The 144,179-nt window shown below is 40.1% G+C and overlaps 2 protein-coding genes across 2 annotated transcripts; both read right to left on the bottom strand.

Moving 5' to 3' along the window:
- Positions 1-48,676: 48,676 nt before the first annotated feature.
- On the bottom strand, positions 48,677-91,378 carry LOC149024153 (RING-H2 finger protein ATL80-like). Its single transcript, XM_089144476.1, has 3 exons — positions 90,780-91,378; positions 56,031-56,128; positions 48,677-49,513 (listed from the first exon to the last, which is right to left on the bottom strand). The coding sequence occupies exons 1-3, from the start codon at positions 90,936-90,938 to the stop codon at positions 49,081-49,083; spliced, it is 690 nt and encodes a 229-aa protein (XP_089000602.1). The 5' UTR covers positions 90,939-91,378; the 3' UTR covers positions 48,677-49,080.
- Positions 77,370-80,062, bottom strand: LOC149024154 (uncharacterized). The gene is made up of 3 exons (XM_089142895.1): positions 78,864-80,062; positions 78,692-78,767; positions 77,370-78,559 (listed from the first exon to the last, which is right to left on the bottom strand). The coding sequence occupies exons 1-3, from the start codon at positions 78,999-79,001 to the stop codon at positions 78,102-78,104; spliced, it is 672 nt and encodes a 223-aa protein (XP_088999021.1). The 5' UTR covers positions 79,002-80,062; the 3' UTR covers positions 77,370-78,101.
- Positions 91,379-144,179: the final 52,801 nt, after the last annotated feature.

Genomic DNA, 144,179 nt, shown 5'->3' with positions numbered 1-144,179 from the left:
TTCAAGCAGGACTGATTTTACTGTTTTGGCAGTTTTGGGAAAATATTGATTTTGATGAATTGTTTGGATTTTTAATGGCATGTGCAGTTGAAATCAAGTATGTTTGACATGTTGGGAGTGTGATTTTGAATTTGGACATGTTCTCGTAGATTTTTGACTTTCGATTGGTTTGTCAGAATGACCGGAAGAAGGAATTGTGGTGCTTCCTTAAGTTGGAATGGAAAGAGAGTTGTTCCTAGAGCTAGAGTGTCCTCTGGCCGTGTTGAAGCCCAGAACCCTCTGACAGGTCAAGCGACCGGTAACCCATCCGGTGCTCCTCCAGTGGTTAACTACCAAGAAATCATTAATCTTATGGGGGATATGTTGCAACAGCAGAGTGCACAGTTCAACCGAATCTTCATTGGGATTTTTGCCATGCACAATGAGACCCGTGGTGCTGCCCAGACAAACCCTAATCTCCCTAATGTGCCTGATGTTGGAAGAAAGAAGTTTGGTCACCAGAAGTCCTTGCCCCGTAGAAGTTCTAGCTATGCTAAAAGAACCAACAGAAAGTTCACTAGGCCTGCACCGTATTCCACCTTGATTTATCAGCCTCGGACTGTGGGACAAAGTGTTGGGAATGCAAACCTCAATCAAATTGCTGCAGACCTGAGACCAGTGAATCGAAGATCTCTAGAGTCAGTGCGACTTGTAGGACAGAAAGAACTTGTTTGTTTTTACTGCCGTCAAAAAGGACATTTCTCCCGTTGTTGCCCTCTTAAACCAAGTTGTCACGCTGCTTTAGCTGCGAAGTAAGTTCAAGCCCCTCCTGCTGGTAATGTGTGTAGCGTAGTTGAAAGCGAGTTAAAACCAAAACAAGATCTCGCAACCGATACGTTGCTCCTATCCTTTAACTTCTGCTATTGATCTATTCTTTACTTATGCATTGTATAAATACCATATGCACTGCTTTGATTTATCTTGCTTGCGCATTGTATGAATACCACATGCATTGCCTTGATTTATTCTTTATTTATGCATTACATACATATCATATGTGTTGCTTGATTTAATCCTTACTGATGCATTGCATATAGGCCATATGCATTGTTTTGATTTATTCTTACCATGTGAGTTTGCCTAGTCTGTATGAATGCTTGTCAGTATTGTTTTGAATTCCTCTTAGCTATTTAAGAAGTCAGCCAAGAGTCTAATATTCTTTACCTATTAGATCTATTGTTCATTGTACCTTCCATACCCTGGTAAAGTTTCGGTGGAAAAATCACACCCCTGAAGAACTTTCCTCATCTTAGTGGAAGCCCAAGTATGCTTTCAATTTCGAGGACGAAATTTTTTTTAAGGGGGTGAGATTGTGAGATCCCACCTAACCCTAACCTTGTTGTACCAAATGCATACATACCATATGCATACCATATGCATTGTTCGATTTATTCTTTGCCGTACGAATTGCCTAGTTTCATTGGTAGAAGTTTACCCCAAAGCTGATCTATTCTCTCCACGATTTCTTCTTGTGCCTTACATTCCCTTTGATAGGAGGATAATCTTAAATCATTCCCATGACTGATCCTTCTATCCCTGTTGTTCTAGAGTGGATCTCCATACACTCTATAACCTTGTAAATTCTCTACATGATGACTTCGAAGAGAAATTAAGTGTGATCTTCATGATTTATTATTCCTTCTAATTGTTTCAAGACTTCAAGCTTTTCATCTCCTATTCTTCAATCAAAGATTTGTAATATCTCTTGTGTTGTATTGATCTACTCTTGCTATGATTATTCTTTGAGATTGAGATTATGAAGAGGATGCTGCATCCTTGCAACATATTGATCCTTGCAACCATCTCTTCTACAATCTCCTTTAATTCTTAAGGTTTTATGATCTTCATATTCATCTTCGCCATGATCCTTGTGAAATCTTCATGAAGCCATGATCATACTTTCGATCTGATTTCAAAGCATGTCAGATATATTCCTTGTTTTCTTACATAAGACTTATTGTTATTTGTTTTCCGTGGACTTTGAGAGAAGGAAGCCAAGATAATAGGAAAGTACCCCTGTCTTTCGGAATCCAGGAACTCTCCCAATTTCGAGGACGAAATTATTTTAAGGGGGGGAGAATGTGAAATCCAGCCCAAACCTAGCCAGGACACCCTATCTATTTTGGGTGAAGAAAGGTTAGTTTAATGTTACATCTTGAAGTTGGACCTTGATTTCAGTGTTCTGTCTCCTTCTTCTCTCTTTTCTTTTTCTTACTGTTCTATCTTGATGTTTTGATTGTGGAGAAGGTGTTACACTACTATAACTACCTATTCTCTAATCTCCTTATGTCTTAGAGTGAACTCCCAATCACTCTATGCATTCCTTGAAACCACATGGTGAATCTCCTCAATTCTTCACTGATTTTGGTTGAGTTTCAAACATCATGATCATTCTACTGTAGCTTCTTTTCTAATTAATGTTTAACATGTTTGATCTTAGCCTTACTGCTGTTCCAATGTATTTCATCTCCTTGAATCAATTCCCCTTTCTTTCTAGCCATTTTAGCCTTCTATGTTGACCATTGATATAAGCATTCTAGTAAGTTTCTATTTTTGATTCCTCTCATTCTAGGATTAGTATTCTTTTGATTTTCTATTTATTTATTCTTGCCTCTGATATGTTCTTGATATTCCATTAGAGAGAAGCCTTGTTCTCTCTAATTCTTCCCTTGAATCCATGGTGAGTTTGCAATGAGAACCATGTTGTTTCCAATTTAGAAACTCATGTTCCCAATTTATAAAATACTGATTTTTGGACCATTGATGATGCCCAATTCATGCTAGATAGTCTTAGTATGTTTGTGTGAAGTTCCCTTTCGAATTTCGGATCAATCGGACTTCAAACGAAGAAGTTATGACCAAAACAGTGCAATCTGTACCTTCTTTGTCTCCATTGGTCGACTTGATTGGTCGACTGGGTCAGTAGACCAATCCAATCGACCAATGAGATCTATTTTCCAGATTTAGGTCTTTCTTGCTCTATTTAAGTCCAATCTCGGGATTAGTTCGTCTCCTCTGCCTCCTAAGCCTCTGGAACGAGTTAGAACTCCATTCTAATCAATTTCCTTGCATCCTTGGTTGATCCCTCGCAAGAACTCAAGTAATCTTCTTCCTCTTGCATCAAAGGTATGTCTACACTCTCTTCTTCTTCTCCATCTCTGTTTTTCTTTCCTTTTTGGGCTGAGACAGTAGAGAAGATGCTGCATTCTCTGTTGCAAACATCTCTCTACTCATCCCTCATGATCTTCCTAAGGATTAATGGCTAATGCAATGTTCTTAATCATGATCATTGCAAGCTTTTGAAGGAATCATGATCTAAATCATGATCTTGTCTTTGTTCATCTTTTGATTCAAATTCTGATCTTCTTAGATCTATTTTATTGATCATATTAGTAGTCAATCGATGTGTTTTCTTTACAAGAGTTGTAACCTATCAATCTCTAGTTCTTTCTTCTTGATCATACCATGCTTTCTCCAAGAACCATGACTAATACATTTATGGTAAGTTTTGTTTCCTTATTTATATTCATGTTCTTTAGTCTTAGATCTATTTTTCTTGATGATCTATGCATGCTTTTCATGATTTCTTTATCACAATCAATGATCCATCATCCTATTGTTCTTGTCCATGATTTTTACTATGAATTCTTCAAGAACCATGATTGATCTAATTATGGTAACTTTTGTTTCCTAATTTGTAACTTGAAGACTTGATTTGATTAGTGTTTTGAAGTCCTCTATATACTAGGATACTTTCATAGTAGTTTCCCCCTTGTTTGGTACCCTTTTGAGCCACCAAATTCGGTTCTATATTCTACAAACTTTGATTTTGAAGGCCACTGCCTCTATTGGTCGACTCATTGGTCGACTGAGGCAGTAGACCAAGTCAATCGACCAATGAGGACAGTAACCTCATATTTTGTCTGTTTTGGATGTTTTGATATCTTTCCTTCTAGGTTTCTTTCCTAATATGATATATATACTTGTTTAGGACCGTCTTGCCAAGTTTGGGAAGATTCTCCTTGATCCTTGGTTACTTCTATAATAGCATAGATTGTGTGATTTTAGTTTCTATATTAGAATCTTTCGGATTTGTTACCATAGTTAGATTCTTTTATGAATATATTACTGCTGTATTTACTTCAATTACAGTAGCATTATTTACTTGCTTTCTTTAGTTTATGAAAGTCTTTATTTGTCAACTGTATATGAGATGAATCTTATAATGGTATATTTTCTATATACTGTAAAAGTGTATGATATGATTGATTTGTGATTGTAATTGATTAAGTATGGTTTGGGAAGGAGGGGTGTCCTTTTGACACTTCTGTCCTTGGACAACTACGGGAATATTATGGGATGTTTTCGGAGATGCCCTCTAGACACCTTCTTAAACTGTTGGATGACATATTTAGGACTGTCTAGTAGTGTTTGGCTAGGATGTCCCGTTATATCAGACCCTAATCGGAGGGGTATTGAGACTGAGCGACCCGTGGTAGCAATGGGGATTCATGGGCGCTCAAGACCGGTAACCAACCCGTGAGAGGATAGGAATCACATTGTGGGGGCCATTTATTGGTAGGGTTGCATATGGATAGACTTGGGCTCACGGGCGCTCAAGACCGGTAACCAACCCGTGAGGGGACGTGAGAGCTTCCCGTTTACCATATGTGGATAACCAGTAGGGTTGATGAGTCCGTAGTCAGGGACTATGAGGACTCTAGTGTGAAGGATACCGGAAAGGATCGTCAGGGACGAGGAATGGACGTATCTGGATCTGACTTGATATAACTAAGTAGAAGACTTGCATTTGGCTAGGCTTAACCCTGACATGCGCCAGTACTTAGACCAATGGTGATGTGAGAGAATGGTGACTTAACCCCCAGCCATGGAATGTCCCGAGGGATGCCGGACCCACTACCAAAAGGCGTTGTGTGATTGACCTACCCAAAGAAGTATGGTGCTATGACTTAAAGCATGTCTGCCAATAGAGACAGCATACATAGAGTTAGATTCATACATTCATTGTTTGTCTCATAGCATATTGCATTTATGTTTGTTCTGAAATCCTACCATTTATGTTATTATGGATTTAACTGCCTTACTGGGTTTCTTTCGAAACTCACTCCTTTTGTACCATATCTTTTGTTAGACTTCTCTATAGGTTTGAAATATGATGACGGTCCATATAAGGAAAGGCAAGGTGAAGAAGATGAAGACTGAAGATGAAGAAGAGCCGACTGAAGATGTGGATTAGATTTCTCTTGTTTCTTCTAGACTTATCTTTTACTTTACTTGTATTAGCTTAGAGCTTTACTTAGATTTCGATCTACCTTCCGCATATGTTTGTGGAGTATATTTCCGCTATACTCTACAGTTGTCTTTTGATTTGGTATCATGTTTTCGCACTCTAATATTCTTAGTGATTCTTTTGAGATCTTTTCTTGAATTTTATTATTAACTTATTAGAATACAATGATTTGTTCTTGCTTTTGATTATGTTACTGTGCTAAATGGATATGATCGTTCCTAAACTTGATCTTTAGGGCTGTGGATCACACTCTCGGGTATGCCAGTTAGGGTACCGGCTGGGAGGATGTGACAACGTGAGAGCATCTCGTTTACCATTTGTGGAAGACCAATAGGGTTGATGAGTCCTTAGTCCGAGTTGGTCGGTGCCATAGGGAAAGTATCCGGATTTGATATGATACGACTGAGTAGATGACTTGCATCGGGCTAGGCTTCTCCGTGACATGCGCCAATACTTATACCAATGGTGATGTGAGAGAGTGGTGACTAAATCCCCAACCATGGCTTGATGAGGACCTTACCCAATTACCATGGTAGACCCAAGATATCTTATGATTGAGGGGGAGTGACAGACGACCCAAAGAAGTATGGTGCTATGGCTTAAAGCATGTCTACCTTAGAGACTAGCATACTTAAGATTAGAATCATATTTTCATCATTGTCTCATATCATATTGCATCATACTGTGACTTGTATCGAATGAACTGTGTATTATGAAATGACTTGCCTTGCTGAGTTCTTTTGAACTCATTCCTTTGTGCAATTTGTTAGATTATCCTGCAGGTATAGAAGATTTTGATGGCGCATCCTACGACCCGAGCTATGATCCCGCATAGTACCCTTCGGGTGATGGCTACGCTGAGAGTCAGGATTGCTGTGCCGAGGAGGATTATGGTTCGTACCAGGGTTAGCCCCACCTTAGTGATGGAGTGGCCACTTTGGGTTCACTTCATCCACATTTATGAAGAAGTAATCATTAGGATAGAAGAGACCTATGTGTGGGCCCCATTTCCCTAGATGACTGTAATCACTTGGATATTTTATCTCTAACTCTTATGGATTTATTCTTGACACGGATTGTATTTAAGCTTAATTAACCATTTTTCCGCTATTGTTGAAGGAGTGACTTCTGATCACTCTTTCCCTTTGAGATTATCTCTATGTGAAGTTGATACTTGATATTTCCGCACTCTGACTAATTACCTTTTCTTATTCATTTGATCTATTTATTTCTTACTTTATACATTGATTATATTGTTCATGATTATGTTATCGTGTATATGGGAGGCATGGCTGCTCGATCTGGATCTTCGAGCTGTGGATCACATCCCTGGTATGCCAATTAGGATACCGGCTGGGTGGATGTGACAGAGTGGTATCAGAGCCCAAGATCAAGTAAGGCCCCAACCACAGAAACAAAAACGATAACGGAACATTCCGAGTCACAGACCCAAGGTGACTCAATTACTCTTAGAAGTGAATAATAGATAACTCGGACTAGAAACCCGATTAAGGAAGCATAAGTGAATCATTGAATAACGTACAATAATTATAATTTAACAACCATCACTTAATACGACGAAAAAGAAAGTGAATAATGCACAATAATAGACAAAACAAAAATAACATTTATTAACTTAAATAAGTTTTACAATGGATTACATATGGAAAGCATAAAATGAAATCCTAGTACAATCTATCTATCTAGGGGATCGTCGTCGATCTCTGGGTACTCTGACATCCTCAGTGATCTGAGTGAGCTGAGACTGCATCTGATCCTGCCTGGACTCTATCTATGCAAGCCTCACCTCAAGCCTCTCATACATATGTGCCTGACTCGCCTCCATCCTCTCGTATATCTGAGTCTGCCTGGCTCCTAAACTCTCGAACAACTGCTCGTGTCGGACCCCCATCCTCTCCATCATGGAAGTCATAGACTGCATCTGAGCATACAGATCCGGTGTCTCTGTTGCAGCCTATGATGGACCCCCAGCCTCAAACAGTGATGCGAGAACCCACTGATCATTGGGACCGACTTCCTGCATACCTATGTCATCCCCAGCCTGATCCTCTGCTGGAACATCCTCACCATCATCCTCAGACTCCGACTCGTCCCCTAGACTGGGAGACCTAGCAACTCGATCTAACTGCATCAATCCAATAGTCCTCGCACCGATGGAATACCCTACACCTCCAACAACTCTATCCTCACCATCCAGATCTATCTCAAAGTAACTAAAGATGCATGTCAATAGGATCCCAAAGCAAAGGTTCCTAACTCCCGGATGCGTGACAACCTCGATCATCACATTCTATATAATGTAAGACAGATCAATCTCGAATCCCATATAAATCCGATAGATGAGTAAGGCATCCATCACCGTAACCACATGATGATGTCCTGCCCTCGGTATGATGTTCCTCCCTATAATCCGCCCAATGACTCTGGCCGATGCAATCATCTCACCGCTGTTCCTAGCATGATAACACTGGTCATCATCCCAAAGTGTCATACATATCTCATGCAACTCATATGGAAGCATGTGTCTGCTGAAATCCTCCCCTACCGAAATCCACACACATGCATGTGGACAATAAGGAACCCCGAGAATCTCTACTAGTGTACGAGTAGTAAATCTGATATGAGTCTCTCTGATCTAACTCTCTATCACTAACTCCATCTGATCGGCTCGACCCTCCACAAATGAAGTCAAATTGCTGTAAAACAGCCGAACTAACTCTGGGTACACCGGTAAATCCACAGTAAGTAGATGTGTCTATCCCAAAGCATCGAATCTCTCCCCAATCCGAAATGTCGTCAACTCTCCAACCTGAAATGGTCAACCATACTCTATGTGACAATGCCCAAAGTATGCCTCATAAAGAAACTTGGCCAATGGTGTAACGAAGCGGTGTCGATCAATCACCTCCTCTCGTGGCAGCAAAGGCACCTGACCCCTACCTCTCCTAGCTCCTACTACCCTACCTCGAGCATGACCACCTCGTCCTCGTCTCTCCATAGTGTATAAATATTTGTAGAATAGATCAACAAGTCAATGTTAGAAGATTACTCAAAAATTGGACATGAAGGGCGTTTCCGTAAATTTTTGGAAATTTTCAAATTTGGGGAAAATTCAAGTTGAGTATACTGCCATATGTGCAATACTTAGAATTGTATGATTGTGATATTGGTTTGAAGAAAACCGGTTGAAATCGCGTCCTAAAGTTGAAAATTCAGCAAGCTAAAAAAAAAAAAAAAGAGGAATTTCGAGTTTAGGTCAAATTTGGGGATTTTTTATATTGTTGAAATTGGTTGAAACGAATTGCATGGTAATGTGTAGCATGTCAATTGGAGTGCGTAGCATCAAATTTGGTGTTAAAACTTCTAGTAGTTTGGGAGAAATCCAAGTTTTACTAAATTTTGGGAATTTTCGGTTACGTTAGCGAAAACAAGTTGAAATTTTGTGTTTTCTTGATGTTTAAACACTGTTGTTGCATATAAACTATGGGATTATGTTTCTAAGCATGCATGAACATGTTTCTATCTAAGAACAACAAGTTTAACATGGTATTTTGAGAAATCTAAGTGAAGAAATCAATTGAGAAGATGATGAATAGTGATTTACTTACTTGGTTGAGTAATGCTTGATGTATTGATGATGTGGAAGCCTCAAACCACTTGGAATCTACTTAGAAGTGTTTGCTAATGTGTTCTCCAGAGCCCCTCCACAAGAGAAATGAGTTAAAAATGAGAAATGAAGGGGAAATGAAGTTAAAAAGCCTGATTTTTCGAACATAAAGGGGTTTTGCACACACATTAAGTGACTTACCTAGTAGGTAGAAATGCCTTCGAACCATGACAGAGAGCACTCCAAGTCTATCAACTAATTCCATCTTAATCAGGGTGCAGTTTCCATAAATGGAACACTGACATCAACACTCATGGATTCTAAGCCAGCCACCAAGTCTTCCACTGGGATGGCCCATAACTGATTTCTTGCTTTACTTCGGGTTGTCGGACCTACAACAACAGGGTTTCTAAGTCAAGGTTAGGGTTGGGTTTCATAGTCATGGTCTTCGGTCTTTCTCAATCAGCAATTGTTTGCACCTTCTCAGTATCAGCACGAATACCTTCGGCTGAAACAACATGGCCGAGAAATACTACCCTTGAGAGCCAAAAGTCACACTTGCTAAACTTGCATAGAGTTTCTTTTCTCTCAACCTTTTCAATGTGAAATTTAGGTGTTCCACATGCTCTTCTTCACTCTTCGAGTAGATAAAGATGTCATCAATGAACACAATTACAAACTCATTGAGCACATCATGAAATACTCGGTTCATGAGATCCATGAACACAGCAGGAGCATTAGTTAGACCAAAAGGCATAACTCTAAATTCATAATGTCCATACCTTGTTCTAAACACTGTCTTAAAGATATCACTTAACTTCACTTTCTGTGAAACCCAACCCTAACCTAACCCTGACCTTGACCCGGAAACCCGGTTGTTTTTAGGTCCGAAGACCTGGAGTAAAGGAAGAAGCCAACTATGGGCCATCTTAGTAGAAGACATGGAGTTTGACTCTAAACCCATGGATGTTGATGATGGAGTTCCATACTTGGAAGTCTGTGCAGATTTGGAAAGGAAGCTGCACCTGTCTGAAGATGAGATTAGTTGAAGGATTTGGAGTATTATCTGACTTGGTTTGAAGGCATTTCTACACACTAGGTATGTCACTTGTTGTGTGTGCAAAAGCCCTTAAGGTTTAGAGCCCATTTGATCCTTCAATTCCCTATTTGAACCTTGCTGACCTGTTTGGTCGACTCATTGGTCGATTGGGCCAGTCGATTCATTGGTCGACTGGGCCAGTCGATTCATTGGTCGACTGGGCCAGTCGATTCATTGGTCGACTGGGCCATCGACTAACTGTGTTAAATCCGAGAAAATCCAATTTTAGGGTTTTTCACTTATATTTAAACCCTACTTCGTGTTTCTTAGTTATGGCTGCCTCCTAAACACCTAGAGAACGTGGGAAGACCTTTCCAAAACTCTTTCCGGTGATTTCGAAGACTCCTCTGCAGATCTGAAGCTTCTCATCTCTGATCTGCCAATTCAAGGTTAGTAATCACTTCGACATTACGAATTTCTTTTCTTTAATCTTATTCTTGATTGAGATTAGGAAGAAGATGCTGCATCCTTGCAACCATCCCTTCGTGATTTCATTCTATTATTTAGGATCTATGATCATCGTCATGATCTAAACCCTAGCCGAATATTTTCTTGAAACCATGAATTTGTATGGTCTTTCTGGAAACCTTTGGTAGCGTCCCATGCGAGGGAAACCTTATGGGCAATGTTTAGATTAATCTAAACTTGATTTTCAATGATTTTCTTGTTATATTTGGCCAAGCAATTATTCCCTTTCATCTTGTGATCATAGTTAGTTTTCTTGAGAACCTTATGGTTGAAACCCTAGTTTCTTGGTTCAAATTAAGAACCCATCTCTTGACCTTGACTTGATGATTTTACCTTCCCATATAGTTCTAATACATTCTAGGAAGTTCCCCTTCAAATTTCGGATCAATCCGACTTCAAACGAAGAAGTTATGACCAATCTAGTTTTTGAAATTTCGTACTGACTCGGTTGGTCGACTGCTTGGTTGACTGGATCAGTAGACCAAGCACTCGACCAAAGGAGGCAGTAGCTTCGTTTTTCGCTCAGTTTGATTCGTTTGCTCTCTGATCTTTTAGGTATCTTTCCTAATGTTGTATCTATGATTGTTAGGGGTTTATTTGCTAAGTTTGGAGTTGCTCTCTTTGATCTTTGGATTATCTTCGTCGATAATCAAGGTAAGGACAGTTATTTCATAATAACATATATCGCATACTCTCTGGTTTCTACTTTAAGAAACTCTGAGTTTATTTACTGTTCTTGTATTTTATACTTCTGATGTACTACTGTAAGTACAGTAGCACTTTACTTATGTTTTCTTTTTCATTATTCAAGCTTATATGAATTGCTTATTACTATATTGTTTAATGATTAGATCATGCTTTTATATTCTCTTTTATATGATGAGTTGTTGATTGTGTATGTCATAACTGATCTGAGAATGTGTTTGATTAAGTATGGTTTGGGATTGGGAAGTGTCCTTTTGACACTTCTGTCCTTGGACATTATTGGAAATAGTATAGGATGTTTCCGGGGTTGCCCATTGACGCTTTCCCGAATCATTGGGTGTCATACCTAGGACTGTCTAGCAGTGTTTGGCTAGGATGTCCCCATCATATCAAACCTGATTCGGAAGGGAATTGAGACCGAACGACCCGTGGCAGGAGTGGGGAAACACGGGCGCTCAAGACCGGTAACCAACCTGTGAGAGGACGGGAATCACATTGTGGGGGCCATTTATTGGAGGGTTGCATATGGATAGACTTGGGCTCATGGGCGTTCAAGACCGGTAACCAACCCTTGAGAGGACATGAGAGCTTACCGTTTACCATATGTGGATAACCAATAGGGTTGATGAGTCCGTAGTCAGGGACTATTAGGACTCTAGTGTGAAGGATACCGGAAAGGATTGTCAGGGACAAGGAATGGATGTATCTAGAACTGAGTTGATGTGACTGAGTAGATGACTTGCATTGGGCTAGGTTTAACCCTGACATGCGCCAGTACTTAGACCAATGGTATCTTTCCTAATATGTTGTGTCCTTCTAGGTATCTTTCCTAATATGTTGTATACACTTGTTTAGGACTTTCTTCTCAAGTTTAGTCAAGGTCTTACTTGATTCCCTAAGATTCCTTTGCGAGTTATATAAGGTAAGGATGGTTATTTCCTTAACTACATAGATTGCATATCTTAGTTTCTGTATTTGAATCTTGTTAGTTTATTTCTTTAATTAGATTCTTACAATGTTATACTACTGCTATACTATCTTGATTTCAGTAGCATTACTTGTTTATATTAAATTGATTTGTGTATGATTTATTTACCAAATATATGCAAGTTATGTATTATTATTGATTTCTTTCCATATATGAGGTTACCATATATGTGATGTTATGGATTGATGCTTGTGTATGCTTAAGTATGGTTTGGAAAGGAGAGGTATCCTTTTGACACTTCTGTCCTTGGACAACTACAGGAATAGTATGGGATGTTTCCGGAGATGCCCTTTGGACACCTTCCTAAACTATTGGACACCTTCCTAAACTATTGGATGACATATTTAGGACTGTCTAGTAGTGTTTGGCTAGGATGTCCCGTTATGTCAGACCCGAATCGGAAGGGTATTGAGATCGAACGACCCATGGTAGCAATGGGGATTCATGGGCGCTCAAGACCGGTAACCAACGCGTGAGAGGACAGGAATCACATTGTGGGGACTATTTATCGGTAGGGTTGCATATGGTTAGACTTGGGCTCACAGGCGCTCAAGACCAGTAACCAACCCATGAGGGGACGTGAGAGCTTCCCGTTTACCATATGTGGATGACCTATAGGGTTGATGAGTCCGTAGTCAGGGACTATAAGGACTCTAGTGTGAAGGATACCGGAAAGGATCACCAGGGGCGAGGAATGGATGTATCTGGATCTGACTTGATATAACTGAGTAGGAGACTTGCATTTGGCTAGGCTTTGACCCTGACATGCGCCGGTACTTAGACGAATGGTGATGTGAGAGAGTGGTGACCTAACCCCCAGCCATGGAATGTCCTGAGGGATGCCGGACCCATTATCAAAAGGCGTTGTGTGTTGAGACCTTCCTAAAGAAGTATGATGCTATGACTTAAAGCATGTCTGCCAATAGAGACCAGCATACATAGAGTTAGAATCATATTGCATCATGTGTTTCATATCATATAGCATATTACTTTGCTTTGAAATCCTGCCATTTATGTTGTTATGGATTAATTGCCTTACTGAGTTTCTTCAAAACTCATTCCTATTTTTACAATGTTTTGTTAGATTATTCTACAGGTACTGACTACTATGAAGGACAGTACAATGAAGTGCAAGCCAATGAAGCGTACTACACGCAAGGTGTTGGCGACAATCAAAATTACTCTGATGATCCCTCAGGCGATCAAGTTGCGTACTACGATTAGAGGCAACGTGGTGTTGGAGCATCTCCTTTGTATTGACGAAGTCCACTATTTTGAAGATGTCATCTGTAGGATAGAAGACTCTTAAGTTTAGTTATTTTCTTATTTCTATTATTTCAGTTGTAATTCCTTTTAGACTTACATACTGCGTTCCGCTGTGTCTGTGGAGTGAGTTTCCGCCTCACTCTACTTCTTTTGATATCTACAGATATCTGGTATCATTTCGGCACTCTGATTATATTATTTATTCATTTCTTGATTTAAATATTTGTTTATAATATTTAAACCTTGATTATTTCCTTTTTATGATTATGTTATTGTATATGTGGGAGGATGTTTTCCTCGATACTTGATCTTTGGGCTGTGGATCACACACTCGAGTATGCCAGGTAGGGTACCGGTTGGGTGGATGTGACAAGAATGATCTTGTTGTCCAAAACTCAATCAAAATAAATGAAGAATTGAGGAGATTCACCATGTGGTTTCAAGGAATGCATAGAGTGATTGGGGGTTCACTCTAAGACATAAGGAGATTAGAGAATAGGTAGTTACAGTAGTGTAACACCTTCTCCACAATCAAAACATCAAGATAGAACAGTAAGAAGAAGAAAAGAGAGAAGAAGGAGATAGAACACTGAAATCAACGTCCAACTTCAAGGTGTAACATTAAACTAACCTTTCTTCACCCAAAACAGATAGGGTGTCCTAGCTAGGTTTGGACTGGATTTCATAGATAATACCCAGACCTCAAATCAATCTTCGAGAACACAGCCGCACCTTTCAACTGATCGAAAAGATCATCAATTCGGGGCAGCGGATATCTGTTCTTGACTGTCAACTTGTTCAACTCCCGGTAATCAATGCATAGACACATGCTACCGTCCTTCTTCTTCACAAACAAGACCAGAGCTCCCCAAGGTGATACACTTGGCTATACAAAACCTCTCTCGAAGAGCTCATTCAGTTGAATTTGCAACTCTTCTAACTCGGTAGGTGCCATTCTATACGGAGCTTTAGATACCAGAGCCACTCCAGGAGTTAAGTCTATGGAAAACTCAACTTCTCTATCAGGGGGCAATCCTAATAGATTATGTCACATCCCCCCAACCGGTACCCTAACTGGCATACCCGAGAGTTTGATCCACAGCCCCGAAGATCAAGTATCGAGGAAATCATCTTCCCACATATACAATAACATAATCATAAACAAGAAATAATCATGGTTTAAATATTATAAACAAAAGATTTAAAGTCAAGAAATGAATAATCAATAAAACCAAAAATGATACCAGACATCCGAAGATATCAAAAGAAGTAGAGTGAGGCGGAAATTCACTCCACAGATACAGCGGAACGTCGCATAAGTCTAAAAGGAATAACAACTGAAACAAAAGAAATAAGAAAGATAAACTAAACTTAGGAATCTTCTATTCTATAAATAAAATCTTCAAAATAGTGGACTTCATCGATCCAACGAGAGATGCTCCAACTCCACGTTGCCTCTAATTGTAGTACGCAACTTGATCACTTGAGGGATCATCAGAGTAATTTTGATTGTCGCCAACACCTTGCGTGTAGTACGCTTCATCGGCTTGCGCTTCATCGTACTGTCCGTCATAGTAATCAATACCTGTAGAATAGTCTAACAAAAGATTGTACAAAAAGGAATGAGTTTCGTAAGAAACTTAGTAAGGCAAGTTAACTCATAACAGCATAGATAGCATATATCAGAACATAACAAGATGCAATGCAGTATGGAACAAATAATGTATGTATGCATCTAACCTCTATGTATGTTGGTCTCTATTGGCAGACATGCTTTAAGTCATAACACCATACTTCTTTGGGTAGGTCACGCATACGGCTTCTGTTGGTAGTGGGTTCGGCATCCCTCAGGACATTCCATGGCTGGGGGTTAAGTCACCGCTCTCTCACATCACCATTTGGTCTAAGTACTGGCGCATGTCAGGGTAAAGCCTAGCCCAATGCAAGTCATCTACTCAGTTACATCAACTCAGATCCAGATACTTCCATTCCTCCCCTCTCTAGATCGTTTCCGGTATCCTTCACACTAGAGTTAGCGTATCCGACTCTCTCAAATACGGATTCATCAACCCTATTGGTTATCCACATATGGTAAATGGGAAGCTCTCATGTCCTCTCACGGATATAACTCACCAGTCTCGAGCGCCCATGAGCCCAAGTCTAGCTTTATGCAACCCTCCAATAAATGGCCCCCACAATATGATTCACGTCCTCTCACAGATATAACTCACCGGTCTTAAGCTCCCGTGAATCACATTGCTACCACGGGTCGTTCAGTTTCAATACCCTTCCGATTTGGGTCTGATATAACGGGGACATCCTAGCCAAACACTGCTAGACAGCCCTAGGTATGACAACTAATGAATCGGGAAAGCGTCGATGGGCATCTTCGGAGAACATCCCATACTATTCCCTCTGATGTCCAAGGACAGAAGCATCAAAAGGACACTTCCCAGTCCCAAACCATACCTAGTCAAACACATTCTCAGATCAGTCATGACATACACAACCAAAAATTCATCATATAAAAGAGAATGTAAAAGCATAATCCGATCAAGCAATAATAACATCTCATATAATTAAATAATGAAAAGAATACATAAACAAGTGCTACTGTACTTACAGTAGTACATCAGAAGTATAAAGTACAAGAACAGTAAGCAAACTCATAGTTTCAAAAAGTAGAAACCAGAGAGTATGCTATATCATTATGAAATAACTGTCCTTGCCTTGATTATCGCCGAAGATAATCCAAAGATCAAAGAGAGCAACTCCAAACTTAGCAAATAAACTCCTAACAATCATAGATACAACATTAGGAAAGATGCCTAAAAGATCAAAGAGCAAACTAATCAAATCGGGCGAAAAACGAAGCTACTGACTCCTTTGGTCGAGTGCCCAGTCGACCAAGCAAGTCAGTACGGAATTGTACAAACTGCTTTGGCCATAACTTCCTCGTTTGAAGTCGGATTAATCCGAAATTCAAAGGGGAACTTCCTAGGATGTATTAGAATCATATGGGAAGGTAAAAACATCAAATCATGGTAAAAATATGGGTTCTTGATTTAACCCAAGAAATTAGGGTTTCAACCTTTATGGCTCCCCAGGAAAGGTTAAGATCACAGGATGAAAGGGAATTAATGTCACATCCCCCCGCCGGTACCCTATCTGGGTTACCCGGGGGAGTGATCCATAGCCCAAAAGATCAAGTTTAGGAATGATCATATCCATTTAGCACAATAACATAGTCAAAAGCAAAAGCAAATCATTGTATTCTAATAAGTTAATAATAAAATTCAAGAAAAGATCTCAGAAGGATCACTAAGAATATCAGAGTGTGAATTAACAAGATACCAAATCAAAAGACATCTGTAGAGTATAGCGGAAATATACTCCACAACATATGCGGAAGGTAGATCGGAATCTAAGTAAAGCTCTAAGCTAATACAAGTAAAGTAAAAGATAAGTCTAGAAGAAACAAGAGAAATATAATCCACATCTTCAGTCGGCTCTTCTTCATCTTCTTCACCTTGCGCTTCCTTATATGGACCGTCATCGTATTCCAAACCTGCAAAGAAGTCTAACAACAGATATGGTACAAAAGGAGTGAGTTACGAAAGAAACCCAGTAAGGCAGTTAAATCCATAATAACATAAATGACAGGATTTCAAAACAAAACATAAATGCAATATGGTACGAGATAAGCAATGAATGTATGAATCTAACTCTAGGTATGCTAGTCTCTATTGGCAGACATGCTTTAAGTCATAGCACCGTACTTCTTTAGGAAGGTCTGAACACACAACGCCTTTTGGTAGTGGGTCCGGCATCCCTCGGGACATTCCATGGCTAGGGTTTAAGTCACCGCTCTCTCACATCACCATTTGGTATAAGTATTGGCACATGTCAGGGTTAAGCCTAGCCAAATGCAAGTCTTCTACTTAGTTATATCAAGTCAGATCCAGATACGTCCATTCCTCGCCTGTGGCGATCCTTTCCGATATCCTTCACACTAGAGTCCTCATAGTCCCTGACTACGGACTCATCAACCCTATTGGTTATCCACATATGGTAAACGGGAAGCTCTCACGTCCCCTCACGGGTTGGTTACCGGTCTTGAGTGCCCGTGAGCCCAAGTCTATCCATATGGAACCCTACCAATAAATGGCCCCCACAATGTGATTCCTGTCCTCCCACGAGTTGGTTACCGGTCTTGAGCGCCCATGAATCCCCATTGCTACCACGGGTCGTTCGATCTCAATACCCTTCCGAATCGGGTCTGATATAACGGGGTATTCCTAGCCAAACACTGCTAGACAGCCCTAGGTATGAAAATCAATAATTCAGGAAGGTGTCAATGGGCATCTTCGGAGAACATCCCATACTACTCCCTCCGATGTCCAAGGACAGAAGTGTCGAAAGGACACCTCTCCTTCCCGAACCATACTTAATCAATCACAATCATAAATCAATCATATCATACACTTTTACAATATATAGAAAGTATACCATAATAAGATCCATCTCATATACAGTTAACAAATAAAGACATTCATAAACTAAAGAAAGCAAGTAAATAATACTACTATAATTGAAGTAAATACAACAGTAATATATTCATAAAAGAATCTAATTATGGTAACAAATCCAAAAGATTCTAATATAGAAGCTAAAATCACACAATCTATGCTATTATAGAAGTAACCATCCTTACCTTATATAACTTGAAGAGAATCTCCAAGGATCAAGGAGAATCTTCCTAAACTTGGCAAGAAGGTCCTAAACAAGTATATATATCATATTAGGAAAGAAACCTAGAAGGTAAGAGATCAAATCATCCAAAACAGACCAAATATGAGGTTATTGTCCTCATTGGTCGATTGACTTGGTCTACTGCCTCATTCGACCAATGAGTCGACCAACAGAGACAATGGCCTTCAAAATCAGAGTTTTTAGAATATAGAACCAAATTTGGTGGTTCAAAAGGGTACCAAACAAGGGGGAAACTACTATGATAGTATCCTAGTATATAAAGGACTTCAAAACACTAATCAAATCAAGTCTTCAAGTTACAAATTAGGAAACAAAAGTTACCATAATTAGATCAATCATGGTTCTTGAAGAATTCATAGTAAAAATCATGGACAAGAACGATAGGATGATGGATCATTGATTGTGATAAAGAAATCATGAAAAGCATGCATAGATCTTCAAGAAAAATAGATCTAAGACTGAAGAACATGAATCTAAATAAGGAAACAAAACTTACCATAAATGAATCAGTCATGGTTCTTGGAGAAAGCATGGTATGATCAAGAAGAAAGAACTAGAGATTGATAGCAACTCTTGTAAAGAAAACACAACGATTGACTACTAATATGATCAATAAAACAGATCTAAGAAGATCAGAATTTGAATCAAAAGATGAACAAAGACAAGATCATGATTTAGATCATGATTCATTCAAAAGCTTGCATTGATCATGATTAAGATCATTGCATTAGCCATAAATCCTTAGGAAGATGATGAGGGACGAATAGAGAGATGTTTGCAATAGAGAATGCAGCATCTTCTCTACTGTCTCAGCCCAAAAAGGAAAGAAAAACAGAGATGGAGAAGAAGAAGAGAGTGTAGACATACCTTTGATGCAAGAGGAAGAAGATTACTTGAGTTCTTGCGAGGGATCAACCAAGGATGCAAGGAAATTGATTAGAATGGAGTTCTAACTCGTTCCAGAGGCTTAGGAGGCAGAGGAGACGAAGTAATCCCGAGATTGGACTTAAATAGAGCAAGAAAGACCTAAATCTGCAAAACAGATCTCATTGGTCGATTGGATTGGTCTACTGGCCCAATTGACCAATGGAGACAGCAAGGTACAGAATGCACTGTTTTGGTCATAACTTCTTCGTTTGAAGTCCGATTGATCCGAAATTCGAAAGGGAACTTCACACAAACATACTAAGACTATCTAGCATGAATTGGGCATCATCCATGGTCCAAAAATCAGTACTTTATAAATTGGAAACATGAGTTTCTAAATTGGAAACAACATGGTTCTCATAGCAAACTCATCATGGATTCAAGGGAAGAATTAGAGAGATTAAGGCTTCACTCTAATGGAATATCAAGAACATATCAGAGGCAAGAAAAACTAAATAGAAAATCAAGAGAATACTAATCCTAGAATGAGAGGAATCAAAAATAGAAACTTACTAGAATGCTTATGTCAATGGTCAACATAGAAGGCTATAATGGCTAGGAAGAAAGGGGAATTGATTCAAGGAGATAAAATACATTGGAACAGCAGTAAGGCTAAGATCAAACATGTTAAACATTAATTAGAAAAGAAGCTACAGTAGAATGATCATGCTGTCCAAAACTCAATCAAAATCAATGAAGAATTAAGGAGATTCACCATGTGGTTTCAAGGAATGCATAGAGTGATTGGGGGTTCACTCTAAGACATAAGGAGATTAGGGAATAGGTAGTTATAGTAGTGTAACACCTTCTCCACAATCAAAACATCAAGATAGAATAGTAAAAAGAAGAAAATAGAGAAGAACAAGATAGAACACTAAAATCAAGGTCCCACTTCAAGGTGTAACATTAAACTAACCTTTCTTTACCCAAAACAGATAGGGTGTCCTAGCTAGGTTTGGGCTGGATTTCACAATTAATGATTGGCCAATTATAACAAGAAAATCATAGAAATTCTAGTTTAGGTTAATAGAAACATTACCCATGAGGTTTCCCTCACATGGGAGGTCACCAAAGTTTTCCAGAAATCAAGCAAGGGTTAGGGTTTCAAGAAAATAATTCAGCTAGGGTTGAGATCATGACGATGATCATAGATCTTGAAGAACAGAATGAGATCATGGAATAGATGGTTGCAAGGATGCAGCACCTTATTCCTGATCTCAATCAAGAACAAGATCGAAGAGAAGAAATTCACAATGTTGAAGCCATTACTAACCTGGAATTGTCAGAACAGCGATGAGAGGCTTCAGATCTGCAAAGGAGTCTTCAAAATCACCAAAGAGAGTTTTGGAGAGGTGTTCTCACGTTCAAAAAGTGTTTAGGAGGCAGCCGTAACAAAGAAACACGAAGTAGGGTTTAAATGAATGTGAAAAACCCTAAAATTACAATTTCTTGGATTTCACACTCCTTTGGTCGAGTGCTTGGTCGAGTGCTTGGTCGAGTGCTTGGTCGAGTGGTCTCGACCAAGGCAGACAGTAAGGCCAAGATAGGGGATTGAAGGATCGAATGGGCTCTAAACCTTATGGGCTTTTGCACACACATCAAGTGACATGTCTAGTGTGAGGAAATACCTTCAAACCAAGTCAGATAATACTCTAAGTCCTTCAACTAATCTCATCTTCAGACAGCTGCAGCTTCCTTTCCAAATCTGCACAGACATCCAAGTATGGAACTCCATCATCAACATCCATGGGTTCAGAGGCAAACACCATGTCTTCTACTGAGATGGCCCATAGTTGGCTTCTTCCTTTACTCCGGGTCTTCGGACCTAAAAACAGCCGGGTTACCGGGTCAAGGTCAGGGTCAAGTTAGGGCTGGATTTCACATTCTACGCCCCTTAAAAGAAATTTCATCCTCGAAATTGAGAGCGTACCTGAACTTCCAAAAAGTTGAGGAAATTTCTCCTTCATATCTTCTTCCTTCTCCCAAGAAGCTTCTTCAGGGGTATGGTTCTTCCAACGAATCTTTACCAAAGGGATGGTGCGATTCCACAATTGCTTATCCTTCTTATCCAAAATTTCAGCTGGCTCTTCATCATAGGTAAGATCAGCACTAAGTCCTTCAGAGCTTGCTGTAGAATATGTTCCGGATTCTCAATGTATTTCCGAAGCATCGAAACATGAAACACATTGTGCACAGCAGTAATAGATGGAGTTAATGCCAATCGATAAGCAATAGATGCAATCTTCTCCAAAATCTCGAAAGGTCCAATGTACCGAGAGCTAAGCTTTCCTTTAACATTGAATCTCATCACACCCTTCATAGGTGAAACCTTCAAGAAAACTTTCTCTCCAATTTGAAATTCCAAATCGGTCATTCTCTTATCAGCATAAGATTTTTGTCTTGACTGAGCAGACTTAATCCTTTCTCTTATCATATCGACCATTGTGGTAGTAGCTTCGATAATCTCCGGACCTAAGACTTTCCTTTCACCCAGCTCAGTCCAATACAAGGGTGTCCTACAAGTGTTACCATATAAAGCCTTAAACGGAGCCATGCCTATCGTTGCTTGATAACTGTTGTTATAGGCAAACTCAACCAAAGCTAAGTGTTCATCCCAATTTCCACCCATATCCACTACGCAAGATCTAAGCATATCTTCCAAAGTTTGAATCGTCCGCTCAGATTGTTCATTAGACTATGGATGATGAGCTGTACTCAAGTTCAATTGGGTTCCCAAGGCTTTCTACAAACTGTTCCAAAATCTTGAGGTGAACCTAGGATCACGATCAGACACTATACTTACAGGCACACCATGCAGACGAACTACATTATCCACATATAGCCGAGCAAGCTTATCCAAAGTATGAGTGATCTTCATAGGAATGAAATGGGTTGATTTGGTCAGCCTATCAACGATTACCCATACAGTGTCATTACCTTTACCTGTCCAAGGTAAGCTAGTCACGAAGTCCATAGAGATATCTTCCCACTTCCAACTAGGAATAGGAAGAGGCTGAAGTAATCCAGATGGAGGTTGATGAACGGCCTTCACACGCTGGCAAGTCTCACACTTGGCAACAAAATCATCAACATCAGCCTTCAAACCAATCCACCAAGAATGTTCTCTTAAGTCTTTATACATCTTGGTGCTTCCAGGGTGTATTGTGAAGATCGACTGGTGTGCTTCCTTCAAAATTTCTTTCTTGATTCCTTCATCAACAGGCACACAAAGTCTTCCTCTAACCAATAAAGCACCATCCATAGATATACCAAAGTCAAGGTCTAAATTAGGATTCAAAGAATCTTCTCAATCTTCTCTTTAAAATCCAGATCAGAACCTTGCAGAGCAACAATTCTGTCTCTAAGGGTGGATCTCGTCGTCATCGCAGACAAAACAACTTCCGAACCTTCAGAGACAACTTCCAAACCAAAATCCAAAATCCAGGACAACAAAGGTTGACTCAAAGCATTCAAGTCCAATACTTTCTTCTGACTTTTCCTACAAAGAGCGTCAGCAACCACATTTGCCTTACCAGGGTGATATTGAATGTCACAGTCATAATCCGAGACCAATTCCAACCATCTTCTTTGTCTCATATTTAACTCCTTTTGGGTAAAGAAGTACTTCAAACTTTTATGATCCGTGAAAATAGCAATCTTCTCACCATAGAGGTAATGTCTCCAAGTCTTCAAAGCAAAGACAACTGCGGCAAGCTCTAAGTCATGAGTGGGGTAATTCCGCTCATAATCCTTCAATTGCCGAGAGGCATAGGCTACGACCTTACCATGTTGCATCAGAACACAACCCAAACCAATCTTCGACGTATCAGTGTAGACTGTTAAACCACCGGAACTATCAGGTATAGTTAAAACTAGGGCACTTGTCAATCTAACCTTCAATTCTTGGAAATTCTTCTCACATGCGTCAAAACAAACAAACTTCTCTTCCTTTCTAGTTAGTCATAGGAGCAGCCAACCTAGAAAAATTCTCAATAAACCTTCTATAGTAGCCTGCCAAACCAAGAAAACTTCTTATTTTCGTAACAGTCTTCGGTCTCTCCCAATCAGCAACTGCTTGTACCTTTTCGGGATCAACACGAATACCTTTAGCAGAAACCACATGGCCGAGGAATACTACACTCTTAAGCCATAAATCACACTTGCTAAACTTAGCATAAAGCTTCTTTTCTCTTAGTCTTCACAAAGTGAAATCTAGATGCCTTGCATGCTCTTCTTCATTCTTCGAATAAATCAAGATATCGTCAATGAAGACTATCACAAACTTATCGAGCACATCGTGAAAGACTCGGTTCATGAGGTCCATGAACACAGCAGGAGCATTAGTCAAACCAAAAGGCATAACTCGAAACTCAAAATGACCATACCTTGTTCTAAAAGCCGTCTTGAAAATATCACTTGACTTCACTTTCAACTGGTGATATCCAGACCTTAAATCAATCTTCGAGAACACTGCTGCACCCTTCAACTGATCAAAGAGATCATCAATCCGGGGCAGTGGGTATCTATTCTTAATGGTCAACTTGTTCAACTCACGGTAGTCAATGCACAGACGCATACTACCGTCCTTCTTCTTAACAAACAAGACAGGAGCTCCCTCAAGGCGAAACACTAGGTCGAATGAAACTTCTATCCAAGAGTTCTTTCAACTGCTTTTGCAACTCAACCAACTCAATGGGAGCCATTCTATATGGAGCCTTAGATACCAGGGCAGCACCAAGGATTAAATCAATATAAAATTCCACTTCTCTATCAGGTGGCACACCTGACAAATCTTCAAGAAAGACATCAACAAATTCACAAACAATGCCAACTTCTTCTACTTTCTTTCCTTCCTTAATCATTCCTTCAGATGGCAAACCTTCATCTAGTGCATAGACTTGCATCAGTGCAGACAACGTCTTCTTACAAATTCTTCCTTTCTCGCCTTGGAATTCAAACATTGAACTTCCACTAATCCGAAATTGAATCCTCTTCGAAGAACAAAGAATTACAGCATTATGGGTAGTCAACCAATCAATACCCAAAATGATATCAAAATCCTTCATATCCAAAAGTACCAAATTGGCTTCCAAAATCTTTCCACCAACAAAAATGGGACACTTAACTAATCCTTTATCTAGTTTCACAACAGGTCCAGTAGGAGTACAAATCGATAAACAACTAGATAAAATCTCAGGTTCCAAATCAATCTTCTTGATAAATGCAGATGATATGAAAGAATGAGACGCACCTGTATCAAATAACACAAATGCAGGAATAGAAGCAACAAATAAAGTACCTGTAACCACTTCATGATTCGCATCCTGTTCAGTACAAGAAATACTGAACACTCTTCCAGAAGGAGGAACAGGAGCATTCTTCACTACAGAGAGCCGACTGCTAAACAGGCTTCTTCGGACAATCACGAGCAAAGTGACCAGTCTGCTTACAGTAAAAGCAAACAGGATTGCTAAATCCAATAGGAATAGGTGCAACTGCAGGCTTTTGATCCAAAGGCCTAGGAATAGCATTCACGGGCCTAGCATTCGCATTCAACGGCGGCCGATTCCCACCAAACTGACTCAACTGGCCTGGTTGCTGAAATCCAGGTCTCTGACCTACACTCCTAGACTGAAAAGCAGGAGTAGGGTATGGCGTAGGTCTCACAAAACGTCGATCAGTTCGATCCACAAATCCAGGATTCCTTGGCTGCCAGGGTCTTTGCACTATAGCATTCTCTTTCTCAGTTTCTTCCAGCTTCTTGGCATTCTGCACCACTTGGGAATAACTTTCAATAGGCTGAATAGTGAGAAATGCCCTGATTGCAGGTCGCAATCCCTTGAAAATTTTCTTCGCTTTGGCAATATCAACCTTCAAAGAGTCAGGAGCAAAGAAGTGAAGCTCTTCAAACTTCTGTTGGTATTCCAACACCAACAAAGATCCTTGAGTAAGAGCCATAAACTCAACTTCTTTCGCATCCTTCACTACTTCCGGGAAGTAGTTCTTACAAAAAGCTTCCTTGAACAAATCCCATGACACAACGCCAGCATGCAAACCTTCCAAAATAGGCCAGGTGGAAGTCCACCAAGCCTCAGCTTCATGTTGCAACTTCTGCTCAGCAAACAAAATCTTCTGGGCTTCCGTACATTGCAAATGATGAAAAGCTTTTTCCAACTCACGCAGCCACTTGTTAGGAAACAAGATATCCTTGGATACTCCAGTGAAGTTAGGAACTTGCATCTTCAGAAAACTCTCCATCAAACGAGTATGAGGAGTTCCAGCTAATCCACCAGCATTCGGGACTGCGGTATGAGGATTTCCATTGACACCAGCACGAGTCTCATTGTGCAGAGTCATGAAACCGGTCAACATATGGTTGGACTGAGCTACTTGCTGCTGCATCATATTACCCATAATATTGGCATTATCACGAAAGCTTCCGACATTTGGGGCACCGGGTACATCATGAGTACCTTGGTCACTAGTGTTGGTCTGCTGATCATGACCACCAATTGGTATCTCGTCACTTCCATGACCACTAGATTCACCACGCCCACTTCTTAACGTAACCATACTACAAAAGCCAAAATGTCAAAAACACCGGATTTCGAAGTTTCGACATAATCCACAAGTCCAAATGATTAAGAATCTTAAATCATGCTTAAATACATCCATTTAGTCATCAAACAATCAATCATAGGACAAAAATCACATTTTTCCAAAATCCAACAGCACTTGAGGCAACTAGGTCCTTTGGTCGAGTGCTTGGTCGAGTGCCCAGTCGACCAATGAGTCGACCAAGGCTCACAGCAAGCGAAAATCAGGGTTTTAAGTGCCAAAAACCCATTCAAACTCATTTCAAACCTTGCAAACTTGAGAGGGGACTCTAGAGAAGAAGTACTAAGGCATTCTTAAGTGTTTTCCAAGTAGTTTGGTGCTTCAACAACAACACTACAACACTCAACAACTTCACACAAGGTAAATCTTCATTCCCATCCCATTTTCATCTTTTCAAACTTGCAAATCATCCCAAAAACCATGTGTTGCTTGTGTCTATTGCTAGAAATCATGCTTAGGAACACTTAGAAACATGTTCCCTAGGTTTTTAGCACAATACCATGCTTAAACAACAAGTTCTACAACAATCTTGCACTTCTCATATCGCTTTCGTACCGAAATCGCTAACTTTAGAAAAACTTCGATTTCTCTCAAACCGCTTGGAGTTTTCGCACGAAATCAAATGCTACACACTCAAAATGATATTGTGAACATGAACATGTACTTTGATCTTACCAATTCCAAAATTTTCAAAAATCCAATTTGACCTAGAATGCAAAATCCCCAAATTTCTTCTTGCTGAATTTTCAACTTTAGACCAAGATTCCGATCGATTTTCTTCAAATAAACATCATAGCCATGCAATTCCAAGTATTGCACACATGCTAGTATGTTCAATTTACATTTTCCCCAAATTTCCAATTTTGATGAAAATTACGAAAATGCCCTTCTAACAGAATTTTTGAAACAATACTAACATGAAATGTCTTTTGTCTTTTCGAACAGACATCACACCATGCAGAGAGGTGGACGAGGCAAAGGCAGGATAGTTGGAGCTAGGCGAGGCAGATGTAGAATTCCAGCTCAGCCTAGAGCAGAGGTCAACCAACTCGATCTCTTCGACACACCACAGGCAAAGTTCCTGTAAGAGGCATACTTCGAGTACTGCCGTATGGAGTACGGGCGACTTCTTCACTTGCGAGAGCTTCGGGTCTTCCAGATCCGACAACGATTCGACACTTAGGCATGGATTCATCTCTTCACAACAAACTTGCCCGTCTATCCTGAGCTAGTGAGGCTGTTCTTCAGTAACCTCACATCCATCGAGGAGGCCAGAGGACAGGGTCGTCCTTTCAGACTCATACTCGAGAGCAAGGTCAGAGAGACAGAGATCCGCTTCTCCACTAGGGATCTGGCACACATTCTCCATGTACCACACTATCCACGATAGTGCTTATGGATACCTATCGGGGCAGAGATAGACCGATTCTTGATGCTATACGAGCTTCATGAGATATCCCACTCTCTGGGATGACATAGAGTGCTACCTTCTGAGACACAGTGGACAGATGACAGATTCAGCTAGGATCATCGGTCGCATCGTTAGCCAAAACATCATACCGAAGGCAGGACATCACAACCGGGTTACTGTGATGGAGGCCGTAGTCATCTACCGCATCTACACAGGCTTTCAGATAGACCTATCCTACATCATCCAGCAGGTCATGATAGATCTAGTGGCACGTCCTGGTATAAGGAACCTTTGCTTCGGGAGATTACTGACATTGATCTTCCGACACTTCGGGGTTAGTTTGGAGGATACAGAGGAGCTTACTGGTTCACTGGGATATGCCATTAGGACTAGAACAATCAGGAAGATGAGGCTCACTCAGACTGTGAGATCCCCGAGTCTAGATGGTGAGGAGGATACAGATGGGGATGAGGATGAGGTGGAGGCTCCAGCAGATGAGGGTGATGCTGGTCCAGATTCTGATGATCAAGCAAAGGATATAGAGATGCATGAGGCTGATCCGGAGTATCATGAGATTCCCAGATCACCACACTTCGAGACAAGAGGCCCTTCACATTCAGTCCCAGAGACTTTGATTTAGGTGCTCAAATGAGATTGATGACTTCCATGCTAGAGAGGATGGAGGTCAGACAGGAGCAGATGTATAAGAGGATGGAGTCATGGAAGGATAGGATAGAGCATTAGGTTACTCAGATGGCCGAGGACTTCTGAGCATTCAGAGATCAGAGGAGATCACCTAGATAGATTGTACTTAGGATTTCCCTTTATGCTTTTCAGATGTAAACTTTTCTTAAAGTTAATGAAGTTCTTTTTTTGTTTCACTTTATTATTGTGTGTTATGAACTTTTCTTTTATTGCTTATATGACATTTGTTCAAACATAATTATTGTGCATTATTCAGAAGTATTCAGTTATGCTTCATTAATCAAGTTTCTAATCCAAGTGTTCTATTATTCACTTCTAAGAGTAGATGAGTCAGTTATGGATCTATGACTCAAGAATGTTCTGTTACTGTTTTATGTGGTTAGGATTTCCTTGAACTTTGGGCTCTAATACCACTCTGTCACATCCCTCCAGCCGGTACCCTAACTGGCATACCCGGGAGTGTGATTCACAGCCCCGAAGATCAAGTATCGAGGAAATCATCCTCCCACATATACAATAACATAATCATAAACAAGAAATAATCATGGTTTAAATATTATAAACAAAAGATTTAAAGCCAAGAAATGAATAATCAATAAAATCAAAAATGATACCAAATATCTGAAGATATCAAAAGAAGTAGAGTGAGGCGGAAATTCACTCCACAGATACAGCGGAACATAGCATAAGTCTAAAAGGAATAACAACTGAAACAAAAGAAATAAGAAAGATAAACTAAACTTAAGAGTCTTCTATTCTATAAATAACATCTTCAAAATAGTGGACTTCGTCAGTCCAACAGAGATGCTCCAACTCCACGTTGCCTCTAATTTTAGTACGCAACTTGATCACTTGAGGGATCATCAGAGTAATTTTGATTGTCGCCAACACCTTGCGTGTAGTACGCTTCATCGTACTGTCCGTCATAGTAATCAGTACTTGTAGAATAGTCTAACAAAAGATTTTACAAAAAGGAATGAGTTTCGAAAGAAACTCAGTAAGGCAAGTTAACTCATAACAGCATAGATAACATATATTAGAACATAACAAGATGCAATGCAGTATGGAACAAACAATATATGTATGCATTTAAACTCTATGTATGTTGGTCTCTATTGGCAGACATGCTTTAAGTCATAGCACCATACTTCTTTGGGTAGGTCACGCATACGGCTCCTATTGGTAGTGGGTCCAGCATCCCTCTCGGACATTCCATGGCTTGGGGTTAAGTCACCGCTCTCTCACATCACCATTTGGTCTAAGTACTAGCGCATGTTAGGGTAAAGCCTAGCCCAATGCAAGTCATCTACTCAGTTACATCAACTTAGATCCAGATATTTCCATTCCTCCCTCTCGGGATCCTTTCTGGTATCCTTCACACTAGAGTCAGCATATCCGATTCTCTCAAATACGGACTCATCAACCCTATTGGTTATCCACATATGGTAAAAGGGAAGCTCTCATGTCCTCTCACGGATATAACTCACCGGTCTCGAGCGCCCATGAGCCCAAGTCTAGCCATATGCAACCCTCCAATAAATGGCCCCCACAATATGATTCCCGTCCTCTCACGGATATAACTCACTGGTCTTAAGCGCCCGTGAATCACATTGCTACCACAGGTCGTTCGGTCTCAATACCCTTCCGATTTGGATCTGATATAATGGGGACATCCTAGCCAAACACTGCTAGACAGCCCTAGGTATGACAACCAATGATTCGGGAAAGCGTCGATGGGCATCTTCGGAGAACATCCCATACTATTCCCTCCGATGTCCAAGGACAGAAGCGTCAAAAGGACACTTCCCAGTTCCAAACCATACCTAGTCAAACACATTCTCAAATCAGTCATGACATACACAACCAACAATTCATCATATAAAAGAGAATGTAAAAGCATAATCCGATCAAGCAGTAATAACATCTCATATAATTAAATAATGAAAATAATACATAAACAAGTGCTATTGTACTTATAGTAGTACATCAAAAGTATAAAGTACAAGAACAGTAAGCAAACTCATAGTTTCAAAAAGTAGAAACCAGAGAGTATGCGATCTATATCATTATGAAATAACTGTCCTTACCTTGATTATCGCCGAAGATAATCCGAAGATCAAAGAGAGCAACTCCAAACTTAGCAAATAAACTCCTAACAATCTTAGATACAACATTAGGAAAGATGCCTAGAAGATCAGAGAGCAAACTAATCAAATCGGGCGAAAAACGAAGCTACTAACTCCTTTGGTCGAGTGCCCAGTTGACCAAGCAAGTCAGTACGGAATTGTACGGACTGCTTTGGCCATAACTTCCTCATTTGAAGTTGTATTGATCCGAAATTCGAAGGGGAACTTCCTAGGATGTATTAGAATCATATGGGAAGGTAAACACATCAAATCATGGTAAAAATATGGGTTCTGGATTTAACCCAAGAAATTAGGGTTTCAACCTTTATGGCTCCCCATGAAAGGTTAAGATCACAGGATGAAAGGGAATTAATGATTGGCCAATTATAACAAGAAAATCATTAGAAATTCTAGTTTAGGTTAATAGAAACATTACCCATGAGGTTTCCCTCACATGGGAGGTCACCAAAGTTTTCCAGAAATCAAGCAAGGGTTAGGGTTTCAAGAAAATAATTCAGCTAGGGTTGAGATCATGACGATGATCATAGATCTCAAAGAATAGAATGAGATCATGGAATAGATGGTTGGAAGGATGCAACATCTTCTTCCTGATCTCAATCAAGAACAAGATCGAAGAGAAGAAATTCATAATGTTGAAGCGATTACTAACCTGGAATTGTTAGAACAACGATGAGAGGCTTCAGATCTGCAGAGGAGTCTTTGAAATCACCAGAGAGAGTTTCGGAGAGGTGTTCTCATGTTCGAAAAGTGTTTAGGAGGCAGCCGTAACAAAGAAACACGAAGTAGGTTTTAAATAAAAGTGAAAAACCCTAAAATTACAATTTCTCGGATTTCACTCCTTTGGTCGAGTGCTTGGTCGAGTGGTCTACTCGACCAAGGAGTCGACCAAGGCAGACAGTAAGGCCAAGATAGGGAATTGAAGGATCAAATGTGCTCTAAACCTTATGGGATTTTGCACACACATCAAGTGACATGTCTAGTGTGAGGAAATACCTTCAAACCAAGTTAGATAATACTCCAAGTCCTTCAACTAATCTCATCTTCAAACAGCTGCAGCTTCCTTTCCAAATCTGCACAGACATCCAAGTATGGAACTCCATCATCAACATCCATGGGTTCAGAGGCAAACAACATGTCTTCTACTGAGATGGCCCATAGTTGGCTTCTTCCTTTACTCCGGGTCTTCGGACCTAAAAACAACCGGGTTACCGGGTCAAGGTCAGGGTCAAGTTAGGGTTGGGTTTCACAGATTATCTAGAAACACATCAGCAAAATCACAAGCAACCTTGACATCTTCAAGCTTCTTTCCTTCCTTAACCTTGCTTCCAGGTGAAGCACTTCCCACTAATGCACGGACTTGCATCAATGCGGTCAAAGTCTTCTTACTAATCCTTCCTTTTTCACCTTGGAACTCAAAAACTGAATTCCCACTAACTTGAAACTGAATTCTCTTTGAAAAACACAAGATCACAACATTGTGAGATGTCAGCCAATCAATTCCTAGGATTACATCAAAATCCTTCATATCAAACAACACCAAGTTCGCCTTCAAATTCTTTCCACAAACCAACACTGGACATTCTTTTAACACTCTATCTAGCTTTACAACAGACCTAATAGGGGTACTAATCGACAAACAACTAGATAAACACATGGGTGTTAGGTTAGTCTTCATAGAAAATGTAGATGAGATGAATGAATGAGATGCACCCATATCAAACAAAACAAATGCTGGAAAAGAAGCAACTAACAATGTACCTGTGACGACTTCATGACAAGGATTCTATTCAACACCAGATATGTTGAATACTCTGCTAGAGGGAGGGGCAGGGGCAGGAACAGGAACACTTTTCACAACAGGAGCATAAGGTTGGGCAGGCTTCTTCGGACAAAAGCGAGCAAAATGTCTAGTCTGCTTGCAAAAGAAACAAGTAGAATCCTTCTATCCAACTGGAGTCGCTACAGTGGGAGTTCTCTGAAAAGCATGTCTATGATTAGTAATCCCAAGCCGAGAAGGATAGACAGCTCCCGCAGGTCTAACTCCTCCAGGATGGCTATGATGGCCCGCTAGTCTAACATCTGAACTCTATCCAACACTCCTTGGCTGAAAAGTAGGAGTGGGATACGGAGTAGGTCTCACAAAACGACGATCGAAGTGGTCAACATAACCAGCGCTCCTTGGCTGCCAAGGCCTCTGGACACGTGCACTTTCTCTTTCAGCTTCTTCCAACTTCTTAGCATCCCTGAACAACCGAGCATAGCTCTCAAGAGGGAGGATGGTTAGATATGTCTTTATAGATGGCCACAATCCTTTGAAGAATTTCTTTGCTTTTGCATTGTCAGGCTTTATCAAATCAGGGGCGAAAAAGAATAACTCTTCAAACTTCTGTTGGTAGTCCAGTAGTGATAAGGAACCTTGAGCTAATGCCATGAACTCTGCTTCTTTGGCATCCTTCACTGCCTCAGGAAAGTAGTTCTTACAGAAGGCTTCTTTAAATACTTCTCATGAGACAACACCAGCATTTAGGGCTTTGAGAACAGGGTGAGATGAAGTCCACCATGCATTCGCTTCCTGCTAAAACTTCTGCTCGGTGAAAAGTACTTTTTGGGCATCAGTACACTGTAAGTGCCGAAAGGCCTTCTCTAGCTCCCTTAGCCATCTGTTAGGAAACAAAGCATCCTTTGATACACCGGTAAAAGATGGCACTTGCAGCTGTAAGAAACTCTCCATCAACCTGGTATGCGGGGTTCCAGCAAACCTTTCCACATACGGGGCTGCCACACCTAGGTTACCATGCCCACCAGCGTGGTTCTCTTCCCAAAGAGCCACAAAGCCAGCCATCATCTGATTGAACTGGGCCGTACTACTGACTGCATCATATTCGTAATGACGCTAGCAATGTCCTTAAAGCTTCCAATCTCAAGGGCATTGGGGATGCCATTAGTAGTATGGATATCCTCTTGGGTTTGTTGGTCAGATCCCCCAGCAGGTGTTTCTTCGTTGCTGATACTACCAGAACCAACGAGACGATTTCTCAAGAGAACCAGTCTGCAAAACCAGAGATAACAACACCGAAAATCGAAAATCCATCAATAACCACTTGACCATATGATTAGAATGCTTAAATCATACATAGAGGCCTTAATAAAGTAAGCAAACAATCAAACTTTGGTCAAAACCCAATTTTTACATTTTGTGTTCATCTGGTCAACTGACTGGTCGACTGGTTAGTCGACCAAGCAGTCGACCAAGCTCAACAGCATGCGAAAATTTAGCTTTCAACTTCATTTTTTCACTTCAAACTTCATTCAAACTCATTTCTCTTGTGGGAGGGCTCTGGAGAACATTCCTACAAGTGTTTCCAAGGAGAATCCAAGTGTTTTCAAGCTTCAACAACATCAAGATAACATACATTGCACATCAAAACAAGGTAAACACTATTCATCATCTTCTTAAGTTGGTTCCTTCACTTAAATCTCTTAAAATACCATGTTTAACTTGTTGTTCTAGGTTAGAAACATGTTCATGCATGCTTAGCAACATAATCCCATAGTTTCCATGCAAACAAGCCTTAAACATCAAGCAAACACAAAAACACCAACTTGTTAACGCTAACGCAGCCGAAATTCTCAAATTTAGAAAAACTTTGATTACTCCCAAACTGCTTTGAATTTTTACATGAAATCAGTTGTCACATGCTAGGAATGATATGCTAGATGTACCCAAGCAATTCGTTTCAACCAATTTTGATGTTTCCATAAATCCCCAATTTTGACCTAAGAAGCCAAAATCCCAATTCTAGCTTGCTGAATTTTTTGCTTTAGGCCGCAATTTCGAGAGGTTTTCTTCAATTAAACTTCATAAGCATGTTATTCAAGGTAATATGCACATGCTAGTATGTTCAAATTGAATTTTCCCCAAAATCAAAATTTTCCAAGATTTACGAAAATGCACTTCTTGTCTAATCTCTTGGTAATTTTCTAACATTGACTTGTTGATCTTTTTCTATAGGTATAGATATCATGGAGGGACGAGGATGAGGTGATCATGGTCGAGGTATATTGGTTGGGGCCAGGAGAGGTGGTGGCTAGGTACCTTTGCAACCACGAGCAGAGGTGATAGATCCATACCGCTTCATTACTCCATTGGCCGAGTTTATGTACGAGGTATACTTCGGCATTCGCTGTATAGAGTACGGGCGAGTATTGCAGATACCAGAGTTGAGGACTTTTCGTGTCGGAAAGAGATTTGATATGATGAGATGGACACACCTATTCACGGAGGATCTTCCGGCGTATCCAGAGTTAGTTCGGCTGTTTTACAACAATCTGACATCATTCGAGGATGGTCAGGGTGGTCAATTGGAGTTGGTGATAGAGAATCAGGTCAGAGGGACTCAGATCAGATTTTCCACAAGTACATTAGCAGAGATACTTGAGGTACCTCATTACCCACATGCATGTGTGTGGATATCAGGAGGTGAGGAGTTCAGTAGACCCTTACTTCCATACGAGTTGCATGAGATATGTTCTACATTATGGGATGATCGACGGTGTTATCGTCCTAGGATCAGCAGTGATATGATTCCATCGGCTAGAGTCATCGGACGGATAGTAGGGAGGAACATCATACTGAGGGCAGGACATCACCACGTGGTCACTGTGATGGATGCATTGCTCATCTATCAGATTTATTTGGGGTTTGAGATCGATTTGGCATATATTGTACAGAATGTCATGATTGAGATTGTTGAGTATCCGAGTACTAGGAATCTGTGTTTTGGATGCTTATAGACACGTATCATCAGGTACTTTGGGGTGGAGTTAAATGATAGGGAGAGCGCTACTCGAGGCATGGGATATTCCATCGGTGCAAGGTCTATTGCACTTGTCACATCCACCCAGCCGGTACCCTATCTGGCATATCCGGGATGTGATCCACAGCCCCGAAGATCCATAGTTCAGAGACCACATCAGCCACATCGACAATAACGCAATCATGAACAATCAATATTAAGCTACAATCAATAAAATAGAATTCAAGAATAAGATATCATGGATAATCAGAGTGCGGAAATAAATATCAAATCAGATAATTTAAGAAGGCAGTGGGCGGAATCCATTCCTTCACCATGCGGAAGTGAGGTCAAAATCTAGTTAAGTACAAGTCTCAAGTTATGAAGATAAGTTAAAGTTATTACAATTCTTCTAAGTTTAACTGTCACAAAAAGAAGGGGTAACTACTCATAAGTCTCCTCCAAAATGGATATGTCCTCTTCAAAGGTGAGGACCATGGAGATCCAACATGACTGCTCCCATACAACTCCAGGGCTAACCCTTGTACGCCGGGTGATCTTCTTCAGTATGGTCACCGAAGTCTTCAATATAGTTAGCCTCCGGATAGTAGTATGAGGTATCCGGCTCTGCCTTAGGGAGGGTGCCATCAGAGTAATCACTTGAAGAATAGCCTAACAAAATATTGAAACAGAAAAGGAATGAGTTCAAAAGAACTCAGCAAGGAAGTTATTCCATCACACATAAACCACAAGATAATCATAACATGATGCAATTGATATGAAGCATATAATGCAATATGATTTTATTCTAAGTATGCTGGTCATCTATGGTAGACATGCTTTAAGTCATAGCACCATACTTCTTTAGGTAGTCTCAGTCACTCATCACCGGGGGAAATTGGGTCCTGCATCCCTCTCGGACAAATCCATGGTTGGGGGTTTCGGTCACCACTCTCTCACATCACCGTTTGGTCTAAGTATTGGCGCATGTCAAGGTATAGCCTAGCCCAATGCAAGTCATCTACTTAATCATATCATGTCAGTTCCAGATACGTCCATTCCTCCCCTCTCGGAATCCTTTCCGATATCCTTCACACGAGAGTCACGGATATTACTCACCGGACTCATCAACCCTATTGGTCATCCACAAATGGTAAACGGGAAGCTCTCACGTCCCTCTCATGGATCATTTCACCGGTCTTGAGTGCCCGTGAGCCCAAGTCTAGCCATTTGCAACCCTACCAATACATGGCCCCTTTCGGGTAACCGTAATGCAATTTATGTCCCCTCACGGAGTGGGTACCGGTCTTGAGCGCCCACAATCCACACTACTACCATGGGTTGTTCAGTCTCAATGCCCTTCCGAATCGGGTCTGATATGATAGGGACATCCTAGCCATACATCTAGACAAGTCCTATGTATGTCATTCAATAACCCGGGAAGCGTCGATGAACACCTTCGGAGAACATCCCATACTATTCCCTCCGATGTCCAAGGACAGAAGCACCAGTAGGGTACCCCTCAATCCCAAGTTATACTTAAGCAATCACATGCCCAAGTTCATCATATCAGTTCACAAGATACAACATCATAATAAACATTCAATTCATGATATTGACATAAGTCATCATATATTGAAATTGATAAACATGATAAGACATTGGAATAACATGATGTAAACACAAAGCTACTGTTGAAAGACATATGTAGCAAGTCTAACATGATAAGAATATGAAATAGAAACTATATTTACTAAGTTAGGGATACCAAGTCAAAATTCCATATCTTAGGTGATTATATCGATAACTATCCTTACCTTGAATTGGAGAAAAGAATGGTCCAAGATCACAAGCAAGTGGCCCAAATAGCCTAAAGTCCTAAACAAGCATATATGAAAGGTTAGAGAAGAAATCGGAACAATTGGAGATCAAACGAATCGGAACTAGGCAAAAGTTGTCGACAAGCAACTCTATTGGTCGATACATTTGGTCGATAGTATCGACCAATAGTATCGACCAAATCAATTCCAAGACAGCAAGCTAGCTTTTTGGATTCTTGCCCAGATTTGGCCTTCCGGGTCTCGGATTGACACAAAACTTGGAGGATAGTCTAAGCACAACATGGGGACACTAATTATCAAGAAACTTTCATAATCCAATGGTCCATTTGGAAATCCCCAAATCAACATAATAAGGTTAAGAGTTGTAGGTCATGGCATTGGCTACATCTCAATGCAAATTAGGGGAAAACATGGGGGATTAGGTAGGGAATCGTTTAGAAGTAACATGGAACACATATGCAGGCATAGATTAGGTTACTCATGAGCTTCATCTCAGTTTTGGTGAATAAAGCAAGTTGGTAAGCAATAAATCATGGAAATGTGTAGTTAATGATCATGAGGTGAATCAATCATAGTCATATCGGTGAAAACATCATTGTATGGGGTTTAGAAGGTTCATGGCAAGGTGTATGCAAGGTTGCAGCACCTTGGCCATGGTCCAACAGTAAAATAGAGAAAAGATGAGTGAGAAAGTGATTAGGAGAGAGAGTGTCATACCTTTAAAGTGGAACAAGAAAGTAGGAAGGAGTGGTTGGCAATGATTGATGAAGAAGATGCTTCACCACTACCAAGGAGGAGTTCTTGGGAGGCTCTCCCACGTTCCCAGATGTTAAAAACGCGAGAATAAGGCTCCAGTCTCGAGGAATAAATAATTAGAAAAGAATATTCCAATAATCTTTAAATCTGGGTTCAACAAGCTTGTTGGTCGATACATTTGGTCGATAGTATCGACCAATAGTATCGACCAAAACAGTTTCTATAGAATTTCACAGAATAGTTTAGCAACTTTAGGTGCGGACTTGGAGGGCTATACAAGGTCAATTTGCATGAGGTTTTCTCCTACAGTTCACTCAAGAGGTCTAGTTTTAGGGAGTACCTTCGGATTTTGCACCGGAGTCCGTTTGATATCTCAACTGTCTCACTCTTCATCAGTGCGCAGATTCTAACCTAACACTGGTAATGTACTCAAGGAAGGAGCAGCATCATCAATGTCCATAAACTAGAGTTCCGACATTACATCATCAACCAGTAGGGCCCACAAGTCCCTCCTACCTACCACCACGGGTCTTCGGACCTACAAACACAACAATGACCGGGTCGGGTCAAGGTTAGGTAAAAGCTGGATTTTACAGCACTGATGCAGTTAGATCATGCTGAGAGATCTCCAAGTCCAAGGGATGAGACTGAGTCTGAGGACTAGGATGAGATGGAACAAGTAGATGAGGGTCAAGAGGCTACAGATTCTGATGATCATGATGAGGAGGATACAGGGATGCGTGATGCTGGTTAGGATGATCAGGGGATTCCTGCACCACACTTCGAGGTAGGGGCCCATCTCATGCCATTCTAGAGACACCGGACTTGCATGCACGGATGCTTTCCATGACTTCCATGCTAGAGAGGATGGAGGTCAGGCAGGAGCAAGTGTATGAGAGGATAGAGTCAAGACAAACACGGTTGTATAAGAGGATGGATGCGAGGCTCACACAGATGTATGAGAGGTTAGAGGTGAGCCATGCACAGATAGAGTCCAGACAGGGGCTTATGCAGTCTCAGCTCACTTAGATTTCCTAGGATGTCCAGGCAGTTAGAGATCAGAGACGGTCTCCTAGATAGACTTATTGCATTAGGATTTCAGTTATGCTTTTCATATGTAACTCGATGTAAAACTTTCTTAAGTTAATGAAATTCGCCTTTGTTTCACTTTGTTATTGTGCATTATCCACTTTCTTTTTATTTCATTAAGTGGTGTTTGTTAAATTATAATTATTCTATATTATCCAATAATCAATTATGCTTCATTAATTAAGTTTCTAGTCCGAGTTATCTATTATTCACTCTAAGAATACAAGAGTCACTTCTGGATCTATGACTCGGGAATTGTTCCGTTATGATTTTTGTGGTTGGGGTTTCACTTGAACTTGGGCTCTGATACCACTCTGTCACATCCACCCAGCCGGTACCCCATCGGGCATATCCGGGTATGTGAACTATAGTCCCGAAGATCAAGTATCAAGCAACCATGCCTCCCACATACGCGATAACACAATCATGAACGATAATAATCATGTTTTAAGCATATAATAAAGAATCATGAATAAGATAAAACAGATAATCAGAGTGCGGAATAAAGATGATACCAATATATATATAGAATCCAAAAGGAGAGAGAGAGAGAGAGAGAGAGAGAGATCAAAAGTCACTTCCTCACATGGCAGCGGAAAGTAGCAAATTTAAGTTAAGTTTACAAAACCAAAATCTAAGGAGTATATCAAGAAAGTTAAGTTACAGATCCGGTCTTAATAAGAATTCCAAATGTAACATTAAACAAATGTTTCTTCGGTCACATAAAACACATCCTCATAACTATAGATATCCGAAGTCCAGTACAGCTGCTCCAACACCAGTGTTGGGCTAATCCTAGTGTGCAGCATAGTCCTCTTCGGTACCCTCACAATAATCTCCATAGTAGCCACTACCCTGAGGGTAGTGTGGCTCATCGTAGGGTGCTTTGAAGGACATGCCATCGGACTCTTCAAAACCTGTAGAATAGTCTAACAAAGCAAATGCACAGAAAGGAATGAGTTCAAAGGAACTCAGCAAGGCAGTTAATCCATAATACATAAACCATATGATACAAGTCATAACATGATGCAAATGATATGAGACAGATGATGCAATTATGATTCTAACTCTACATATGCTAGTCTCTATGGTAGACATGCTTTAAGTCATAGCACCATACTCCTTTGGGTAAGTCTCAAATCACTCTTCCCTCAACCATCCAGGTATCATAGCACCATACTCCTTTGGGCAAGTCATTTACTCAGTCATACCATGTCAGATCCAGATATGTCCATTCCTCGCCCCAGGCAATCCTTTCCGGTATCCTTCACACTAGAGTCACGGATATTACTCACTGAACTCATCAACCCCATTAGTTATCCACAAATAGTAGACAGGAAGCTCTCACGTCCCCTCACGGATATGACTCACCGATCTTCGAATGCCCTTGAGCCCAAGTTTGACTATTTGCAACCCTACCGACAATGGCCCCTTTCGGGTATCCGTAATATGATCTATGTCCTCTCACGGGTTGGTTACCGGTCTTGAGCGCCCATCAAACCATACTACTACTATGGGTCGTTCGGTCTCAATACCCTTCCGATTCGGGTCTGATATGACAAGGACATCCTAGCCATACATCTAGACAAGTCCTATATATATGTCATCCAATAATTCGGGAAAGCATCGATTGACACCTTCGAGAACATCCTATACTATTCCCTCTGATGTCGAAGGACATAAATGTCAGTAGGACATTCCTCAATCCCAAATTATACTTATCCAATCACATTCTCAATTCATCATATCACACATACATGATACATCATCATATTGAAAGTCATATCATAATATCGCATAATTCAAGTATAATGTAAATAACAATAATTTCATGGACATGATATACAAGAGTATTTAAACATGTTTCTACCGTTAAAAGACAACTACAGTAGTCATATGATGTCTAAATAGAATTGATAAGCAGAACATATCAAGTTGCCAATCATCATTGAATAAACACATAGTCCATGTCATATGGGTATAACTGTCCTTACCTTAATCGAATCGGGAATAATAGCAAATACCACTTAGAATAGTCCCCAACTTAGTACTTGAACCCTAGACAACATATATGCAACATTAGAGAAGGAAACAATCAAATCGGAGATCAAACGACCAAGAGTTGAGTTGCTGTTTTCCTTTGGTCGACTGACCAGTCGACCAAGCAATCGACCAAGAGGATCAGTAACGGGCAGCATAGGGAAATTGGGCCCGAAACCGATCTTCCGGGTCTTGGATCGATCTGAAATTTAAAGGGAATGATCATAGCAATATAAGGACACTATACAATGAAAATTATCATGATCCAAAGGTCCAATTAGGAATACCCAAATTGAAACCCTATGTTCTATATGCTAAACATTAAGAATTGAAATGGAATTTGTTGCAATGACAAGGAATGATGGGGAATCAGCTAAGGAAGTGATAAGAACTATACTAGAATCATAAACCAATAGTAAATCAGACCTAGCATGCATCTACACATCAGTTTAGATCAATAAGACAAGTTGGAATGATAAGAATCATAGAAATGCAATGCTATTGATTGTATTAAATGCATAGCATAGCAAGAATGAAAAGAAATTAATGGAGATGAAAGGGGAAACATATGGCTAAGTGTTTGCAAGGTTGCAGCATTTCAGCCATAGTCTCAATAGTGAGAAAGAGTGGAGAAAAGAGTAGATTAGAGAATGAGAGAGAGAAATCATACCTTGAGGAAGTGAATGAAGAGGGAATGCAATGATTGAGACCAAGAATCTTCACCAACTTCAAGAGAGGGCTTTGGGAAGCTCACTCCCCGAGCTCTGGAGTGCCAATGATTAGGTTAGGCTTCTATTCATGAGTTCCCATAAAGTAGGGTTAAAATAATAGAGAATTTTGTGATTTTCGGATTTATAATCTGCAACTTCAGTCAGGGAAATGGAAGGCCAGACTGATCCAAATTGAGTTGGGTTTTCTCCTACAAGTCAATCTAGAATAGATAAATACCTTCGGAACGAGATCGGAAGTGCATCACGTACTTCAACTACGCTCCCCCCTTCTAAGTGTAGTTTCTCACTGAATACTGACAGTGTATCCAGGTAAGGGGCATCACTGTCAATATCCATAGCCTTTGAGTCATACACCGAATCTTCGACTATGAGGGCCCACAAGTCTCTTCTTCCACTACTCCGGGTCTTCGGACCTACAAACACCAATGGATCCGGGTCAGGGTCAGGGTTAGGAAAGGGCTAGATTTCACAGTGGACATCAGAGCTTCCCGTTTATTATATGTGGATGACCAATAGGGTTGGGAGTCTACATAAGAGACGGTGACTCTAGGGAGGGAGATATCGGAACAAACTACATAGGCACGGAAGGGAGTCTATCATACCAAAACAGATTGTCTAGTGCACGGAAGGGAGATATCCGACTCCAAGTAGATGTGATTCAGTAGATGACTTGCATTGGGCTAGGTAATATACCTGACATGCACCAGAACTCAGACCAATGGTGGTGAGCGATAGTGTTGACCTAAACCCCAGCCATGGAATGTCCGAGATGGATGCAGGATCCAATTACCACCGAAGAACCCAAAAGATGTGCATCAGAGCCGTGAGGGAGAGTGAATTGAGACCTACCCAGAGGAGTATGGTGTTGTATCTAAATGTGTGTCTACCAATAGAGATCAGCATACTTAGAGTTAGAAGCATACTTGCATCCATTGTCTCATATCATTGCATCTTGTTTGCTTTGAACTGCTTGTAGTTGTTTATTGTGAATTGAACTACTTGCTAAGTTCTTTTGAGCTCACCTTTCGGGGGATATGTTTTTAGATAACTTTACAAATACGGAAGAGATCCCGAGCACCAGTACGGAGGACCTTTCCTTATATGGTACAGCTATGGACATCATTGGAGAAGAAAATGACCAGTATACCGGTGTGGACCACACTGATGGTTCTTATTGATAGTAGCAAGCATCGTCTCATTCACCGATGGGATCGTGAGTTAGAAGCTGATCCAAAGTTGCAGGAGCATAAGCCTAAGGTGAAGAAGATGAAAACTAAAGAAGAAGATGAGCCTATGGAAGATGTAGAATAGTCTTCTTTATGTTCTTAGTTTATTCGGTATGCAATAGCTTTAGACTTACTTTAGAGTTTTGATCTACTATTCCGCGTTTGATCTATGGAGTTATTTTCGCTATACTCTGTAGTTGATCTTTTGATTGGTATCATATTATTCCGCAATTTGATTATACTCTGACTATATTCTGATTATATTTCCAAGATTATCTCTTGAATCATTTCTCAATAAAGATTAAACATTGATTATTCGTTGCTCATGATTGTGTTAGTGTGCTATGTGGTTATATGATTTCCCTAACTTAACCGTGAGACTTGTGGAATCACACCTCCGGATATCACAATTAGGGTACTGGCAGGGGATATGTGACAATATGAATCAATTACGGTTTCCATGTAAAACACGATTGCATATCCCGAGTTTGACGGGATCACGTTTTCACCTTTAACCGTCGGGTTCCTTGGTGTTCTTGATACTCCTAGTATTAATTCTGGAAATGGTCCCGACCGAATGGCTGGTCTGACCGTGGTCCGAACCAATTAATTATTTTTTACTTGCCAATGAACATTGACAAACTGTCTTAAACAGAAAACCGTCCTGATCTGACCTTCTGAGCATGGCTGCCCTTCGCATTGATCTTATATTGGTGAGGTTGGTTAAAGGGGTTTAGTGAAGAGCACTTTCATCACAGAAAGCGTCAGCCTTGATGAGAAAATAATTTTCACAGCGAGATGGACCCAGCTCTCAAAGCTGTCATCACAGCTGGGAAATATCTTGTTGCCGGAAAAGTTACTACCAAAACTCAAACTCCAGCGAGATTTACAAGTTCTACATTTTATAGTAAAGCTTCATTTATAAGAGCAACGAGATTTACAAGTTCTACTTTTTATGGTAAAGCTCCATTTATAAGAGCAATACAAACGGGCTCTGCCGGGTCCGTAGTTTGGTACAAGTAGGTGGGGTGGTTACCCTCGTGGAGACATCTTTAGTTGATTTTTTTATAATTTCATATAGGAAAATCTAGCTTCTTCGGGACATTACCAATGTTCAATCGAAGATAATAAATGATGATAATGAAATTACAATAATGCCTTTAATATTGGGTTCTACACACGGTATAAAAAGTTGGCGATACATGGCCATGTCAGAAGAACCCGACACGAAATGGAAGAGCGCGATGATAAATAGCTGAAATATCGTGATGTCTCTCTCTACACCCTCTGGACTCTTTCCCACTCTTCTCTCTCTCTCTCTCTCTCTCTCTCACCCTTTTAAATGTCGGCCAAATATCGATAACATTTCAGTAGTTTTGCTTGCCACCGACAGCCAAAATTTGACCTACTTTTCGAACCTTGGTTCTACATTGCGCATCTCATCGTAGCAAAAGTGAATGCAAAAAAGGTTTACAAGATTGTAAGAAGGGTGGCGGAAGATCCTACACGTTCTCATGTGATTTGTCACAAGCAGATAGGCCCGACCAAACCCAACCGGTTGAACCGGGGTTAAGATTTTCCTTCAGACACCAAACGTGACAGATTTCCAGAAAGGGATTCCATTAAGGATCTTGCTTGGGTGGTGCATCTTACATGGTATGGCTGTGTTGCCACCGTTGGATGCACACTATTTGAATTTATTAAATCTCAGCCGCTCAAAATACCATGTGCACATATAATCAACTTAATTGAAAAGAAATGGTTTTTCTTTTAAATACCAAACCATGTCTTGAGCGGCCAAGATTTAATAAAATCCACGTGGAGTGCATTCAACGGTGGACACCACCACGTAGGTGCACTATCCAAACAAAATCCTTCGGTTTAACCCTGAGGGGTGGCTTAGTTGGCAAAAGACTAATGCTTCCACATAGGAAGTCAGAGTTCGAATCCCCTCGAGGACAAGGGCGAAGCCCTTTTCTATATTTATTATATAAAAAGCTCCCCTAAAGATGTAATCATGGTGCGTGCAAGCTGGCCCGGATGAACATCAGAAAAAGAAGAAGAAAAAAATCCTTCGGTTCAAAGCTGGAAGGAGAAGTGGCCTGGTCTAACCATCCAGCGCTTCACATTGATCTTAATTATTATGGCGAGTCTGGTTCAGGACTTCAGTGAAGCGCACTCCCTTTACAGAAAAGTATCAGGCTTTAATGAGATTTTTTTTTTTTTTTTTTCGGTAGAGGCTTTTATGAGAAATTGGAATTCATAATGGTGATGGACCCAGCTCTCCAAGCCGTGACCCATGGCTGGAATTATGGGTACCAAACTCCGGCGAGATTATAAATTTTCTACTTTCTATATTACTTTTCATTTATAAGATCCCTACAAAATGGTTGGCTGGGCTCCTTTTATGGTGAAAGTAGGTGGGGTGGTTACAATCGGGTGTCGTTGCCTCGTTGGTTGATTTACACCTTCCTTTTCTAGTTCTTTATTTAATTATACATGTGGTTCTTTTATTGTTTGTGAAACAAATGTGGGGGCGGAAATTTTGGGTCTTATTTCTTGTTTAAGTTTGTTTCGACAACACAGAGTTGCTTAGGAGTGCTCTAGATCCAGACGGGTTGTGTAAGGTTTTTTTATTAAACAAAAGATGCTAAAAGGTATTAAAAAGGTATTGATAATTGTTTTATCAGTCTTGTTCCAAATTAAAGGGTGCAGCATCAGTTGACACATGCAGGCCAAACTGTTTGGTTGACTTTTATTGTAAGGTCCTGCCAAAAAATATTGCTTTTAAGGCTCACCTAAATCCCGTGCAATATATATATTTTTTTGGTGAAGAACAATCCAGATGCATTCTTTAGAGGAAATGCGAAATTTGTTGCATTCTATTTAGTGATTATTTATTATTATTTTTTATTATTTTTTATTATTATTTGTTGCGTCTATACCTTCTTCGAGAGCCGAATACTTGGATGACCTCTTGAAGACTTCTCCAGCCAAATGCAAATAACTGAGAGCCCTGCATTTACAAAGGAAATAAGAGCAAACCGACCTTATGTAGGTCCGGGAGCCACTGACCTTATGTAGGTCGGGGAGCCGCCTCCAACGCCCAAGTTAGTCTAGGCAACAATAGAAGACCTTGAGAGGATTCTTAAAGCGTAGAGATTAATAGTTAGTTGAATCTTATACCTTTCTCATCTTAGGATGGAGGTTAAATAGAGGTTACATGGGAGGCGCCTCTCCATGAATTTCGCCCATTTTGTTGAAGAGTGGGCAAGTGGCCTTAGGAAGCACGTTCCCTTATTTGGCAAGCTTAATAGAGCCATTATTCCCTTATCCACCTCCCCAAGTCTCGGAGTGGATATGATGGGTAGTTATCTCTAATTGACCATTTTGACTTGGTCGTCTTTAACGTTACTCTTGGACTTAGCATTGAGTGTCCTCTCTCTTTACGAACATATATCAAGTATGAGTGGATTCCTTAAGAAGGTGTTATCCAACTACCGGAGTGGGTGTGTGTTTCCTCCCAAGGGGGTTCTTCAAGGATTCCCCAAGGGGGTGATATCCACAACCCGAGTGGGTGGGTGTTTTCCTCCCGAGGGGGGTTCTTCAAGGATTTCCCAAGGGGGTGATATCCACAACCCGAGTGGGTGTGTTTTCTCCCGAGGTGCTCTTCAAGTCTTACCCGAGTGAGTATGTGTTTCCTCCCGAGGGGCTCTTCAAGTCTTACCCGAGTGGGTATGTGTTTCCTGTTTCCTCCCGAGGTGCTCTTCAAGTCTTACCCGAGTGGGTATATGTTTCCTCCCAAGGTGCTCTTCAAGTCTTACCCGAGTGGGTATATGTTTCCTCTCGAGGGGCTCTTCAAGTCTTACCCGAGTGGGTATATGTTTCCTCTCGAGGGGCTCTTCAAGTCTTACTCAAGTGGGTATGTGTTTCCTCCCGAGGGGCTCTTCAAGTCTTACGCGAGTGGGTAAGTGTTTCCTCTCGAGGGGCTCTTCAAGTCTTACCCGAGTGGGTGTGTTTCCTCCCGAGGGGGTTCTTGAGTTACATATCCTCCACAACAATAGCAGAATGAGAGGATTCATTAAGGGCAACTTTGTGCACTCTGCTATATAATAGTCCTATGAACTACCAACGCAAGCACTGACACTATCAGCATAGCCCCACCTGGAGAATCAGTGTATTCCACAGAAGCCGATAACAATCCCATGTCCAAGTCAAAAAGCATAAAACTGTCCAATGCGGTGATTGTGAAATTAGCAAATTTATTGCACAAAGCAATAAGGAGATGAGGGATGAATCTAAAGTTGGATGTACAAAGGGCATACAACACCTTGTCATGGGAGGTTATGTTTAAGGCCCTAAGGAAGTTTGGTTTTCCAGCTAAGTGGGTATAGGAGGATGTAACCAGAAACGAAAAATGCATTAGTGGATTTGGTTGATCAGAGAAATGACAATATCCACAAAGAACTCTGTTCATATAAATGGAGGGCCATTGGATAATTTTGCTGTGGGAAGAAGTTTGACACAGGGCGATCCTTTGTCTCTCCTACTCTTCATTATTGTAGAGGAAGTATTTAGTAGAGAAACAAAGCACATGGTTACAATGAATTAGATCAAGACCCTATATGGACCATGAGGAACTTGAATTCCTTCGCATCTTTTATTTGTTAATGGTATTTTTATCTTCATAAATCCAACCCAAAAGCATGTTAGGAATTTAAAATTTATTTCTGAAAAAGTACCAAGAGTCTTCTGGTCAAAAAATAAATGTGGAGAAGAAAAAATTTCCAAGCATGATAATCATGGTAGAAAAATCTGCTAGGTTTGGGTATCTTGTATTAACTTTATTTGTATGGGTTCCAGGTCAATGACTTGTACAAGGCTAAAGTTCTGATTATATGGGAATTAAACTATTAGGTTTACCATTATATAGAGGACTAGTGTATTGGATAACTTAATGATGCAACCGTCTTCAGCATCCACACCTCTAGCAAACAGTTTTGCTTCCTAAAGTATACAAACTAAGGGATTTCTTTCTACATTTTAGAGTAAATAGTGCTGAATGAAAGTACAGGTTCCCGCTTTCAGCACAACTCACAATTTTGTGTAACATTATTGGAACTCAAGCTGGAAATGTTTGGTTTGCTAGATAAATATAACAGTAACACAACATTAAACTTAGGGACAGAAGATCTTGGTGTGAAACATTGAGACCACCAGACCTAACTAGCATTGCAGAAAATGCAATTATTCTGAAATGAAAGGGCGCTGACATTAGACTAGATTTTTTGAAAACAGACAGCATGCTGAAATGGGATGAAATAAAATTTCTGGAAACAAAACTATGATTCAGATCTGAAGAAACTGACATTTAAAACCCAAGGTAGATGATAAGAACAAAAGGAAATGGGTATAAAATAGCTAATAATAATATTCGTAGAGTAGAGAATCGAATACTAAAATATGGTACAAAGTTGAGTGTAAGCGGATTTGAAAACTACAATCAGGAAGTAGAACTTGTGACGTAAATAACTGGTCTATGGGTTTGAATAGAAGTTATATAGTAGAACATACCAATCCACCAAAACTAAAGTCTACCTCTATAGCACACCATAAATCTACACAGATTAAACAGAACACAGCAGTTCTTATTCACAAACTCAACGCCACCAAAGGCAGGAGTACAGGTCTATATATAAATCTCCAGTAGGACTCAAGATGGAAACATTAAACAGAAAAGTATTCGATGGAAAACACTAATTATTTTCCCTCATGTCAGACCACTACTACAAATGGATTGTGGGCATTTGCAGCAGCAAAAGGCAAAAAAGATGGAGATGGTTGAAAGTACTTGGATAAAGGAAACAGCAAACTCCCTATTAGTTTGGCGTCATATGCCACGGTAGCAGAACAGGATAAAATATGGCCAACATTAAGACCACCCATGAGAGAACATTCTAACACAACCCCACTCAACCAAAACACTCCAACAATGACACCAGCCACCAGACACGAAACAAGCAAGCCATGGAAGACAACGACAGCAGACCATTCAGGCTACTTACAATCACATTCTTGGAAGAATGGGGGGGGGGGGGGGGAGGGCGTAAGCACTGCTATTTCACAATTGCAGGAACACAACTGAACAGCATTCACTGCTCAATATGGTCTATATCCTTGCCAGGGAAACACTAGATGCTACAGGACAGCAGCAAACATAAGCACCCATCTGACAGTTGAACTGCAGCAGTGAGAAGAACATCACTGTTGGAGGAGCTAAAAAGAAAACTAATCAATCTCAAATAAAATTAACAAGTTTAAATTAGTTTCTAACTTTAATCTATGGCTTAACTTACAAAGACCAAACAGCAGCCACCTACAATCTGGAACCACTGAAGTCATCATATGTACAGTAAACCAAGAGAAAATGGATCAACTTCCTACATTATGTATCTGAAAAAGCAGAGACCTTCAATTACAAACAATCAAAGGCATGGAAACAATGCATTTCTGTTGCTATGGATCAGACGGACTCTCAACACGCTTGATCTTCAACCCGTGGAGACCACTGTCTATAGGGACCCAGTTATCCTCATTCAAAGAGGCACTGGTTCCTCCAGCTTCTACTGCACCAACATCAGGTGCACATGGATGCTCGTGAATGGGATCCATCCTTCGGCTATCAACTGTTCCAGAAGCATACCCATTGCTAGTGCATAAGCAGTTATAAGTACAAACAATCCCATTAGTTGATTGGATTGCCAAACTAGCCATAGGTTGCATTACACATTTCCTCTCAGGTGATTCTCGCAATGAGATTCGACAAACAGGGCAAGTAGAATGTTGCTGCAGCCATATATCTATGCAGGTCACATGAAAGGAATGCCCACAATAGGGAAGCACACGCAATACATCCTTCTCCTGGTATTCTGTAAGGCATACTGTGCATCTGCCAAATACCATTCCACAACATACTTGGAAAATGTCAAAGCATCCCAGAAAATACCAACATTAGATACAGAGAGAAGGGCAGAACATTGTTGAAGTCTCACTCCCTAAAATAATCCATAAGATAAACACTGAATTCAAGAGTAAGCAAACAATTGCTACCCCTAACTTGAAATGTCGACATTTGAAATGGATACAATTTCAGAAAAGGTAAATGTTAAAACCTTCATATCCTCAAAGCTCAATCCATGGACGTGACTAGAGGTATAGAGGTACTTCTTGATGATTGTGTAGGAATTCATCTTAACTGTGAAATTAGAAACCTCAAAGCTATAAAGTTCATACATACTTAAGATTTAAGTGTAACTAGACATGAATTTTATGCCACAAAAGTTTTCCATAAATGAATACACCATCTTAGACTTTGTCAACATTAAAGACAAAATCCTTGAACATCTCTTTGGACATGCCTCTTTTTGTGCCTTTGGGATTGTATTTAAAAAACCCCTTCAGCCTAATTTGATTTCTTTCTACATTTCTTTTTTTTTAAGGATAAAGAATGACACAAGATGGTAATCCTAAAATTGATTTGCCACAACTGCCAACCCCATATGAGCCTGCCCAGTCCTGCAGATTCAAGAAATTATTAAACAGATCCAAATGCCGAACTTTATCATTTGAGAAATTCTCCTTTTTAATCTTCCTGTCAAAAAAAAGAAAAAAAGGAAAATACCCAGCTTCCCCAACATCCTCTTCTTGGATTAAATGGTAACTTAAGGCCAGGCTGTGAACATCCTTCAACTGATCCTTTTGTTCTATGAGCTTTAAGAAAGCTGCGGCTATTCCTCTCTTGCTAAGAATGAGTTTTTGGAGTCAGACCCCATTATTGAGGAGGCATGAAGCCTTATTCCAGATTTTAACTGTTGGACAATCTTCTCAGCTGAAAAAACAAACAAGTACTGACTTGGGAAGCTAGTGACTGAGGTAGGGGTCAAGGCCCATCCCCTTCTTCTTTCCTCTTCAATTTCATTCTGCTGGACCCAATTAAAGCTCCACCAAATTCCATTATACCTGCGATTCCTCTTGACCTACAGAAACCCGAACCCAGTAAAGGATATCAATCATTACAGTCCCTAATCACACCCTCATAAACCCCTCATAGCAACCTACTTGATTCCCCCCTGCACAGTGCACACCATTCCTTTGATGCTCCATTACCATCAGACCAGCAACTCTCTTCATTGACATTCCAACCCCCTGCTGGTTCAGTTTGTGGGATATAGGAAGAACTGGTCCTTGGTTGGCCCTTCCAACACCAAGGCTACATCAGATAAACCTGATTTACGACTGTCAGATGAGGCCTCAAATCAGACTGAGATTTCCTAGAGGTAGAGAGGATAATTCAATTCAACCCAGAAGCACAATGATGGCTGGTTTGGTCAAGATGTGATTCAGGGTTTCCCAGGGAGAAATTGAGATGGAACTTTTATGGTTCGAATGGAGGGATAGGACTGCAGGTTGGGACGAAAAGGGATTTCTGAACCTGGTTTGGCACTGCTTTGATGGTGTAGCTGGTCTATGGGAATTCAGGATCTTGGAGAAACAAGAAACATGAAGGGAAAGCTAGGGTGAGGCTGCAGAGGATTAGAAGAAGAAACAGTAACAATGAAAAATTGAGTCAAAGATGCTGTTGGGCTTGCAAAAATTTAGCAACTTGAAGGGGCCTCCATGGAGACTGGAAAGGAAACTTGGCAGCTTGGGAAAGGATGAAAACTTTGCCCAAGGGGATTGGATTCAAACACTAATTGCAGCTATGCTCAAAACAAAATCATTCATTAATTAAGTCATGGACTCAACTCAGTTATATCTATAGCCACTATGGCTAACACAGGTTTTAAACGCCAACTGCAACTCAAAATAGAAAAAAGGGTTCTTTTTCAAGGGAACAGTATCCTAATACACCTTCAAAAAATGATTAAATGAAAACTAACAGAATAGTTAAAAGGTCAAACAAAATCGTGACTATTCCCATGATTTGGTCCTGGCATATGGAAGGTCCCTAGAACTGCCTACACTTAATGGTGTGGGTTAGGGATTGAGAGTAATCCCTACACCTGAGGCTAATGTAGCCCCAGATTGAATGGGATCAACTAGGGCCAATCAACCAAGATCTCTACGGAATCAGCCAATTCAAGTAGACCAAAAATGAGTGGTGCCCAGAAGAGGGTTAGGTTAGGGTTGATGATGGGGGTTAAGTCAAGCTGATGCATGATAGGGAAATGATCCTACTACCCTCATAATATTTTGAAGATCAGAAGCATGTATAACAAAGATCTAACAATCCACTTGTGTATTTAAGATAGACTTAAGTACCATACAAGATGAAACACTCAAGCAGAGATCCTACATCGAAGCAATCCAAGTGGCACATAGAGACCAAGATAAAGGACTCAAGACATGGAGGACCAAAGAAAGGAATTACCCACATGCAAGCACAAGCCAAAGACCCAAGAATGAAGAAGAAACCATGCTTGAACACCATGCACATAGGATAGGAAAGTGGCACATGTAAATGCATGCATTTTTCGAGTCAGCCGTTTTGTAAAACTAACCATATGGGCAAAAGGGTTTATTGGGTCAGTCCTTAGGGGTATAAAAACATGAAAAACATTTTATGGAAAACCGTAGAAAAGCACACAGACTGTCTACTAGCCAACCATGAGCCAAGATGGCCTGATTGATCATCAGCACTCCAGAAGGCTCACTGTATGTACCGTGAAAACCTCCAAGTCACCTGCCAGCCTACTATTGAAGCCATGGTCAACCGTGGATTGACCGTCAAACCAGTTGGCTTACGATGGCTAGTTTCAAATGGCTATATTGAGTCGGTCAATTGTGAGAGGATACAGGTCGACCATGAGTTAAAAAATATGACTGTTTTCTATCCGTTTGGACCCATTTCAAATTCAACCTTTTGCTATAAATAGGGGTCTTACTGACTCTCCGAGGCACAAGTTTCAAGGTGATTATTGCTCTCATAATTTTGCCTTTACTCTAGCCTCCTAGTCTCCCTAATATCCAAACCCCTTTAGAGATTCATCCCCTTTTCATATGAAAGCTGAGGTATGGATCTCAAGGTAAAACATAGAAGTTGGAGAGCATCAAAGTCTGAAACCATTCATTCATCTCTACAAAGGGATAATGCCACTCCCTAAGGTACTTGTAAGTTTTTAATTTTGTTTAAATTCTTATCTATATTTGGGTGCTCTTGCCTTGAGGTTGTAAAAGGTGTTAGTGTCCCCAGCCAACATACAAAAAGGGGCACGCTAGTGGAATCCTTCTAAAGGTTTAGAAGGGAGTGAACATATATTCATTTGAATCTAACCACTATAATAGTATAATTATTGTGTTTCGTCTCCTTTTGCTTGCTCATTTACACCAATTTTTTAATTGTTAATCAATTGAAAAGGACAAGGCAATACCACTAGTCTCAACCTATTCATCCTTCCTCTGGGTTGCCTTTCAATGCACAGGAGAATATATGCTGAAAGATAACTACAACAGGTGGTTAAAGCTGGAGTTAGGGAAGATTTGTAAAAGAAAAAGGACTGAAGGGTAAAATGGTAATTTAGGGAAATTGGCGCAAACTCCTTACTCATTCTAGATTGCAATGCAGATCTTGAACTTGATTCTGTTCTCAAATTAGCAACTTCTTGTTGCAACCTAAAATGACTAAGGACTAGCTAAGGATCAGTTCTCATCATTTTCAATTCTGAACTGGATCAGAAGCAGCCTGAAATCAACCAGAATTGGTGATTTCACAAAATATTTCAATTTATTTTTTTTAAATAACGTGGGGATCCTACTGAGGGATATTTTATGCATTCACTCTGCAAAATATCAAACAGCCGCACAAGCAAAAGAAAACATGTGTTGACATAGTGTGCATTTGTTACTGGTTATGTCTCTTCTTTCTGGCATTTTTCTGATCTTCCCTGTGCAAGTAGAATAGGAAAAATGATATCCTCTGTTTGGGTATTACTAGTCAGTCTTTATGCGCCACTGAACAGACCAGCCACCTTTGTTGCTAGTAACAATCTTTTTCAAAGCAACAAAAACCATGTTTCTACTGTATTCAAAATGCGTTTTTGAGGATTAGAGCTAAAAGTAAACACATTTACATCTAATATTTCCCCAATTCATGACCCTATGGAGAGTAAAAGGAAACCTCAACTAGGGTTTTGCACATCTTTGGCTATGCTCTTCCATCGAAACAGTTACAGAACAAGTTCACCAAACACCACCATCTTATGGCTTAAAATCATTTCTTCCAGCACAAAAACAGATAACCTTGCTGGTGACAAACAATTGTTTCAAATAGAAATATTACTAAATGTGCTCATAAACTTAATCAGATCATATATTTTCACGACACTGAAAAAACTTGTTATGTGACAGTAATTTTCAGGAGGACGCTCGAGGCTTAGCCTAAAATTCAGTTAAAAAAATCACTTGCATTTGGCTCCCATGTAGTATCCAAATAGAACCAAGGACACTGTTAGGTCATTAATGGGTACTATTAGTTTATTAACTTTTATGACAAAAATTCCCTCATAAGAACTTGTTTTCACCTTTACCAATTTCAAACCTGCAAGAACTTGTCTGTTTTAATCTTCTTTTTTATCTGCACCGAGCTCAGATGGTTTACTGTGTGTTCATGATTAGTATTTGCTTGGCTTTGCCATAGAGTGAAACCCAGCTGTCTCCACTCTTTTCTATCGCTTCTGCTATCATCCCACTACCCTCCTCAGCCCCTGCAGTCGTCCATTCCCAGCAAAAATACCTCCTTTTGTCCCTTTATGGTCTCAAAGTTTAAGATAAGCTCCCCCGCTTTACAAGATTAAACATCGGCACCGCTGCTTTCATATTCCAAGCACAGATTAGGGAACACTTCCCAGTCTAAAAATCAAGAGGCCACACCTTAAAAAATTATCAGGAACTACCTTCTCAGTGCTGAGGGCAAATGGATGGCCAAACAAAATTTGTAATTGTTGGGCTTTCTTGTCCTAAACGTTCTTAGTCCGAGCTGTGCACCTCACATATTCCTCCAGCTTCACATTGCTCTATCCTAAAGTTCCACTCTCATCTCTTTTTTTTCTTCAAACTCCAATCTTCTTTTGACACAAAATTCGAATTTGGATTTGGAGGCCGTTTGGGTGCACCAGGGAGGGCTTTGAAGCTGTCAATGGAACAATGAAATGAACGAGAAGGGGGGGATTCAATGATGCTTCCCTCTGCAGTGTGGGACTGGTAATCCAGGTTGGGGAGGTCTAGAAAAATGAAAAAAAAACCAATGAAGAAAGAATGAAATCATAAACTGTACAAGTCTACAGCGATATACTAATCGTTTTCAAGTCCATGCTTGTATTTGTATAGGAAATCAGAAAGAAACTAATTGGAAAAAGGATAAGGATATAATAATCGTCCTGTCTAATTATCCAATTAGCCTACTACTGATTAATTTACAGTATTCATACAGAGGTCCGCCGACAATTACACCAAGGCCTGCCCCTTACAGCATTCATTTAGTATTTGATTAATTATGTATCTAATCAAAAAATATTTCCATCTTTGTTTTTACTGGTTTGAAATTCGTAAAGGTGAAGAGAAGTTATTATGAGGGCATTTTCATCACAAAAGTTACTATATTAACAATACCCATTAACGACCTAACAATGCGTCCATAGTTGGTCATATTTGGATACTACAGGGGAAATGCAAAATGAGATTTCTTTTTATCAAATTTTACTTAGCCTAAACCTCAGCGAGTCAAGCGGAAAATTACACTATTCAAAGTTAAAAGCAACTCCCACAGAGAACAAATTATGGGATGAATGGGATATCGGACCAATGTTGGTATTCAAAAGTAGCATCTCTATTGTTCAATGGATTTTCTCACATTATCTAAAACAAAGAAATTTTAGCTGACCCCAACAGTTGGATTTCCTCTAGCTGTCCTCACTTTCTCCATCTTCATTGGTAAAGGAGCTATAGTTGACTGACAAAGAGATGGGTGAGGATGGATGCAGTTCGGAAAATTTCAACATTACTGTTGAGATCCTGTGGTGGTGCTCTATAGTTTCTCAAAAATTCCAATATATTACACAACATCAATAGCTACAGAATTCAATTTCACAGGCATATTCTCATCTGCTGGTAGCAATGACTCATCCCATTATCAGTTTCAAAATAGTGGAATCTACCAGCAGAACAGCTGAGAGTGTGCATAACCTGATATCGGTGTACCTTGCATGTTCACCTATGGCAGACCAATTTTTTTGGGGGTAAAATGGCAGTCCAGTTGAAGTCCTCTGAATAAGGTATCATGAAAAAAATTACCAAAAACAAGGACACTTTGCTAAAGTTCTGTGTGCAGCTTCTCAGACAAAAGTGACATGACAAATTAATTTCACCTCCTTTATGAAGAGAAAGAAAGGCACAAGTCAATATAAACTTACTGTGAATCTTCCAAAGAAGAGAAAAAATCATCACAGAATTTCTTTGTAGGAAAAGTCGCTATGTGAACAGGCTCAAGTCCTTGAATCCCACGTTCCAACTGTTTGAGAGGGAAAAGTACGATAACCTAGTTATAATTAGAACGCAGGAGTCTCCATTGCAAAAAAAATTAAGGTAAAAGGTTCAAGAAAGGTTTTTATCAAACTACATGTAAGGTTAAAAACCAATTTAGAATCTTCAACAACTCCATAAATCAGATCAGATAATTTTTGAGGAAATCTAATTAGTGCGCCCAAATTGATTAAAATAGCCCACTGGAAAAAAAAAAAAAAAAAAAAAAAAAAAAAAAAAAAAAAAAAAAAAAAAAACAAAACAAAAAATAAAAAAACTGTTGATGCTACTCCATCATAGGTACACACTGGTTATCCATGTGCCCATTACCTCTGACTGTAGCTCAGTTCTTTATGTCATGGTTCTGATTCAATCACGATCCACAATGGAACAGTTTTGCCAAACACTAGTACTGGTAGCACCACTTTCTTTCAGTGAAATCTTCCATGTCCATAATATTCATATAATTTAGAGCAAATTGCCCTGGCACCCCAAAATGGAGGCTTTAAAGCAATGACACCCCACTTTTTGTTTAAAAAAACACAGACACCCCAATTCATTAAAGACATAAGTTCATTCTGTTAGTAAAACAGCTAACCCACTGTTTATTATTCTTTAATTCCAAAAATGCCCTTACCAAAATCTGAGGAAAAAAAATAAAAAACTAACAACAATGTCTTCATCAAATAACCATCGAAGACGGAAGAATGTCTCTTTTTTTTTTTGGGGGGGGGGGGGGTAAATGAGAATAAGATTTCTTGGAAGGGTATAATAGTCTTTGTGATAATATAACTAACCATTCTAATAGAATAGGACCTATGAGTTTTTCAAACAAAAAGTGGGGTGTCAATGCTTTAAAGCCTCCATTTTGGGGTGCCAGTGCAATTTGGTCTATAATTTATTATTTGTTCTCTCAATGATAACAAGGTCTAACGTGAGTTTCACCCTAATTAACTATTGTGTGAAGGATCCATCCTCGGGGAAGGTCCTCCTTCAAGGTCCGATTAAGAATGGCTTATATCTCATGGTCCTCAGTCTTGCTGATCCATCTTCCACCAACCTTGCAATGCCTCAAAGCATCTTCACACAGTAGCATCCAGACTGGACCACCATTCCTCTGTGACTGTTTGATGAGTACTTCAGCAGGTTTCTCTACCTGTTAGCTATGACCTCCTTCAGGAACCCTGACATGTTTGTTCCATCAGCAAGGTTCACAAGTTACCCCTTCCAGTCTCCACATCTCACACTGTTGCATCTTTGGGTCTGGTGATTTCTGATCTTAGGGGTCCCTCCCCTTAGTTGTCTCTTGAAGTCTTGATGGTTATCGGTATTATGTGATTTCTTGGATGCTGGAACACACTTTGTCTGATACTACTACATTGCAAATAAGTCTAATGTCTAGAGTGTGTTTTAGTTGTTCAAGGTAATGAGAGAAATAAAGTATGGGACCAGCATTAAACAGTTCTAGTCTGACTGGGGAGACAATATCGCAAACTCTGTCAGCTTTAGCAACCTGCAGTGTTCTTCATGGCCTCTCCTGCGCCCATACTTCTGTGCAGAATGTCAGTGGAGAGGAATCATTGCCAGATTGTAGAAAATGGTTAGGCCCTACTGTCTTGCAGCAACCCTCCTCTGCAATTCTGGTCTCATGCCTTTGTCACCAATGTATATTTAATTAATCATTTTCTGACTACAGTACTGAACATGGACAACCCATGCCTTTTTGCTCATCAACCAGATTATGGGTTCCTAAAGACTTCTGGGTGTGCCTGCTCCCCCTCTTAAGACCCTGAAACCATCACCAGCTTCACCACCACTCCAAACAATGCCAAGTCAATGGCCATACCCGTCAAAATAAGGGATAGAGTTGTTACAGTCCTCTCACCAGTATGATCATCTTCTCTTATCTTTTGGTTTTTGATGAGACTATCTTTCCTTTCTTTCCTTCTCCATCTTCTTGTTAAACCGTTTGATTTTCTTCCCATATTTCCAGTGCATCTATATTCCGTCCCTCTTTCACAGTCTTCTACAATTTTCCCCAATCCTTCTCCTCTCTATTCCTCAGTTCCCCCATTTCTATTCACTCCCAACTTCCTTGTGTTTTCTAGGCTTCACCCCAGGTTAGGCCCTCTTCTATTCCTTCTCCTAGGCTCTCTTCACCTTCTATTGAGCTTGCTCCATCTTGTAGTCCATCCTCCTGTGAACCTGTTCTCTCTCTGCTCCCTCACTTCATGGACTTGGACTGTTGGGCACTCCTCTGGTCCGCCCCAGGATTCCCCCACTGCTAGGGCTCCTCAGTTGGCCTTGACCCATAATATTCCTTAGTCACTCCCTGCAATTGCTTGTACTGGCTTACCCCATCTTCTTCTATTATTGCTGCCCTCTCCATACGCACTTATCCCAAGATACCCATGCTTGAGGTTGGATTCATAGACCTTGTATTCCCCAATCCACAATAACAGTAAACATGCCTTTCCATTAGCTTTTCTCTTTGTTTTTCCCACCCCTGATCAAACCTACTATACAAGCATCTAAATTCCCTGAAGGGCAGGCAGGAATGGCTGCCAAGTTCGACGCATCACTACAGAATTGGACATGCAAAATACATCCTGGCCGCAATCTTACGTTGGGTCTGGTAGAATTTCAGAATTTTATATTACTTAGAGCAGAAATGTCTGATTAAAATGTTTGAGCATATGCTTAGTAGTTAAAACCAATGAACCGCTATTTATCTCTTAGATTCTTTGATCAGCTTGCATTCTATTAACCATGTAATGGAGTGCAGAGAGAGGCGAAAAAACTCCAGTCTCTCACGATAAACCCTAGTTTTTTCTAGCCTTCGTTTCATTGACCTTCCTTTACCTCTCCTCTTCTGTTCATTCAATTTCATGAGGCATTTGGTGTCCTAAGAGTAGCTCTATCAAATGCAGCTGTTTTTCTAGAAGTTCCAAACAGGAACGTCATTAATTTCATCTTGGAGATATTCTTTCTCAATTTTGTCTGGGAATCACAACCAGAGGAAGCTTTTGGAAGACCTGAATGTTTTCTTTCCGATTCAGGTGGCCTTCTAACTTCCTTTTATAAACCTGCGGTTTGTTATATCCCCTTGTTATCTTAGGGCACCTTTTTCCTCCCCCTGAGGCTATTTCTAGCCATGGCTTAGTAGCTCAAGTAGATCCTAGCTCTATTTAATCCATGGTGGTTCCAGTGATAGCCTCCTATTGTTTGTATAATGCTCATCTCAAATTTAGGGCTTTTTGCATCATTAATCATAATATCTTATCTATTAGGGGCTTTGGTGTCTTTATCAGCTTTGAATGTAGACTCCAGTTTCTGATCCTGCGTGTGCTTTGAGAAGCTTTATTTTGCCTAATTGGGTGGCGACCTTCTTACCTGAATGTTCTGTCTATGTGACGTTTGGGGTTTCATTTCTCTAGGCCCTATATATATGCTTTGGGTTCATGGTGATGCGTACCAAGTCCTCTTGTTTGTTTGCTGGTTGTACCACCCCTGTCTTAGACTCCATAGTTGAACCTTTGTTCATTATTGTTTGAAGGGTCTTATCTCGAGCACGAAACAACATTTTGCCGAATTTCGGTTGTTTCAGTGAAAGGCGAACCAAAACATGAGCCGAATTTCGAAAAAACAGAATATCGCCGAAACTTTGGCGATATATTGCCGAATCGACTGATATATCGCCAAAATATCGATATTTTGCCAATTTCTCGTGCGATTCTATAGTGGACAATGGACAATCTTACCAATTCTGTCCCAATGATTCAAGACTCTAAAGGCAATGTACCAAATGTGATTAGGGAGGAGAATCTACATAGAATAATTTCAGGAAATAATTCAAATTTAGGAAGACATTTTATAGCAAAATCTTCAAGATTAATGAGCAATCTTACCAATTATATTCCAGTGATTTAGGCCTCAAAAGTCAATGTGCCAAATGTGGTTAGGGTCCTTAGGGAAGAGTATATACAAGAAAGAATTTATGGAAACAATTTAAATTATGAAGGGATGAAAGGATTCTGTAATGGAATCTTCAAGTCAACGGGTAAACTTTCCAATTATGTATGAATGATTTAGGCCTCAAAAGGTAACATGTTAAATGTAGCTATGAATGAGAATTTACATGGAAGAATTTATACGAAATAATTCAAATTTACCAAATTGGGCCCAAAATGACAAAAAATACCCCCCAAAATGGAGGGTCGAAATCTGCCGAAATTTGGGCCAAATCTCGCAGAAATTTCAGCGAGATTTCACCAATTCGCTCGGTTTGCCAGGTAGCGAATCGTGGCGAACTTTTGTTCCTTGATCTCAAGTTGGTGCTAGACTGATTTGAGGATCCAAGGTTCCTTTTTGGTTGATTTCCCATGCTAAATGTAATCAATAGACTTTCCCAAATAAAGGCATTGGCTAGGAGGCTTCCACGTGATGAGTACGGAATCCTAGCCTTCTCTGGTTTTCATCTTCTTCCTCTCGCCATTCTGTTTTTCTTTTTCTTTCTCTCTAATCTATAATTATGAATCCTTTCATGACTCCTTTTACTTGTGTCCCCAACGTCTTTATTAATGTTTCTTTCACCTCAACCTTTTCTTCTAAGTTAGACCTCCAAGTTAGACATATTGAACCTGAGACTCTTTTATCCTGCAAGCTCAAAGCAATGATGTCTAACCTCCGGTACTCTCTCTTAGAAGGGGTCCCCGAAGGCATTTTTGTTGACCTCTTTGCAATTTTATTCACTAAGGCTTCAATGGTTGGCCGAGTTTCAACCATCCAATGCTCCATGAAGATCATAAGCTTTAACTGTCGTGGATAGGGTCATCCACTGAAAAGGAAAGAACTGAAAGTAAAAATCTAATACTTTAGACTCAATATCTGCTTTTTGTCTGAAGATAACTCTAGTAATCTTTGTCATCATTCTGTTTCTAAATCCTTGGGTTTCAGTAACTTTTTGTTTCTCCTCCAGTAAGAGGAGTGTTTGTGAAATTTAAAAGTAACCGCAAGCGCACGGTATCGTGTAGCTAACGGGTCGATCTCAATAAGATGTGCCACTTATAATTCAACTTCTTAATAGTAATGCGAGAGTGGAATGATTCAATTTTTGTTAACTAATTAACTAAACTAAACGATCCTAATTTATACATCTAATGCAATCGAATTGAAACGAAAAATAAATTAAACACAATCAATGCATAAGTAAAAGACAGGAAAAAAAATGCGAACAATAAAAATTAAAAGGAAAAGGAAAGTGATCCGAGTGTCAGCTCTGGATCGAGGGAAGGGGAGTATAATAATAATGACTTTGACCGTGGACCCTTTGCCGTAGCATACAGTCCACCGATCAGGGGCATGGATATTAAAGGAAAAAAAAACAGTGCAGAAAGTAAATAACAGAAAGTAAATAATAAAGCAATAAAAGGAAAAGGAAGCCTTAACCAAAAGGAGGCACGACTATAGGCATCTCTAATCAAGGATCCAGGGGAATGGAGAACAATAAATAAATGCTTAAAGTAAATTGCAGAAAGTAAATAATAGAAAGTAAATTGCAGAAAGTAAAAAGAAAGCCTTAACCAAAGAGAGGCACGACTGTAGGCATCTCTGATCAAGGATCCAGGGGATGGGAGAACAATAAGTAAATGCTGAAAGTAAATCCTAAATTAAGAATATGGAGGGGTAGATAGAAGCGGGAATGGAAGGAGGAGAGAAGATTAATAAAGAAGGTTACTTACTTGCGAATTGAACAAAAGATTCGAATCTCAACCAACCCTAACAACCAGATCTAGATCTAGAATGATCTAAATCTGCAATTGCTAGACCCAGAAAAAATGAATCTAAAAACTAAAAACTTGAAACTTGAACTTGAATTGCATTACATAAAAAAAAAATTAAACCTAAACATTCAATCTAGAAATTTAAATCTCACAAATGCAAGCAAAGAAAACTAGAGAAAACCTATATAAACTGAAGAGAGAAGCAAGAATGCTTCTACTAAGCTCTAGAACATGTCCTCCTTTGATGGAGTATGCTCTCCTTTTATAGAGTTTACATGAGATATGAAGCACGGCTGAATTTGAATAAAACTCAGGGTTTCTATCTGACTCAGCCAATTAGGGTTTTGACGTACTAATCGCGCCGACTTAGAGAAATCAGATGCATCATTCCACCGTTGGATTTGAGGTTTAAGTAGTCGTGAAGCTCTCCTCCAAAAATCAGCAAGATCGGACATCGGATGACCGTTCGATGAAGGGTTTGATCGAGACTGGACAGAGGCATTCAAAAACGGGATTTTTCCTCTTTTTCTTTCTGAATATAATTATTTTTCCTCTTTTTCTTTCTTTAATTAAATCCAAGATAGGAAATAAGATATTGAGGTATGCAAGGACTCTTTTCCATTTGGACTCTCTCAATAATATCTCTGTAGATTTGATTTAAAATCTCAGCCGTAGATCAAATTTGCCTTCTTTATCTCTTCATTATTTTGGAGTTGGCCCATAATCACACATCTCTAGCCCATCATGCTCCAGATCAGGTCCATTTTCGCATTTGAGAATTTGAATGGATTTCTTGACGTGTAAAATAGCATGGTTCAAGCCCAAAACTCCAAATATTTGCTTAAATCTTAAAAAGTCCTAAAATCTGCAAAAACAACATAAAACCCAAGGTAACTCCACTCTAAGTGTATAAAATGCATGCTTTATGCCCTAAGATTTCACACATAAATGTGCTAATCAGATTCCCCCACACTTAGACTAACCTTGTCCTCAAGTAAAAATTAAAGAAAAATACAAATGCAGGTAAGAAACTAGTGCAACAAAATAAATCCTAACTCACTTTCGTAGGAATCACGGTTACACTTAGCATGTGCAACAAGCCTTTAAACCACTAGGTTACCCCTAGAGGACGAGTTTTGTCTCATGGATGTTTGCAGTGAATATACATCCAAAATTCCAATTCAGCTCAAAATAAAACATTGCAAATTCCAACTCTAACAATTGGTAAGTACTCATACAGGATCAATAGCTATGACAATTTTTCTCAACATTGATTTAGGATCCCCCACACTTGAACTTTATTATCCCATATTGATTCTTGAGACTTAGCATATATCTCAATCAAAGACTCACCTTATATCTTTCAAGTACACCTCTCCTTTAAGCAAAACCACTCATAAAGTAAGGGGACCAAGGACTAAGGTTTTGAAGTATTTTTGACCAAACAATTTTACTAAGGCATTGATGACACTTGTATTTATTTCTCTCTTTTCTTTTGAGTAGTGAACTCTACTTTACTCCACTACGGTTGGCTTGAATGACATGGTGGAGCAAACACTAGAAACCCAAGTTACTTTGTAGCTTTGCTTTGCATATGCCCACATAGACAGTGATGCGAGAGTTCTTTTCAATAATCTCCTTCCTAAGAGTTTCGATCAAGTCACCTCGATTCCTGAGTCGGAGTGCCCTGTCTAGTTCCAAGGAATTCAACTTTTACTTTCTACTCTTTTTTCTTTTTCTTTTTCTTTTTCTTCTTTTGTCATGCCATACACAAAATTGATCTCAACTTCTAGCCAAAGAAACAAGGACCCACAAAACTCATAAATGGTCCAACGCCTTAAGTTAAGGGCTTTTTATTTTTTTAAGGAATGTCTCATCTCAACATATATACAAGTTACCTTCCTCTTAACAGGGTTTTTATGTGTTCATGATGGGTACCAAAATCACTCTCATTTCACACATCATAGCAATTGAAATAATATGTATACTAACCAAAAGTCAAAGTTAAAATCTACAACGAAGCTATACCCCCCCCCCCCCCACACTTAAGTAATGCAATGTCCTCAATGCATGCATGCTAAACAAGGAAGACAAATGAGGGGTATGCCTTTCAGTCAAGATGTGCTTATCATGGGAAGCTTTAGTCTTATCTTCAATATCAATGTATGATGAAGAAGGCACTCCAAATAAGAAAAACCGTGAATCGAAAAATCATCTCTAAAGATCTCAAGAAAAACATTCACAATGTTAAAGAAAATTCTCATCATACGTTGAGGTTCTCTAGAAGGTTTTGCATCTTTCATAAGATGAATATGATGTTGTTCAATGGAAGAGCTTAGACCTTTGATATGAGTGACAAACCAACCCAATGCTTCTCTATTATCATTCAACAGTGTGATCAACTCTTCTACTTTGTCAGAAGTTAAATCAGAGACAAAAATGACAGGATTATCTTGTCCCAGGAAAGCATACTTCAAATTAGAAGGCAACTCTTTCAATTCTAGCTTGGGGGGTTCAATTATTGAAGGCTTAGGAATGGAGATGGAGATGGATAGAGGTTTAATAGGCTCCAAAGGTATATGAAAATTTAAGACTTCAGAAAAGAAAGTTTCACTATCATCATCCAACATATCCATACATTCTTGAAATTCAAAATCAAAATCAATCTCAAAGTTGGTAATCACATCATTAGGAAAATCAAAAAAATTCCTCAAGCATATTGATCTCTTCTTCTATTTGTGGTTGTTTCCCTATCTTTAAAGGGCGTACCCAGTGCCGAAGCTCCCACACTGTGGGGTCTGGGGAAGGGACTTTCTAGGCAGCCTTACCCCTGCTTTGCAGAGAGGCTGATTCGAACCCACGACCTCCAGCGCACAAATGGAGAGACTCCACCATTGCGCCAGGCCCGCCCTTCAGGTTGTTTCCCTATCTTTAACATATTAAATTCTACAGTTTGATTTCCAAAAGATAACCGTAAGAGGCCATTTCGACAATTGATTAATGCATTACTAGTAGCCAAAAATGGTCTTCCTAAAATTATTGGGATTTCATCCTTGATTGAAAAAGGTTTAGTATCTAGCACAATGAAATCAATTGGAAAAAATAAATTCTCCTACTTTCAGTAAACATCTTCAACCATCCCCTTAGGAATCTTAACTGACCTATCTGCCAACTGAAGAGTAGTTCTTGTTGCTTTCAATTCTCCCAATCCTAGTTGCTTATAAACATGGTAAGGCAAAAGATTCACACTTGCACCACGATCAAGTAAAGCATGTTCAATGTGTGTATTGCCTATAACACAAGCTATGGTGGGCCTCCCTGGATCCTTATACTTGGCTGCTACAGGTTGAGTAATTATGGAACTAATGTTACCTACCAAGAACGCCTTTTTAGGAATGCTAGTGATTCTTTTATGAGTGCATAAATCTTTCAACACTTTTGCATAGGCGGGGATCTGGGATATGGCATCCAAAAGAGGGATATTCAATTCTATCTTTTTGAAGACATCAAAATTTTTCTCCATAGTTGCAGTCTTCTTCTTATTAACTAGACGACTAGGATAAGGAGCCTTAGGAACATAAGGACTCTCATTTGAAATTTGTTCTTTTCTCATAGTTTCTGATAGTGGTTCACCAAACTTAGGTACTGCTAAAGCAACTGGCTCATCCTCAACTTCTATGGGTTCCTCAGACACACTTTTATTAGGACATACTCGAACATTCTCCTCATCACAGTGGTCACTAATCTCGCTCTTTTTATTAATATGTGACTCACCTGTTAAATACCCTTTCCCACTTCTCAATGCAGACACAGAATTAATTAAAGCTAAAGAAGAATGGGAGGATTCAACTTGGTTGACTTGATTTGGTGGTCTTTGTTGAATCTAAATCCTAGGATTTAACTCAGGTTGGCTAGGCATTTTACCTTTTTCTCGCTCAGACAAAGCACTTGCAAAAGTGGAAATTTGTTTTTCCATATTATGCATAGAAGTCATGAAGGTGCTGGAAAGTACTTCCATATTCTTCTCTAAGGAAGAGATACGAGAAAACTCTGGATTGTTACCTCTGTTGAAACCAGGTGATGATTGATTTTGTGCAATGTGAGGCATATGAGGCACAATAGGTGGATTGACAGGCCTAGCTAAATTGGCATTCTGGAAATTTGGGGCTTGAGGGAACTGGACATTTTGATTATGAGAAAATTGGGCACTTTGTTTTTTAGGGGCACCAAAGTGATTTTGTGTGGAATAATTGCTTAATCCATTTTGGTTTTGCCCTTGAGACCATGAAAAATTAGGATGATTCTTCCTTCCAGGATTATATGTGTTACTGTACGGGTTTGGAAACATCGCACTACCATTTTCATGTTGGCCTCCAAAATAGATAAGACATTCCTCAATTTCATGTGTAGGAGACTGACACTATGCACACATAGCAATAGATTTGTGAATAAAATGTGCTTGACTTGGTGGTGGTGGTGCAGCTTTAACTACCAAAATCTCTAACTTTTTCAAAATACTATCTATTTGTGTTTCCTTATGAACTTGGCTATCAACAAAATATCCCCTACTAGTCCTTTCAGATTCTTGGGTTGACTCCCATTCTCTAGTTCTATCGGCTAGGTCTAAAAGAAATTCCCAAGCTTCGGAATCATCAGTGAATGATGTAAATCCTGTGGGGCACATAGATTCTAAGAGTTGCTTTGTTTGATAATCGATACCCTCATAAATGCCATAATTCTATACCATGGTGAGGGCATTCTTAGAGAAGGCTTTGGAACCTCTCCATTATCTTAGCAAAGGACTCATTGGGTTTCTGACGAAATTGAAGAATATCATTTCTTATTTTCTTCATCTTAGAGAAAGGAAAGAATTTTTTCAAGAATAGGACAGTAAATTGTTCCCATGTGATAATGCTATCCCTAGGTAAGCTATAAAGCCACTTTTTGGCTTGGTCCTTTAATGCAAAGGTAATAAACCGTAGTCTTACGGCATCATCAGTGAGTTGTTGTACCTTCATAAGGACACAAACCTCCTCAAACTCCCTAAGGAACAAATATTCATCTTGATCAGGTAACCCATGAAATTGGGGTAACATAGACAAATAATGAGATTTAAGCTCAAAATTATTACCCCTTACTTCAGGCAAACGTATACAGGAAGGTTGTGCAGATCGGGTTGGATAAAATCTATCCCTAAGACTCTTAGGTGGAGGTAGGTCTTCCATGGTCAAGTTAGACACTCGGACAATTCTATTTGTAGAATCACGAGTACAGACATACATGCACTAACTCCCTAATGCAATTAATGGCTCTTATAAAATAATGAGATTTTTTTTTAAATAAAAATAAATTAACTAAAGAATAAAACAAAATAAAATAAAAACAAAAGTAGTGAATTTCCCACCACAAAGATTAAAACAATGATTCCAAAGCTGTAAGGTTGCCGTATAGCTGAGCGTTGTATAGGTTTGACAGCAAGGGAATCCGTATAGTCTTCGGAGCCACCTACAATCGAATCCTGGGGATTCTGCAGTAGAGTGGGGACTACTATACGTTTTTGTTTCTACTCAAGTTAAGAGTAATATCTTTGAATTTTTTTTTTTTTAAGCACTTCGATTTACCTAAGAATGAAAAAAATAAAATGGACTAATACCTCCCCGGCAATGGCTCCAAAAACTTGTTTGTGAAATTTAAAAGTAACCGCAAACGCACGGTATCGTGTAGCTAACGGGTCGATCTCAAGGAGATATGCCACTTATAATTCAACTTCTTAATAGTAATGCGAGAGTGGAATGATTCAATTTTTGTTAACTAATTAACTAAACTAAATGATCCTAATCTATACATCTAATGCAATCGAATTGAAACGAAAAATAAATTAAACACAATCAATGCATAAATAAAAGACAGGAAAAAAGTGCAAACAATAAAAATAAAAAGGAAAAGGGAAGTGATCTGAGTGTCAGCTCTGGATCGAGGGAAGGGGAGTATAATAATAATGACTTTGACCGTGGACCCTTTGCCGTAGCTTACAATCCACCGATCGGGGGCATGGATATTAAAGAGAAAAAAAAACAGTGCAGAAAATAAATAACAAAGCAATAAACAAAGCAATAAAAGGAAAAGGAAGCCTTAACCAAATAGAGGCACGACTGTAGGCATCTCTAATCAAGGATCCAGGGGAACGGAGAACAATAAATAAATGCTGAAAGTAAATTGCAGAAAGTAAATAATAGAAAGTAAATTGCAGAAAGTAAAAAGGAAGCCTTAACCAAAGAGAGGCACGATTGTAGGCATCTCTGATCAAGGATCCGGGGGATGAGAGAACAATAAGTAAATGCTGAAAGTAAATCTTAAATTAAGATATGGAAGGGTAGATAGAAGCGGGAATGGAAGGAGGAGAGAAGATTAATAAAGAAGGTTACTTACTTGCGAATTGAACAAAAGATTCGAATCTCAACCAACCCTAACAACCAGATCTAGATCTAGAATGATCTAAATCTGCAATTGCTAGACCCAGAGAAAAACGAATCTAAAAACTTGAAACTTGAAACTTGAACTTGAATTGCATTACATAAAAAAAATTAAACCTAAACATTCAATCTAGAAATTTAAATCTCACAAATGCAAGCAAAGAAAACTAGAGAAAGCTTATATAAACTGAAGAGAGAAGCAAGAATGCTTCTACTAAGCTCTAGAGCATGTCCTCCTTTGATGGAGTATGCTCTCCTTTTATAGAGTTTACATGAGATATGAAGCACGGCTGAATTTGAATAAAACTCAGGGTTTCTATCTGACTCAGCCAATTAAGGTTTTGACGTACTAATCGCGCCGACTTAGAGAGATCAGATGCATAATTCCACCGTTGGATTTGAGGTTTAAGTAGTCGTGAAGCTCTCCTCCAAAAATCAGCAAGATCGGACATCGGATGACCGTTCGATGAAGGGTTTGATCGAGACTAGACAGAGGCATTCAAAAACGGGATTTTTCCTCTTTTTCTTTCTTTAATTAAATCTAAGATAGGAAATAAGATATTGAGGTATGCAAGGACTTTTTTCCATTTGGACTCTCTCAATAATATCTCTGTAGATTTGATTTAAAATCTCAACCGTAGATCAAATTTGCCTTCTTTATCTCTTCAATATTTCGGAGTTGGCCCATAATCACACATCTCTAGCCCATCATGCTCCAGATCAGGCCCATTTTCGCATTTGAATGGACTTCTTGACGTGTAAAATAGCATGGTTCAAGCCCAAAACTCCAAATATTTGCTTAAATCTTGAAAAGTCCTAAAATCTGCAAAAACAACATAAAACCCAAGGTAACTCCACTCTAAGTGTATAAAATGCATGCTTTATGCCCTAAGATTTCACACATAAATGTGCTCATCAAGGAGCTCGAGGGCTTTTGTTATGTTGGGATAGCTTTATTACTGTTGATCTGATATGGCAGTCTACTTGGTGCATGCACGTATTAGCTACCTTTAATTCCATTTGATGCAATCTCACTTTCTCACAAGACCGAATGGCAAACTCTCCATCATCTTTCCTCTTTGGCTTCTTTACCTTGTGCAATAGGGGGAGATTGGAACTCCTATCTTCATGTGAATGATGAAAAAGGTAGTATTCCACTCTCTCCCATCCAGCTCTTTAACTTTAACAAGTTCTCTCTGAAAGCAGATCTGTGTACTGTTCATTCATTTGGGAAGCAATACACTTGGTGTAACAAAAGAAAAGGGAAACATAGAATAGAGGGTAGACTTAACAGATTATTAACCAATCCAGCTTGGAATTCTTTATTCCCAGAATCTCATGTTCATCACATTGTGTCGACCTTTTCAGAACATGATCTTCTCATATTGAACTCAGAAATTTCTCTTCACCTTCATAAAGAAACCCTTCAGATTTGAATCCTTTTGGATTCAAGAATCTTCCTTCTCTCATGTAGTACAGAGTGCATGGTCTAATTCCCTCACTGGCTTCCTTCTTTTACTCAATAATCTTCATAATGTGCACAATGCCTTTTCCACCTGGAATAGAGATGCGGTAAGGAATCTCTTTCATAGAGAAAAACACATCAGGGATCTTCTCCATATCCAATATTCTTCTACTCAAAGAAGAGGAATTTCTTGGAAGTAGGAACATTGAAGAGGAACAACTTTTAGTTTAGCTGAAACAGGTTCTTTCTCAATTTGAGTCTTTGTGGCATCAAAAATCCAGAATTAACTGGATTAATTGTGGTTACAAGAACTCTAGATTTTTTTCACTTATCCACTATGAAAAGGAGAGCCTGAAATAGAATTAAAGGTATCCATTATGAAGAGCTTTACCTCACTGAGCAAGATCAGCTAGCTAACACATTTCAAGCCCATTTCAAAGCAATTTTCACCTCTTCTTGTCCTTCATTAGATCCTTCATACTTTGAACCTATAAAGTGCAGATTCAAGGAGGAATTCTCAGCTCTCTCTCGACTCCTATCCCTAACCTTGAGCTTAAAAGAACAATATTCAGTGTCAATGGCAACAAATCTCCAGGTCTAGATGGTCTTTCTGGTATTTTCTCAGTCCTCTAGGGATCTCATATCTAAAGATATCATCGGCTGAGTAAAATCCTTTTTTAATTTGGGGACCTCACTTCTCAACTTAATCAAACCTTTATTTCCCTTATACCATGAGTTGAGACCCCTTCTATTGGAGATTTCAGACCTATTCGTCTCTGCAATGTAGGATATAAGATCATTACTAAGATCTGAGCCAACAGGTTGAAAACCCTTATGTCATCATTGATCTCTTTCAACTAAAATGGTTTTATTCATGGGAGACACATTCAAGATCACATCCTTATAGCCCATGAAATGACGCACAAAATCCATCTTCACACATGGAGGAAAAAAGGTTTGATGACAGTTAAGCTTGATATGAGTAAAGCCCATGATACGCTTGGATGGAACTTCATTGAAACTAAACCTGGAAAAGTTTGTTTTCCCTGATACCTAGATCAAATGCCTCATGTATTACTACTTCACAGCTTTCCATTCTTGAATTTTTCTATACTACCATAGGCCTCAAACAGGGTGACTCCTATCCTCTTACATCTTTGTAGTTCGTGCTGAGGTTTTGTCTTCTCATCTAAACTTAGCACTTCACAAAATTTGAAGGATATCAAAGGATCCTGCCCCCGCGGGGGGGGGGGGGGTTGTTCCATTTGGCTTTTGCAGATGACTTGATCCTTTTGGGTCAAGCAACCAAGCATGAGGCAAGAATCTTTCAAGATACTATGCAAATTTACTGTGCAGCCTCAGGACAACAACTCAACTTCAACAAAACCAGGGCTCACTACAGCCCTAGTACCTCATCATCCATGAAAAGCTTTCTGAGCACTTTCATTTCACTCCTACCTCTGATTTTCATGTGTATTTGGGTATACCTCTTATCAGTGGCAAATTGAAGAACATTCACTGTCAGTCTCTTCGATCTCAAGAGTAAATGATAAGCTTAAGGGTTGGAAAGCCAAATGGCTAACTGCAACAGGAAAATCTGTCCTCGTACAATCTACTTTACATGCTCTCCATTCACAATTCATGTCTTGTTTCAAAATTACTTCTTTTATTTCCAAAGATCTTGACTCAGCTTGTAAAAGCTTCTTTTAGTCAAATGGGGATTTGTCTCTTCTGCATACCCTTTCTTGGTCGACAATTTTTAAGTCCAAAAGAAGTGGAAGGCTTAATCTCAAGCTTATGGAACCCACGGATCAGGCCTTGTTAGCAAAAAACGCTTGTGGGCTACTTCAGCCTAATTTGTCATTGTGAGGCAGAATTATCAAAGCTAAATACTTCCCTCACTGTTCTTTTTTGGAAGCTCCCCCTTACCCTTCAGCCTCTTGCAGTTGGGAATTCCTTTTATATGCCTGAGAAATCCTATATAAGGGTCTCTAGAAAAGAGTGGGTCATGGAACATCTATATATTGCTGGAAAGACAATTGGATTCCTCAGACTTCCCAACTTACAGCACCTTTTCCTTTAGCCCCTCAGTCTCCTATGCTGGTACCGGATTTTATTGACCATTCTTGGTATTCAGAACTTGTAAACCACTGTGGCCTGATGAGCTGGCAGAAAATATTCTGAGCATCCCCCTCCCTTTGCATTCTACACAGGACTCATTTATTTGGCCTAGCAAATGGTTAGTTTTCAGTGGCCTCAGCTTGTTGGCTAGCCTGCGCTGATTTCAATGATAAACCTAACATTATGTGGTTAAAATTGTGGCATTTACCATTGCCTCCAAAGGTGCTTCATTTCTAGTGGATACTGCTTCATGGAAGGCTTCCTGTGGGGGAAGCTTTAAGGAAAAAAGGCTGTGCTCATTATGATCTTTGCACACTATGCTCAACAGTAGGGCTTGATAAAGACCATGTGTTCTTCACTTGCCCCTTATCCAAGAATGTTCAGAAAGAAATTCAGGGAGTCCTTTGGAATTCAACTCATTCAATTCAGCAGCAAACAGCAAGTACTATCAATGAGATGAAAGTGAAAGGTAGCCCTTCTTACTCTCTACTCTTACATTTGATGATTTTTTGGGTTCTGTGGATCAACTTTACCAGTTCCTTACATGGCAAGCCTAGTAAAAGCCCAACTAAGCTGATACTATGGGCAACTCAACTTGCTTTGGATTTCAATAAAGAAGATGCTGGAAAACATTGTAACAAACACAGCAGTTTGATTAGACGGAAAGCCCCTCCCCAGGGATGATTGAAGTCAATTTTGATGGCTTACATAGTCTTGAAAAGAACAATTCTGGTTATGGAGGAGTTGGTAGAAATTCAGATGGCCGTATGCTGTTCTGTTTTGCTGAATTCAGTGGACACCAGGATTCTATAATCGGAGAATGTCTAGCAGTAAGGAAAGCATTCATTATAGCCCAAGATCTGCAATTTCAGAAACTACAAATTGAAGGAGACAACCTGGGAACCATCAACATCATCAACAAGACCTGGTCTACCATTCCTTGGAGCATACATCCCATCATCCAGGACTTCTGGAACCTCAGTCTTAACTTTCCAAAATGTTGAGTTCCTTCATACTTTGAGAGAGGGCAATGTAGTGGCTGATTGCCTTGCTTCTCATGCTGTTAAGACTTCTTCCCTTTTTTTGAAATTCTTCTCCCACCCCCTTTCTATGTTATCCCTCGTTAATAGATAATCTAGAATGTAAATTTCCTTGGGGTTTTAAGTTCAAATAGATGCATATTTTACCAAAACATTCAAAAAAACATGTCTTTGTTTTATTTTATTTTAGAAATTAGTTAAGTCGGATACCTAATTCCTACTTCCTTTTAGTTTCCTTATTTAAATTAGAATCCTAGTTAGAGAGTACTACAGATAAGAAATATGAATTGTGTTTATGTTTGTGAAAGCTTGTGTCAGTGTGACCGGAGTTTGCGTGCACCTTTCTCTCCCCCTCCCCCCTTCTTTACCTCTCTTGTGCAATTTCCACTCCCCCTTTCGTCCCATTCTTCTAATTCTCCCTCCATAAAAGCCCACCATAGCATAGTGTACATTAAAATAGCTTTTTTGCATTAAGCATTATGCCAATGCCTTGATTGAGCATTACAAAGGCAAGATCATTGCCAAGGGTTTTAGGCAAAAGGCTGGTGACACATTCAATCCCATGGTGAAATCCACCATTTATTCAGCCCATTCTATCCCTTGTTGTCACTTCCATCAGGTTTACAGCAATTAGATGTCAAGGATGCAATCCTCAATGGTTACCTCACCAAGACCCCAGGTTTGAGGATAATAGGTTTCCTGATCATGAATATTAACTATATTGTTACCAAAAATAATAAAAAAAGAAGAATATTGACTATATTGGTCTTTATGGGCCTGTTTGCCGTGTTTGGTAATACTTCTAATGTAGTACTGCATTTGATTGATCAAAACAGTAGGCAAATAGGATCTTTCACAGGGAATAATTTCAAATTTAATAAACTTAAGATAAACAAATTCAGATATGAAGGTAGGCTGAAATTGGAGTGTTAGTACAAGGATATTAGCTTAACAACATGAATTGAATAAGTCTTCAAAACTGGGGCAGAACTATGAAGAAGACATGGAAGGAACAATATAAGAGAATTGATAGAAAAATAAAAACAACAAAGTACACCCGGGCTTCACACCACAAGGTGGATCTATTGGATCGAACACCAATCTTCCTTGATCAAACACAATGATTTTTCAAAGAGGAAATAGCTAGCTAACAAGCAATTTGATTTCAACGATAAGGGTTGAGTTGTGTCCTCACCCTCTTACATAAGTCTCTTTATATAGCATTCTAAAGATAAACATCAATTGTAACATCCAACCACTAGCTAACACCACCTACCTATTAATAACTCAACTACTACCTAACTCTCGACAAATGAAAACTCCTTTGACAATGAGTTCTTTTATATTCAAAGCACAACCCTTTTTATTAACTTTTCAAGAACTAGACTTAAGCTTAGGTCTAGACCATGGAGACAAAATATGTGGCCTAACTTTAACCCACTAAAACAGTCCTAACCCATGAAAGCCATGGGCTGATTTGAGTGATAGCTTTAGGCCTTTGATGGGCCTAACCCATTGGGCTTCTTATTTCTTGAATATGTCTTCAATTCTGCATCAACTTCTATTCTAAAACACATGTTTGTCACCTAAATTTTTTTCTATTTCTATGCTAAAAAATGCTTTGAGCCATAAAACTAATGTTTGGAAAACCTGATCCAAAACTCTTTTTCAAAGGCAGAGGCAAAGGTAGAAGAGGGAGAGTTAGAAGGTATTTGCTCTTCACTATTCTTTGTTTAAGCTTTTGATAGAAATCCTCAGGGAAAGAATGTTTTATTTGGACGCGGTTTTTTCATCTTTAAAAAAGCAATAAAAATTTGAAGAATTAGAGAAACAAGGGTCTTAGTGTTTCAAAATTCTTGTTTCTGGCAAGGAAGAAAATTCGACCGAAACAGGAATTTCGACCTTGCAAAAGGCCTCATATGGACTCAAAATGATTTGGATTCTTGTATATTACCTATTTCAAGCATAATAAACACAATGGAACTAGTGTTTTGTAAAAAACAAAACTATTGAAAATTTATCATTCAAGTATACTAACAAATGATTGGTTCCGACAAGTGCAAACTGTATTGCATACATGCATAGAATCCAAAACATACATGAATTGTTTGGTAGAATGGTTACATATACAACAAGTCAACAAAATAAAATGACCGACTAGATCAAGTGATGGTGTCTCAAATATATTAAGCTAAAGCCTATATATCATATATACATAAAATAAAAATACATAATTTTAGAAAATAATTATTAAAATAAAAAAATGAAAAAATGGTAGCAAATAATAAAAAGATAAGTTTAACAAAACACAATTATAGATCATAGTCCTAGGCTAAACATATATTAATTTCAAGGCAATACAAGATCATTTAAGGCATAAACAAAACAAAAATAAAAAAAGGGGAAGTTTGGAACTGTTGGGTGTGGCTCATGCTTCATATTCTATTGTTGTTGGAGTTTCCTTTGTAGCTGTTGTGGCTTAAGAGGTGTTTGGAGGCAAAAAATGAGCAAAAGTGGTGTTTGAAGGCAAAGGAGTAGTGAAAATTAGGTGAAAATGGGATAGAAATCAACAAAAGCTAAGGAAAAACAAGTTGGAATGCTGATATGTCGAAATTTTGGTCGAAATGGTCGAAATGGTCGAAATTTCGGTCGATACGAAACGATATGGATACATTTCGTGCCTACTACTACATTTCATTTCGATTTGGATTTTGCAAGGCATTTCGATCGAATTTTCTTCCATGGTTTCTGGCACCCAAAAGGGTCTTTGTTTCATTAGCACATAAAAACAAATCAATACATACCCAAATGGAAGACTCCTTTTTTCCATTTCACAGCACAAAAAACCATGAGAAATAAGGAAGAAAAAGATTATCAAACAGACACAAAAGCCCAATTCTGTTGTTTGCATGATTTCCTTCTTACCATTTGTTCTACAAATTCAAAGACTAATGCATCTTTGTTTATTATCAGTACTCAAGTGTCTTAGTCTATCTTTTAGTGTATGATGACATTATCCAAACAAGCAAAGATCCTACTCATATTGGATCCCTTAGTCTATCTTATATTGTATGCTGATATTCTCCTGACAGGCAACAATCCTACTCATATTGGATCCCTCATTACATGCTCGTAAAGGAATTTGCACTCAAGGACATGCGTATTCTATGGTATTTTGGGGGATAGAGGACTACCCTACCTTACATGACCTTCTTATTTGACAACAAAAATATGCCTTATCTCAGGCTGCAATCTACGCCAAGCACTTGTTCCTTGTTCCACCTCTGTCCGATTGTCTTACCCATCTACCGGAACCAATATAATATCACAATGTTGTTGGGGACCTTCAAAGTGTCGCCATAACTCACTCTAATGGTTGCTTTTGCTGTGTGATAAGACACTAATTTACCATAGGGGGTAGGAGAGTTGAAGGGATCAAACCCATCCCAAACATGTGGGGGACAGAATCAATTACAGGGACGGGTGGCTTAATCCTATTTGGGAGCAGCCACTCCTATGTTGGCATACATGGAAAGCTTTTTTTTTTTTTTTTTTTTTTTTTTTTTGGGGGGGGGGGGGGGGTGGGAGAGGGGTAGGAGTTGTTTTAGGCTATATTTAGGGAGGTGAGGGCATGGTGGGAGATCTCGCTCTCGAGCGAGATCTTGCCACTCAAGAAAAGTGAGATCTCAACCGAGATGGCGAGATCTCGGTCGAGATCTACCAAAAAAATGGCGGTAGTCTCGGTGGCCCATCTCGGTGGGTTTTAGGACTCTGGTTGGGCTGAAACTTGGTATTTAGCCTATTTAAGGCCTTTTGAACACATTGGTGGCCTTAGATTTGTGAGAAAATAACCCTAACTATGTCTCCTAATTCAACCCTATGTGTAAAACCGAAATTCTGTGAAATGCAAGGTTAGAGACTTAGAGTCTTAGTCTCTTAGAGTCTTAGAGAGTCAGAGAGAGAAGTGACAACATGTAATATTGTAATGTAAAGATATCAAGTAATTCAAGTTAATGAGTTATCATTTATCAACTATCAAGTATCAAATACAATAACATTACACCTCAAGTATTCAAGTCAACAAGTGATCAAAGTTCAAACTATCAAAGATTCAAAGTAATAAATTGTTAAATACTTAAATGTCTTCAAAATTTTACAACCATAAGAATTAAAAGATTACAACTTACAACTTACAAGACTAAGAGTCTAAGACTAAGAATGTCAAAACTCAAAATTACAACTTACAACTTACAACTTAAAAACTTACAAGACTAAAACTAAGAGTATGACTGTACGAGTATCACTCAACATTCTGCATCAATTGATTCTGAATGGTAGCCACATATGACTCCCAAGTCAATCCATCATTGAAGTATGTCACATATCGGTTTATATGGAACTGATATGTCTCCATGTCAGAATACTGGAGGAATAACACTCTGGGATAACCGTCAATCATGGGTGGGTGAAAAGAGCCATTGTTGTTGTTGTTGTTGTTGTTGTTATTCATATTGTTATTGAGTATATGGGTAGGGGTTTTTAAACCACTCAGTTAACAACCCACCTTCACTCCCATATGTGTACTCTCCAGTGCAAGGGTCTTGAGGAATAGTATGACCTCCATAAGAAGAATACCCACTGTAATTTGACCCGGTGGAGTGGTCCCCGATGACTGCCAACTGTTCAAACTCTGTTGTTGTGAATCACTCTGACCATGATCTAGGCTTATGCTTCCCATGTTGAATTCAAGATCATGCATGCTCGCATCATCATTCGGTTGCCCTTGCCCCTGGTTTGATCTGCTCTTCCTACTCCTAGCATAAGTCCGAGAGATCAGGGAACTGTGGGTCGCATATGTCAGATGACTTGGACCTGGTGGAGGTGAATCAGGTGACTCCCTTTGTTGATGCTAACTTCCACCAGAAACACGACCAGCCTGACTGCCTCCATGACTCGAACTCAATGGCTGACTTGGGCCACTTGGCCCTCTGGTATCATCGGCATCATCTAAATCCCCACTACTAGTTGTCACCTCAGTTGTTTCAAGTCAACCAGGTGGCTCCTCAAATGGTACAATTGGTCATCCTTCTGATGCCGCTGCAGCAGCCTGACCCTCATCAGAAGATACGTGCTCAGCCACAGCATCTGGGCCCATAGCAGCAGCAATGGTAGGATCCGGCTGCCCTCCTGGCCCATCCAGCACTAAGCCACCTCGATCCCTAACCCACTGATATATGACATCATCTTCCTCATCTTCTGCGGGGGGCTCATGGAATACATCAGTCAACTCAATCGGTTCACGATTGTCGTCATCTATATCATCTTGTATGTGCCCTACTCTCAATCTCATGTTGTAATGCACATACACTAAGTCCTCGAGCCTCTTACTCCCCAATATATTCCGTACCTTACTATGGATGAGCGAGAAGGTGCTCCAGTTCCTCTCGCAACCAGAGGATGAGCAAGTTTGTGAGAGTACTATAATTGCTATGTCCCTGAGATTTGGCGCACTAGTTCCATATAGCACCCACCAGTCAACTGCATAACCAAAAATAAGAATGCATTAGGCAAGTAAATCTTTATATTTATATAATTTATCAGTTATCATTTATAGAGTTATAGTCTATAGACTTATAGACTTAATAACTTATAGAGTAGTGGACTATTTACCAGGATCAGTTTTTTGCCTAGTTGCAACTGCAGAAGGCTTTCCAAAACTCCCAGAGGCATCCCTGAACTCCCTGATCTGTACACCAATTCTTCAATTATTGTATTATCCTATTATGTATATGCTTAATGCACTAATGCAAGAAGTTTAAGAAACAATTGAATAAGTTCTCACCTCTCCATTAATTGTCCCTTGCATGACGGGAATTGACACAAGCTTCTCCACCACCTCTTGCACCGCAATCATCAGCTGTACATCAAGCCCCAGATCATTCTTGTAATGGTACTTTGGGTTGAGGTAGTAAGCTTGCATTGTGGAAATAAAAAATTTGGTTAGTGATTTGGTTGTTTACTTGTTTATAAATTATAAGTTATAACAAATAAAGAATGTAAATTAAAGTATACAACAAAAACTTAAAGACTTAAAAGTGACTCACCAGCCAAGTGCAAAGGATGCATCAAGTGCATCTCCCATCTATATCGATGATCCTCTCGTAGGATTTGAAGGTGCTAGGGGCAGCAGCTCTAACCAACTCTTTCATTTGCTGGAGGGTAGCATATATGTGGGGCATTGTGGGCTTCTTCTCCGAATCCACCATCCTTAAAACAAACACAATAGGCTCTATAATGACCCAGTGTCCTATTCAGCTGCCTCTAAAAGGAATCATCAGCAATGGTTTGTTGGGCTAGTACTGCATCAGGATGGCTAGATGCACGCCAACCAAACCAATCCTCACTTGCAAACATGTGCCGAAGACCCACCACTTTCTTCTGGAAGCTTTTTAAGGCTACATAGTTGGTGGCGAATCTAGTCAATCCAGGTCTGACTAGATCACCCTTACAGTGGTTCCTCATCATCTTCAGCACATAACCATGGTTATAAATAAAATTAGTAACCCTTGTAGCCTCTAAACCACAGTATTGATTGACTTTCTTTTCCCCAAGTCCTTCAACATAAGATCAATCGAATGAGCTGCACATGGTGTCCAAAAGAGGGGGATCCTGCTGCTCTTCTTTCTCATCAACATTTCTCCAGCTTTTTTGAAGTTAGCACCAATATCTGTGACAATTTGGACAACATTCTTTGGCCCTACCTCAAAGACCACCTCCCTAAGAAGCTTGTAAAGGTAGTCAGCATCTTTGATCTTATCTGAGGCATCCACCGACTTAAGGAAGGCTGTCTTTCCATTGCAGCTTGCCATGAAATTAATGATGGACTGTCTAGTAGGACCAGTCCATCCATCAGCCATCACAGTAACACCATATGTACTCCACTTTTCCTTTAATGAACCACTGTATTCATCCACCTCCTGTTTTACCTTGGGTAAATATTTATTCATTACTTCCCAAGCACTTGGGCCTTTAACCCCTACACCTGCCCTAGCAACTGCATTAATCATCCCTTGATAGTATAGTGTTTTGGCTATATTGGGTGCAATGTTGTTGTAGAGCATGAATTTGCTGACCGCCAACCTAGCTTCCTCCTCCCTATTGCCTTCTTTACCTCCAGCAAACATATATGGAATGCTTCTTTGATAGATGTCTTGTTGCTTGAAGAGGGAGGGGTCTTGGTCAAATGTGGAATCATAATGTCTAGTCTTCCTCCTCCTCCTTTTGGTCCTCTCAGTCTCAGTTCCCTGAAAACTATGTCTAGGTGGCATGGATGCCCCTGACCCCGAACCACCTGCTCCCCTTGTCTGTTCATATTACCTCACACTCTCAACATGTAAGGACTGTCTGCTAGCTTCCATTGCAGCCTTCATCTATCTCCATTCAGCTCGTGACTCAACACCCATAACCCTCCTCTCTACATCGTCGCTTGACTCCTCATCAACATCAAGAATAGGTCTAGATAGCACTGTATCCTCAAATTTCCTTTGCTTTTGTGCCATCTCGTCCTTTTTTTGTTTCCCTCCCCTTAAAGTTGTTGCAATTACTTTTTGCACTTCATAAGGAACCTTGGGACACTTGGAAACATCTTTGTAACCACCAGCCAAATGTTGCTTTAATCTAGTTCAACCACCAGAGTTTAAAGTCTTGAGGCAATACTTGCATCGGAATTTCTTCTTGTCAGCAGCCAGTGGATCCCCAAGTTGCCAAGCAATGTCCTGAGTCCCACTACCAGTGCCGCCACTCCCACTAGTTGCCATTTAATATTCAAATGTACAGCACTAAAAGTCTGAAATACATACATGAATGTTCCCAAATAATCATTAGAATAATTTTTAGATACATAAAAACATGTAAAAACAATTTATAAAACAACAAAACACACACTTTGTTCTAAGATAACATATATATAATGCTCAAACAAACATGTTTGTATTTTTAAAATAAACTACATAATATGAGCATCATTTAAAAAAAAAAAAACAGATAAATTTTTAATAACATATTATTTTTTATAATTATTTTATGTAAAAATAATTTATAAAACAACAAAACACACACTTTGTTCTAAGATAACATATATACAATGCTCAATAAGACATGTTTGTATTTTTAAAATAAACTACATAATATAAGCATCATTTAAAAATAAATAAATAATAATAATAATAATAAAAAGATAATTTTTTAATAAAATATTATTTTTTATAATTATTTTATTTAATTATTTAAATAAAAAAATTAAAAATAAATACAGCAAGCATGATAATCAAAATATTAATACATGAGATTATAGCCCTCTAAATGTAGTTTAACATAAATAATAATCACATTCATATCATAAGTATTTATTTATAGTCTTTAATTTTAATTTTTTAGATAATATATTTTTTAAATATGAAAATTCAAAAAAAAGATAATAACCGAAAATTAAATTTTTTTTTCCATGAAAGTGTAGATCAATAGCTTGATCATCAACATATATTTATACCACACTCATACAATCATTGTAGAACCTTGTATTTGAAAAAAATCAAATTTGGGGGAAAATCTTACATTTCTTGAAGATCCCTTGAAATAGGCTTGAATCACTACAAATATGCTTGAATTTGTTGTTGCAGATGAGTTTATGATGCTGCTATGTTGAATCCCCAACAAATTCCGGCCAAATTCCTGCCAAAAATCGAGTTTTCCGGCCAAAATGATGCTTCCAGCAAGATAGAGGAGAGAGAGGCGAGATATGCCTCAAGAGAGAGAGACAGGGGCTTTAAAAAGCCTCTAAAGTGTGGAAAATGGGACCGTTAGCGAGATGGGCGAGATCTACAATCTCGTAGATCTCGCCAAAGATCTCGTCTCGCTACTCACAAAAAGCGATATCTCGGCGAGATCTCCCACCATGGGTGAGGGGAGAGAGAACGGGAGGAATTTCTCCAAAGGGTATGGGGACGAGCATTGCTTGTAGAGGAGAGGTTATCTCTCAGGTTAGGGATGATTAAGTCAGAATGCTCAGGGGTGTGGGAGTTCGTATATTTGATGATTGATCAAGCCACTTTGTTAATAAATCAACCTAATAAATCCCCATCCCATTTCCTGTCTATACATTCCAACTGCAGTGTGTGTGTGAGTGAAAGTGAGTGAGTAGTAGGTGCTACCATGAGCTGATTACAGGGGCTGCCAAGAGCTGTATCAGGGATCGAACAAGGGTCTTAATAGGTTCCTAATACTGTCTACTAGGCTTATCAGTTTCCTGCTGCACTGACAGATGACCATTCATTTTCTGTTAAGCAGATATTCTGCTGTCTTAGCCTATTTGTGAATATTCTGATGCCAGTTGGGCCAGCTACCCTGATCACAAGACTTGGTGGCTTATCTTTTGTCTTCAAGTACCCAAAAAAGTGAGTGAGTTATAGGACTACCACAAGCTGGTTAGGGGCTGCCAAGAGATGTTTTCAGGGATTGAACGAGGGTCTTAACAGGTTCCTAACATTGTCAACTAGGCTTGTCAGTTTCCTACTGCACTGAAAGATGACCATTCATTTGCTCTTAAGCAGATATTCTGTTGTCTATTCCCCTTCTTGACCTATTTATGCATATTCTGATGCTAATTGGGCCACCTACCCAGATGATCGTGAGACTTGCTGGCTTATCTTTTGTCTTCAAGCCCCCAGATTGTTTCTTGGCGAACTTGCAAACAGCTAACCGTGGCTTTCTTTAGCACAAAGAGTGAGTATCATGCCCTGGCCTTGGCCACCACCGAGATTACATAGTAACAATCTCTATTGCATGAGCTCCATGTCACTAATCTTACCTTTCTGGTCTTGTGATGTGATAACATCACCAGAGCCCGTCTCAGAAAGTGAGTCCCAACATTCCATCCTCAAAAATAACATTAAGAAATTTATTTCATTTTTCTCTTGATATGGTGGCAGAGAAAGATTTGACACTTAGTTGCACTTTCTTTCAAAGATCAGGACATCCTTATTAAGGGGCTCCCCACCTCATTTTGCTTCCCTTCACTCCAAATATTACATTTATTCTGTTGGGGCTAGATGCACAACCACAAAGAAAAACACAACCAAAACACACTCAAAACCGTAGGAATTTAATGTGGTTCGGCAAGATTGCCTACATCCACCAGGTAGAAAAGGATTCCACTATTTCTAAAAACCTAACCACTCTCACACCTTACAAGATGCTACCCTTCGTTTGCCCCATACCTAGTTTATCCCACTGAGACTAGTTATAGGGAAACCCAAAACCCAAATCCCCATACAATTACAATTCTACCGTTGTACAAGTAATTGGACCAAAACCTATTCCAATTACAAAATATAGCCAAACTATAATTATATGGACCCGCATAAACAAGACATACCCAAACCCAAAATCTCTACCTTGGCTTGAATTTTGCAAACCACCTTGAAGCATGGTGGGAAATCTCACGAGATATCTCGCTATCGTGAGATAGCGAAACGAGATGGGAGGCAAGAGTTGAGAGATGGGAGATCTCGACTCGAGATCTCACCAATATCTCAGCGAGATCTCGCTAACGGCACCTTTTCACCTCTTTAGGGGCTTTAAAAAGCCCCTGTCTCGCTCGAGAGAGGCATATCTCGCCTCTCTTGAGCCCCTCTCTTGCTGGAAATGGATTTTTTTCCGGAAAACTCGATTTTTGGCTGGAATTTGTTGGGGATTTCACTTCAAAACATCATCAACACATCTACAACAACAGATTCAAGCATATTTCAAGTAATTCAAACCTATTTCAAGTGATCTTCAAGAAATGTAAGAATTTTTCCCCAAATTTGAATTTTTTTCAAATAGAATGTTCTATAATGGATGTATGAGTGTGGTATAAATATATGTTGATGATCAAGCTTTGATCTACACTTTCATGGAAAAAAATTTTAATTTTCTGTTATTAATTTTTTTTTGAATTTTCGTATTTAAAAAATATATTATCTAAAAATTTAAAATTTAAAATTATAAAAAAATACTTAAGATATGAATGTGATTATCACTTATATTAAACTACATTTAGAGGGCAATAATCCCATGTATTCATATTTTGATTATCATGTTTGCTGTATTTTTTTTTTTTTAAATTAAATAAAAAAATTTTGAAAAATAAAATTTTATTAAAAAATTATCTTCTTTTTTTTTAATGATGCTTATATTATGTAGTTTATTTTAAAAATACAAACATGTCTTATTGAGCATTGTATATATGTTATCTTAGAACAAAGTGTGTGTTTTGTTGTTTTATACATTATTTTTACATAAAATAATTATAAAAAATAATATGTTATTAAAAATTTATCTGTTTTTTTTTTTTTTTAAATGATGCTCATATTATGTAGTTTATTTTAAAAATACAAACATGTTTGTTTGAGCATTATATATATGTTATCTTAGAACAAAGTGTGTGTTTTGTTGTTTTATAAATTGTTTTTACATGTTTTTATGTATCTAAAAATTATTCTAATGATTATTTGGGAACATTCATGTATGTATTTCAGACTTTCAGTGCTGTACATTTGAATATTAAATGGCAACTAGTGGGAGTGGCGGCACTGGTAGTGGGACTCAGGACATTGCTTGGCAACTTGGGGATCCACTGGCTGCTGACAAGAAGAAATTCCGATGCAAGTATTGCCTCAAGACTTTGAACTCTGGTGGTTCAACTAGATTAAAGCAACATTTGGCTGGTGGTTACAAAGATGTTTCCAAGTGTCCCAAGGTTCCTTATGAAGTGCAAAAAGTAATTGCAACAACTTTAAGGGGAGGGAAACAAAAAAAGGACGAGATGGCACAAAAGCAAAGGAAATTTGAGGATACAGTGCTATCTAGACCTATTCTTGATGTTGATGAGGAGTCAAGCGACGATGTAGAGAGGAGGGTTATGGGTGTTGAGTCACAAGCTGAATGGAGATAGATGAAGGCTGCAATGGAAGCTAGTAGACAGTCCTTACATGTTGAAAGTGTGAGGTAATATGAACAGACAAGGGGAGCAGGTGGTTCGGGGTCAGGGGCATCCATGCCACCTAGACATAGTTTTCAGGGAACTGAGACTGAGAGGACCAAAAGGAGGAGGAGGAAGACTAGACATTATGATTCCACATTTGACCAAGACCCCTCCCTCTTCAAGCAACAAGACATCTATCAAAGAAGCATTCCATATATGTTTGCTGGAGGTAAAGAAGGCAATAGGGAGGAGGAAGCTAGGTTGGCGGTCAACAAATTCATGCTCTACAACAACATTGCACCCAATATAGCCAAAACACTATACTATCAAGGGATGATTAATGCAGTTGCTAGGGCAGGTGTAGGGGTTAAAGGCCCAAGTGCTTGGGAAGTAATGAATAAATATTTACCCAAGGTAAAACAGGAGGTGGATGAATACATTGGTTCATTAAAGGAAAAATGGAGTACATATGGTGTCACTGTGATGGTTGATGGATGGACTGGTCCTACTAGACAGGTCATCATTAATTTCATGGCAAGCTGAAATGGAAAGACATCCTTCCTTAAGTCAGTGGATGCCTCAGATAAAATAAAAAATGCTAACTACCTTTACAAGCTTCTTAGGGAGGTGGTCCTCGAGATGGGGCCAAAGAATGTTATCCAAATTGTCACAAATAATGGTGCTAACTTCAAAAAAGCTAGAGAAATCTTGATGAAGAAGAAGAGCAGCAGGATCCACCTCTTTTGGACACCATATGCAGCACATTCGATTGATCTTATGTTGAAGGACTTGGGGAAAAGAAAGTTAATCAATATTGTGGTTGAGAGGGCTAGAAGGGTAAGTAATTTTATTTATAACCATGGTTATGTGCTGAAAATGATGAGGAACCACTGTAAGGATGATCTAGTCAGACCTGGATTGACTAGATTCGCCACCAACTATGTAGCTCTACAAAGCTTCCAAAAGAAAGTGGTGGGTCTACGGCACATGTTTGCAAGTGAGGAGTGGTTTGGTTGGCGTGGATCTAGCCATCTTGATGCAGTACTAACCCAACAAACCATTGCTGATGATTCCTTTTGGAGGCAGCCGAATAGGATACTGGGCATTATAGAGCCTATTGTGTTTGTTTTAAGATTGATGGATTCAAAGAAGAAGCCCCAATGCCCCACATATATGCTGCCCTCGAGCAAATGAAAGAGTTGGTTAGAGCTGCTGAAACCTAGCTCCTTCAAATCCTACAAGAGGATCATCGATAATAGATGGGATGCACACTTGATGCATCCTTTGCACTTGGCTGGTGAGTCACTTTTAAGTCTTTAAGTTATAACTTATAATTTATAAACAAGTAAACAACCAAATCACTAACCAAATTTTTTATTTCCACAATGCAAACTTACTACCTCAACCCAAAGTACCATTACAAGAATGATCTGGGGCTTGATGTAAAGTTGATGAATGCGGTGCAAGACATGGTGGAGAAGCTTGTGTCAAATCCCGTCATGGAAGGGACAATTAATGGAGAGGTGAGAACTTATTCAATTGTTTCTTCAACTTCTTGCATTAGTACATTAAGCATATACATAATACAATAATTGAAGAATTGGTGTACAGATCAGGGAGTTCAGGGATGCCTTTGGGAGTTTTGGAAAGCCTTCTGCAGTTGCAAATAGGCAAAAAAATGATCCTGGTAAATAGTCCATTATTATAAGTCATTAAGTCTATAACTCTGTAAATAATAACTGATAAGTTATATAAATATTAAGATTTACTTGCCTAATGCATTCTTATTTTTGGTTATGCAACTGACTGGTGGGTGCTATATGGAACTAGTGCGCCAAATCTCAGGGACATAGCAATTATAGTACTCTCACAAACTTGCTCATCCTCTGGTTGCGAGAGGAACTGGAGCACCTTCTCGCTCATCCATAGTAAGGTACGGAATATATTGGGGAGTAAGAGGCTCGAGGACTTAGTGTATGTGCATTACAACATGAGATTGAGAGTAGGGCACATACAAGATGATATAGATGACGACAATCGTGAACCGATTGAGTTGACTGATGTATTCCATGAGCCCCCCGCAGAAGATGAGGAAGATGATGTCATATATCAGTGGGTTAGGGATCGAGGTGGCTTAGTGCTGGATGGGCCAGGAGGGCAGCCGGATCCTACCATTGCTGCTGCTATGGGCCCAGATGCTGTGGCTGAGCACCTATCTTCTGATGAGGGTCAGGCTGCTGCAGCGGCATCAGAAGGATGACCAACTGTACCATTTAAGGAGCCACCTGGTCGACTTGAAACAACTGAGGTGACAACTAGTAGTGGGAGTTCAGATGATGCCGATAATACCAGAGGGCCAAGTGGCAGTCAACCATCGAGTCATAGAGGCAGTCAAGCTGGTGGTGTTGCTGGTGGAAGTTAGCGTCAACAAAGGGAGTCACATCCACCAGGTCCGAGTCATCCGACACATGCGAGCCACAGTTCCCCTATCTCTTGGACTTATGCTAGGAGTAGGAAGAGCAGATCAAACCAGGGGCAAACGAATGATGATGCGAGCATGCATGATCTTGAATTGAAAATAGGAAGCATAAGCCTAGATCATGGTCACAGTGATTCACAACACCAGAGTTTGGACACTTGCCTGTCATCGGGGTACCAATACAGGGATCACAGCACCAGGTTAGATTACAATGGGTATTCTTCTTATGGAGGTCATGCTATTCCTCAAGACCCTGCACCTGGAGAGTACACATATGGGAGCGAAGGTGGGTTGTTAACTGAGTGGTTTAAAAACCCCTACCCACATACTCAACAACAATATGAACAACAACAACAACAACAACAACAATGGCTCTTTCACCCACCCACGATAGACGATTATCCCAGAGTGCTATTCCTCCAGTATTCTGACATGGAGACATATCAGTTCCATATAAACCGATATGTGACGTACTACAGTTATGGGTTAACTTGGGAGTCATATGTGGCCACCGTTCAAAATCAATTGATGCCAAATGCTGAGTGATACTCTTATAGTCTTGTAACTTGTAAGTTGTAATCTACTAACTACTAAGTACTAATCTTGTTACTCTTGTCTCTTGTACTCTTGCAATCTTGTCAGTCTTATGACTTGTGAATTGTGAATGTGAACTTATGGATTATGATTTATCACTTACTATAAGTCTAAAACTTCTTATGGTTGTAAAATTTTGAAGACATTTATGATTTAACTATTTAAGTTCTTTGATAATTTGATCACTTGAATACTTGATGTGTAATGTTAAATTGTTAAAGTATTTGATACTTGATAGTTGATAACTTAAATTACTTGATATCTTTACATTACATGTTGTCTAACCTTGCATTTCTCAGAATTTCGGTTTTACACATATGGTCGACTTAGAAGACATAGTTAGGGTTATTTTCTCACAAATCTAAGGCTACCAATGTGTTCAAAAGACCTTAAATAGGCCTAATACCAAGTTTCAGCCCAACCGGGGCCCTAAAACCCACCGAGATGGGCCACCGAGATTACGCCCATTTTTTGGTAGATCTCGACCGAGATCTCGCCGTCTCGATCAAGATCTCGCCATTTCTTAGTGGCGAGATCTCACTCGAGAGCGAGATCTCCCACCATGCCTTGAAGAAAACTATTGACAATGTCTAATCTGCAATCACTTGTCTCTGTGTATCCGCCACACTTTACCACATGGCCCACATCCCCTCCAAGAATGCCTTTCCTAACTACCATCATTTGAACCAGCATGGCGCACATCCCCCACCTAGGGTGTCCCATACAACTCATTGCCGCCATACAATGTGATGTAGCTCCACCTCTTTTATTGTTGTAGCCTGCTCCAAAAGATCCCCGCCACTTAATAAATCAGAAGCAAAGTCACCTGCTTCTTTCCATAATTGCCTTTGTTCAGCGCCTAAGCAACTTGCCAATTCTATTCACTTGTACGCCTTGCCCGAGATCCAACCAGAGCTCCACCTATTTTAACACTCCCTGCAAGCTTGTATAGTTTACCTAATTCATGCCCTTCGTACCTGTCATCAACCTAAATAACATGGTTGTTGATCTCCATACCCACAAGATCAATACCAACAAAATGAAATCTCCTCAACCTGTCACTTCCACTAAGTTTGAAACGCCCAAAAACTTTGGAAAAATCCAACCTCGTACAAAAAAACCTTCACAGAAAATCCTATATAGAATAAGCTAGATAGTACAGATCCAATGATAAAAAATAAAAAAAACAAAAACAATCTTTTCTCTTTTTTTTCCTCCCACCAAAATGACTCTTTTTCCTTTCTTTTCATGTCCTTTGCCATTTAGTAATTTTCAACTTTTTTTTTCTCTTTAGAACGTAATCATTACTTACATCAAAACTATTTAAAGCCGAAAAAAAAAGGTAAAAAACTTCAAACAACTAAACCAACCGAGCCAAGCCCTTTTTTTCTCTTCTTTGATCATTCCCACTTCTTAATCTCTTTACTTATCGTTAAATTTTTTATTTTACCTTTTTTCCAAAATGATCAAAACAAAAGAGGTTGTCTCCCTCCAATCTGTTTAACAGAAAAAATTTTCCATTCTCCATCACTAAATGCCTCTTTCCCCACTACGACGATGATTTTTTTTTCTTTCTTCTCGCCAACGATCTTGACTGGTTGTCTAGTATCCCTTTCTCTCCTTTGATCGTCTCTAATCCAAACAATTAAAAAAAAAGATTAAAAAACAAATCCACGATTTCTAAGTCCAGAGAGTCATACATCCAATTTATACCTCAAAGCCTTCTTCATTCTCCTTCCACCATTCCTCTCCCTAAATCTTCACACACCTCCAATGATGATCCACTGAACCTTGTTGTAATACTACTTGTTAGGAACAAATGCATAACCACAAAGAAGAAAACAAGCAAAACACAATCACAACCGCAAGGAATTTGACGTAGTTCAGCAAGATTGCTTACAACCACTAGATAGAAAAGGATTCCACTATTTCCTAAAAAATTCACCACTCTCACACCATACAAAGTGCTATCATTTGCTTGCCTCATACCTTTTAATCCTACAAAGACTATTTATAGGGAAACCCAAAACCTTGATCCCCATACAATTATAATTTTATCCCTGTATAAGTAATTGACCAAAAACTCATTCCAATTATGATAAAGCCAAACTATAATTATATGGGCCTATAGAATACAAGACCTACCCAAACCCAACACATTCTAGAAAGTTGGGATTGCAGCGGAAATGTTAGTGAAGGCCACGATGGTTATCCACATTTTCCCTTCTTTCCCCTTATGTAAATAGTTGTATCTCAGTTAGTTTGTTAAGGGCCTCTCCAAACCTCAGTTTCTTTCCTTTGCTCCAAATTTTACCATCATTGTGGAATGTTGGGTCTGTAAAGGAGCTCTTAGGAATATCCACCATAGGCCACAGTGTTTATCCACCTGTACTCTTCTTTCCCCTTGTGAAAATAGCTGTATCTCAGTTAGTCTGTTATGCCCTAAGCCCACTTGTTTAATACATGTTCCTGGTAATTCACTGAATAAGAAAATGCTTTTACATTAAGACAACAACAAAGCAACAATATTCAAGACATACAACATAAACACTCTTATCAATAGGTTGTTTGAGGAAGTGTTTATTAAAGAAGGGGGAGCCTAACTCAGTAGATTTACCATTAATGGCAATAACAAAACATAAGAGATGTAGAAATTTGCTTACTTGGCTAAGATCAGAGCTTGAAGCAGTTAGGAGGGATCGTCTGTAAGCACTAAGCTGGATCCTTGCCCAAATAAGCCTCGTGCAGACAAAAACGATGAACAACGTACTGACCGTAAATCCAATGACGGTCATCACAAGGTTTATGCTCGAAGCAATCATCGCTTCTCCGCTCCTTCCGTTTCCTCACCTCAAATCCTGAAGTAACTCAGAATCATTGCTCTTCTACTTTATCTTCACTTCGTCCAAACTAAAAATCCCACATCTACGTTGCTTGGTGGTAGAAGAGTTCGTCACATTCCAACATCTTATCAAACTGCCTCCATGACTTTGCTAGTCTTTCGTAAAGGATCATTGACAGACGCAGAACAAGAGAGTAAGTAGAACAGAACAGAGCAGCAAACCTAGACTAGAAGGTGTCTCTCTGAGGAAGGACAGATGGATTGGTCTTACAACATACTAATTTTCTTCTTCAAATTTCTGGGATAATGTGAAATTTGAACCCAAATCTATCTATTGCTCGATAAAAATGAAAAGAGGACATCAAACTTGATGCAGACTTGCAGAGCTTACAGTAGAAACATCTATCCTACGATTTTATTTTTTTTCCCCTGTATAAAATCCCATCCCTAAAAATAATAAACAAAACAAGATTTGAACCGTCAGATGAGATTCGATTTAAAGAACAAATAACGAACGAAGATTTTTGGCCTTTGATGGTAATAGTATGCCACGTGTAACATGCCCTTTGAGAGAATTTTTTTTTTGGGGGTTGGGGGAGGGGGTGTGGAGGGAAATAGGAACTAATTTTAGCGAATGAAAAAAATATATATTAATAGACATTCTGCTTGCATCATTTCGAACAATATCGAAAAGAGCAAGGAACAATTCTCCAGATTTAAATTAAATCTCAAATATGGGCTCAAGAAACCCAGCGAGATAGTCTGCTTTGTAGTTTTGTTACAGTAGTGGTGAAAGAAAATAAAATCAAAGAAATGCCTCTCTGGAGTTCGGATGTCATCAATAATTTGTCGCTGTACCAGGGAGTTGTATGAACTCCTCCTCTTAAGGATCTAATCATTAGAATAGCTTTCCTACATTACAAAAAAAAAAAAAAAAAAAAAAGAACAGCTTTCCAAGAATCGGACTTCACTTGAATATGACGTACACCCAACTGAACAGCCCGTTTAAGACTTTTCTTAACAGCAATCAGCTCCGTGACTAGGATGTCATATTGTCATGCGTGTCTCATCAACTGCTTCCATTGTAGTAAATAACACCTCCCCCTTGTAGTTGCTGGCACTTGCTGCCAAGCACACCGAATCCTCCAATATTGCCTCTCACATAACCGTCGCAATTGATAGAAACCCACCCAGCATCAACTGGCTTCCACGCGAGGAGACACCTTCACCTTTTATGAGGCCAAATTATTAACACCTTCACCTTTTATGAGGCCAAACTATTAAATTGGTTCTTGGCGTTAGTGGATTTGACGGATTTGACAGATCAGACAGATGTCTCTTAGTTGATAAAAGACGGTAGAATATCTTATATGAAAAAAAAATGGACAATGTTGGGTTAGTTAAGCAGTTAAAAGTTCAAACTTGCATGGGGAGGTCTTGGGTTTGCATCGGTCTTTTTTGTCAAAACAAAAGAACATAAACTATATTAAATGAAAGAGTTTAGGTCAAGAGATCTATACAAACAAGAAGAACTCACAATAAACAACAGTGGTATACCCCACCAGGATCTAGCTAGAAATAACTTGCAAGCACCTCTAGGAAGGAAATCGGCAAAACCATTGTCAATCCTAGGAATATAGCTAAAAGAAACCCTAGGGAAAAAAAACAATGTTTCAAAATATCTTCAACTAAACTGAGACACATACAATTTAAAGATGATTGGAGACCTTGGAGAGCACTAATAATAGGTAAACAATCCGAATGAATATGCAAATCAACTGCTCCTAGAGAGGAGCCTAGAATAATGCCATCTCTAATGGCTTCAAGTTCAACTAAAGTTGCAGAAGCACTATGTCCACATCTACTTTAAACCGCAATAAAACCGCCATTATAATCTCACATGATGCACCCTCTACCTCCTTTGTGAGAGATACTATCCCATGATCCATCAACAAAAATTTGAAAAAGAGCGAGTTCTTCAAAAGAAATATGCTTAGGCCTTTGATAAGGTTCCCCATGAGTCCCTTGACTTTCCATAATATGAGATTTTATATCTGCACATAGATAAGAGAAAGTAATCATTGTTGAACTCAAATGCATCTGTTTGTTGGATGGGGAGAGGGAAGCTCAAATGAGTGTAGGTTTTTTTTTCTTCTTTCTTTAAGAAAATGAGCGTTAGGTTGACAGCTAGAAAAGGGAAGAGATTTACAATGGGCCACACATGTGACTGATTGAACTAAAAAGTTTTTGAAATATTTATTTAAAGAACTAAGAAAGATTTTACTAGGATTTTTGTTTATTCTTTAATTTTGGGGCAGAGATTTGTGTTGGGGGATTTTTATCAGCTCCTACTCCAATAGGCTCTATTGGATGATTGACAAGTGACTTATTCTTATCATAAGATCAACATTTCTCCCATTCTTAACGATGGTTTCATCCTTCTAACCTATTCTCCTTCCTATTTCAGGATTTTTGTTCGCGCCTACGCGTATATCGTTCGTGCAGCCGTGAAATAGTGACATGTGTCATTAGAATATCCAACGGCCCAAAAGTAAGGGCATTTGAGTAATTAAACATGTTAAATGGATAGATTTTTCTAAATTGCAGAAATCCACCCTTAGTTGAATCATATTTACAAAAAGAGGGCTTCTTTCATAGTTGAGAAAATGAAATCGAGTGAATCCCTATCCTACATTTCACAGTCTCGCTCTCTCTCTCTCTCTCTCTCTCTCTCTCTCTCTCTCTCTCTCTCTCTCTCTCTCTCTCTCTCTCTCTCTCTCTCTCTTATTTTCAAGGTTAGGGTTCCAAGTTTAGGGTTTGCTCCATTTCATTTTCTCCCAATCATCTTTGAGATTTGAGAAGAATGGAGAAACAGTTCTAAAGCACAGCAAAGATTGTTTGAGCTGCGGTAAGTGGAATAGCCGACCGAACTCGATGTGGCAATACTCAAAGTACGCCTCGTTAAGAACTCTGGCTGCGACATGTCGAATCGATCTAGTCGTAAGACCTCCACTCGTGGCTGAACTAGAACCCGACCCCTACTTCTCCTTGCACCCACTAGGCGACCTCGTCCTTGACCTCGACCTCGACCTCGTCCTCGTCCTCATCCCTGCATAGTGTTAATGTCCATGGAAAAGACAAAGGAAATTGATTACCAGTATTATTACGAAAAATTCAGCAAGAAGAGCATTTTCGTAAATTTTTAGAAATTTTCAATTTTAGGGGAAATGCAAATTGAACATACTAGCATGTGCATAATACTTATATTAACATGCTAAGATGTTTTATTTGAAAAAAAAAATCTTCAAAATCTTGGTCTAAAGTCAAAAATTCAGCAAGAAGAAAATTTGGGGATTTTTGCAAATTTAGTCAAAATTGAATTTTTGAAAATTGTGAGATTTGCTCAATCAAACTACATACATACATCTACCATATCATTTCAAGCATGTAGCATTTGATTTGATGTTCAAACTCCTAGTGATTTGATGTTCAAACTCCTAGTGATTTGAAACAAATCGAAGTTTTCTTAAAATTTGGGATTTTCAGTTGCGTTAACGATGAAAGAGAGCTAGATTGTGTTAGTACTTGTTGTCTAAGCATGAAACATGTTTCTAGGTGTTCTTAGACATGATTTCTAACAATAGACACAATCATAACATAATTTTTGGTAAATGCAATCATAACATAATTTTTGGTAAATGCAAGCATGCAAGGAAGCATTTGAGAGAGAAAAAGAGAGTTTACCTTGTGTGATAAACTATGAGTGAAGTAGAGTTGTTTTTAAAGCACCAAACCAACTTGGAAGACCTTAGGACCTTTCTCCAGAGCTCTCTCTCAAGTTTGCAAGGTTTGAAATGAGTTTGAAATGTGGATTTGTGACTAAAAAGCCTAATTTTCGCATGCTGCCATGCTTGGTCGATTGGTTGGTCGACTGGGTCAATCGACCAAGCAGTTGACCAACAGTCACAGGAGCTCCAATTTCTATTGAATTTTGGAAAAATGTGATTTTTGTCCTATGATTGATTGTTTGATGACTATATGGATGTTTATAAGCCTAATTTAAGATTGCCAATCATTTGGACATGTGATTTATGTTGAATCATCGATTTTCGGTGTTTTTTATCTTTTCGGTTTCGCAGAATGGTTGTCTTGAGAAATTGTCACGTTGGTTCTAGAAGAAATGGGAATGAAGAGGTACTTAATGGTGGTTCTGATCAGTACTCATGCTAATGATCAAACTATTAATGACATTGTCGGTGCTCTGCCGGTAGGAAGTTTTCATGATATTGCCAACATCATGGGCAATATCATGCAACAACAAGCTAATCAATACAATCAAATGATAATTGGTTTCATGAACCTTTATAATGAAACTCGTATTGGTGCAAACAGAAATCTTCATGCTGTTGTTCCGAATGCGGAAAGATTTGCTGGAACTCCCCATACCCGTTTGATGGAGAGTTTTCTGAAGTTGCAAGTGCCTACCTTCACTGGTGTGACTAAAGATACCTTGTTTCTGAACAAGTGGCTGCGAGAACTAGAGAAGGCTTTTCATCATCTACAATGTTCTGAAGCTCAAAAGATTTTGTTTTGCTGGGCGAAGCTCCCAGCATGAAGCTGATGCTTGGTGGACCTCCACCTGGCCTATTCTTGAAGAATTGCATGTTGGTGTTGTGACTTGGGAAATATTTAAAGAGGTTTCTGCAATAATTATTTCCCTAAAGCTGTGAAGGATGCCAAGGAAGCCAAGTTTATGGCTCTTGTGCAAGGTTCTCTGTCTATGCTGGATTACCAGCAGAAGTTTGAAGAACTTTTCTTCTTTGCCCCTGATTCCATGAAGCCTGATCGTGCGAAGGCAAAGAAATTCTTCAAAGGTTTGCGGCCTTCAATCAAAGCATACCTCACTGTTCTTCTTATTGAGAGTTATGCCCAAATTGTTCAGAATGCGAAGAAGTTGGAAGAGACTAAAAAAGAGAATGCTCGTGTGCAACGGTTGTGGCAGCCAAGGAATCCTGGCTTAGTTGACCGTACTGAGCAGCGAATTGTTAAACCTACACCATATCCTACTCTTGCTTTCCAGCCTAGGAGTGTAGGTCAGAGTCTTGGATTTTCACATGCCGGTTAGCATAGTCAGTATGGCGGGAATAGACAAGCAGTGAATATTCCTAATGCTAGGCCTGTGAATGCCAATCCTAGACCCATGGTTCAGAAGCCCTGTTGCAACGACTCCAGTTGGACCAAGGGACCCTGTTTGCTATTACTGTAAGCAAACCGGACACTTCGCTCATACTTGCCCTAAAAAGGTGGTTCAGCCATCAGCCCCTACGACAAAGAGGAGTCTTGCCCCTCCTTCTAGAAGAGTGTTCAGTATTCTCAGTACTGAACAAGATGTGAACCATGATGTAGTGACAGGTACATTGTTAGTCGCTTCTATACCTGCATTTGTTTTATTTAATACGGGTGCATCTTATTCATTCATTCCATCTACATTCATTAAGAAGACTGACCTAACACCCAAGAATCTATCTAGTTGTTTGATGATTAGTACTCCTATTGGATCCATTGTGAAACTAGATAAAGTGTTAGAAGAATGTCCTAGTTTGGTTTGTGAGAAGAATTTGGAAGCCAATCTAGTACTTCTTGATATGAAGGACTTTGATGTCATTTTGGGAATTGATTGGTTCACAACCCATAAAGTTGTAATCCTTTGTTCTTCGAAGAAGATTTAGTTTCAAATTGCTGGAAATTCAATTTTTGAATTTCAAGGCGAGAAAGAAAGAATTGATAAGAAGACTTTGACCGCATTGATGCAAGTCTGTGCATTAGTAAAGTGCTTCGACTGGAAACAAAGTTAAGGAAGAGAAGAAGATTGAAGAAGTCAAGGTTGTCTGTGACTTCATGGATGTTTTTCCGAATGATCTATCAGGGCTGCCCCCAGGAGATCCTCCGGTATCTAAAGCCCCATATAGAATGGCACCTACCGAATTGAAGGAACTACAAAACAAGTTGAATGAGCTCTTAGTTAGAGGTTTTATACAGCCTAGTGTATCACCTTGGGGAGCTCCGGTTTTGTTTGCTAAGAAGAAGGATGATTACTAGGAGTTGAACAAGTTTACCATTAAGAATAAATATCCATTGCCCAGGATTGATGACCTCTTCGATCAATTGAAAGGCGCAGCTGTGTTCTCGAAGATTCACTTGAGATTTGGATATCACCAACTTAAAGTGAAGTCAAGTGATATTTTCAAGACAGCTTTTAGAACAAGATATGGTCACTTTGAGTTTAGAGTCATGCCTTTTGGTTTGACTAATGCTCCTGCTGTGTTCATGAATCTCATGAACCGAGTATTTCATGATGTGCTTGATAAGTTTGTGATAGTCTTCATTGATGACATCTTGATTTACTCGAAGAGTGAAGAAGAGCATGTGAGACATCTAAATTTCACTTTGCAAAGACTAAGAGAAAAGAAGTTGTATGCTAAGTTTAGCAAGTGTGATTTTTGGTTCTTAAGGGTAGTATTTCTCGGCCATGTGGTTTCAGCTGAAGGTATTCGTGTTGACCCCGAAAAGGTACAAGCAGTTGCCGATTAGGAAAGACCAAAGACTGTGACTGAAATAAAGAGTTTTCTAGGAATGGCGGGATACTACAGAAGGTTTATTGAGAACTTTTCTAGGTTGGCTGCCCCTATGACTAAGCTTAACTAGAAAAGAAGAGAAGTTTGTTTGGACTTACGCTTGTGAAAAGAATTTTCAAGAGCTGAAAGATAGATTGACAAGTGCCCCAGTTTTGACTATACCTGATGACTTTGGTGGTTTGACAGTCTATACCGATGCGTCAACAATTGGATTGGGTTGCGTTCTTATGCAACATGGCAAGGTTGTAGCCTATACTTCTCTGAAATTTAAGGAATATGAGTGGAATTACCCCACTAATGATTTAGAGCTTGCCGCAGTTGTCTTCACTTTGAAGATTTGGAAACATTACCTGTAGGGTGAGAAAATTGCTATTTTCACAGATCATAAAAGCTTGAAATTCTTCTTTACCCAAAAGGAGTTAAATATGAGACAAAGAAGATGATTAGAATTGGTCTCTGATTATGACTATGACATCTAGTATCACCCTGGTAAAGCAAATGTAGTTGTTGATGCTCTTAGCAGGAAAAGTAAGAAGAAAGAGTTGGATTTGAATGCTTTGAGTCAACCATTGTTGTCCTCGATTTCGGAACTTGGATTGGAAATTGTTCTTGAAGGTTTGGAATTTTTTCTTTCTGCCATGACAGCAAGATCCACCCTTAGAGATAGAATTGTTGCTCTGCAAGCTTCTAATCAAGAATTGAAGGAGAAGATTGAGAAGATTTCTTCGAGTCTTGATTTGGACCTTGATTTTGGTATATCTATGGACGGTGCCTTACTGTTTAAAGGAAGACATTGTGTGCCTTTGGATGTTGAAATCAAGAAGGAGATTTTAAAGGAAGCACACCAGTCTATTTTCCCAGTACTCCCTGGAAGCACCAAGATGTACAAGGACTTAAGAAAACATTTTTGGTGGATTTGTTTAAAGGCCGATGTGGAAGATTTTGTGACAAAGTGTGAGACTTGTCAGTGTGTGAAAGCCATTCGACAACCTCCATCTGGATTACTTCAGCCCCTTCCTGTTCCTAGTTGGAAGTGGGAAGATATTTCTATGGACTTCGTGACTAGCTTGCCTCAGACAAGTAAAGGTAATGATATGGTATGGGTAATTGTTGATAGGTTTACCAAATCAGCCCATTTTATTCCTATGAAGATCACTTATACTTTGGATAAGCTAGCTAGACTGTATGTGGACAATGTAGTTCGTCTGCATAGAGTGCCTGTGAGTATTGTTTCTGATTGTGATCCTAAGTTCACCTGAAGGTTTTGGAATAGTTTGCAAAAAGCTTTGGGAACCCAATTGAATTTGAGTACTGCTCATCACCCACAGTCTTATGGACAATCTGAGCGAACATATCGGATTTTGGAAGATATGCTTAGATATTGTGTTGTGGATGGGTTGCAATTGGAATGAACACTTAGCTTTGGTTGAGTTTGCCTATAATAACAGTTACCAAGTAACAATAGGCATGACTCCATTCAAAGGCTTTGTATGGTAACACTTGTAGGACACCCTTGTACTGGACTGAGACTGGTGAAAGAAAAGTCTTAGGTCCTAAAATGATTGAAGCCACAAGTGCAATGGGGGACATGATAAGAGAAAGGATTAAGTTTGCTTAGTCAAGGCAGAAATCCTATGCAGATAAAAGAAGGACCTACTTGGAATTTCAAGTTGGGGAGGAAGTTTTCTTAAAGGTATCACCTATGAAAGGTGTGATGAAATTCAATGTTAAAGGAAAACTTAGCCCTCGCTTCAACAGACCTTTTGAGATTCTTGAAAATGTTGGACCCGTTGCATACCATTTGGCCTTACCCCCATCTCTTGCTGGAGTTCATAATGTGTTTCATGTTTCGATGCTTCGGAAGTACATAGAGAATCCGGAACACATACTACAGCAAACACCTGAAGGACTTAGTGTTGATCTTACCTATGATGAAGAGCCAGCAGAATTCCTAGACAAGAAGGACAAACACTTGGTGAATCGTACCATCCTTTTGGTTAAGATTCGGTGGAAAAATCACACCCTTGAAGAAGCTTCTTGGAAGAAGGAAGAAGACATGAAGGAGAAGCTTCCTCATCTTTTTGGAAGCTCAAGTACGCTTTCAATTTCGAGGACGAAATTTCTTTTAAGGGGGGGGGGGGAATGTGAAACCCAACCCTAACCTTAACCCATAAACCCTGTTGTTTGTAGGTCTGAAGACCCGAAGTAAAGGAAGAAGCCAACTATGGGCCATCTCAGTGGAAGACATGGTGTTTGACCCAAAACCCATGGAAGTTGATGATGGTGTTCCATACTTGGAAGCTTTGACCGATTTGGAAATGAAATTGCACCTTGATGAAGATGAGACTAGTTGATGGACTTAAAGCATAGTTGGACATGATTTGAAGGAATTCCTCTATACTAGGTAAGAGGAATGGAGATGGCTACATTTATTTTCCACTAATATCCCTCTGAATTCAGACAATTAAAATTTTGCATTTCTTTGCATTTATTGTAAATTTTGTCTATAATGGTAAATTAACATGAAGATGAATACATTTATTTTTCCACTAATATCCCTTTGAATTCAGACAATTAAAATTTTGCATTAATTGTAAATTATGTCTATAATGGTAAATTAACATGTATCTACAGTTACAACACTCCACTAAAAGCATTATCTGTGGCAGTTTAACCACACATGACCCTCTCTCCTCTTGAGCGTTAAAAAGCTTCCAACCATTGGGCAACCTTCTCTCCTCTTCACTGGCATCAACAATTTTCCTCTTCTTCCGCCTGCTGCCCCATTGTCCGCTCAAATTCTTCGTGAACATCATGAACTAAAAGCAGTTAAAGCAATCCATTGTGAGTTTTAGCATGATCTCTCCTGTGGTTAAGAGAAAGGTTGAGGGTTGTGAAAGTAGGAAGGGATACAGTTGCAGTTCTTGGAGGATATTGCAAAACAACTTCAAAAGATTAGACAACGAACTAAATCTGGAAAAGCTGATAGACATGCTTGTTTAACTCAATTATCTTCAAAGGTATGTGGTTAAAATTTAGTGAGTTCAATTGGGGTAATTGCCATCTTCGTCTTCCTTCCACTCAGTTAAACCAACAACACGCCCCTGCTGCTTGCTCCCTTCCTTCCTCCCTTCCCGAATATTCGTCTGATCTGACAACACTGCGCTCAAACCCCCTCCCTCCCTCTCTCTCTCTCTCTCTCTCTCTCTCTCTCTCTCTCTCTCTCTCTCTCTCTCTCTCTCTCTCTGTGTCACACCCCACCCGCCGGTCTCGGTTATCTGCCCGACACCCGTGGGAGTGATCTGTCACAGGATCCACGGTTTTAGTCTATCAACAATATTAAATACAAATAAAGATAATCAAGAGCAAAAAATGTTCAATAAATGAATTAAAGGAATTACAGGAGTCCAAATACTCCAATAACAATAATAAAGGAAAGAATAATGAATAAAAATGAATACGAGTTCAGCGGAAGTAAACAAAAGAGTTATATTATCTTCTTTCCGATTTCTTTTTCTAAGGCTATAAACTTAGACTCAAGTTTATCAAGGTGAGGAGTCCTCCAGTTCTTCTCCATTCGCTAATCGAACTTTCTAACCACCTTCGGTCTCTGACCATCAATAGGTGCGATAAGCGCACTCCATGCACCCGCAGGAGCTCCTGCACAGGCTATCTCCATTTCCCATTGACGGTGCCACATCCTCTTCATACGGGATGGTTCCTTCATAGGAAACCAGTCCATCTTCCTGTACAATTCATTGTTCTGTGTAGGCTAATAAACATATACAAAATAAAGGAGTGAGTTCTAAAGAACTCAGTAAGAAACAATCACAAATCCCATCAATTATCCAACAAAGCATAAGTGCATAAATGCATAAATGATATGAATGAGTGCAAGGTATGATTGATACTATGATTTCTAACTATGCAAGTCTCTAACAGCTAACATGCTTTAAGATATACACCAGCCCTCCTCTGGGTAAGTCTCATCACTCTGATCCGGCAAGGACTGGTTACCTCTGTAGGGATCCTAGGAAAAAGGGAAAGTCCACACCTGGCTCTCATTTCCATGGCTGGGGTTAAGTCAACACTCTCTTACCACGACCATTTGTCACGCCCTCCCAGCCGGTACCCTATCTGGCATACCCGAGAGTGTGATCCACAGCTTGAAGATCAGGTATCGAGTGATCAACCTCCCACATAAACAATAACATAATCATGAACAATCATAATAAAAGTGCGGAAGATAAACCATAGATCCAATAAAGAAAGAATGAATCATAAATGAATCAGAATAATAGATATAATCGAGTGTCAAACCAGATAAGTAAAGTGAGGCAAAAATCCCACTCTACAACCAGCGGAAAAGTAGCTCTAAAAGAATAAACTAGACAAAATCTAATCCCAGTAGCAAGTACATTGGGTAACTAAATTGTTCTCCACTTTATAGACAACATCCTTATAAGTGTAAATCTCATAAATGGCACAAGGACGCTTCCACTCAATGGTCGGGCTAAGCATCGTACGGAGCATAACCACTCGCGGGATCTTCAGAGTAATTGTGGTAACCGCAATCACCTTCCTGGAGATATGCCTCTTCGCCTTGCGCTTCTTCATAGGGACCGTCATAGTACTCTCAGCACTGCAGGATAGTCTAACAAACATTGTACAATAAAGGAATGAGTTTCAAAGAAACTCGGTAAAGGCGATTAAAATCCATAATAACATAAATGGCAGGATTCCAGAACAATCATAAATGCAATATGATATGAGGCAAGCAATGAATGAATGAATCTAACTCTATGTATGCTGGTCTCTATTGGCAAACATGCTTTAAGTCTTAGCACCGTACTTCTTTAGGAAGGTCCACTCACATCCTCAACCATTTAAGATATCTTGGATTCTCTCACGGATCATTTCACCGGTCTTGAGCAGCCGATTGGTAATGGGTCCTTCATCCCTCGGGACAAACCTTGGCGGGGGTTAAGTCAACACACTCTCTCACAACCATTTGGCATAAGTACTGGCGCATGTCAGGGTAAAACCTAGCCAAATGCAAGTCTTCTACTTAGTTACATCAAGTCAGATCCAGATACGTCCATTCCTCGTCCCTGACGATCCTTTCCGGTATCCTTCACACTAGAGTCCTCATAGTCCCTGACTACGGACTCACCAACCCTATTGATCATCCACATATGGTAAACGGGAAGCTCTCATGTCCTCTCACGGGTTGGTTACCGGTCTTAAGCGCCCGTGAGCCCAAGTCTAACCATATGCAACCCTACCAATAAATGGCCCCCACAATGTGATTCCTGTCCTCTCACGGGTTGGTTACCGGTCTTGAGCGCCCATGAATCCCCATTGCTACCACGAGTCGTTCGGTCTCAATACCCCTCCAATTAGGGTCTGACATAACAGGACATCCTAGCCAAACACTACTAGACAATCCTAGATATGTCATCCAACAGTTTAGGAAGGTGTCCAGAGGGCATCTCCGGAAACATCCCATAATATTCCCGTAGTAGTCCAAGGACAGAAGTGTCAAAAGGACACCTCTCCTTTCCAAACCATACTTAAGCATACACATGCATCAATTCATATCATCACATATATGGTAACTTCATATATGGAAAGAAATCAATAATTACAATCACTTGTATAACATTGGTAAGTAAATCATACATGAATCAATTTAATATGAATAAGTAATGCTACTGTAATCAAAGTTATGCAACAGTAGTATATCATTGTAAGAATCTAATTTAGGAATCATATCAATGATATTCAAATATAGAAACTAGATTCATGCTATCTATGTAATTAAGGAAATAACCATCCTTACCTTTTATAACTCGCAAAGGAATCCTAAGAAATCAAGTAAGATCTTGGCAAACTTGAGAAGAAGGTCCTAAACAAGTATATACAACATATTAGGAAAGATCCCTAACGGAAAAGATACCAAAACATCCAACACAGACCAATTCCGGAGTTCTTGTACTCATTGGTCGAGTGGATTGGTCGCCTGCCTGATCGACCAATCGATCGATCGGCCTCGATCGACCAATCAGTCGACCAATGCAGACAGTAGCCTAAAAAAACAGAGTTTTAAGATATGAAATCCGAATTTGGTGGTTCAAAAGGGTACTAATCAAGGGGTAAACTACATCAGTAGTATTCTAACATATAGGGGACCTCAAAACACCAATCAAATCAAGATATCAAGATCCAAATTAGGAAACAAAAAGTTACCATAATTAGATCAACCATGGATCTTGATGAATTCGAAATAGAAATCAAAGACAAGAACAATAGGAGGATGGATCATTGCTTCAGGTAAAGGTTTCATGAAAACATACTTAGATCTTCAAGGAACAAGGCTTAGAAGCATAAATCTAAATAAGGAAATAAAACCTACCATATATGTAACTACCATGCTTCATGAAGAACACATAGTATGGTAGAAGAGAACAACTAGAAATTGATAGATTATGGATCATGGAAGGAAAACACAGTAATTAACTACTAACATGATCAATCATAGAAGATCCAAAGAGATCAGAATTCAAATCAGATGTTTAACAAGATTAGATCATGGTTTGATCATGATTCCTTCAAAAGCTTGCAATGATCATGGTTAAGATCATTGTTCTAGCCTCAAATCCTTAGGATGATCATGAGAACATGTTCAGAGATGTTTGCAACAGAGAATGCAGCATCCCTTCTACTGTCTCAACTCAAAAAGGAAAGAAAAACAAAGATGGAGGAGAAGAAGAGAGAGTAGACATACCTTTTGATGCAAAAAGGAAGAGTTTCGACGAAGATCCGTCAAGAAAACACCAAGGATGCAAGGGAGATGACTTGCAGAGGTCTTTGGTTCGTTCCAGAGAGTTTGGAGGCAGCAAATACGAAGTAGACTCGAGATTGGACTTAAATAGAGCAAGAAAAACCTAATTGCCAAAGACAGCACTCATTGGTCGAGTGGATTGGTCGACTGGCCCAGTCGACCAATCAGTCGACCAATGCTGATAGCAAGACCAAAACAGGGAATTGAAGGCCCAGATCAAATCCAATCCTAAAGGGGTTTTGCACACATGTCAAGTGACTTACCTAATAGGTAGAAATGCCTTCAAACCAAGATAGAGAGCACTCCAAGTCCATCAACTAATCCGATCTTCATCAAGATTCAGTTTCCATAAATAGAACTTCATCATCAACTTTCATGGATTCAAAGCCAGACACCAAGTCCTCCACTGGGATGGCCCAAAGCTGACTTCTTACTTTACTTCGGGTCACTGGACCTACAAATAACAAGCTTTCCGGGTCAAGGTTAGGGCTGGGTTTTACACCATTGGTAATGAGTACTGGCGCATGTCGGGGTTTCTAATCCAATGCAAGGTCATATTGGTAACATGTCTACATGAAGTCCAGATACATCCCCTATGGCACCAACCAACTCGGTTCAGTATCCTTCGCAACCTAGGAATGAAAATCCTCACGGACTGGCTACCGCTATTGGACTCCACTCCTTAATCCTATGGTCATCCATATATTATTGGGGCGGATGCTCTCATGACTCCTCACGACAACTGGTCCGTTCCTTGGACATCCATGAGCCCAACCATAACATATGCAACCCTACCATTTACATGACTAACAGTGGACCAACGTCACATCACTGTCATCATGGGTCACTCGGTTTCAATCCCCCTACCGAAAGGGTAGTAGCATGTGAGGTACCTAGCCATGCAATTCTAGACTCTACCTAAGAATGTCATCAAACAGTCATGACAGAGCTGGAGACATCAGCAGGCATGTGTCCCATTCCACAGCCTTTTGATATCCCAAGCTAAGATATCCCAAAGGAATACCTCATCTATCAGAACCATATACTAATCATTAACAATACATAACATTCATAATCGACAAAGTATATATGTAATCAAGACAAACAGCAGTAGTATAACAAGATTAGTATATAAAACATGACTATATATATATATATATATATATATATATATATATATATATATATATATATATATATATATATATATATATATATATATATATATATATATATATATATATATATAAAGAAATACTAATTCTAACAGATACTGGACTAGCATGTTCAAGTCTATTCAAAAGATAGGATTGAATGTCCTTACCTGCATATAAGTAAACTGTCCGTAAAAGAGATCTGTTAACTATTACAAGACTTTCTTTACAAACAGAGTATACCTAAACACAGTGTTACAATATTATATGAGTTAATTGAATCAAAGTGAATCAGAACCAAAAGTTATTTGGTCACTGTTTACCAGCCGGTCACTCGAGCCGGTCACTTAGGTTGAGTGACCGCCACTAGTGACCACCCCAAAAACAGAGAGTTTCAATCCAAAACTCAAGCTTCTGATCCCTCGTTTTCAATCTGGATTTCAAGTGATCATGGCCTAAGTCTCAAATCTAATACTCCCAAAGCCAAAGGGTGAAGGAATCCTAACAATTACCATCATTGGGTTACCCAGAACTCTCCCCTTGATTGGATTATCCTTTTCACAAAAGCAGGGTTTCGTTTTCGGATGAATCACCTCAAGTAGATTGGAAAGAGACTCACAATGAATCAAAAGGGTCACCATAATGATGAGGGGATGGGTTAACACTAAATTTATAAACAAAGGAGATAAAGGATGAAGGGTGAATCCATTACCTCACTTCAGAACACCAGAAAAAGGGAAGGACTGATCTCCAGAACACTGCCAGCACTTCAGATCCACTTTCGGAACTTCCCCGCAGCCGTCTTGTCACATCCACCCAGCCGGTACCTATCTGGCATACCCGGGATGTGATCCACAGCCCTGAAGATCCATAGTCCAGGGACCACATTATCCACATTGACGATAACACAATTATGAACAATTAATATTAAACTAACAATTGATAATAATAGAATTTAGAAATGAGATACCAAAGATAATCAGAGTGCTGAAGTAAATATCTTATCAGATAAATTAAGAAGGCAGTGGGCGGAATCCACTCCTCCTCTCAAGAAGAAAGTGAGGTCAAAACTGGTAAATTACAAATCCCAAGTCATGAAAATAAATTTAAAGTTATTACAAATCCTCCAAGTTTAACTGTCACAAAAGAAGGGGGGTGGGCAGCTATGCATAAGTCTCCTCCACAATGTATATGTTCTCTTCAATAGTGAAGACCATAGAGATCCAACATGGCTGCTCCCAAACCATCCAAGGGCTAACCCTGATACGCCGGAGGATCTGCTTCGGTACCGTCACCGAAGTCTTCATTGTAGCTAGCCTTCGGATAGTAGTATGAGGTATCTGGGTCCGCCTCAAGGAACATACCATCAGAGTAATCACCTGTAGAGTAGTCTAGCAAATATTGCAACAGAAAAGGAATGAGTTCAACAGAACTCAGCAAGGTAGTTATTCCACAACACATAAGCCACAAGATAATCATAAAATGATGCAGATGATATGAGACATATGATGTGATATGATTCTAACTCTAAGTATGCTGGTCATCTAGGGTAGACATGCTTTAAGTCATAGCATCATACTTCTTTAGGTAGTCTCAGTCACTCATCACCGGGGGGAATTGGGTCCTGCATCCCTCTCGGACAAATCCATGGTTAGGGGTTTCGGTCACCACTCTCTCACATCACCATTTGGTCTAAGTATTGGCGCATGTCAAGGTAAAGCCTAGCCCAATGCAAGTCATCTACTTAATCATATCATGTCAGTTCCAGATACGTCCATTCCTCCCCTCTCGGGATCCTTTCCGGTATCCTTCACACTAGAGTCACGGATATTACTCACCGGACTCATCAACCCTATTGGTCATCCACAAATGGTAGACGGGAAGCTCTCATGTCCCCCTCACGGATCATTTCACCGGTGTTGAGTGCCCGTGAGCCCAAGTCTAGCCATTTGCAACCCTACCAATAAATGGCCCCTTTCGGGTATCCGCAATGCAATTTATGTCCTCTCACGGAGTGGTTACCGGTCTTGAGCGCCCACAAATCCACACTACTACCATGGGTCGTTCGGTTTCAATGCCCTTCCGATTCGGGTCTGATATTGTCACATCCTCCCAGCCGGTACCCTAACTGGCATACCCGAGAGTGTGATCCACAGCCTCGAAGATCAAGTATCGAGGAAATCATCCTCCCACATATACAATAACATAATCATAAACAGGAATTAATCAAGGTTTAATATTATAAACAAGGTTCAAAACAAAAATGAATAATCAGTATAATCAGAGTGCGGAAAAGATACCGGATATCCAATGATATCAAAAAGGAGTAAAGTGAGGCGGAAACTCACTTCACCAAAATAGCGAAACGTAGTATGAAAGTCAAAAGGAATTACAATTGAAACAAATGTACTAAGAAATAAACTAAGATCAAGCGTCTTCTAGTTTATAGATAACGTCTTCATAAGTATGGACTTCGTCAATCCAATGAATCCGTTCTAACTCTATGCTGTTTTCAAAAGTAGTACGCAGCTTGATCTGCCGGGGGATCATCAGAGTAATCTTGATCGTCGCCAGCACCTTGCGTGTAATATGCTTCATTGGCTTGCGCTTCACTGTACTTCTCGTCATATTAATCTGTACCTGCAGGATAATCTAAACAAAGAATATACAAAAAGGAATGAGTTTCGAAGAAACTCAGTAAGGTAGTTAATCCATAACATCATAGATAACATGTGGCAAAACATAACATGATGCAATGCAGTATGAAACAGATAAAGTGTGAATGCATCTAACTCTATGTATGCTGGTCTCTATGGTAGACATGCATTAAGTCATAGCACCGTACTTCTTAGGGAAAGTCCGCTCACACCCTCAACCATATAAGATATCTTGGGTTCCCTCAACCATTTAAGGTATCTTGGGCAGCCGGTTGGTAATGGGTGCATCCCTCTCGGACAAACCATGGTAGGGGGTTAAGTCAACACACTCTCTCACAACCATTTGGCATAAGTACTGGCGCATGTCAGGGAAAAGCCTAGCCCAATGCAAGTCATCTAGTCAGTTACATCAACTCAGGTCCAGATACTTCCATTCCTCGTCCCTAACGATCCTTTCCGGTATCCTTTCCACTAGAGTCCTAATAGTCCCTGACTACGGACTCATCAACCCTATTGGTTATCCACATATGGTAAACAGGAAGTTCTCATGTCCCCTCAAGGATCATTTCACCAGTCTTGAGCGCCCATGAGCCCAAGTCTAGCCATATGCAACCCTCCAATAAATGGCCCCCACAATGTGATTCCCGTCCTCTCACGGGTTGGTTACCGGTCTTGAGGGCCCGTGAATCCCCATTGCTACCACAGGTCGTTCGGTCTCAATACCCTTCCAAATCAGGTCTGATATAACAGGGGTATATCCTAGCCAAACACTGCTAGACATCCCTAGGAATGACAACCATTGATTCGGGAAAGTGTCAATGGGCAACCCCGGAAACATCCCATACTATTTCCGATAATGTCCAAGGATAGAAGTGTCAAAAGGACACCTCCCAATCCCAAACCAAACTTAATCAAGCACATTCTCAGATCAGTCATGACATACACAACCAGTAGTTCATCATATAAAAGAGAATGTAAAAGCAAAATCAGATTAAGCAGTAATAAGTAATTCATATAACATGAATAATGAAAAAGATGATATAAACAAGTGCTATTGTTCCCACAGTAGGAGATCAGAATTAAAATACAACAACAGTAGGTAATCTCATAGTTTCATAAAGTAGAAACCAGAGAACAAGCAATCTATGTAGTTAAGAAATTAACTGTCCTTACCTTCTAACTTGGATGGGATCTTAAAGAATCAAGTATGATCTTGACTAAACCTGAGAAGACAGTCCTAAACAAGTGCACACAACATGTTAGGAAAGATGCATAAAGGAAAAGATCATAAATCAATCGAAACAGACCAAGATTGAGGTTGCTGTACTCATTGGTCGATTGATTGGTCAGCTGGACCAGTTGACCAATGAGTTAACCAATGCAGACAGTGGCCTGCAAGAATCCGAATTTTGAGAATCCAGAACCGAATTCGATGATTCAAAAGGGTACAAATCAGAGGGGAATTATCATGGTAGTATTCTAGGGTATAGAGGATATCAAATCATAAATCAAATAAAGTTCCCAAATTATAACCTAGGAACACAAAGATTATCCTACTAGGTTAAACATAGATTATGAGAGAAAAATATTATAATCAAAGATTCAAGAATTAGGATATGAGGATTACAGATATAGTAAAGAAAACACGTTGATTGGGTTACCATGATCAAACTAGAGGTTCTTGATCTCACCCAAGAATTAGGGTTTTACCCTTTTTGGTTCCCTCGGAAAATAATTGAGAGCTCAGGATGAAGGGAGATAAATTGTTAGCCAAAAATAACAAGAAGGGTCATTCAATGATGAAGTTTAGGTTAACACAATATTACCCAAGAAGATTTTCCTTCACAAGGGAGGTCCAATCAACCAATGAGTCGACCAATCAAGACAGCAACTTCAAAACAGGGAATTGAAGGAAACTGCCATGGTCTGTTGGTAATAGCCGATGTGAGCTGTTGGGTCTCCGGAGCCATCGAATGTTGAAAAGGTAGGCAAACGGAAGTTACGGGGAAACTGATATCCCTTAGCCAACTGCCCTAATTTCTCATTGATGTTGGCCAATTCCTGACCAATCTGGATCGGGTGATCTTCAGCAATATGATCACGACCTTGATTAACACGATCATCCCGTGCTACTCGATCATCACGAACAACCCGTCCTTCCCGAGCATTCCGCTCGTCGCGAACTGCTCGATCATCACGAATGGTTCTTCTGACAGGGGGTGAGTGAGTTCTTACCCCTGTATCCAACCTTGTGTTTGAATCAGTTGTACTCTCTTGCGGTCTGTCAAACCGATCGTCTCGCCTCGGTTGATCATCCATTCTCCTAAGTCCTCGGTCTCCTTCACTGAAATTCTGATCGATATTCCGGTCTTCAGCCAATCTCTGGTCACGTGGCAATGCACGTCTCCCTGAATTGCGCTGATCAGGCTCTTGTGGTAAAACCACTCGTCTGGTGAGCATGCGGAGTGCTTGGCTCACCTCCAAGAGTTGAATCTTTACCTGATCCAATTGATCTTGGATTGTATCAGGAGGAGGATTACGTCCTCCCTGGCCACCATCTACCTCGATAGGATTTTGGCTTACCTGGGGAATATCTGGATTATTCTCCAGGGATCTGAACACCGGAATTGCGTTGTGCAGCGGCTGCTGATCTAGTCACCATGGCTTTTCAAGTTGTTTCCCACAGACGGCGCCAATTGATGCGTCCAAAATCTGCTCAGCCCTTAGATCTCCTCGTGATGTCCTGCAAAACGAAAGCGTTAGATGTGGCCCGACCGCTGGGGTCGGGAGTCCACCTCCGAAGGCTAAGTCAGTTGATGAACTTAATCACAAATGGCTCTGCTAGAAGCGCAGAGCTAAGGAATGAAGAACTGGGAAAGGTGATCTAGATAGCAAATCGCTGATAGTTTAGGTCTATCAGTATGTATCTGAACCTGAGTCTCAGATAGTATTCTTTTCCATCCCCTCACCTTGTACGGTAGTGAGGTTTATATAGAGTGTACCTTCGAATCTCCTTCGTTGGATGCACCTGAGCCTTCTTCGGGTAGTCGTTGGATCTTAACAGTTAGATCCGTTGAGCAATGGACTTCTACTAGTTTGGACTAGTAGTGGACTCCTGAGATAACCTTTAGGTTATGTGATGATTATCCCTTCGATAATGATTATCCGCAGCCGTCAATTCGAGTCTGCCATTATTAGGGTGATTACCCTAATCCATAAGTAGGATTAGGGCGCGCTTGCAGCCGAATAAGCTTTCTTCTTCAGCAAGCCATCTTCCGGATCCGGTTCGCTCGGGAGCGAGTCGGATCTCGCCGTCTCGACCGGGGTCGAGGGTCGGACCAGGTATGAACCCGGTCTGATCATAATCTCTCCATATCAATATGTTAGAACTTGTTGTCTATGCATGGCATTGTGTTTAAAACTTAGGGAATATGTTTCTAAGTATTCCTAAGCATGATTTCTAGCATTGGATACAAGCAAAACATGGTTTTGTTGAAATGCAAGCATGAGAAGATGAAAATGGAAGAAAGAATGAAAGATTTACCTTGTATGTGACGGTTGTGTGTTGAAGTGTTGTTGTTGAAGCACCAAAACACCTCAAGAGCAACTGGAAGAACCTTTGGAGATTTTCCCTAGAGCTCTCTCACCTTTGAAAGAGGATAAAATGAAGTTGGAATGTGGAAATGAGGCTTATAATGCGAATTTTCGTATTCTGTCTTGATTGGTTGACTCATTGGTCGACTGGGTCAGTCGACCAATCACTCAACCAATGGACATCGAGACCTCATTTTCTGCTGAATTTTTGGAAAATGTGATTCTTGCCTTATGGATTATTGTTTGATGACTATATGGATATATTTAAGCATGATTTAAGTTTTCAAATCATTTGGACTTGTGGTTTATGTTGAAACTTCGAAATTCGGTATTTTGATGTTCTCAGTTTTTGCAGAATGGTTACTCTGAGAAGTGGGCGTGGTGAATCCAGTGGTCAGGGAGATGGTGAAATACCTCAGGGAGGTGGTGAAATACCTCATGGAGGTGGTGAAATACCTCATGGAGGTGGTGAGATACCTAATGTTGATCAGGGTACCCATGAGATACCCGGTGCCCCGAATGTTGGAAGCTTTTGTGATATTGCCAATATTATGGGCAATATGATGCAACAGCAAGTAGCTCAGTTCAACCAGATGTTGGCGGGTTTCATGACTCTGCATAATGAGACTCGAGCTGGTGCTAATGTGAATCCACATGCCGCAGTCCTGAATGCAGGAGGTTTAGCTGGAACTCCTCATACTCGCCTGATGGAGAGTTTTCTGAAGATGCAAGTACCCACTTTCACTGGAGTTACCAAGGATCCCTTGTTTCCTAACAAGTGGCTTCGTGAGTTGGAGAAGGCTTTCCGACATCTGCAATGCTCGGAAGCTCAGAAGATTCTGTTTGCTGAACAGAAGTTGCAACAAGAAGCTGATGCATGGTGGACCTCCACTCGGCCTGTTTTGGAAGGTTTGCATGCAGGAGTTGTAACTTGGGAGTTGTTCAAAGAAGCTTTTTGCTTGAATTATTTCCCCGAGGCGGTGAAAGATGCGAAGGAAGCTGAGTTTATGGTTCTCACACAAGGATCTTTGTCTGTGTTGGAGTACCAACAGAAGTTTGAGGAGCTTCATTTCTTTGCTCCAAATTCTCTGAAGGTCGATCTCGCCAAAGCGAAGAAGTTCTTCAAAGGACTGCACCCTGCCATTAAAGCCTACCTCACAGTCCAGCCTATAGTGAGCTATGCTCAAGTGGTGCAGAACTCGAAGAAGTTGGAAGAAACAGAGAAGGAGAATGCACGTATGCAAAGGCCCTGGCAGCCAAGGAACCCTGGGTTGGTGGATCGTAATGATCGGCGTTTTGTGAGACCTACACCCTACCCCACTCCTACTTTTCAGCCTAGGAGTGTAGGTCAGAACTCGGGTTTTTAGCAGCCCGGCCAATTTAGACAGTATGGCGGAAACCGACCACCAGTGAGTGCAAGTGCTAGGCCTGTGAATGCGAATCCTAGGCCATTTGTTCAGAAGCCCCCTGTTGTAGCTACCCCAGCTTGGACCCAAAGCAATCCTGGTTTGCTTTTACCGCAAGCAAGCTGGTCATTTTGCTCGTGCACCGTCCGAAGCGGCCCGTCCAGCAGCCTCGCTCCAAGTGGTGAAGAGTGCTCCTACTCCTCCCTCTGGTAGAGTGTTCAGTATTTCCAGGTCTTGAGCGGGATCCAAGCCATGAAGTGATTACAGGTACATTGTTAGTTGCTTCTATTTTCGCATTTGTCTTACTTGATACGGGTGCATCTCATTCGTTCATGTCATCTCGCATTCATCAAGAAGACTGACCTAATCCCCGAGAAGTTGTCTAGTTGTTTATTGATTAGTACACCTACCTGGTCCTGTTGTGAAACTAGATAAAGGGTTAGTTAAATGTCCTGTGTTGATTGGTGAGAAGAACTTGGAAGCCAATTTTGTACTTCTTGATATGAAGGACTTCGATGTTATTTTGGGAATTGACTGGTTAACAGCCCACAAAGCTGTGTTTCTTTGTTCCTCAAAGAAGATTCAGTTCCATATTTGTGGAAGTCCGGTCTTTGAATTTCTTGGTGAGAAAAGAAGGGTTTGTAAGAAGGTGATGTCTGCACTGATGCAAGTCTATGCCCTAGTGGATGATGCTTCATCCGAAGGCAAGGGTAAAGTGGAGAAAAGAGTCGATGAAGTCGGTGGTTGTCTCTGTGACTTTGTTGATGTCTTCCCCGATGATCTATCGGGAGTGCCTCCGAGACAGGGGATGTCGAGTTTTCTATTGATCTCATCCCCCGGTGCCGCTCCGGTATCTAAGGCTCCGTATAGGATGGCTCCTACTGAGTTGAAAGAGTTGCAAAACCAGTTGAATGAGCTCATTGATAGAGGTTTCGTACAACCTAGTGTATCACCTTGGGGAGCTCCGGTCTTGTTTGTCAAGAAGAAAGACAGTAGTATGCGCCTGTGCATCGACTAACGTGAGTTGAATAAGCTGACTATCAAGAATAGATACCCGCTGCCCAGAATTGATGACCTCTTCGATCAGTTGAAAGGTGCAGTTGTGTTCTCAAAAATTGACTTGAGATCCGGATATCACCAATTGAAAGTGAAGTCTAGTGATATCTTCAAGACAGCTTTCCGAACACGGTATGGTCACTACGAGTTTAGGGTCATGCCTTTTGGATTGACCAATGCTCCTGCGGTGTTCATGGACCTCATGAACCGAGTATTTCACGATGTGCTTGATAAGTTTGTGATTGTTTTCATCGACGACATCTTGATCTATTCGAAGAGCGAAGAAGAGCATGCGAGCCATCTAAGTTTCACTTTGCAAAGATTGCGAGAAAAGAAGTTGTACGCCAAGTTTAGCAAGTGTGATTTCTTGCTTAAGAGAGTAGTATTCCTTGGTCATGTGGTTTCAGCTGAAGGTATTCGTGTCGATCCTGAAAAAGTCCAAGCTGTGGCTGATTGGGAAAGACCGAAATCGGTAACGGAAATAAGAAGTTTTCTTGGATTGGCGGGTTACTACAGAAGGTTTATAGAGAACTTTTCTCGGTTGGCTGCTCCTATGACTAAGTTGACCAGTAAAGAAGAGAAGTTTGTTTGGTCTGACGCCTGTGAGAAAAATTTCCAAGAGTTGAAAGATAGATTGACGAGTGCCCCAGTTTTGACTATACCTGATAGTTTCGGTGGTATGACAGTTTTTACCGATGCGTCAAAGATTGGATTGGGTTGTGTACTGATGCAGCATGGCAAGGTCGTAGCCTATGCTTCTCGGCAATTGAAAGATTATGAGCGGAATTACCCCACTCACGATCTAGAACTTGCCGCTGTTGTCTTTGCTTTGAAGATTTGGAGACATTACCTCTACGGTGAGAAGATTGCCATTTTCACGGATCATAAGAGTTTGAAATAATTCTTTACCCAAATTAAAGGAGTTGAACATGAGACAAAGGAGATGGTTGGAACTAGTCTTGGATTATGATTGTGATATTCAGTATCACCCTGGGAAGGCAAACGTTGTTGCTGATGCTCTTAGTAGGAAGAACCAGAAGAAGACTTTGGATTTGAATGCTTTGAGTCTACCATTGTGGTCTTCTATTGAGAGCTTTGATTTGGAAATTGTCCCTGAGAATTCTGATTTTATTCTTTCTGCCATGACGGCAAGATCTGGCCCTAGAGATAAGATTGTTGCTCTGCAGAGTTCTGATCAAGAACTTTTGATCAAAGTTGAGAAGATTTCTTCGAATCCTGAGTCGGACCCCGACTTTGGTATATCCATGGATGGTGCTTTATTGTTTAGAGGAAGACTGTGCGTGCCTGCAAACAAAGAAATTAAAAAGGAAATATTGAAGGAAGCACACCAGTCAGTCTTTACTATACACCCAGGAAGCACCAAGATGTACAAGGACTTGAAGGAACATTTTTGGTGGATTGGTTTGAAGGCTGATGTCGATAATTTTGTTGCCAAGTGTGAGACTTGCCAACGTGTGAAAGCCGTTCGCCAACCCCCATCTGGATTACTTCAACCCCTTCCTATTCCTAGTTGGAAGTGGGAGGATATCTCTATGGACTTTGTGACTAGCTTGCCTCGGACAAGTAAAGGCAATGACACCGTATGGGTGATTGTTGATAGGTTGACCAAATCAGCCCACTTCATTCCTATGAAGATCACTCATACTCTGGATAAGCTAGCAAGGCTTTATGTGGATAATGTGGTTCGCCTGCATGGTGTGCCAATGAGTATTGTTTCTGATCGTGATCCTAGGTTCACCTCTAGGTTTTGGAATAGTTTGCCGAAGGCCTTGGGAACCCAATTGAACTTGAGTACAGCTCATCATCCACAGTCTGATGGACAATCTGAGCGGACAATTCAGACATTGGAAGACATGCTCAGATCTTGTGTGGTGGATATGGGTGGTAATTGGGATGAACACCTAGCTTTGGTTGAGTTTGCCTATAACAACAGTTATCAGGCAACAATAGGCATGGCTCCATTCAAGGCTTTGTATGGAAGTACTTGTAGGACACCTTTGTACTGGACTGAGACAGGTGAAAGAAAAGTCTTAGGTCCTGAGATGATTGAAGCTATGAGTGCTATGGTTGATATGATAAGAGAAAGGATTAAGTCTGCTCAGTCAAGACAGAAATCTTATGCTGATAAGAGGAGGACCGATTTGGAATTTCAAATTGGAGAGAAAGTTTTCCTGAAGGTTTCACCAATGAAGGGTGTGATGAGATTCAATGTTAAGGGAAAGCTTAGCCCTCGTTTCATTGGACCTTTCGAGATTTTGGAAAAGGTTGGACCTGTTGCGTATCAATTAGCATTACCTCCGCCTCTTGCTGGTGTTCACAATGTGTTTCATATTTCGATGCTCTGGAAATACATAGAGAATCCGGAACACTTTTTGCAACAAGCACCTGAAGGACTTAGTGCTGATTTGACCTACGATGAAGAACCGGCCGAAATCTTGGATAAGAAGGACAAGCAGCTGCGGAACCGCACCATCCCATTGGTGAAGATTCGGTGGAAGAACCATACCCTTGAAGAAGCTTCTTGGGAGAAGGAAGAAGATATGAAGGAGAAGTTTCCTCACCTCTTTGGAAGCACAGGTACGCTTTCAATTTCGAGGACAAAATTTCTTTAAGGGGGGGAGAATGTGAAACCCAGCCCTAACCTTGACCCGGAAACTTTGTTATTTGTAGGTCCAGTGACCCGAAGTAAAGTAAGAAGTCAACTTTGGGCCATCCCAGTGGAGGACTTGGTGTTTGGCTTTGAATCCATGAGTGTTGATGATGAGGTTCTATTTATGGAAACTGAATCTTGATGAAGATCGGATTAGTTGATGGACTTGGAGTGCTCTCTATCATGGTTTGAAGGCATTTCTACCTATTAGGTAAGTCACTTGGTATGTGTGCAAAACCCCTTTAGGGTTGGATTTGATCTGGGCCTTCAATTCCTTGTTTAGAAGTTGCTGAACTGATTGGTCAACTGGACCAGTCGACCAATCCACTCGACCAATGGGTTCTGTCTTTGGTAATTAGGTCTTGCTTGCTCTATTTAAGTCCAATCTCGAGTCTACTTCGTATTTTCTGCCTCCAAACTCTTTGGAACGAACCAAAGACCCTCGCAAGTCATCTCCCTTGCGTCCTTGGTGTTTATCTTGACGGATCTTCGTCAAAACTCTTGTTCTTACACAAAAAGGTATGTTTACACTCTCTTCTTCTTCTTTATCCTTGTTTTCTTTCCTTTTTGAGTTGAGACAGTAGAGGAGATGCTGCATTCTCTATTGCAAACATCTCTGAATTTGTCTCTCATGATCTTCCTAAGGATTAATGGCTAATGCGATGATCTTAACCATGATCATTGCAAGCTTTTGAAGGAATCATGATCAAATCATGATCTTGTCTTTGTTCATCTTTTGATTTAAATTCTGATCTTCTTAGATCTACTATATTGATCATGTTAGTAGTCAATCGCTGTGTTTTCTTTACATGATCCATGATCTATCAATCTCTAGTTGTTTCTCTTCTACCATACCATGCTTTCTTCAAGAATCATGACAGTTACATCTATGGTAGGTTTTGTTTCCTTATTTAGATTTATGCTCTTAGGTCTATTTTCTTGAAGATCTAAGTATGCCTTCCATGATATCTTTATCTGAATCAATGATTCATTCTCCTATTGTTCTTGTCTATGATTTCTATCTTGAATTCTTCAAGAACCATGATTGATCTAATTATGGTAACTTTTTGTTTCCTAATTTGTAACTTGAAAACTTGATTCGATTAGTGTTTTGAGGTCCTCTATATGTTAGGATACTACCAATGTAGTTTACCCCTTGTTTAGTACCCTTTTGAACCACCAAATTCGGTTCTTTATTCTTAAAACTCTGATTTTGTAGGCCACTGTCTCCATTGGTCGACTGGGACAGTAGACCAATCCAATCGACCAATGAGTACAACAACTCCAGATTTGGTCTGTTTTGGTTGTTTTGATATCTTTTCTGTTAGGGATCTTTCCTAATATGTTGTATACACTAGTTTAGGACCTTTTTCTCAAGTTTGTCAAGATCTTACTTGATATCTTAGGATTTCTTTGCAAGTTATAAAAGGTAAGGATGGTTACTTCCTTAACAACATAAATTGCATATCTTAGTTTCTATATTTGAATCTTGTTAATTTATTTCTTTAATTAGATTCTTATAATGTTATACTACTGTGGTACTGTCTTGATATCAGTAGCATTACTTGTTTATATTAAATTGACTCATGTATGATTTACTTACCAGTTATATACAAGTTGATTGTAATTATTGATTTCTTTCCATATATGAAGTTACCATATATGTGATGTTATGAATTGATGCTTGTGTATGCTTAAGTATGGTTTGGAAAGGAGAGGTGTCCTTTTGACACTTCTGTCCTAGGACTACTACAGGAATATTATGGGATGTTTCCGGAGATGCCCTCTAGACACCTTCCTAAACTGTTGGATGACATATTTAGGACTGTCTAGTAGTGTTTGGCTAGGATGTCCTGTTATGTCAGACCCTAATCGGAGGGGTATTGAGACCGAACGACCCGTGGTAGCAATGGGGATTCATGGGCGCTCAAGACCGGTAACCAACCCATGAGAGGACAGGAATCACATTGTGGGGGCCATTTATCGGTAGGGTTGCATATGGATAGAATTGGGCTCACGGGCGCTCAAGACCGGTAACCAACCCGTGAGAGGACGTGAGAGCTTCCCGTTTACCATATGTGGATGACCAATAGGGTTGATGAGTCTGTAGTCAGGGACTATGAGGACTCTAGTGTGAAGGATACCGGAAAAGGATCGCCAGGGGCGAGGAATGGACGTATCTGGATCTGACTTGATGTTACTAAGTAGAAACTTGCATTTGGCTAGGCTTTACCCTGACATGCGCCGGTACTTAGACCAATGGTGATGTGAGAGAGTGGTGACCTATACCCCAGCCATGGAATATCCTAAGGGATGAAGGACCCATTACCAACTGATGATGAGTGAATGAGACTTTCCTAAAGAAGTACGGTGCTATGACTTAAAGCATGTCTGCCATTAGAGACCAGCATACATAGAGTTAGATTCATACATTCATTGTTTGTCTCATACCACATTGCATATATGTTTGTTTTGTAATCCTGCCATTTATGTTATTATGGATTTAACGCGCTTCTTCGAGTTTCTTTGAAACTCATTCCTTTTTGTACAATGTTTGTTAGACTATTCTACGGGTTCGAGTATCATGATTTGCTCGTATGAAGAAGCACAAGGAGAAGAGGCATATCTCCAGGAAAGTGATTGCGGTTACGACAATTACACTGAAGATCCCGCGAGTGGTTATGCTCCGTACGATGCTTAGTCCGACCATAGAGTGGAAGCGCCCTTGTGCCATTTATGAGATTTATACTTATAGGGATATTGTCTATAAGATTGAGAACAATTTAGTTACCTTTTGTACCTGCTATTGGGATTAGATTCTATTCTATTTCTTCTCTTTTAGAACTACATTTCCGCTGGTTGTAGAGTGGGATTTCGCCTCACTTTACTTATCTGATTTAGACACTCTGATTATATTTAGTACTCTGATTTATATATGATTCATTCTTTCCTTATTTGGATCTATGGTTTATCTTTCGCACATCGATTATTATTGTTCATGATTATGTTATTGTTTATGTGGGAGGTTGATTACTCGATAGCTAATCTTCGAGCTGTGGATCACACTCTCGGGTATGCCAGATTGGGTACCGGCTGGGAGGATGTGACAAGGGCTGGGTTTCACAGATATGACAGGGACATCCTAGCCATACATCTAGACAAGTCCTATGTATGTCATCCAATAACCCGGGAAACGTCGATGGACATCTTCGGAGAACATCCCATACTATTCCCTCTGATGTCCAAGGACAGAAGCACCAGTAGGGTACTCCTCAATCCCAAGTTATACTTAAGCAATCACATGCCCAAGTTCATCATATCAATTCACAAGATATAACATCATAGTAAACATTCAATTCATGACATTGACATAATTCATCATATATTGAATTTGATAAACATAATAAGACATTGAAATAAAACTAATGTAAACACAAAGCTACTGTTGAAAGACATATGTAACGAGTCTAACATGATAAGAATATGAGATGGAGACTATGTTTATTAGGTTAGGAACACCAAGTCAAAATTTCACGTCCTACGTAAATATGTCAATAACTATCCTTACCTTGAATTGGAGAAGAGGATGGTCCAAGATCACAAGCAAGTGGCCCAAATAGTCTTAAAACCCTAAACAAGCATATATGAAGGGTTAGAGAAGAAATCAGAACAATTAGAGATCAAACGAATCAAAACTAGGCAAAAGTTGCTGACAGCAACTCTGTTGGTCAATATATTGGGTTGATAGTATCGACCAACAAGCATCGACCAAAAGAATTTCGGACAGCAAGCTGGCTTTTTGGGTTTTGGCCCAAATTTGGTCTTCGGGTCTCAGATCGATACGAAACTTGGGGAACAGTCTAAGTACAATATAGAGACACTAATTATCAAGGAATTAACATAATCCAATGGTCCATTTAGAAATCCCCAAATTGGCATATCAAGGTCAAGAGTTGTTAATCATGGCATTGGCTATATCTTAATGCAAATTGGGGAAAAACATAGTGGATTAGGTAGGGAATCACTTAGGAGTAACATTGAAATCATATGCAAGGTATAGATTAGGTTAATCATAGGCTTCATCTTAGTTTTGGTAAATAAAGCAAGTTGGTGAGTAATAAATCTTGGAAATGCATGGTTAATGATCAAGAGGTAAGTTGTCACGCCCCCCGCGGACCCACGGCACCCGAGAGGGATCCACGGCCCGAAGACGGTACGAGGACAACCTCCCACATAAGCAATAACATAATCACGAACAACCATAACAAGAGTGCGGAAGATAAATCATAGATTCAATAAAGAAAGAATGAATCATAAACGAAACGGAAAATAGATATATAATCGAGTGCACAGATAAGTAAAGTGAAGCAAAACCACACACCAGGGAAAAGTAGCTCGAAAGAATAAACTAGATAAAACTAATCCCGTAGCAAGACATGGGAACAAATTATCTCCACTGTAGACGACATCCTTGTAGGTGTAGATCTCATAAATAGCACAAGGACGCTCCACTCATGGTGGACAAGCAGACGGAGCAAACCACCCGCGGAACTTCGAGAAGGGAACCGCAATCACCTCCGGAGAAGCCTCGCGCGCTTCCTCATAGGAACCGCATAGTATCGACGCAGGATAGTCTAACAACAGACAATAAAGGAAGAGTTTCGAAGAAACCGGAAAAGGCGTAAAACCAAATAACATATATGGCGAATCCGAACAACATAAAGCAATATGATATGAGTCAAACAATGAATGAATGATCTAACCAGTATCGGTCTCATTGGGACAGCTTTAAGTCAAGCACCGACCGAGGAAAGCCAATCACTCATCATCAGTTGGAAGGGCCGGCACCCGGGACAAACCTGGCGGGGTAAGTCAACACACTCCTCACAACCATTGGTAAAGGGCGCATGTCGGGGTAAACCTAGCCAAATGCAAGTCTCTACTGGTTACATCAAGTCGATCCAGATACTTCCATCCTCGTCCGACGATCCTCCGGTATCCTTCACACTAGAGTCCTCATAGTCCCGACTACGGACTCACCAACCCAGATCATCCACAAGGTAACGGGAAGCTCTCACGTCCTTTCACGGGTGGTACCGGTCTAAGCGCCGGAGCCCAAGTCTAACCATATGCAACCCTACCAATAAATGGCCCCCACAATGTGATTCCTGTCCTCTCACGGGTTGGTTACCGGTCTGGAGCGCCCATGAATCCCCATTGCTACACGGGGTGGTCTCAATACCCCTCCGATTAGGGTCGACATACGGACATCCTAGCCAAACACTACTAGACAACCTAGATATGTCATCCAACAGTTTAGGAAGGTGTCCAGAGGGCATCTCGGAAACATCCCATAATATTCCCGTAGTAGTCCAAGGACAGAAATGTCAAAAGGACACCTCTCCTTCCCAAACCATACGTAAGCATACACATGCATCAATTCATATCATCACATATATGGTAACTCCATATATGGAAAGAAATCAATATTTACAAACATTTGTATAACATTGGTAAGTAAATCATACATGAATCAATTCAATATGAATAAGTAATGCTACGTAATCAAAGTTATGCAACAGTAGTATATCATTGTAAGAATCTAATTTAGGAAACATATTAATGATATTCAAATATAGAAACTAGATTCATGCTATCTATGTAATTAAGGAAATAACCATCCTACCTTTATAACTCGCAAAGAATCCTAAGAAATCAAGTAAGATCTTGGCAAACTTGAGAAGAAGGTCCTAAACAAGTATATACACATATTAGGAAAGATCCCTAACAGAAAATATAGCAAAGCATCCAAACAGACCAATTGGAGTTGGACTCATTGGTCGAGTGGATTGGTCGAGTGGTCCAGTCGACCAATCGCGACCAATGCAGACGATAGCTAAGAAAATCGAGTTTTGAGATATGAAATCCGAATTTGATGGTTCAAGAGGGTACTAATCAAGGGGTAGACACACAGAGACAGCAAAGGGGACCTCAAAACACTAACAAACAAGGACAAGACCCAAATAGGAAACAAAAAGTTACCATAAATAAACAAACATGACGAGAAGGAAATAGAAAACAAGGACAAGAACAATAGGAAGATGAACACCGGTAATGAAAACAGAAAACAGCAAGGCAGGAAAGCAGAAGCATAAATCTAAATAAGGAAATAAAACACCATATAGTACACAGCACAGAAGAACACAAGAAGGTAGAAGAGAACAACAGAATCATGGATAGGACATAGAAAGAAAACACAACCAAACCACAACAGATCAAGAAAGAAGATCCAAAGAGATCGAAAGAAGGAAAAAAGAGAAAACAGGGACAGAACCCAAAAGCGCAAGATCAGGTAAGACAGCAGCCAACCAGGAGATCAGAGAACAGGAGAGGCAAAGAGGAGAACCCACGCCAACCAAAAAGGAAAGAAAAACAAAGATGAGGAGAAGAAAAAGAGTAGACAACCGAGCAAAAGAAGAGCCGACGAAGACCGCCAAGAAAACCCAAGGAGCAAGAGAGAGACTGAGAGGCCGCAGGGGGAGGCAGCAAAACGAAGGGACCGAGGAGGCAAATAGAGCAAGAAAACAAGCCAAAGACAAGAAGGGAGGGAGGGAGACGACAAGAAAGCAAACAAGGCCAAAACAGGGAAAGAAAACCAAACAAAGGGGCACACAACAAGGACACCAGAGGAAAACCAAACAAGAAAACCCAACACAACAAAGATCAAGGATCGTCATAAAAGCACCCATCACAACCTCAGGATTAAAGCGACACAAGCCCCGGGATGGCCCAAAGCTGACTTCTTACTTTACTTCGGGTCATCGGACCTACAAATAACAAGGTTTCCCGGTCAAGGTTAGGGCTGGGTTTCACATAAGTAAATCATAGCAAGATCGGAGAAAACATCAATGCATAAGGTATAGAAGGCTCATGGCAAGGTGTTTGCAAGGTTGCAGCACCTTGGCCATGGTCCCAACAGTAAAATAAGAGAAAAGATGAGTGAGAAAGTGACTAGGAGAGAGAGTCATACCTTGAGAGTAAAGCAAGAGAGTGGAAGTGAGTGGTTGGCAATGATTAATGGGGAAGATGCTTCATCATTACCAAGGAGGAGTTCTTGAGAGGCTTTTCCACGTTCTCAGATGTTGCAATCATTGGAATAGGGCTCCAGTCTCGAGGAATAAATACATAGAGTGAAGAATATTCTAGAGAATCTTTAAACCTGGGTTCAGCAATACTGTTGGTCGATACATTGGGTCGATAGTATCAACCAATAGTATCGATGTAACATCCAGCCCAAACCTAGCCCGGACACCCTTTTTATTTTGGGATAAAGAAAGACTTGTTTGATATTAGACCTTAAAGTTGGACTTTAGTTTCAATATTATTATCTTTGAAAACCTTAGGAAGCCATGTTAGACCTTTCCCTTAGGGTAGATTTGTAATGTTTGGCCTTATCCTACCTTGGCCCGGCCCGGGACCTATTATGTTTGTAGGTCCGAAAACCCAAAGTGGGGGAAATGAGACTTGTGGACCCTTTTGGTTGATGATTTGGTGTCGGAACCCAAGCCCGTGAACATTGATGATGATGCCTCTCACTTGAGAGCATTGTCAGTGTTAGTTTTGAATCTGCGTACCGAAGAGGGGTGAATTAGTTGAAAAATCAAATGAACTCCTGTGCTTAATCCGAATATATTTATGGAAACTAAACTTCTTGATGGACTTGTAGGAGAAAACCCCACTCCATTTGACCCCATATAGCCCTCCAAATCCCTGTCCGAAGTTGCTGAACTATGTCTGGCAAATCCTGCTTGCGCATCAAAGAAGGTGAGCTTAGTTGGTGGACCTAATGACCTCACATTCTTGATCCAAAGGTATTTCTGGAAACTAGACTTCTTGATTGACTTGTAGGAGAAAACATCATTCAATTTGACCTTGTATAGCCCTCCGAATCCCTATTCGAAGTTGCTGAACTATTTTTGGGTTTTCTGCTGAAACCTGTTACCTGTTTTGGTCAATGCCATCAACCAAGGACCATCGACCAAAGTTGCCTAGAATCGAGAAAAGATGCTTTTTGGATATTCCTTCATCTATTTAAGTGAAACCTCGAACCTAGAACGATATTTCACTCATTTCAACACCTGAGAACGTGGGAAGGCTCCTCTTAGGCTCCTCCTTAGCTTGGGTGATGACATTCTACAAGAATCCTTGTCTCTCTTCTCCAACTACCATCTTCTAAGGTATGATTCTCTCTCTTGCTCTCTATTCTACTCACTTCCCTTCTTCTTTTACTGATGAGACCATGGCCAAGGTGCTGCAACCTTGCAAACATCTTGCCATGAACGTCTCTTCCCATTTATACTTGGTTTTCCTTCATTCTTTGCTATGCTTCACTTGCATCTTGATCCTTACATATACATTACCATGATTCCTTGATTAAAAACTTGATTTCTTATACTAAACTGAGATGTGGAGTATGATTAGTCTAATCTCTGGCTTGCAAATGATTGTAATCATGTTCCTAACCTATTCCCCAACTAATTCTCTAGCCTCCCTTTCAATTACATCAATTTCTCATGAATGCTAGGATTCTTGTCTTTAGAACATAGGACCTCAATTTGGGGGTTTTCATTTGGACCATTGGATTGTGATAATACTTGCTAGGTAGTGTTCTTACATTGTTATTAATCATCCCTCCAAGTTTCAGATCGATCCGAACCCCGGAAGACCCATTTCGGACCGAAATCCCCAAAATCCACTATTCTGTCCTGAAGACAATTTTGGTCGATCCTTTTGGTCGATACCATCGACCAAGACCATCGACCAAACTTGTTGCTGACAGCAACCTTGCTCCGTTTTGATCCGTTTGACATCCAATCTTCCCGATTCCTTCTCTAACTTATTATTGATGTTTGTTTAGGGCCTTAACAATTATTTTGGACTATTTCTTGGTACTCTCAATTCATCATCAATTCAACTCAAGGTAAGGATGGTTATCTCCATAAACATATAGATCATCAACTTATGATTTATGTTCTTATTTATGAATAGAATCTCTTGATTTCTTTTAATCGTTATAAGACTGTGATATATGTGTTAGTAACAGTAGTATTGAAATCTTTATACTCTTGTCATGTTACATTACTATTCTTGTTTACTTATGTCTATGATGATTCATTTCAATATCATGATTTAACTTGTATTATGAAGATGTATTGGATGCATGAGAAGTGATGAACTTGAATATGTGATTGCCTACGTATAACTTGGGATTGGGGAGTGTCCTATTGACGCTTCTGTCCTTGGGCACCGGAGGGAATAGTATGGGATGTTCTCCGAAGGTGCCTATCGACTCTTTCCCGGGTTATTGGATGACATACATAGGACTGTCTAGTGGTTTGGCTAGGATGTCCCTATCGTATCAGACCCGAATCGGAAGGGCATTGAGACCGAACGACCCGTGGTAGCAGTGGGGATTTGTGGGCACCCAAGACCGGTAACCAACCCGTGAGAGGACGTGAGAGCTTCCCGTTTACTATTTGTGGATGACCAATAGGGTTGATGAGTCCGTAATCCGGGATTACGCTGACTCTAGTGAGAAGGATACTGGAAAGGATCGCCGGGGGCGAGGAATGGACGTATCTGGATCTGAGTTGATATGAGTGAGTAGATGACTTGCATTGGGCTAGGCTTTACTGTGACATGCGCCAATACTTATACCAAATGGTGATGTGAGAGAGTGGTGACTAAATCCCCAACCATGGTTTTTTTTGAGGACTTTACCGATATTCCCTGGGCATTCCCAAGATATGGAACGGGAGAGTGACAGACGACCCAGAGAAGTATGGTGCTATGACTTAAAGCATGTCTACCTTAGAGACCAGCATTCATAGAGTTAGAACCATACTTGCATCATGTGTCCCATATCATATTGCATCATGTTATGGCTTGTATCATATGGTTTATATTTTATGGAATGACTACCTTGCTGAGTTCTTTCGAACTCACTCCTTTTTGCAACATATTTTGTTAGACTTTCCTGCAGGTACTACCACTGTTGACTGTGGCAGTCAACCCTCTGGAGGCCGAGTTGAAGACTTGTATCATATTGGTGGCGATGAACCAGTTGATAAAGACGAGTAGACCGAGATCGGGACTTTTTTGTAGCAGTTCAGTTTTATATTTGTGTGTTAGGGATGGGATGTCGCCTCATTCCCTTTTTAACCTTTTATTTGAATTGTCGGGACTATAGCTTAGTTGTTTCACTTGTTATTTGGTGAATCGGTTGTAACCTTTACTTTTAGTCGTCTCATCTTCCGCTATTGTAGGATGGGTTTCCTCCCTCCTTTTCACACTTGATTGTTTATACTAATGAAATCCTTTCCGCACTCTGATGTTATTTGTGAATCCTTCTAAGGTACTTTCTCGACTTTTATTATTAAATTATTTGGATACAAGGAATTGTTCTTGCTTTTGATTATATTATTGTGCTAAGTGACTATGATCGTTCCTAAACTTGATCGACGGGACTGTAATTCACTCCCCGGGTAATTCAGATAGGGTATCCCCTTGGTGGATTTAGGGCGGGATGTGACAATCGACCAATTCATTTTTCTGCAGAATTTTTCAGAATAGTTCAGCAACTTTAGGTGTGGACTTGGTGGGCTATACAAGGTCAAATTGCATGGGGTTTTCTCCTACAGTTCACTCAAGAGGTCTAGTTTTAGGGAGTACCTTTGGATTGTGCACAGGAGTCCGTTTGATATCTCAATTGTCTCACTCTAAATCAGTGCGCAGATTCTAATTTAACACTAATAATGTGCTCAAGGAAGGAGCAGCATCATCAATGTCCATAGATTGGAGTTCCGACACCACGCCATCAACTAGCAGGGCCCATAAGTCCCTTCTACCACCACTTCGGGTCTTCGGACCTACAAACACAACAATGTCCGGGTTGGGTCAAGGTTAGGTAAAAGCTGGATTTTACACGTCTAACCTCCAAAATTAGCAACCACGAATAAAATATTCGTTACTTGGACGAGGGTTACCTTTTATAGAAGTCAGGTGGCAAAATAGGGCAAAAACTCCGAAAACAGACTGGGCGGTCGCTCCAAGCGGTTTCTTGGTTTGATCGACCACCACTAGCAACTGCCCCCATGTAATTTGCCATACAAGGGTGCTTTTGCTAGGGGGTTGATATCCAAGTATAGCCTAGCCCTAAAGAAGAGATGGGGGAGATTTTACCTTCAATCTAGACATCTCCGAACAACACCTGTCTTCCAGAAGACCAACTACCAAGCAAGGCAGGCTCTTCAGACAGGGGATCCAGATCCATGGGTTCAGGGTATGGATCATGGACTTCTATCCGGACACTCCACAAACTTACCCGACTAGACCTTTGGGTTCTCGGACCTACAATACGGATCTCGGGTTAGAAATACGGGGGTTGTTACATCCCTCCCTCCTTAAAAGAAATTTCGTCCCTGAAATTACAACGTACCTGAAGGTCCAAAAAGGTGAGGATACTTGGACCACATCTCATCTTCTTTCTCCCAAGATGCTTCCTCAAATGAATGATTCTTCCATCTGATCTTCACCAAAGGTATAGTCCGGTTTCTCAACTGCTTATCCTTCCGATCCAAAATCTCAGCCGGTTCTTCATCATACGTCAAATCCGCACTCAAACCTTCCGGTTCATGCTGGAGCAACTGCTCTTGCGCTTGCCAAGCATTGCCTTAGCATAGACACATGGAAAACATCATGCAACCAGCAAGAGACGGAGGCAGAGCCAACCGATAAGCTACTGGTCCAACTTTTTCAATAATGTCAAAGGGACCAATATACCTAGGGCTGAGCTTTCGTTTGATATTAAAACGCATGACTCCTTTCATCGGCGAAACTTTCAAAAATGCACGCTCACCAAGTTGAAACTCAAGGTCAGACCTTCTTTTATCCGCATAAGACTTCTATCGAGACTGAGCAGTTTTGATCCTTTCTCTAATCATATCCACCATGGTACCGGTGGTTTCGATTAGATCAGGGCCAAGAACACACCTTTCCCCAACTTCATCCCAATACAGAGGAGTTCTACAAGTCTTTCCATACAGAGCTTTAAACGGGGCCATTCCAATAGACTGATAACTGTTATTATAAGCAAACTCCACCAAGGCTAGGTGGTCATCCTAGTTACCACTCATATCTATAACGCACGCTCTAAGCATTTCTTCCAAAATCTGTATGGTCCTTTCCGATTGGCCATCGGTCTGAGGATGATGAGCAGTACTCAAATTCAGCTGAGTACCTAGAGCTTTCTACAGACTATTCCATAAACGCGAAGTAAACCTCGAGTCTCTATCTGACACAATGCAGTCTCACCACATTATCAACATAAAGTCGGGCCAACTTATCCATAGAATAGGTGATCTTCATCGAAATGAAGTGTGCCGATTTGGTTAATCGATCCACCACCACCCACACTGAGTCATTCCCTTTGCTAGATCGGGGTAGACCTGTGACAAAGTCCATAGCAATGCCTTCCCACTTCCAACTAGGTATTGGAAGAGGTTGCGAAGGCCAGACAAAGGGCTGTCGGACAGCTTTCACACGTTGACAAGTTCCACACTTAGCAATGAAGTCTTCCACATCATTCTTCATGCCAGTCCACCAAAAATATCCTTTCATATCAAGGTACATCTTCACACTTCCGAGGTGAATAGTAAAGATGGACTGATGAGCATCAGTCAAGATTTCATTTCTGAGGTCTTCAACAGCAGGAACACAAACTATCCCAACCAGCGGAAAGTAGTACTAAAAGAAAAGGAAAAGGAATGAAAACTAATCCCAACAGCAGGTACAATAAGTAACTAAATTGTTCTCAATCTTATAGACAACATCTCTATAAGTATAAATCTCAAAAATGGAGCAAGGGCGCTTCCACTCTATGGTCGGACTAAGCATCGTACGCAGCATAACCACCCGCGGAATCTTCAGAGTAATTGTCGTAACCGCAATCACCTTCCTGGAGATATGCCTCTTCTCCTTGCGCTTCTTCATACGAGCAATCATGATACTCAGAACTTGTAGAAAAATCTAACAATACATTGTACAAAAGGAATGAGTTTCAAAGAAACTCAGTAAGGTAGTTAATCCATAACAACATAAATAGCAGGATTTCAAAGCAAAGTAAAATGCTATATGATATGAAACACAGGATGCAATATGATTCTAACTCTATGTATGCTGGTCTCTATTGGCAGACATGCTTTAAGTCATAGCACCGTACTTCTTTAGGAAGGTCTCATCACACAACGCCTTTTGGTAGTGGGTCCGGCATCCCTTGGGACATTCCATGGCTAGGGGTATAGGTCACCACTCTCTCACATCACCATTGGTCTAAGTACTGGCGCATGTTAGGGTCAAAGCCTAGCCAAATGCAAGTCTCCTACTCAGTTACATCAAGTCAGATCTAGATACGTCCATTCCTCGCCCCTGGCGATCCTTTCCAGTATCCTTCACACTAGAGTCCTCATAGTCCCTGACTACGGACTCATCAACCCTATAGGTCATCCACATATGGTAAACGGGAAGCTCTCACGTCTCCTCACGGGTTGGTTACCGGTCTTGAGCGCCCATGAGCCCAAGTCTATCCATATGCAACCCTACCGATAAATGGCCCCCACAATGTGATTCCTGTCCTCTCACAGGTTGGTTACCGGTCTTGAGCGCCCATGAATCCCCATTGCTACCACGGGTCGTTCGGTCTCAATGCCCCTCCGATTAGGGTCTGACATAACAGGACATCCTAGCCAAACACTACTAGACAACCCTAAATATGTCATCCAACAGTTTAGGAAGGTGTCCAAAGGGCATCTTCGGAAACATCCCATAATATTCCCGTAGTTGTCCAAGGATAGAAGTGTCAAAAGGACACCTCTCCTTTCCAAACCATACTTAATCATTCACAAACATAAATCCATAACATCACATATATGGTAACTTCTTATATGGAAAGAAATCAATAATAACATCCAACTTGCATATATTTGGTAAGTAAATCATACTTGAATCAATTTAATATAAACAAGTAATGCTGCTGTAATCAAGGTAATGCATCAATAGTATATCAGTGTAAGCATCTAATTAAGGAAATAAACTAACAAGATTCAAATATAGAAACTAAGACATGAAATCTATGTAGTTAAGGAAATAACCATCCTTACCTTATATAACTCTCAAAGGAATCTTAGGGAATCAAGTAAGACCTTGACTAAACTTGGGAAGAAAGTCCTAAACAAGTATATATAACATATTAGGAAAAATACTTAAAAGGAAATATATCAAATCATCCAAAACAGACCAAATATGAGGTTGTTGTACTCATTGGTCGATTGGATTGGTCTACTGCCTCAGTCGACCAATGAGTCGACCAACAGAGACAGTGGCCTTAAAAAATCAGAGTTTTTAGAATATAAAACTGAATTTGGTGGCTCAAAAGGGTACTAAACAAGGGGAAACTACAATGGCAGTGTACTAGTATATAGAGGACTCTAAAACACTAATCAAATCAAGTCTTCAAGTTACAAATTAGGAAACAAAAAGTTACCATAATTAGATCAATCATGGTTCTTGAAGAATTCATAGTAAAAATCATGGACAAGAACATCAGGATGATGGAGTACTAATATGACAAAGGATTCATGAATAGCATGCATAGATTCTCAAAAGAAATAGAACTAAGGCTGAAGAACATAAATCTAAATAAGGAAAGAGAATGAATACAAGCTTTCCTTCAAAAGCGAGTGATAATCTTGATGAAGATCATCCACCAAGCTTTAGATTCTTAGGAAAAGAGAGGGAAAGAGTATAGTGATGGTTGCAACAGAGATACAACATCACTACTACTGCCCTCAATCAGAAAAGGAAAGAAAAGTAACGAAGAATCAAAGACGAAACATAGATGATGATGATCACATACCTTTTTGTGTAAAAGCACAAGTTTTGACGAAGATCCGTCAAGATAATCACCAAGGATGCAAGCGAGATGACTTCCAGAGGGCTCTGGTACGTTCCAAAGAGTTTGGAGGTAGAAAATACGTAGTAGACTCGTGATTGGACTTAAATAGAGCAAGCAAAGACCTAATTAGCAAAATTAGATCCCCCATTGGTCGATTGGATTGGTCGACTGGTCCAGTCGACCAATGAGTCGACCAATCAGGACAGCTAATCCAAAACAGGGAATCGAAGGCTCAAATCAAATCCAAACATAAAGGGGTTTTGCACACACATTAAGTGACTTACCTAGTAGGTAGAAATGCCTTCGAACCATGACAGAGAGCACTCCGAGTCCATCAACTAATTCCATCTTCATCAGGGTGCAGTTTCCATAAATGGAACACTGACATCAACACCCATGGATTCCAATCCAGCCACCAAGTCTTCCACTGGGATGGCCCATAACTGGCTTCTTGCTTTACTTCTGGTTGTCACACCTACAAACAACAGGGTTTCCGGGTCAAGGTTTGGGCTGGGTTTCACAGATATCCAAGTACAACCTAGCCCTAAAGAAGAGATGGGGGTGATCTTACCTTCAATCCGGACATCTCCGAACAACACCTGTCTTCCAAAAGACCAACCACCAAGCAAGGCAGGCTCTTCAAGACGGGGATCCAGATCCATGGGTTCAGGGTATGGATCATGGACTTCTATCCAGACACTCCACAAACTTACCCAACTAGACCTTTGGGTTCTCGGACCTGCAATACGGATCTCGGGTTAGAAATATGGGGGTTGTTACACACACACACACACTCCTCTCTCTCTCTCTCTCTCACGTAACCCTCCAGCATGCACCACTCGCGGTCACAGGATTCATCAAAACTCTCCCTCTGCCCAACCGAATATTTTGTTGCCCATTTAAAATTTAAAACAATACATACATGTTGATGTTGATGTTGATGTTGGGCCTTAAAGTCTTCAATTATCACGTAGTACTATAATTTATGGATATTGAAATGGTCAAGAATAGAAACTTCTTGACAATTGAAGACTAAGTAGCCAAACTCAGCCTTCGGTTGGGGAGGTTCTTTTTTAAGCTTAGATTCAGTTTTGAGGTTTATTAAAAAAGTTGTAGGCCCTGTTACTTAAGAGAAATAAACTGTATGTTGTAGCTTCAGTTTTGTCTAATTCAGAGCTTTCTTCTGTGATGTTTTCAATTGGACTTATTTGCTTTCCTGCTTTTGCTTTACCTGTTGCTTTCCTGGTTATCTTGAGATTTCAGTTTTCTCCAGCATTAGGAAATTACATATTTTAACATTTGATGTCATATTTCATCCCTCTTATGTGTAGGCAAATCAATGATTATGATTAGATATAATAATATTAATGACAATGATGCGTCCAAAATCTGCTCAACCCTCCGATTGCTCGATGATGACCTACAAAACAATCGTTAGATATGGCTTGACCATTGGGGTTGGGAGTCCAACTTCGAAGGCTAAGTCAATTGATGAACTGATCATAAAGGCTCTGCTTGAGTACAGAGTAGAAGTATGAATACGAATATTGGGAATACGATTCAATTACCTTTCTTGTACGTAGGTCATGTCTTATATAGTGTTTACCTTCTAATCTCCTTCGTTGGATTTATTCGAGCCTTCTTCAGGTGACCATCTGATCTTAACGGTTAGACCCATTAGTGGGGTAGTGGATAACTTCTCTTGTTCGCACGATCATAATGCTAAGGATGTGGCAGTTATCCGAGTAAGCACGATTGTTTGCTCCCGTAAATGCTGTCAACCCTCTCCTTGACGAGTCGTCCACTCCGAGAATTGCGGATTTGAGCGTGCTGGTTGACTGAGTCATGTTTCTTCCTCAGCAAGCTATCTTCAAACCCGGTCCGCTCAGATGCGGGTCGGTCCGTTTCTTCCCGACCGGGGTCGAGGGTCGAACCACGGGCGAACCCGGTTCGACAATGATTTTCTCTCCGTATCACGAGCCCCCCAGACCAAGCATTTGGGTAACTTCAAGGGCTTGGTTTGAACTTGACCCGACTATGATATGAGCATTTTGAATGATCTCTCTCTTATTAAATGTTGAATCACATTTAATGCTGCTGCATCACTTTTTCTCGAGTTTCGCGAACGTCTTCCTTTTTTCTGGGGGTGATGCCACGTGTCTGTTGTAGCCGAAATCATCATTGCTTACAAAATCAAAAAGACAGTTTCTCAAAACGTCCATACTGAATCAATTTGTTCAAAAAAAATTTATCCTTTACTCGAAACGTCTCCTGATCATGATCGTCGATCTTGAACTTATCCTGATCATCCACATCCTTGACGATTTGCGTGCTTAAAAGTTGTTCATTGTCTTCACATATTTCATTCTCTTCGTCTGGAGTTTGAAACTTCATCACCTTCCTCAAGCCCTAACAACCTTCTTGCTCTCAAGTTCTCTGCTTTGGTGAACAAGTAAGTTCACTGACTTTGTTGTATCCTTTATTGATCTTGATTTTTCCTTTTGCTTTCGTCTCGATTAGAAACTAGATCCAGACCTTCCTAGTGATGGGAAGCGGTAGGACTTCTGATGAAGGTTCCTCTGAACATAGCACTGGTCACAGCGACTCTGGCGGTGAGGCTTCTGTCTCTGTCCCCATTGAACAGTCGGATAGTGACAATCGAACTTTAACCGCCATTTGGCGTGAGTTCGAAGAAGTGAGCTAAAAGAAAAATGTAGAAAAAGATATTGAAGTTCCTTACTTGCCTCCTGAGTCTGGACCTTCCAGAACTCCTAAGGCGACTGCCGAGGCCTCACAGCAACTTAAGCAACCTAACAGACCCAAGGAGGAACCTAGTTCTGTTCCTTCCTCTTGCACCGAAGTTGAACTCCCTTTGGCGGTTGAAAGTTTTGACTTTCCTCCCTTGTACTTTCTTCGAGCCCCCAATCCTGATGAAAGGGCCAATTCGAACCTGCCTGAAGAGTTTTCTTTGTATTGGATACTCTGGAGAGTGGAGTCCGCTTTCCATTCTTCAATTCTTTGTTTTTTGCTATTTTGAATCATTGGGACATTTGTCCCGGAATGCTTCTCCCCAATAGATGGCATCTCATTGTTGGGTTTTTGGGTTTGTGTTTTGAACTTGGTATTGAACCTTCTCTCCCTCTTTTTTTTACATTTTCATGCTTTGTCTCTTTTTCCAAGTGCAATAAGGTTGAGCTTGGATGGTCGGGCAGTATCCTCGCAAGGGGAACCTGTCTTTCCTGTCACATCCACCCAGCCGGTACCCTATCTGGCATACCCAGGAATGTGATCCAAAGTCCAAGGATCAAGAATCGAGGGACCATGCCTCCCACATACGTGATAACACAATCATGAACAATGATAATCAAGGTAAAAACAATAAATAATAGATATCATGAATAAGATAAGAACAGATAATCAGAGTGCGAAAATAAATGATACCAAGTGTAAAAGTATAATCATAAGAAAGAGAAAATGACTGAAAGTCACTCTCTCAATTACAACGGAAAAGTAGTAAAATCAAGTTAAGTTATAATCCATATCTAAAGAGTAACTCAATGAAAGTTAATTAAATATCCCAAATGTTTACCAAAATCCAGGGAAATGGGGCACTAAGCAAGGGTTTCTTTTATCTTAATAATTGTCTCTTCAAAAGTGTGGACGAAGAAAGCCCAGCACGGCCGATCCCTCACCATAGTGGGGCTAACCCTGGTACGTAAAGTAATCCTCTTCGGCACCAAAACTCTGATCTTCACAGTAGCTACCACCCGGAGGGTAGTATGAGGGATCAAAGTCCGTCTCGTAGAGTGTGCCATCGAAGTCTTCAACACCTGCAAGAAGATCTAACAACATTTGCACAAAAGGAATGAGTTCAAAAGAACTCAGTAAGGCAATTATTCCAAAATTCATAACCATATAAGTACAAATCATAACATGATGCAATATGAGATGAAACATATGATGCAAATATGATTCTAACTCTATGAATGCTAGTTTCTATGGTAGACATGCTTTAAGCCATAGCACCATACTTCTTTGGGTAGGTCTCAATCACTCAAGCCGGTGGAAAGTGGGTCATGCATCCCTCTCGGACAAATCCATGGTTGGGGTTTCGGTCACCGCTCTCTCACATCACCATTTGGTCTAAGTATTGGCACATGTCACAGCAAAGCCTAGCCCAATGCAAGTCATCTACTCATTCGTATCAAGTCAGATCCGGATATGTCCATTCCTCGCATCGGGCGATCCTTTCCGGTATCCTTCACACTAGAGTCACGGATATTACCCACCGGACTCATCAACCCTATTGGTCATCCACAAATAGTAGACGGGAAGCTCTCACGTCCTCTCACGGGTATGACCCACCGATCTTCGAGTGCCCGTGAGCCCAAGTCTAGCTATTTGCAACCCTACCAATAAATGGCCCCTCTCGGGTATCCATAGCATGGTTTATGTCCTCCCCCGGGTTGGTTACCGGTCTTGAGTGCCCATCAAACCATACACTACCACGGGTCATTCGGTCTCAATACCCTTCGGATTTGGGTCTGACATGACAAGGATAAACCTAGCCACACAATTAGACAATCCTATGTATGTCATCCAATAACCCGGGAAAGTGTCGATAGGCACCTTTGGAGAACATCCCATACTATTCCCTCCGATGCCCAAGGACAAAAGCGTCAATAGGACACTTCCCAATCCCAAGTTAAACTTAAGCAATCACATACTCAAGTCCATCATATCTCATACATTTGATACATCATCATGATAAAAGTTAAATCATAACATCGAAATGATCCATCATGAATACAAGTAACAAGAATAATAAATCATTATGACAAGAGTATATGAAATCACAATACTACTGTTCTAAAACATGTATAGTAGTCCTATGATATTCAAAAGCAATTAGGAGACTATGTTTACTAAGTATAAGCACCAAAACATAAGTACATAGCCTATGTGTTTATGGAGATAACCATCCTTACCTTATGTTGAGTTGATGACAAATCAAGAGTTACCAAGGAATGATCCAAGAGTAGTGTTAAGACCCTAAATAAACATAAATAAGAGATTAGAGAAGAAATCGGGAAGATCGGATGTTTAACGGGTCAAAACTGGTTGAAGTTGTTGTCAGCAACAAGTTTGGTCGATGCTCTTGGTCGATGCCATCGATCAAGGATGATTGACCAAAATAGTTTCGGGACTGCATAATGGGTTTTGGGGATTTTGGTCCAAAATTGGTCTCTTCCGGGGCTCGGATCGATTCAGAACTTGGAGGGATGCTTAAGAACAGTATGAGAACACTACAAATCAAGGAATTATTATAATCTAATGGTCTAAATAGAAAGCCCCAAATTGAGCTACTAAGTTCAATAGACAAGAATCATAGCATGGATTGAAATCAATTGCATTTGCATTGGAAAGGCATGCATTAGCTAGGGGAACTTATAGAAATTGAATTAGGATCATATGCTAGTGGAATCATAGACATAGCACACTATATACTTCAATTTATGATAAGAAAGCATGCATTTAAGAAGAAAATCAAGGAATGCATATGCAAGGCTTGAAATGAGAGCATGGCATCAATGGACAAAGGAGAGAATCATAGTTTAAGCAAGAGTGAACACTTGGAGTGATGGTTGCAAGGTTACAACACCATCTCCAATGTTTCAACAACAATAGAAGGAGTAGAAAAGAGTAGAAAAGAGTAGAAAAGAATAGAATAGAGAGTGATATTGATGAATCATACCTTGTAGTTGTTGATGGAGGCAAGGAACAATGATTGACAATGATTTGGGTGGAATCTTTGTGAAACCCAGCCCTAACCTGACCCTGACTTTGACCTGGTAACCCAGTTGTTTTTAGGTCCGAAGACCCGGAGTAAAGGAAGAAGCCAACTATGGGCCATCTCAGTAGAAGACATGGTGTTTGCCTCTGAACCCATGGATGTTGATGATGGAGTTCCATACTTGGATGTCTGTGCAGATTTGGAAAGGAAGCTGCAGCTATTTGAAGATGAGATTAGTTGTAGGACTTGGAGTATTATCTGACTTGGTTTGAAGGTATTTCCTCACACTAGACATGTCACTTGATGTGTGTGCAAAAGCCCATAAGGTTTAGAGCCCATTTGATCCTTCAATTCCCTATCTTGGCCTTACTCTCTGCCTTGGTTGACTGATTGGTCGAGTGGACCACTCGACCAAGCACTCGACCAAAGGAGTGTGAAATCCGTGAATTTGTAATTTTAGGGTTTTTCACTTTTATTTAAACCCTACTTCGTGTTTCTTTGTTACGGTTGCCTCCTAAACACTTTGTGAACGTGAGAACACCTCTCCGAAACTCTCTCTGGTGATTTCGAAGACTCCTCTGCAGATCTGAAGCTTCTCATCATTGTTCTGACAATTCAAGGTTAGTAATCACTTCAACATTGCAAATTTCTTTTCTTCAATCTTGTTCTTGATTGAGATCAGGAAGAAGATGCTGCATTCTTGCAACCATCTGTTCCATGATCTCATTCGTTTCTTTGAGATCTATGATCATCGTCATGATCTCAACCCTAGCCGAATAAAATTCTTGAAACCCTAACCCTTGCTTGATTTCTGGAAAACTTTGGTGACCTCCCATGCAAGGGAAACCTCATGGGTAATGTTTCTATTAACCTAAACTAGATTTTCTATGATTTTCTTATTATGTTCTTGATTGCAATCATTCCCTTTCATCCTGTGATCATAACCTTTCCTGGGGAGCCATAAAGGTTGAAACCCTAATTTCTTGGGTTAAATCAAGAAACCATATTTTTACCATGATTTGATGTTTTTACCTTCCCTTATGATTCTAATACATCCTAGGAAGTTCCCCTTCGAATTTCGGATCAATTCGACTTCAAACGAGGAAGTTATGGCCAAAGCAGTCTGTACAATTCCATACTGACTTGCTTGGTCAACTCCTTGGTCAAGTGGACCACTCGACCAAAGGAGTCAGTAGCTTCGTTTTTCGCCCGATTTGATTTGTTTGCTCTCTGATCGTTCAGGCATCTTTCCTAATGTTGTATCTATGATTGTTAGGAGTTTATTTGCTAAGTTTGGAGTTGCTGTCTTTGATCTTTGGATTATCTTCGGCAATAATCAAGGTAAGGACAGTTATTTCATAATGCTATAGATCGCATACTCTCTGGTTTCTACTTTTTGAAACTATGAGTTTGCTTACTGTTCTTGTACTTTATACTTCTGATGTACTACTGTAAGTACTGTAGCACTTGTTTATGTATTCTTTTCATTATTCAATTATATGAGATGTTATTACTGCTTGATCGGATTATGCTTTTACATTCTCTTTTATATGATGAATCGTTGGTTATGTATGTCATGACTGATCTGAGAATGTGTTTGATTAAGTATGGTTTGGGACTGGGAAGTGTCCTTTTGACGCTTCTGTCCTTGGACATTAGAGGGAATAGTATGGGATGTTCTCCGAAGATGCCTAGGGCTGTCTAGTAGTGTTTGGCTAGGATGTCCCCGTTATATTAGACCCAAATCGGAAGGGTATTGAGACCGAACGACCCGTGGTAGCAGTGTGATTCACGGGCGCTCAAGACCGGTAACCAACCCGTGAGAGGACAGGAATCATATTGTGGGGGCCATTTATTAGAGGGTTGCATATGGCTAGACTTGGGCTCATGGGCGCTCAAGACCGGTGAAATGATCCGTGAGGGGACGTGAGAGCTTCCTGTTACCATATGTGGATAACCAATAGGGTTGATGAGTCCATAGTCCGGGACTATTAGGACTCCAGTGGGAAGGATACCGGAAAGGATCGCCTAGGGCGAATAATGGAGGTATCTGAACTTGAGTTGATGTAATTGAGTAGATGACTTGCATTGGACTAGGCTTAACCTTGACATGCGCCAGTACTTAGACCAAATGGTGATGTGAGAGAGAGGTGACTTAACCCCCAGCCATGGATTGTCCTGAGGGATGTCGGACCCACTACCAACAGGAGCCGTATGCGTGACCTACCCAAAGAAGTATGGTGCTATGACTTAAAGCATGTCTGCCAATAGAGACCAGCATACATAGAGTTTAGATGCATACATACATTATCTGTTTCATATTGCATTGCATCTTGTTATGTTTTGCCACATGTTATTTATGTTGTTATGGATTAACTACCTTACTGGGTTTCTTTCGAAACTCACTCCTTTTGTACCATATCTTTTGTTAGACTTCTCTACAGGTTTGGAATACTATGACGGTACGTACGAGGAAGCACATGGTGAAGAAGATGAAGACTGAAGAAGAAGAAGAGCCGACTGAAGATGTGGATTAGATTTCTCTTGTTTCTTCTAGACTTATATTTTACTTTACTTGTATTAGCTTAGAGCTTTACTTGGATTTCGATCTACCTTCCGCATATGTTGTGGAGTATATTTCCGCTATACTCTATAGTTGTCTTTTGATTTGGTATCTTGTTAATTCGCACTCTGATATTCTTAGTGATCCTTCTGAGATCTTTTCTTGAATTTTATAATTAACTTATTAGAATACAATGATTTGTTCTTGCTTTAGATTATGTTATTGTGCGAAATGGATATGATCGTTCCTAAACTTGATCTTTTGGGCTGTGGATCACACACTCGGGTATGCCAGGTAAGGTACCGGCTGGGTGGATGTGACAATCTTCCTCACCAATGCCAAGGAGGTGCTTTGGGAGCTCTCCCCACGTTCTCAGGAGTGATAATGATTAGAATAGGGCTCAAAACACGAGGCTAGTATAAATAGAATAGGGAATATTCCAAAGAATCATTAACTTTGAGTCTCGGAAACTTTGGTCAATGGTCTTGGTCGATGGCATCGACCAAAGAGGATCGACCAAACCAGGTTTCAATAGAAAATCGAGAATTAGTTCAACAACTTCGGGCAGGGATTTGGAGGGCTATACAGGGTCAAATTGAGTGGAGTTTTCTTCTACAAGTCAATCAAGAAGTCTAGTTTTGGGAAATACCTTCAGATTATGCACGGGAGTCCATTAGGTACTTTAACTAATCACTCTTCCTCGATGCGCAGATTCTCACTAAACACCGACAATGTACTCAAGTAAGGGGTATCATTGTCAATGTCCATGGGCTTGGACTCTGACTCAAAATTATCAATCAAAAGGGTCCACAAGTCTCTTCTACCACCGCTTCGGGTCTTCGGACCTATAAACAACAATGGATCCGGGTCAGGTTCAGGGTTAGGATAGGGCTGAATTTTACACTTCCAATCACAAAGGGTGGCACAAACGGTACTTTTTCTGCCAAGCGCCTCAGTCAGATCTTAACTTCCCGATCACCTGGAAGCTGCTTTCTTCATACTCTGAGGGTAACTATGTCCTTCCTCTGTCCAAGGCCGAAAAAGCAGCTGCCAAGAAGATCAAGTCAATTCCATGGTACCAAGAGATACATGGTTTTGAGATGGAATACACTCCGATTCTTCAATGTTGGGGACTGGCTTGTTGTGAGCTTTCTAACCATTACATTTGATTTTTTGAATGTATTGCAGCCTTGTTCCATTATCTGACTTTAGTCTTCTTTGCAGTGTCTCCCAAGATTAACTCGGAAGCCCTTCGGGAAAAGGCGGTTGTAGCTGCAGAGAAAAGGTCTCCTCGGACATTGACGTCAGAGGAGATTGCTGCCGTTCCCCCTCCGGACCCTTCTTAGAATGGTATAAGGAATTTGAAACCAGTGGGCGAAGCCTCGGGGAAAGGGAAAAGGCCAATTGAAAAAGAGGCCGAAGTTCCCTCTCCAGCCTGAACCAAAAGGAAACATGATCCAACCAAGGCTTTCGTCCCGAAGAAATCTCAGAAGAGTCAAGACTCTGAGGAGATATTTGTTCCTCAATGGACGTTGAGTATGTCAAACCGGGTCACACTGGATCATGGAAATGCTGAGGAGTGGAGCTCTCTTTGTTTAATGCCAGCCGACCGTCAAGCCTTTGAGTCCTTGAGTGACGATACGCTCGTTCGTCTCTCTATCTCTCTACCAGGTACTATGTTTATTGGTCTTCTGTCATCTATTTTGTGATTCTCTTTAGGACTTCTGATAATAATCTGCCTTTTTAGGTTTATTGTTGAGAATTTCCACCAACATATTGAGGCCTTGAACCGGATCGGTAGCGGCAGCTCCCGACCCCAAAGTTATGAGGAACAGCTGACGCTGGCGAATTCTGAGGTTGATCGGTTGAAGAAGGAAGTTGCTATGCTGGAGGAGGAGAATGCAAAAGCCAACACCTTGAAGAAGGACCTTGACTTGTCCGCTAGCCGTGTTGGTGCTTTGGAACGTGAATTGAAAAAGCAAAAAGGGTTCGCCTTCAAGTGTAGTGATAGAATTGAGATTCTGGCTCTTGAGAATGAACGTCTCAAGAAGATGGCCGTTCCCTTCAAACCCGAACTTCTCTCTTAAGACCTTCGGAGGGACGGCATTAGAAAATACTTGAGCAGCGTCCCCTTCAACGAACTGATGATTCCTTTCAATCTTCAGGCCTACCGAGCGGGGCAAAACGATGTATGGGAGGCTATCCTCATGGCAGATCCTTCTTTTGACACAAATCCTTTCTAGGGTGTCTGTCACAAAAGGATCTTTGATAAGCTCAAGCTGCCTTTCCCTGAGTGGGGTCAGGAGGACAATGATCCTTATCCGGAAAACCCAGACATAGAGAAATTTCTTAACGATTTGCCTCCTCTTCCCGAAGAGTCTCAAGAGCCTACTGCCGACACTGATCCTTCTACAAAACCTGCCTAGAGAAAAAAGGAAACAATCCCCTCTTTTTTTTTTTTTTTTTTGTAAGGGTTGGCCCATGGGCCGTTTATCAATGAAATGAAACTTTGCATTTTTATCCTTGAGCTCTTGGAATTGTTGCCATAATGATCTGGTAGGATTCTCTTATTGACGTACTTAGAGAATTTGCTCCTTTTCTTCTTTCAGAGCCACGTTTGGGTATGAACTAGACTTTTTTTTTTAAATAACTTCGTACCTTGGTCGAAGTTGACGTTCGGGAACCTTGGGATACGCCCCTGCCTTAGAGATGGTTCGGTTTGATTCGAAGCCCCTGTGACTTACTTGGAGCATTTCTCTCCAAGGTTGCACCCATTTTCTGACGAAAACCAAACGTTTCCTCGTATTGACTTATGAGTTATCCTTCCCAAGAAATTGAAAAGGCTCTTATCATTTAATATTGGTGCAATGGTTGGTATTTTTTAGCTGCGCTCCTTCATATCAGGTGCACAACGCTCCACATGGAGACTTGGGACGACTTTAAGTTTCGAATTTGAAACGTCGTTATCTCCTGACCGTTGATCTTGGATTTGGTTTCCGGTATTCAAACTGTCCTTCTTCTTTGACCTTTGATCTGTATGAGCCCTATCCCGTCACATCACCCCCTGGGGCTATTTAAATCCCTCAGGTGTGCTTCAAACTTGCCTTCGTCCTTTGCGAGAACAATTGTTTATCCGTCTGAATACTTTCTCTTCGCCATTTCTACTTCTGCATTTCTATTTGAAGGCTTGCAGCGATACTTTGAACATGATTCAAACAAGTAAGTTCCCTTTTCTCATTCCTTTTCTGTTTGTTCTCTAACTTCTCTTCCCTGAATAACTCCAAAGTAGTTTACTTGGGGTTGTTTGTTCTGGAAGCTCTGTTCTATCGTTGGAATATCTCTTTCTGATATTAGAGAGTATTCCTAAACTTCAGAAATCTAGGGTTTTCCCTTTTTTGTTTGTTGACCTTTCCTTACTGGTGATGTTCGTCTTTCCTTACAATGCCTCAAAAGCTTAACTTGGATGCTGTTAGGGAAAAGGCTGTCAAGAAGACTACTCTAGTAGAGAAAAAGGTTGCTCGATGCGAAGAGGTTGATGTTGTTGATTCTCCTAAAGTTCAGTTTCCCACAACTTTAGCAGGTGCCTTGTTTGCGTCTTCTTCCATGATGGAGACTGTTCGGCCTGCTAAGGAAGATGTGGTTCCTTCTGCTGCCGCTCTGGTCTCTGAAACCCCAGCTGGCACCTCGTTGGCATCTTCTTCCAAGCTTCCACAAGTCATGGATGTTTGTCCTCCGATAGTGGAGGAGGTTTTCCAAGAGGCTGAGGGTGCTTGCTTCCAAGAGGAAACGTCCCGGTTTGATGATGAAGTATATAGGCCTTCTTGGTCGCTGAAGAGG

This window comes from Hakea prostrata, chromosome 2, assembly GCF_041222555.1.
Source record: "Hakea prostrata isolate BN-2017 chromosome 2, UWA_Hpros_2, whole genome shotgun sequence".
Lineage (NCBI taxonomy): Eukaryota > Viridiplantae > Streptophyta > Magnoliopsida > Proteales > Proteaceae > Hakea > Hakea prostrata.
Note: the sequence above shows the minus strand (reverse complement) of the source record. Positions and strands in the feature narration are given on the sequence as shown.

What these genes read in the sequence shown, in the direction of transcription:
- LOC149024154 (XM_089142895.1), bottom strand. Translation starts at nt 79,001, where the DNA reads ATGCAAGCTTACTACCTCAACCCAAAGTACCATTACAAGAATGATCTG. An exon ending in AAGGGACAATTAATGGAGAG is followed by an intron (nt 78,768 to 78,863) that starts GTGAGAACTTAT and finishes ATTGGTGTACAG; the next exon opens with ATCAGGGAGTTCAGGGATGC. An exon ending in TAGGCAAAAAACTGATCCTG is followed by an intron (nt 78,560 to 78,691) that starts GTAAATAGTCCA and finishes TTGGTTATGCAG; the next exon opens with TTGACTGGTGGGTGCTATAT.
- LOC149024153 (XM_089144476.1), bottom strand. Translation starts at nt 90,938, where the DNA reads ATGATTGCTTCGAGCATAAACCTTGTGATGACCGTCATTGGATTTACG. An exon ending in CAAGCTCTGATCTTAGCCAA is followed by an intron (nt 56,129 to 90,779) that starts GTAAGCAAATTT and finishes CCTCTCAAACAG; the next exon opens with TTGGAACGTGGGATTCAAGG. An exon ending in TCTTCTTTGGAAGATTCACA is followed by an intron (nt 49,514 to 56,030) that starts GTAAGTTTATAT and finishes GGTATTTGGCAG; the next exon opens with ATGCACAGTATGCCTTACAG.